Source organism: Schistocerca americana, chromosome 4, assembly GCF_021461395.2.
Source record: "Schistocerca americana isolate TAMUIC-IGC-003095 chromosome 4, iqSchAmer2.1, whole genome shotgun sequence".
NCBI lineage: Eukaryota > Metazoa > Arthropoda > Insecta > Orthoptera > Acrididae > Schistocerca > Schistocerca americana.
The window spans coordinates 302,829,211-302,973,389 of record NC_060122.1 but is presented as its reverse complement, the minus strand read 5'-3'; the positions used below and the strand labels follow the sequence as shown (position 1 = coordinate 302,973,389).

The 144,179-nt window shown below is 42.3% G+C and overlaps 1 pseudogene; it reads right to left on the bottom strand.

Annotated features, from left to right (window-relative positions):
* Positions 1-37,369: 37,369 nt before the first annotated feature.
* LOC124614203 lies at positions 37,370-37,487 on the bottom strand (annotated as a pseudogene).
* Between the last annotated feature and the right edge of the window lie 106,692 nt (positions 37,488-144,179).

Here is a 144,179-nt window from a genome sequence, read left to right as displayed (position 1 = left end):
ACGCTTCGAGTGGGCTCATGAACTAATTGTTCAAAATAACTTTCTGAGAAAGCATTCAGTACAATTTCGGATGATGTTTTATGCCTGCCGCCGGCTTTAAACGTATAATTTTTACGGCATATCGAGGGCAGATTGAAGTCACCACCGACTATAATTGTATGAGCGGGGTACTTATTTGAAATGAGACTCAAGTTTTCTTTGAACTGTTCAGCAACTATGTCTTCTGAGTCGGGGGGTCGGTAAAACGATCTAATTAATAGTTTGGTCCGATTGTGAGGTATAACCTCTGCCCATACTATTTCACATGAACTATCTACTTCAGTTTCGCTACAAGGCAAGCTACCTCTGACAGCAATAAATACTCCACCACCAACTGTATTTAATCTATCCTTTCTGAACACTGGTAGATCGTTTGAAAAAATTCCGGCTGAACTTATTTCCGGCTTTAGCCAGCTCTCTGTACCTACAGCTATTTGAGCTTCAGTGCCTTCTATTAGGGCTTGGAGCTCTGGTTCTTTCCCAACACAGCTACGACAATTTACAACTACAATACCAATCGTTTCTACAACTACCTTACTGCGTTTTACCTGCCCACTTTCTGACGGACGCCCCTTCTGTGGTTCCCTGAGACCCTCTAACCTAAAAAACCGCCCAGTACCTTCCACACAGCCCCCGCTACCCGTGTAGCCGCCTCCTGTGTGTAGTGGACTCCTGACCTATTAAGCGGAACCCTAAACCCATCACACCTGCAGCCTACACGGTCACAGTGAGAGGTACCCACATGCCTTGCTCATACTGTGGCATCAAGCAGTCAGGCCTGCAAGATGAGTGGTCTGCCAAGCGAGTGGATTCATTCTTATTTATCGAGTAACATGAACTCTAGTACTCACACTTAAGTTACAAGTTATCCTCCTATATGATTAATACGCAACGGAAACACGCATCTGACTATCAGTAATTTACAGAACTCTGACTGTACACTACGCACTGGCAATACCACATTTTCTTTTTGTCTTTTATTTAATGGCTTTTGTCAACACGTGGCCACCGCACTGAATATGAATGGCGCACACATTATAAATTCGGGACATTATGGCAACATACAATTCGAAGGAAAAGTCCACCAATCTTTTTCTTTTCACTATCTTATTTATTCCGATAAATTCTCTAACCTAAACACACAAATTCTATAACCTACAACAATAACACATGAGAAATTCCGCCCAGTGGGCACAGCTTTACATTGGTGAATCTCTATATTATGGTCTCGTAATTATTTAACGGTACAGTGCACTTTCTGGATAGGATGGTGGATCTTTTATTATATCTCACAATTCGACTCTCACAATCATCATCACGAAACTTTCCTCCAGATCGAGCGATACAGAAGGAACAAGCATAACCCACTAATCTTTTGAAACTACCTTGCTACTCTCCCATGCAATTCACACATACCCAAATTACATGACATACATCACACTGCAAAAAGAAATATAAAACACTAAATAGTCACAACACTATCACTTTCAGCTTTCCCACTTCAATTAATATTTATCCCAGTTTCACACGACACTGCCCCACTTCGTAATTCTACTTTCCTACTACGAACTCTGGAGATATATGCACGTCTTCCTGTGCAATGCAAGCCAAGTGGCGTTGCTGGATAGACAGCCGACTCACCTTGCTTCTCTCTCAGAGTTTGAATCTAGCGTCACACGGAATTATATCACGCAAAGTAATATTATGAATGTATTCATCACACATGCGAGTCCTCAACTGATACCATGGACGAGTACTTCTCTTTATCTTTTGTCTCATACACAGTTTGAGACTCACACAGTACTCACCACGTGGAAGTACTCGTCTCTAATCTCAAGTCCTGCACACGCCATTTCTTAAATATTTCAACTTATGGTACACACGCTATTTCTTAAATATTTCAACTTATTGTACACACGCTAGTAATTCAGCTTAACTTAAGCACACGGAAGTATTTCAACTTATTGTTACACGTGGTTTCATTGTGACCGTTGGTCACTTCCGAAGATTCCTACAATCCCATTAATATTACCTGCCTGACATTTAATTCTCCCCACAAAAGTTCCTGAAATAGAGAAATTATTATTTCAAACTACTCTTAAATATTCCACATGCATACCATGTCTCCACTCTTTCGTCATTACGGAGCACAACTAAAACAGCTCTTAACAGCACAAGATCCAGCGGCAGAGTGCTGAAACATGGCCGTTCTGTAGGTCATCTCGCACCTCTGTCAAGGTGGGGGAAGACCATGCTACCGTATTGGTCAGCCACATTTCAGGCGCTCAAAGCTCAGGTAAATTTCATCTCTTTGGTCCCACCAAAGGTGTCCAAAGGATCGACTCAAAGATGATCATATATTCACATTCACTATCTGCAGTTAGCAGACGACCATACATTCATTCATTTCACAGATCTCACCAAACTGGATGTAGGGATTTATTTTGTGGGAGTGCACATGCGATCAATTAAATAAATAAATTGTCATTCTTTCCCACACTGGTATCCGGCTTCACTGTATTAATTGAAATTGAGTTATTTTACAAAAAAAATGTGTTGTTCTGACAAAAATAATGAAGTATGTTGTACCTATTTTCAATGTCGGGCGGTACTGTACCCTTTCAACAGAACTGCCTGAGCCTCTGATTCAAACCCTCCACTCGGCTCTTTGCACCAAAGGATTACAGTCGTTTCTATCGACGATGCTGCAGATGGTGAGCTCCGCCTTAATCTCGGAAGCAAGACTGGCAGTCTTTACCATTTCCGCTAGCCGCCCGAAACCAGACAGAATCTGCTCCGATCCAAAGCGACACACGTCATTGGCACCAACATGAGCCACCACCTGCAGTTGGCTGCACCCTGTCCTTTTCATGGCATCCGGAAGCACCCTTTCCACATCTGGAATGACTCCCCCCAGAATGCACACAGAGTGCACACGGGGCCCCATTACGCGCCTAACGTTGGAGCTCCCAACTACCAACAAACCCACCCTCTGTGAATGCCCAGACCTTGTGGGCCGAAAAGCTTCCTCTGGAATGGGGTGGACGACTGCGTCCGACTCAGAGATATTGTCAGCCACAGATAACGCACGAAACCTGTTCGTCAAAGGGATCGGGGAGGCCCTACGATCGGCCCCACGAAAAGTGTTTCGCTTTGGAATGATCTCCCACTCGACCACGGGTGAGGGGTCAACCTCAGTGCAGGCAGTATCCGAGGAGGTCACAGCAGTGGACCAATCGGATGACACGTGGGACGTGCTCGGCGTCCCCTCGCATCCCCGCGTCCGATCCCCCACAGTGACGCCCCTTGACAGCAGCCGTAAGTTGTGTGACGGAAGCCAACGCAGCCTGAAGCTCTGAGGTAAGGGTCGTCAGCTCAGCTCGCATCTGTACACAACAATCACAGTTCATATCCATTATTGCACTCCTCCTATTTGAAGCTCGTAAAAATATGTAACAACCGAACGGTGTACTCGCCTTAGTAGTAGCATGAACTAGCGATCCGCTCTCTCTGACGGTCTAACTGACACTGAGCTGTTCTAATCAAACAAACAACATTCTGCACGATACGAAAGTCGATATAACCGTCGATAGCAACAACGGTGTTGATTCACGATTCTCGTGTAGACCGCTGTCCAGGTGTCCTGGAATTATGATTATGCCACCTTTGTATATACAGGCTAGGCAAATAAAACTGGCCCCGAAAATACTGCGTGCCCCAAAAATATAAGCAAGAGCTTACACAGTCTGCTCCTTGGCTGGATGATGTAATTCGGATTGCCTGTCTTAATAATTTTATGAGCCAGTTTTATTTTGCCTAGCCTGTATATTCCACCATGGGATTTGTTGTAGACAATACTGACTCATTCAGGAAAAACTATAGCATTAATTCAGTGAACACTAGACGGAAAAACGATATGCATTTAATTAAGAATTCTTTAAGCATTGTGCAGAAAGGTGTGTTCCATTCAGTAGGCTTCATTTTCCAAAGACTTCCAGCAGGACTGGAAATAGTATTCAAATCCAAAAAGACAATTTCCTTGTGGCACAGTTTTTCTGTTCTGTACGGAAGTTCCTCAAAACAGTTGAGAATTATTCTCTGTGATGTATTATCTATTCGTACCTTGTCTCAAATTTGTTTCCCTTTTTTATTAATTCTGTTGTGTCTAGACAAGACAGCCTAGACACAATGAGAGGAAGCCGAAAGGCACGCGCTTAAACTCACGCAGGCTGGCGTGAGGTCTGTAACAGGATACGTAATGAATGCTATAAAGAAAAGTACGTAGCTTCTGGAATACTTAACTTTAATCCATAATTGTATAACACCGCTCTTGATGATACATGCTTCATATAATAAATATCAATTGAATACGGCGCCTTGCTAGGTCGTAGCAATTGACTTAGCTGAAGGCTATGCTAACTATCTTCTTGGCAACTGAGAGCGTAATTTTCAGTGAACCATGGCTAGCAACGTCGGCTGTACAACTGGGGCGAGTGCCAGGACGTCTCTCTAGACCTGCCGTGTGGTGGCGCTCGGTCTGCTATCACTGACAGTGGCGACACGCGGGTCCGACGTATACTAATGGACCGCGGCCGATTTAAAGGCTACCACCTAGCAAGTGTGGTGTCTGGCGGTGACACCATATTCCTCCCCCGCAAATCGGCGAACGGTGGTGTTATAAGGCTTCCGCCCGCCGTGGGGAGGACCCCATGTGGACGTATGCGACGAGGCGGGGAGCCTAACAACAGGCGAGGCTGTGCCACCCGCACCCTGCCATTCGGTCCGAGGGGAGCTAGGAAACGCCTGAAAACCTAGTCCAGGGTGCACGCCAACATGCGGTATATGCGCCCGTAAGGAGACAGGAGGGGCCGAAGGGTCGACCTCCATTGCGGCGGGGCACCCGACGGGCGAAGACGACATCTGGTCCGGAACGGGCAAGAGTTCCATGTCGGAGGACAGCTGGTTACGGGAAGCGATCGGCGGCGCGGGACCCAGGGAGGCGCCCGGCGGTTGCAGCGAAGCGTCCACTGTGGGCGTCGCCGGCGGGCGAACAGGCGGCGGCGGCGGCGGCGCGTCGCCATGGGGCAAAATGGAAGGCAGCGTCGGTAACACCTGGGGATGAGGCGAGCCAGTAGATGGGTCCCCAGGGCACTTACCGGACGGCACCGTCGCTGAAAGCAGACGAGGAGCGGCAGAACCCGTGCGACGACAGAGGCGCAGCTGATTGAGATGCCGACGCACCTCACCAGAGGCCCCCAAAACCAAATACATCGCGCGGCCGAGGCAGCGAAGAATGCGCCCTGCGAGCCAACGCTGTGAACCGCGATAGTTGCGATAATAGACAACGTCGCCTGGAGCAAAAGCAGGCGTCTGCCGCTGCACAGGAACCTGATGCGGCGGATGCAGCAAAGACATCAAGGTTCGATGAGGACGACCGTGGAGCAACTCAGCTGGCGAGCGACCATCTCGGGGCTGAGAGCGATACGAAGGCAAAAAGAGCAATCACGCGTCCTCCCGATAATGCGACTCTTTCAGCTTCAACATCTGTGACTTGAAAGTCCGGACCAATCTTTCAGCAGCACCGGTTGACTGAGGCGAAAACGGCGTGGATGTCAGATGTTGAATACCATTGGCCTTGCAGAATGACTGAAATTCTGCGGAGATGAATTGTGGGCCATTGTCGGAAACAATAGCCTGTGGAAGACCTTCAATGCAAAAAATAGCGGATAACGCTTGGATGGTGGCAGATGACGTCTTGGAAGACATCCTGACAACAAAAGGAAAATTACTGAATGAATCGACAACAACCAACCATCGAGCATTCCAGAAAGGACCAGCAAAATCGATGTGTAAGCGTTGCCAAGGAGAAGTGGCTTTCGGCCATGCAAAGAAGTTCCACGGTGGTGCGGATTGTTGTTCGGCACACGCCATGCAAGAAGAGCACATTTCCGTAATCGCAGCATCGATTCCGAACCAAGTACGGTGCTGACGAGCAAGTTGTTTCGTTCGCACTATACCCCAATGTCCTTGGTGGAGAAGCCGTAAGACAGAGGACTAACGAACGTGGTACCACGACTCTGGACTGATCATTATCAGAACGCAACAACAAAACACCACGTCGAACAAAAAGTCTCCTTGTGAGCAAAAAATCGGCGAACCAACGGATTCTCGATCCGTGACTTTGACAAGGGCCATTGAGTAGTAACAAAACGCAAAACAGTAGCAAGGACCGGGTCAGCAGCTGTGGCTGTAGCTACACGACGAAAATCAATCGGAAACGACTCGACCACGTCATCGGTTTCCGAATCAATGAACATGCAAGCAAGTTCGGAGGAAGCGAATGCTCTATCCTCAGCAACAGCAAACGGGACAACGCATCGGCGTTTCCGTGCTTAGCAGTGGACCGATACAAGATATCGTAGCGGTACTGCGAGAGGAAAATTGACCAGTGAATAAATTTCTGCGCTGTACGTGGAGGTACAGGCTTGTTCGGATGAAAAAGCGATGTCAAAGGTTTGTGGTCTGTGATGATGGTAAAGTGACGACCATACAAGAAAGCATGGAACTTAGTAACACCAAATACGAGAGCCAAAGCTTCTTTCTCAATCTGTGAATAACGTCTTTGCGTAGATGAGAACAATTTGGACGCAAAGGCAATAGGGCGATCATGCGATCCATCCTTGTGCGCAAGCACAGCACCGATCCCGAAATCCGATGCATCTACCATCAACAAAAGGGGTTTCTGGGGATCGAATGGCGTAAGGCAAGTATTTGAAAGCAACGCCGATTTCAACTGGCGAAAGGCGCGTTCGCATTCCGTCGTCCAGATAAACGGAACACCTTTACGGCGGAAGCGATGAAGCGGAGCTGAAATAGAAGAGGCATTGAGCACATATTGTTTATAGTAATTTATTTTTCCCAACACACTCTGGAGCTGCTTCAAATTCTGCGACGAAGGCAAGTCCTGTATGGCACGGAGGTGCTCTGGACTGGGATGGATGCCTTGGGCAGTGATTACATGTCCCAGATATGGTAAATACGAGCAAAAAACACACATTTGTCCTTCCGCAAGCGAAGACCATTTTGTCGCAAGACCTGAAATAATGTTCGGAGATTGGCTAAGTGTTCTTCTTCCGTCTTTCCGGAGATCACAATATCGTCCAGATAGTTTGCTGCAGTAGGGACCGAGGCACAAACAGTTTGCAGATATTGCTGAAACAATGCAGGGGCGGATGCACACCCGAATGGCAGTCTTTTGAATCTGTACAAACCAAGATGCGTGTTAACCACCAAAACGCACTGGGATTCTTCGTCCACTGGTATTTGCAAGTACGCATCTGCTAGGTCCAACTTCGAAAAATATTTACCCGGGCACAGTTTGTCAAAAAGATCTTCCGGGCGGGGTAAAGGAAAAGTTTCAATCACTAGTTGTGGATTCACTGTTGCCTTGAAGTCCACACAAAGTCTCAATTTACCGGAAGGTTTTGGTAAAATTACTAAGGGTGATGCCCAGAGAGAAGCTTGCACACTTCCAATCACACCTTGTGATTCTAAATCGTATAATGTTCTTGCGACCTCATCACGCAATGCGTGGGGAACATTGCGCGCTCTGAAAAATTTTGGTTGCGCGTTTACTTTCAGTTCCAAATGTGCTTCATAGTTCTTAGTGCAACGAAGGCCCGGTGCAAAAATGTCTGCAAATTCTTCACATAGACTAGAAACACTGGCTGAAGGCACAGTCTGGTTCACTGATAGGACCTGATTGACTATAGACAAGTTAAACAACTGAAATAAATCTAAACCAAACAAGTTCACTGCAGAAGAAGAACGAAAGACGTAAAAAGACACAAGTTTTGTTTGTCCCTTGTATGTTGCAAGAAGGCTGCACTGTCCTAACACAGGGATATTCTGACCTGAATAACTATTTAACGTAACATTTGCGGCACGCAACAGAGGTGTGCCCAGTTGTTTGTACGTGTCTTTATTGATCAATGAAACTGCAGCTCCGGTATCGAGCTGGAATGGTATCACGTGGCCAAGAATGTCCAAGTCCACAAAAAGAGTATTGTCCTGCTGATGACAAGAGCAACTGTCTCGTGCAACGCGAACAGACACTGGTACAGAAGCACTTGCTACTTGACGTGATTTCCTGCGACGGCGACGCATACTTTTTGTGGGACGAACACAGTCACTGTTGGAGAGAGTGGCACTGGGCGGAGTGGAATTAACTACATGAATTGCCATGGGCGAAGGTTCACGAGCCTGAGTAGTCGTGGTTCGATTCTGGCGCGAAGCAAAGGGCCTGGAATCGTTGTGAGTGTCCGATCTGAGCTTTTTCTGGCAAACACTCTGAACATGTCCTTTTTTATTACAGAAAAAGTAAATAGCTTGGCGTGACGGGCAATTCTCACGCGAATGTCTAGTAGCACACCGTGGGCATGATTTCACCGCATTTGCACGCTTGCGCGGCACACGTGGCTGCGCGGACGTGCGCGAGGGCTGTTTACCGTTCCGTGCAGCTCGCCCGGCGGGCCGGGTAATGTGACCCACGGCTGGCGAAGTTTCAAATGATTCCTGAGCAAAGTCAAGTGTGTCTTGCCGATCCAATATGTCTATCACTTGTTGAAGGGAGAGATTGACTAGTTTCAAAATCTGTTCCCGTATACGAACATCAGAAACGTTCTGTGCAATTGCATCACGTACCATAGTATCTGAATAAGGGAGTCCACATTCACACTCGAAAGCACAATCCCTGGTAAGGCCTTGCAAAGTTGCAACCCACTCCCGATTAGTTTGACCGGCTGTACGTTTTGTACGAAAGAACATATACCTTTTTGCAACTACATTGACTGATTCCTTGAAATAGGCATCTAATGCAGACAAAATTTCGTCGTTGGACAGAGTTGCTACGTCGCGTCGGGGATATAATTTCACTATCACACGGTACGTCTGCACCCCTACACACGCCAATAAGTGAGGCTGCCACTCGTTACCTTGAATTCTGTAGGCGGCGAGATGGAATCCAAATTGGCGTGACCACTCCGTCCAGCTTTCCAGTGCCGCGTCAAATTGCCAAAAAGGTGGTGCAACAGCATGTTGTGGCTGCGGTAGAGGTGGAGCGATGGCGGCCGCATCGTTTTGCATTGCAAGTTGATCCTGGACGAGTTGTCCAAGGGCATGCAATAAGGCCTGCGTCTGCTGATTCTGCAAGCGATAAAATTCGGACAGTACATCTGGAGATTGTGGCGAAGCCATGACACAAGTAATCTAAGCAAGTATGAAGAACAAGACCCTGTTTTACTCGTCGCCAAAAATGCTGTGTCTAGACAAGACAGCCTAGACACAATGAGAGGAAGCCGAAAGGCACGCGCTTAAACTCACGCAGGCTGGCGTGAGGTCTGAAACAGGATACGTAATGAATGCTATAAAGAAAAGTACGTAGCTTTTGGAATACTTAACTTTAATCCATAATTGTATAACATCGCTCTTGATGATACATGCTTCATCTAATAAATATTAATTGAATACGGCGCCTTGCTAGGTCGTAGCAATTGACTTAGCTGAAGGCTATGCTAACTATCTTCTCGGCAACTGAGAGCGTAATTGTCAGTGAAACATGGCTAGCAACGTCGGCTGTACAACTGGGGCGAGTGCCAGTACGTCTCTCTAGACCTGCCGTGTGGTGGCGCTCGGTCTGCTATCACTGACAGTGGCGACACGCGGGTCCGACGTATACTAATGGACCGCAGCCGATTTAAAGGATACCACCTAGCAAGTGTGGTGTCTGGCGGTGACACCACAAATTCTTTAATTATTCTGTTTATAAATATTTTGAGCAGCATTCTGCAAACTATGTACTGACCTGTTTCGTCTTGTATGGTCCCACGGAATCTAACAGATAAATGAATAAATAAACATAAATAAACAACATTTTACAACGAAATGCCTTCTGCAAGCTAGAATAATTTTTTGGAGATCAACACTGATCGCGACATCCTACGAGCTTAAAAATTCTTACTTTTCTCGCAAATTCACAAAAAAATGGTTCAAATGGCTCTGAGCACTATGCGACTTAACTTCTGAGGTCATCAGTCGCCGAGAACTTAGAACTAATTAAACCTAACTAACCTAAGGACATCACACACATCCATGCCCGAGGCAGGATTCGAACCTGCGACCGTAGCGGTCACGCGGTTCCAGACTGAAGCGCCTTTAACCGCACGGCCACACCGGCCGGCGCAAATTCACAGACCGTCTTATTTGCGGAATGGAGTGCAGCAGTGAAGAAAACATATAATACATACAGTAGACACCCTGTACGGGTTGGTACAGATGTGCAATGTGACAGTTCTGTGAAGAGACATTTCTACAGAGCACAGGGCTTATGTGGAGATACGCAAATTTTCGCAGGTTGTCTGTTTGTGAGTTGGTGAAGACAACCCATGTGGAAGTGGAAAACCCTGTTTTTGGTGTCAGACCAATATTTAGCTTTGTCCACGGTCTAGGTTATGTTGGAATGTGACAGTTTGGTTGTGTGTTGGCGAACACAACGAATGTAGAAGCAAAATACCTGCTTGTCGTGAACAGGCTGATCTGTAGCATAGCCCAAAGTTTAGGTTAGACTGGATAATGAGAGTTCAGTTGAGAGGTGGTGAAACCAATTTGTGTGGAAGAAAAAATCTGGCTGAGGTGTCAGACCAATCTTCAGCTTTGCACAACGTCTAGGTTAGGTTGCAATGTGACAGTTTGGTTGTAAATTGGTGAACCGATGCATGTGAAAGCAAAAAAACCTGGTCGTAGTGACAGAGTGATCTGTTGCTTAGCTGGATGTCTAGGCTACGTTGAAATGTGACGGTCTGGTTGTGAGCTGGCGAGGTAAACAAATGTGGAATCAAAAAACGTGGTGGTGGTCGTGGCAGACTCATGTGCAGCTTAGCCCGCGGCCTAAGTTTGGTTGGAATGGGACAGTCTGGTTGTGAGTTGGCGAAATTAGCGCTATGGAAGCAAGAAACCTGGTTGCCGTGACAGAGTTATCTGTAGCGTAGACCGAGGTCTAGGTTAGTTGCGAGTTAATGAAGCGAACGTATGTGGAAGGAAAAAGCCTCGTAGTGGTGTCACACCGATATTTATCTTTGCCCAAGGTCTAATTTGATTGTGAATTGGTAAAGCCAACGAATGTGAAAGTAGAAAACCTGGGCGTGGTGACAGAGTGATCTGTAGCTTAACCGGAGGTCTAGGTTACGCTATGTTGATAATTTTTACTTATGGACCGTCTGACAGCAACTGAATAAAACACAATTTTAGTGCCATACGCGTTTCGCCTTTATTTTCTGCAAGGCATCATCAGTGGCCTGGAATATGTACATATGTTTGCTATTTAATTTACATTTTTGTCACTGTGCCTATAGGTTATAAATAGTTCTGGTGATTGGTATTTCCTATAAAGTAGTAATGTTTTGAACTGTACTTACAGGTTGCGTGGACAATATCTTACATATTACATTTTTGGTGTTGTTCTTCTTCTTATGAATGCCAATTTGCGGTTTTTTCCACATTCCACAGCACTATGGACTGAACGCTTGTTTCAATGCAATGTTTTGGTTTCTGCTGTTGCCGACTGTCAAATGTTTTTGCCAAAGATCGAATGTTATTGCCAAACTTTCGAGTGGAATTATTGAAGTATCTGTGATCTGGTTGTGTATGCATTTGAGTGTGCGTTTGTGTATGTGTGTGTGTGTTTTGGCGTGATATAATTTTTTTGTGGTGTGTGTGTGTGTGTGTGTGTGTGTGTGTGTGTGTGTGTGTACGTTATGGTGTTGTATATATATAATTTTTTTGTGGGCTTTGCGAGTGTGTGTGTGTGTGTGTGTATTTTGGTGTGGTATTTTTTTGTGGGCTGTGTGTGTGTGTGTGTGTGTGTGTGTGTGTGTGTGTGTCTAGATGGTGAAGAGGAAGAGTTTTTTTGTTTTATGTTATCATTTCCTTTATCTCACACACACACACACACACACACACAGCACAAAAAAATTATATCACACCAAAACACATACACAAACGCACACTCAAATGTATACACGGACGGATCACAGATACTTCAATAATTACACTCGAAAGGTTGGCAATAACATTCGATCTGGCCGGCCGAAGTGGCCGTGCGGTTAAAGGCGCTGCAGTCTGGAACCGCAGGACCGCTACGGTCGCAGGTTCGAATCCTGCCTCGGGCATGGATGTCCTTAGGTTAGATAGGTTTAACTGGTTCTAAGTTCTAGGGGACTGATGACCTCAGCAATTGAGTCCCATAGTGCTCAGAGCCATTTTTTTGAACATTCGATCTCTGGCAAAAACATTTGACAGTCGGCACTAGCAGAAACCAAAACATTGCATTGAAACAAGCGTTCAGTCCATAGTGCTGTGGAATGTGGAAAAAACCGCAAATTGGCATTCATAAGAAGAAGAACAACACCAAAAATGCAACAGGAGGGTAATATGTAAGAAATTGTCCACGCAACCTGTAAGTACAGTTCAAAACATTACTATTTAATTGGAAATACCAACCACCAGAACTGCTTATAACTTATAGGCACAGTGACAAAAATGTAAATTAAATAGCAAACATATGTACATATTCCAGGACACTGGTGATCCCTTGCAGAAAATAAAGGCGAAACGCGTATGGCACTAAAATTGTGTTTTATCCAGTTGCTGTCAGACGGTCCATAAGTAAAAATTATCAACATACCGTAATATTACACGCAACTGAGGAAGACAGGACCTCAAAAGTTGAGGAGTTCTAGGTTAGTTTAGAATGTGTCAGTTTGGTTGTGAGCTGGTGAAGTTAACGAATGTGGAAGCACAAAACCGGTGATGGTGACAGACTCATCTGTAGCTTAGCCCGAGGTCTAGACGATGTTGGAATGTGATGGTTTGGTCGTAAGTTGGTGACGCCAACTTACGTGACAGCAGAAAACCACCTGAATTGCCTTGGGCCCCGCTGAAGTGTCAGCGCTTTCCACCCGCGCACAAGTGTCACAAACACCGGTGTGCGAGGTGGGGGCAGGTAGCAGCGGAGGCGTGACCGCGGCCACCTCGTGGTCACCATGCCTGTCCCCGCGCTGCAGGCTCCTGACAGCCGGCCCTGTCACTTCTCGCCCCTCTGCCCCCCGGCCCCCCACTCCTCTGCCCACGCCGTTTCGTTCTTTAAGGCCTCGACTATCGACCGCAGCCGGCAATCGATATGGCACCGGCGCCGGTGGCAGAGGCAGAGGCTAGGTGACGGAGCCGCGCGTCGCCACATCGTACGCGGCGGGGTGGCAGGAGCTCGTGTGCGCGGGGGTAAGCAGGCACCGTGTTTTGTTGTTCCACATCCTCTCGCTGCTTTACTTTGTTATTGGCGATTACAAATGAGATACGACTTCATTGCGGGCTGGAGAACCCATATTCACGTACATCTACAGGGTGAAAAGTATTTAAACCGACAAACTCTGGGAGGTTGTAGGGGACATCAAAACAAATATTTTTCCCTAATGTCATTTTTTCCTATGAGGATTATTTAAACCGGTGGAGGCCGTATTACGCTCTTGAGTTGTTAGAGGCCGTATTACGATCTTCAGTTGTTAGAGGGCGTATTACGCTCTTCAGTTGTAGGCAACTGCTGTCCAGTGTAGTAGTGCATTGTCTCTGTTTACTAATGGAGCGATACACCCGGAGTGAGTACACTGATATTGTTGGTGCGTACTACGTAGCGCACCACAACGGACGAGCTGCACAGCGGGTTTATCAACAACAATATCATAATCGGCGTATCCCGCATCATACGACCTTTGCTGCTGTGTACCAACGTCTGCGTGAGACGGGGTCATTTAGCAGATTATCTGGACAGGGACGCCGTCGGACGGTAAGAACGCTGCTATTTGAGGAAGCTGTCTTGCAGCATGTGGAGCGGCATCCTACAATCAGCACGCGTGCAATTGCACGTAACATGGGGACGAATCAGACGAATGTAAGAACAGTCCTTCGAGAGCAATTGTTACGTCCATTTCACTTACAGCGTGTCCACAACCTGGAACCAGTTGATTATCCACCCAGAGCACAGTTTTCGCAGTGGTACCTGGAACAGTGTGAAATGCGTCCTACATTTCCATCTTCTGTGTTGTTCACCGATGAAGCAACGTTCGGGCGTGATGGAGTCTTCAACATGCACAATTCGCATGTTTGGAGTGAGGATAACCCACATGCCACAGTTACTAGCGCTCATCAAGTGCGGTTCTTCGTTAATGTGTGGGTCGATGTTGTTGGGGACTGTTTAATTGGGCCGTATCTGCTACCTAGGCCATTAAATGGCAGGCACTATTACAATTTGCTCGCCAGAATTGCTGGAAGACGTCCCGCTCCCTACAAGACAACGCATGTGGTTCCAACACGACGGGCCGCAGGCACATTTCAGTCGTCGTGTGCATCGATTCCTGGACCGACGGTTCCCAGAAACGTGGATTGGCAGAGGTGGGCCTCCTCGATCCCCAGACATGTCCCCTCTGGACTTTTTTGTGTGTGGAAAGATGCACAACCTTGTTTACGCAACTCCTGTTGCATCAGAAGAGGATCTGGTTGCCCGGACAGTAGCAGCAGCAGGAACAATTCAGGATACTCCTGGGGTTTTTGCTCGTGTCAGACAGAACATGATCCGATGGTGTAACCTTTGTTTAGGTGTCAATGGAGGAATTTTTTAAAATCTACTTTAATTGAAATTGGGTTGTGTTAATGTGTTGTCTCTTGGTCATAAAAAATGGAAAAGTGTTTGTTGGTTTAATTAATTTGCCGCCAGAGAAATCTTCCTCTATCGGTTTAAATACTCCTCATAGGAAAAAATGACAGTATGGAAAAATGTTTGCTTTGATGTCCCCTACAACCTCCCAGAGTTTGTCGGTTTAAATACTTTTCACCCTGTGTATATACAGCCATACTCTGCAAACCAATGTGAAGTACATGGCAGAGAGTACTTCGCATTGTATCAGTTACTGGGATTTCTTTCCGTTCCATTCGTGTATGGAGCACGGGAAGAGTGACCTTTTAAGTGCCTCTGTGGATAAAATAATTAATCTTGTCGTCGTCATCCCTATGTGAGCGATACGTTGGCATTTGTAGTATCTTCCTAAAACTGAAACGTCCCCTTAGAAAAATTTCTGAATTACAGTGCTGGTAAACCTTTTACATTATTTGATTTACAAACAGCTGAGCAAAACTCAACGTACACAAACAGTTTTCTCTTTACTTATTCTGATCATCACTAAATTGACACACAATATTTTTAGCGCAACGCAATCTGACTTTCAATAATCCCTAGAAAAGAATGGCCCTGTCTAACAATAACCTATACCTTTCATGAATCACTTACCTCACAAAAATGAAAGATTTTGATAGAGAACAAACAGTGTATTTACCTTAATAGCGTTCAAAAGTCATTATATATATATATATATATATATATATATATATATATATATATATATATAATTAAACAAATTTCCTTACGTCCAGATCGCCCGCTCAAAACTCTGGCATATCTCTCTGCACATCCACCACTGCTGGCAGCTCACCTCCAACTGCGCAGCGCTACCCGCTGTTCACATCCAACTGCCCAACACTACAATAGCGAATATTTCAGCAATGCCAACCAGCCACAGACTGCACACAGCACAGTCAGTGATTTTCATAGAGAGCGCTACGTGCCGTTACCAACATAAAAACCTAAGCAGCCTACTTACAAAATCAAAATTAAAAGAAGGGGGGAGGGTAAAAGGCAAATCAACACTAGACATTAACTAAAGGACCGTAATGGCAGGCGATATCGCCGTCAAATGGAGGTGCGATCACGCTAGACCAATGTCATCACAACATCACTGCGCTTACGCCAGTACCGAAAGCTGAGAGTGATACAAAAAGTCGGAATATAGTATCAGAATGAAGGGGCTAGTATTGTGGAATTTAATAATGGCCAAAGCAAACTTCATAACGAACGCTCTTTTTAGTCTGTGTGTTAAACTGCTGAAAAGTGACACAACAGGAAAAGTGTTGTCAAAACGCTTCAATAAAAAATTTTGAGAAAAGAAAACGGTGAAATGTTTAGTGAAATTATTTGCCTAAAAGTAATAAATAAAATGGTTTAGAGAAACATTTGACGTGCCTATGGATGAAGCTCGAAATTATGTGCCACAAATAAGGTGCTGACTGAGAATGCACTTTCCCTTTCCCGATATTTGAAACGCGTAGAAAGATCTGTTGAAATATTTTCAATAGTGAAAAATGATCGAACATTTTTACACTTTCAGCAATAAATGACAGAAATTCAAGGCCACACAACTCCATACTCTTCGTTCTGCATAATTCACTAACTCCTTTAAAATTCCAAAATACTAAGTTCAACACTGAACTTAAAATTCTGAACCACCTCGTTTGCTGTACATGGTTTCTAGCATCATTCGAGATGTGCGTAAGATGTTTCTCTAATCTATTTTATTTCTCACTTTTAGACAAATTGTTTCACAAAACACATGACCATTTTTTCAAACATTCTTATGATTTAAAGTTTTGTTCAGAAAGCATGATCTTTTTGGAACTTCATTTGCTTTCATAGAGTCTCTTGTTCTCGAACTATCCTGAATTTAGTACTCAATTTGAGGGAAGCCATTTTGACAGTTAATACAACTTTTTCTAGGCGAAACAGTTAGGATTTGAACAGATGACCTTTATGACGCCCCATTTGCCTTCCTAATGATGTCTTGTCGAAATACCGCGGATTTAGCATTTGATTTGAAGGGCGCCATTTTGACAGTTAATTATCACACCAATACAACTTTTTATGAGCAAAATACTTAGGTCTAGAAGGCATGAACTTATTGACACTTCATCTGCTAGCTAACTGTCTCAGTTTCCACCCAGGTCATTAAAAAAGTTTTTGTTTAATAATATCTTCTTGGATTTCCAGCCGCATCAGGTGGTTAAAATCCCACCAGCTCTTGACAGAGCACTCCTCGGCCATTGTCTGACTTCAGTGTCGCCCTGGCCTCGCCGTTATATAGACGCGCTACAGGCTGTGACGTCACTAGTACTCTCTTCTTCGCCAAATATGATAATGTTATCATCCTGTGTCCGTCGTGCCCGCTTGAACCTTGCATTCGTCAGGTCCAGGGCAGTGCTGACTTGCAAACCGCCGTCCTTGTTGATAGTGTTTCCAGATGTTTTTACTGCTATGGCTTCTTTTACAGCGCTATCCCAAAGATTACTCGTTCTTAAAGAGACACAAAGTTTCATCAGTGTTCAGAGCCTAGCAAAAATTCGTCAGCTCATGAACCCTGTGAAGGACGATGTAGGACTTACAACATCTGGAGTGTAAAAAATACCATATGAACGTAGTTGCTACTACGTCGGCCAATGAATACATACAGTGGAGCAACGCCGGACGGAACACGATAGGTGCCTGCGGGGAGGTTTACCATCTTTTGGTTCAAAACATCTATTTTTTTAAAATTGCATTATTGGATCGATAAAACTGTTTAGAATCCACTCCTGAAACGGTTTTTTCGAATACGGAACGGAAATGTTTGTTATCCGCGGTTGAACAAAAAAATGCACCTGCCTGAAATCGGCCTTTTTCACGCACCAGTTTTTTTCTTTCGGAGGACGAGTTATTTTACCAGTGTCTGGGAGGAAACACACGAAATTGAAATGAAAGTTTGAACGCGTGTGCTTGGAAGTTAGCCCCCAAGCATCTTCATTCTGGTGCGAGGTCTGTGGAGATTGCGACTTTCCTGGCAGTGAGCAGCTTCAACGAAGGGTATTCAGCAATTCTGAAGACCATGACAACAATGGACGTCACTCGGGGACTCTATTCGACGCAGTTCACCAAGCATTCGGACGACCACCGGATTCAAGCGGCCGAAAACAGCTTGTGACCGGCCGTACGAGCGGCTCTGGAGCAGGGCAGGAAGGCCCAGGTCGAGCAGAGCGCCCTCTATAAGGAAGGGGAAGGACTAGTTTATGGACCTGGAACAGCAGATTGAACGTAAGTTGCATAATATTGCATTTATATGTAGTCAAAACTTTAAACGCGTTTTTCTCGAAATGACTTTTTTTTATCGCGCGCTATGGTAACTTAAAATCTACTGAACCGATAGGCATGATTCTTTGTTTCCGACGAAGCTAACTAAATTGTCTAGGAGTTGTAGAACTTTTATTCCGATCCATCAAATAGAAATATTTTTACTTGGCCGACGAAGTCTAAAATCGATGAAAAAACCCTTTTTTTTCAAATGACCGCCATTTCGTTTCCTATGGCCCAAATAACTAAAGCGAGTTACAACTCCTAAAGAATCTTATATACTTCGATAACGTCAACTCAGTTCTGATTTCAGACGAGCCGGCTGGTGCGACATACCGCGCGTGGAGGTCTACATCGAAATTTTGTTTCGTTCCGACGACACTTCCGCCTTTGATCTTCGACAGTTCTGGTCGAAAAAATTCCATCTTGTAGAGAAAATATCAATAAACATTTTGACCAAATTTGACGTTGATATCCTTGACATATACCGAGAAAAAAAATTCTCAAAGAACATGAATTTTTCGGGCCAAAGATAGTAAACCCTCCCCTCCCCCCTTACGCTTACGCTATCCGGAAAAATCTGCCGTGGGAGAACACGCTTTAGAAAATCGACACTGAATTCTATTCGACGATTCGTCTGTCAGTATGAGGAAAAGGGGGTTTTCGGATAGCGTTATAAAACAAACCAACAAACCACAGAACAAAATAATATCTGGAAGCACCATCAATGCCGCGCGGGATTAACAGTGCGGTCTAAGGCGCTACAGCCATGGACTGTGCAGCTGATCCCGGCGGAGGTTCGAGTCCTACCTCGAGCATGGGTGTGTGTATTTGTTGTTAGGATAATTTAGGTTAAGTAGTGTTTAAGCTTAGGGATTGATGACCTTAGCAGTTAAGTCCCATAAGATTTCACACACATTTGAACATTTTTGCACCATCAATAAGTACGGTGGTTTGCAGCTAAGCACAGCCTGGGAGCCGGCCGCGGTAGCCCAGCGGCTCCAGGCGCTTCAGTCCGGAACCGAGCGACTGCTACTGTCGCAGGTTCGAATTCTGCCTCGGGCATGGTTCAAAATGGTTCAAATGGCTCTGAGCACTATGGGACTTAACTTTTGAGGTCATCAGCCCCCTAGAACTTAGAACTACTTAAACCTAACTAACCTAAGGACATCTCACACATCCATGCCCGAGGCAGAATTCGAACCTGCGACCATAGCGATCGCGCGGTTCCAGACTTTAGCGCGTAGAACCGCTCGGCCTCTCCGGCCGGCACCCCTCGGGCATGGTTGTGTGTGATGTCCTTAGGTTAGTTAGGTTTAAGTAGTTCTAAGTTCTAGGGGACTGATGACCTCAGACGTTAAGTCCCATTGTGCTTAGAGCCATTTGAACCATTCACAGTCTGGGAACTGGCCATCGCGAGGTTGAAGCGGGACGAAAACATTACCACATTTGGCGGAGAAAGAGAGCACCTGTGACGTCACTGCAGCGGCGCGGCTATATAATGGCAAGAGCACTGCGGCACTGCAGTCATTGACTACTCGACAATGGACGAAAGCTCGTGGGACTTTAACCACCTAACATGCCTGGAAGCTCAAGAAGAATTTGTCAAGTCATATCGCCACGAGACCATGCATTCGTACAAAGTTTCTCTTGCTTACCCTAATTACGTTCAAGTAATTAATTTTATTTATTTATTTGCAAAACTAGTCCTATGCTGGTTCATTTGATACCCCAGTTGTGCATTTCTCACTCCTCGTTTGGCTATGAAAATTCGGACAAGAAACCACTGTGTGATTTGTAGGGAGTCTTGTTTTCTCTTCGCCCAAAATTTGATCGAAACAATCGTCATAAATTTTGTAGCGGAAGTACAGGGCGAGAAAAACAGAACTGTGCGTGTGCGCATCTCTCGCATGTTTTGTCTCGAGTACTTCGATGCGCCACTATTTTTGAGTGATTAAGAGGAGGAGACGTATTTAGTGACCAGCTGGTCGTCTCATCATAAAACAGCGCTTGTTCTTTGTCGAGTGCTACATGAAGCACAGTTAGTGGAAAACCAGTGTGGAATTATTTGTGTTAGAATTTAAAACTGGACCTTTTTTAACCAAATTTCCATCAATGTCTTCAATGCCAAACTTAGTGATAAAGTCGCTCTAAACGGGCTCTGCAGCGAATTAAAACCGTAACTATCCGAAAAGAATTCGGACACTAGAAATAGTAGACATTGCTCGTGTGGAGGAAAGCCTGAAACACAGTCTGGTCAAATCCCAACGTTTATCAGCGGAAGTGAGGATTAAGAGAACATGCACTCTATCCTTAAAAATTTACTGTTGCGCATGAGTTAATGTCCTGATAAACTTTAGCGTGTTGAGTTCTGCCAGTGATTTCTGAGTGAAATGGAATCAGAACTTTTCGATCCTCAGTTTTTCATTTCTTCAGATAAGACCTGGTTCAGCCTGTCAGGGCGTGCGAAGTCACAAAACATTAGTACTTCAAACAGCCGCTGCACAATCCCAATATTGGTGATAATATTTTGTGTTCAATGTCTGGTATTCGCATCGAAACAGTATTGTTTCACCAAAACATTAATGCTAACCGGTATGTCGAGAAACTGTTTAATCAATATGTAGATCAACACACTGAAGATGAACAGCTGTATGGATATTTTGGAGCAACATGGTGCAACAGCAACACCGCATTGACAACATTGGCACGAATGCTTCATGTGTTTGGTGAGGAGAGGACAATCAGCAGAGAAGTGCAGCCTGCTGGTCATCTGGATCGCCTGATCTCTCACACAGCGATTTTTATCTGTGGGGCGGACTGAAGGGTCACGTGTACTCAAGTAACCATCACGCACAGGAAGAGCTACAACAGAACGTTGAAATGCTATCGCTGCTTTACCATAGGAAGAGCTGTTACTTGCGTCTCACAGTTTGATGAACCGCGTAAAGCGCTACACCGAAGTCAATAGTGGCCATTTACGGTGTCTTCTGTGATGCCCATTAACAAGGGTCATTCTTATTGTAAATATTTTCCGAGCCATTTTGTCCAACGTTTATGTGAATACAAAACAAATCAAACAATGTATATAAGTTAATACACAGAGCCTAGTTACTTTATCCATTTTATTTTATTTTTCTAAGTAACTTTAAAGACTGTATTTTTCTGCTTCCATAAATTAGAATTTTTAATTGTTATTATGAGGTTTTTTGATGAAAATTGTTTCACCAATTATTGTTCTTATTTATACAAACAGACTTTTTCTCTGTCCAGTTACTGTAAAACCTAAATATTTTTCGCTTACTGACGTCCAGCCATTATTGTGAAAGAACACTCAGTGCGGGAAAATGTCTAAATCGTCATCAAACATTTGCAATGTGTCACGAAAACAAAGCAAAATAATAAAATAAAGACGGAGCATACGTAAAAGAACGAAATCCACTACTATAACTTGAGTGAGAGCGGCGAAAATATATTAACTTCTGAAGTCAGCAGACGACGATACAGGTCTCCAAAAAATGGTTCAAATGGCTCTGAGCATTATGGGACTTAACATTTGAGGTCATCAGTCCCCTAGAACTTAGAACTACTTAAACCTAACTAACCTAAGGACATCACACACATCCATGCCCGAGGCAGGATTCGAACTTGCGACTGAAGCGGTCGCGCGGTTTCAGACTGAAGCGCACAGAACCGCTCGGCCACACGGGCCGGCAAACCGGTCTTCAGACGAATGTAGAGTCCAAAACTTTATTCCCGAGAAACCTTGACCCTGACGTCCCGTTCTGTTCTGTTGAATCCTATGTCAATGGCGCCATTTGAAATGTTTCGCCGTTCCGGTCCGTCAATTGCAGTCAATTTGCTTCTGAAAATGGAGTATGATCTGGTAAAACGGCGATGATACCGCCAGCAGTGGGTCAGGACATTTTGCTGCAGTGCATCTCTCAGAAGTTTCATTTCCTGCCACATCTGCATTTACAGTGGTTGGACAAACCTATTGAAACAACGTAAGAAATGCATACTTGAACATAAGTGGAGATACTGGCCAAGCCTGCGGGTTGCGCTGTTGTATTTGACCACGAACGGCAGCTGTGCACTCTCCTCGGTACGTGCAAATCAGTCGTGTTCTGTGTAGTTGTGAGTGCATTACGTCGGCACTAAGTGAAGCCCAACGTGAGCAAATTGCTGTGCACGTGTCCTGCGTGCTTCCATAACAAAGGTAGCCGAACTGTTTGGTGATTCAAAGGGGCACCGATCGAAGATCAGCAGGGAAAGCGGAAAACCATCATCCGCTAAGTCACAACGTGGAGGAAAGTGTGTTTTGAATGATCGTGAAAGAAGGTCGTTGAAGAGAACTGTGACGGAAAACTCACTGCAAAACTGAGTGTCGCACTTGCAAACTCCATCAGCACCAAACCACGAACAGAGCTTCCAACTAGGGAATTGCAAGGTGAGCTGGAATTCCAAAACAATTCATCAGTGATCCAAATGCCAGTAATGGGAAAATAAAACTAAAGCCATAAAACCTGGACCACAAAGCAATGGAAGAAATTCATTTAGTTGGATGAGTCTTCAAAATGGTTCAAATGGCCTTGAGCACTATGGGACTTAACATCCGAGGTCATCAGTCCCCTAGACTTAGAACTACTTAAACCTAACTAACCTAAGGATATCATACACATCCATGCCCGAGGCAGGATTCGAAACTGCGACCGTAGCAGCAGCGCAGTTCCGGACTGGAAATGGAAATGTCGTGTGGCTAGGGCCTCCCGTTGGGTAGACCGTTCGCCTGGTGCAGGTCTTTCAATTTGACGCCACTTCGGCGACCTGCGCGTCGATGAGGATGAAATGATGATGAAGCGCCTAGATCCGTTCGGCCAGGATGAGTCTTGTTTCACACTATTTCCAACTTCTGGCAGAGTTTACGTCCCAAGAGTTATACATGGCGGGGGCTCGGTAACGATTTGGGCAGCCATATCGTGGTAATAAATGGGCCTCATGGATGCTCTGCAAGGTCGCATTTCCGCAAAGTATTATATTATTTTGGCTGATCAGATCCATCCCATGAGGAAAAATCACACATTATGGGTTGGGAGTAAACCGAAGAAAGACGAAAGTAATGAGGAGTAGCAGAAATGAGATTAGCAACAAAATAAACTTCAAAATTGGGGACGATGAAGTTAGTCGAAGTGAAGAATTGTGGTATGTTGGAAGCTTCCACTCTCAAGTGCACGTTCCCCAAAACATTGCAGATAATTACCCAAATGGGTGGGGAGTCGTGACATAAAAGCAAGGAGGACATAAGGAGCAGAATAGTACAGGCAAGTAAGTGAACAAATATCAAACATTGGCCTTAATTCGAGGAAGAAATTTGTGAGGATATGTATTTTAAGCTTGGCATTGTATGGAAGTGAATCATGGAGCGGTGGGAAACCGTAAAAAGAAGAAAATCGAAGAGTTTGAGGTGCCGTGCATAGAATGCGTTGAAAATTATATGGAATGATAAGGTGAGAAATGAGGTGGTTCCCCACAGAATCAGCCAAGAAAGTACTAGCGGTAAACATTGACAAGAAGAAGGGACAGGATGACAGGACATATGTTAAGATATCAGGGATTAACTTTCATATAAGTGTCGAAGAAGTTTCAGGAAGCGACCGAAGAAAGCTCATCCGGTGATAGAGCCACAACAAAAGGCTCCAGACCCAGATGATTTCGAAACGGCCCTATATTCTTGGAGGACCCTGGCTGAGAGTGGGGGAGGGGGGAGGGGGGGGACAACGTGCTACTTCTCGAAACCAACAATGATGCCTCTACATGGATCCGGGGACACTAGTGGCAAGTAGGGTATGTCGGAGGGTGGTGAGATGACCATGGTCAGAAATAGGCCAAGCTCCCGGGAAACGGTGATCGACAGCATGTGGGCCTGGCCAGCCTGGGGACCGCGAGCCCTCGAATTGACGAACATGCTGTAAGTGTAGTTGCGTGGGCTTCCGAGGGCAGAGTCAGTCGACATAAAAGTTTTCTGGGTACGGTACCGTGACATATTGTCTAAAATTGCTGCTGGAAAAAACCAATGTTTCGACCAAGGTTACAGCGGCCTTCTTCTGGGTCTACTGGTGCGTTCTAGCTATGCAGTTCCCCTTATATTTTGTTATTACTGTGCATTGCGCGTGCCATTACGTCATAATTTTAAAAAGATAGTTAATTTCATTGGTCACTTGAGGAAGAAGAACTGGTTACATTATTTTAATAGGTTACTGCGGTGGAAGGAGAGCGTAACGTCTGTTGTCTATTGGCTCTTGTATTATGTGCAATGATTGGTTGTCACCGGCGAATGAGAAGTTGGCTCCTGTTTACCAATTGCTGGACGTCGGCCGCGCGGTGGCAGTCACTCACCGGTAGTGCTCGCGCCTAGTGTCGACAGTGCACTCTGTTGGACTCTGATTGCTGGCAGCCAAGATGGGGCAAGCCTGTGTTCATCCTCTCTTTTCATGTTCTTAGGATGTTTGAAGTATTTCGATGGCCTCTCTGATTTTGCGTTTCGTCATAACCGGCTGTTTGGTCAACACACACACATCTCTCATTTTTATTTCTTTTCCGCAATCCTGCTGATGGGTCACTGGAGATTTGTTGTGTTGTTATAGACGAATATAGCGCTCGTGTTCCCGAATGCGCATTGCTATTAACCTGCTAGTCTGTCCGATGTATTCCCCTCCGCATTCGCATTGCACCTTGTACACGTCTGCAATGTGTAATGCATCCACCTTGTCCATAGTGGAGCTTAGCACGTCCTGGATCCTGCGACCACTATAGAAGACAGGCTGCACCCCAACCCAAAGCTCAGGTGTTATGTTTTGAGCATCACTTAGGCGCTGCGCACGGATTGCCAAGGAACGGATGACCGAGTTCTTCTGCGCTGGGTGGTGGTAAGTGATGTGTCGACAGAAGTGCCGACACAGTGTGGTTTGAGGAGACCGAAATACACGCTATAAGCTCACGCAGGATGGCGTGATAGGTCTGAAACAGGATACGTAATGAATGCCATAAAGAAACGTACGTAGCTTCTGGAATACTTAACTTTAATCCATCCTTGGTACATCGCTATTGACGATACAAGTGAGACTCTATAGTTTCAGACAATATACTGCTAATGGCGCCTTGCTAGGTCGTAGCCATTGACCTAGCTGAAGGCTATTCTAACTATCTGCTCTGCAAATGAGCGAGGCTTCGTCAGTGTGCATCGCTAGCTACGTCGTCCGTACAACTGGGGGCGAGTGCTAGTACGTCTCTCTAGACCTGCCGTGTGGTGGCGCTCGGTCTGCGATCACTGACAGTGGCGACACGCGGGTCCGACATGTACTAATGGACCGCGGCCGATTTAAAGCTACCACCTAGCAAGTGTGGTGTCTGGCGGTGACACCACAGTAAGACTGAGCGTGCAGATACCTGCCTGACTGTATGTGTCGGCTTGCGATATACTCTCTGCCCCAATGTGCCCTCCGCTGTCCTGTATATTTCGACGTCTAGAAATGGAGCTGCACCATTCTTCCCTACTCCGAGCGTGAACTGTATCTTACCGTGCATGTCGTTCAAATATTCGTGAAACTTGTGTAGCTCCGTTTCACCATGAGGCCATATAGCGAACGTGTCGTCCACGTATCTGAACCAGCAACGTGGACGTAGAGGAGATGAACCAAGGGCCGTTGCTTCAAAGGCTTCCATGAATATGTCGGCTGTCAGCGGAGATAGGGGAGACCCCATTGCTACGCCGTCTGTCTGCTCGTAGTATTTTCATTGCCATTGAAGTAAGTTGAAGTCAGGCACAACTCAACCACGTCGCATACGTCTGGCGGGACACGCTCCTGAAGAATGCGGATAGTTTCGGCTACTGTCACATTCTTAATTAGTGACTTCACGTCAAAACTGACCATGATGTCCGTAGATAAAATTTTCTCCATTTAGGCGTTCTATAAAGTGCGTCGAGTCCGTCCTGCCAACTAGAAGTATTCATTTCCAGGCTAGATACTTTGCCAAATTGTAAGTAGGCGTATTGATCCCATTCACTATTGGCCTCAAACTTTCCCTTCGTATCTTAGGAACACCGTAAATCCTAGGAGCGACCGGTATTCTGGGAATAAGACACTTGGCTGTTGCAGCGTCAATTCTAGAATCCTTAATCGAGGCCTGCGTCTTACGATTATCCTCGCCGTAGGGTCCGCCCTTAATTTTTTGTAGATGGGATCATGTAATAATTCTTTCATCTTGTCTTCATACTGCACGGTGTCTAAGATGACAGTAGCATTGCCTCTGTCTGCTGTGAATATCACAATTTCGTCGTGGTTATTCTGTTCCTTGACAGCTGCCCTTTCTCTCGGTTAAGGTTGTGTTTCGGTGGCTTGGCACGTAGTAGAATTCGAACGGTTTTCTGCTTAATTTTCTCAGCTTCTATCGCAGATGTGTGCCGGAATGCTGTTTCCACGGATTCGATGATTTCTTCCATAGGAATACGCTCAGGTGTGACGACAAAGTTTAGTCCCTTAACTAGTGCTTCTGCACTGCGTTGCCAATGGGATGAGATGAAAGGTTTACCACTGTTCGAGATGTATCCATTCGAGGCTTAATGTTCGGTGTCGTCTTTGCTAGCTGCTCAAATTTCTTCTTCTGGCGAATGGTGGCGGTTTCACTAGTTGCATACGCTTGCAGGTGAGTGATTCTGTCGACGTTATTCCAGTCGGTAGGCGAACGTAGATTATAACAGAAGACGTATTTGCAGCAATTGTTTGTTGTTGAAGTCAAGTTCTCTTCGCACCTGCTGAATACACTCCTTCAGAAGAGATTTCCTGGCTCGCCCGTAGATACTTCTTCTTTTATGAGTGTCGACGTTAAATGTAAACTGAAGAAATTTAGGTACAATGTCATGATCCCGACACCTCTTCAAGTAGATAAGATAGAAGTGTCCCTTTCTTCTTCCTGAAAGTTTTCTGTTTGCGGATGTTGCTGTTTGATTCCTGTCCATACAGGTTGCTAATATAATTGCATAGGCTACCGCGGCCAGAGTCAGTCGACATACAAGTTTTCTGGGTATGTTACCGCTTCATACTGTATAAAACTACTGCTGGAGAACATCAGTAAGATTGTGGAAAAGAAACAAAATCCAGCAAAGCCTATGTGTTGACCAAGCAGCCGGTTATGACGAACGCAAAATCAGAGAGGCCATCGAAATACTTCAAACATTCTAAGAACCTGAATAGAGAGGATGAACTCAGGCTTGCCCAGTCTTTACTGCCAGTAATCAGAGCCCAACAAACTGCGCTTTCAACAAGAGGCGCGAGCACTACCGGCGAGTTGCTATTTTAAGTTCATTCGGGTAACAGAAGGCCTTCACCTATGACGAATTAAATAAGAGTCTTAAGTGTTTCTTATCAGCCAATGTACGAAACTCGATAGACTTTTTGGGATTTTCCGTGATTCCAGTACGCATTAAGAACTATTATTGGAATAGTTTATTGGAATAGGAACCATATTTTTTGAGTAGATATCTGTTTAATTCTCCAAGTTTCAGGTTTGCACTCGCTAAGCCTTCATTAGAAATGAAGCGCAAAGGCTTGTCTTCTGTATTTGTGAATAAGAATGTAAATCCATATTGCAAAGACGTTTAATTGTACATATTTTCACTTCTTTGTATACGAAGACACAATGTTCGCAATTTTATCTTTCTGGACGTATCTTTTGTAGCAGGATGGTCCCGATGCTTCAGGATCTATAGCTGCAGTATTATCTGTTGTCTTGGTCTGTGACACATTTAATCACTGTCAGATATTTGGATTACTTTTGACTCAAACAACTAAAACAGTCCATTCGCAAGTTTCCGACTCCATACGCCAAAGTATGGTAGAAACACTAGACTTCGTTATACAGAACTCTATGCTTTCATACTTTGGCGTATGAGGTCGGAAACTTGCGAATGAACTGTGTCGGGTTGTTTGAGTCAAAAGTAATCCAAATATCTGACAGTGGTTAAATGTGTCACAAACCAAGACAACAGATAATACTGCAGCTATAGATCCTGAAGTATCGGGACCATCCTGCTGCAAAAGATACGTGCAGATAGATAAAATTGCAAACATTGTATCTTCGTATACAAAGAAGTGAAAATATGTATAATGGAACGTCTTTACGATATGGATTTACTTTCTTATTCACAAATACAGAAGACAAGCCTTTGCGCTTCATTTCTAATGAAGGCTTAGCGAGTGCAAACCTGAAACGTGGAAAATTAAACAGATATCTACTTGAAAAATATGCTTCCTATTCCAATAAACTATTCCAATAATAGTTCTTAATGCATACTGGAATTACGGAAAATCCCAAAACGTCTAACGAGTTTCGTACATTGGCTGATAAGAAACACTTAAGCCTCTTATTTAATTCACCATAGGTGAAGGCTTTCTGTTACCAGAATGAACTTAAACGCCAAAAATTCGCACATGGATTTTAAAAAAATATTTAGTCTCGAATTATGTAGAAGGCAGACGTATTTTAGAAATAATCTGTGATCATTGTGACAACTTATTACTTGAATTAAAGCAAGTTAGAAATATGCAATTCAAGTTGATAAATAGCGTGACAACGGGGATATGTCAGATATCACTAAACAACAGAAGTTAAGTATTTTGTCGGCCGTTAGTATGGAGAGCAAGTTTTCCAGTAAGTGACCGAATTTTATGATGAAACGCTCTTGAAACGGTATGGATGTGTTGGAGTACGTACCGACGGTGCAGTGTGGATTGCATGTGAAATTTAAATATACCAGTAATAGTTCCGAACGCTGTATTACAAAATACCGTTAAAGTTGACGATCTGGTTAGAGCTCGTGCTCCGAAAACTGGTCTCTTCATGATCTTACATGACGAAATGGAATCAAATTTCAGCATATTTACTACATACAGAAGTGCAATGACTGGCAAGGGAACGAGATCTGCAAAGGCTTTTAGAGCTAAAAAATGAAGTAATACTACTTTTTTTTTAAATAATTCTGAATACGTCAATTTGTTCCAGAGTGCAAATCGGCAGGTCAAGTTACGCTATCTTTCAGGTATATCTGATAAACTCAACGAGCTAAAAATGCCTCTCCGTGGGAAGAATGTATTTATTTGAAACACAAAATTCAGGCTTATATGAAAATAATTAAACATTTGGAAGCATAAAGTGAAGCAATTCGTTCGAAATGTTTTCGTGTAATGATGACTTCATTGCTGATAAATTTGGTTTTTATTAGCTGGATCGTTACATAATTTGCCGTTTGATATGTTTGGAAAATCATTTTCAGGAGTATTTTCTACCAGAACTAGAGAATAATAAGTTACATAGGTTTCTAAATCCTTTTGGCATCGGAATGGAACATGTGAAACACATCTCTCTAAAATAGCAGTATGAATTTGCAGAATTATCGTGTGACTCGAATTACAAATTTGAATTTTCGTGAAAAGAACTAAACAGAATGAGATTTTCACTCTGCAGCGGAGTGTGCGCTGATATGAAACTTCCTGGCAGATTAAAACTGTGTGCCCGACCGAGACTCGAACTCGGGACCTTTGCCTTTCGCGGGCAAGTGCTCTACCAACTGAGCTACCGAAGCACGACTCACGCCCGGTACCCACAGCTTTACTTCTGCCAGTACCTCGTCTCCTACCTTCCAAACTTTACAGAAGCTCTTCTGCGAACCTTGCAGAACTAGCACTCCTGAAAGAAAGGATATTGTGGAGACATGGCTTAGCCACAGCCTGGGGGATGTTTCCAGAATGAGATTTTCACTCTGCAGCGGAGTGTGCGCTGATATGAAACTTCCTGGCAGATTAACCTGGAAACATCCCCCAGGCTGTGGCTAAGCCATGTCTCCACAATATCCTTTCTTTCAGGAGTGCTAGTTCTGCAAGGTTCGCAGAAGAGCTTCTGTAAAGTTTGGAAGGTAGGAGACGAGGTACTGGCAGAAGTAAAGCTGTGGGTACCGGGCGTGAGTCGTGCTTCGGTAGCTCAGTTGGTAGAGCACTTGCCCGCGAAAGGCAAAGGTCCCGAGTTCGAGTCTCGGTCGGGCACACAGTTTTAATCTGCCAGGAAGTTTCATATCAGCGCACACTCCGCTGCAGAGTGAAAATCTCATTCTGGAAACATCCCCCAGGCTGTGGCTAAGCCATGTCTCCACAATATCCTTTCTTTCAGGAGTGCTAGTTCTGCAAGGTTCGCAGAAGAGCTTCTGTAAAGTTTGGAAGGTAGGAGACGAGGTACTGGCAGAAGTAAAGCTGTGGGTACCGGGCGTGAGTCGTGCTTCGGTAGCTCAGTTGGTAGAGCACTTGCCCGCGAAAGGCAAAGGTCCCGAGTTCGAGTCTCGGTCGGGCACACAGTTTTAATCTGCCAGGAAGTTTCATATCAGCGCACACTCCGCTGCAGAGTGAAAATCTCATTCTGGAAACATCCCCCAGGCTGTGGCTAAGCCATGTCTCCACAATATCCTTTCTTTCAGGAGTGCTAGTTCTGCAAGGTTCGCAGAAGAGCTTCTGTAAAGTTTGGAAGGTAGGAGACGAGGTACTGGCAGAAGTAAAGCTGTGGGTACCGGGCGTGAGTCGTGCTTCGGTAGCTCAGTTGGTAGAACACTTGCCCGCGAAAGGCAAAGGTCCCGAGTTCGAGTCTCGGTCGGGCACACAGTTTTAATCTGCCAGGAAGTTTCATATCAGCGCACACTCCGCTGCAGAGTGAAAATCTCATTCTGGAAACATCCCCCAGGCTGTGGCTAAGCCATGTCTCCACAATATCCTTTCTTTCAGGAGTGCTAGTTCTGCAAGGTTCGCAGAAGAGCTTCTGTAAAGTTTGGAAGGTAGGAGACGAGGTACTGGCAGAAGTAAAGCTGTGGGTACCGGGCGTGAGTCGTGCTTCGGTAGCTCAGTTGGTAGAGCACTTGCCCGCGAAAGGCAAAGGTCCCGAGTTCGAGTCTCGGTCGGGCACACAGTTTTAATCTGCCAGGAAGTTTCATATCAGCGCACACTCCGCTGCAGAGTGAAAATCTCATTCTGGAAACATCCCCCAGGCTGTGGCTAAGCCATGTCTCCACAATATCCTTTCTTTCAGGAGTGCTAGTTCTGCAAGGTTCGCAGAAGAGCTTCTGTAAAGTTTGGAAGGTAGGAGACGAGGTACTGGCAGAAGTAAAGCTGTGGGTACCGGGCGTGAGTCGTGCTTCGGTAGCTCAGTTGGTAGAGCACTTGCCCGCGAAAGGCAAAGGTCCCGAGTTCGAGTCTCGGTCGGGCACACAGTTTTAATCTGCCAGGAAGTTTCAAGAACTAAACAGTTTTTGGCGTAGTATTGCGGTACCGCTGGATTTAACAGTAACAGTTCTTCTGTTATTTATTATCACTTAATTTTATGAATCGTCATTTCTGATAATGATGGTAATTAGATTACCGCTCAAGTTTTCAGATCATCAAAAATGTCATTTGACTAGCGCTGACGGACATTAAAAGGCCTTTGGAGCGACCGTTTTAGAATAAACAATCAAATCTACTATACTAAATGAAAATTTGTATTTATCTAACGTTAAGAAATTTTTTTTGGTCGTATTCTTATAGTATGTGATAAATTAATGAACAGTGTTTTTGTTAAGTGTTATTACTTATTTACTTCTTTTGTTTCCATTGGTAGTGTTCTAATACTATATTTCGATCACAGTTCATTAAACATTTATTTATTTAATATACGTATTTTTTCTCGAATATTGTTCGTGCGAAAGGATTTACTCCTTCACAGACTCAGCAAAGAGGTTTTCTAGGATAGCATTCATCGAGAAAAATAAATGCAGCAACTAGTATATCGTTAGTTTGCACTGATTATTACAGTGAGTAGGAGGTCGCAAAGAAATGCTCATGTACGAAAGGAGTCGCCGGCGAAAAAGTTTGAGAAGCCCTTATCTACAGATCGAGCAGATAACTTACTACATATGTGGAGGAAACTTGTAAATAAGCCTTGAACCAGACTTGACAGGGATTCACTGCTCTAGCCATGCAGAGAGGCGTCAAACTACGCAGAGCTAAGTAATCGAGTGACTATAAGAATCAGTTACCCGGAGAAGCAAGACTCGATCTTACTTCCGTTAGTGTTGCACCAATAGCCCGAATTCGTTCCCCGTTCGGTAACAACGATCGAATAAATCATCTCGCTTCTCACCCTCATCATCTTTCTTTCCTATCGCTTTTATTTCTTCCCCTACATGTACTGTACCTTGCTTTGAGTATCAATGTAAAGCCATTTGTCGTCGAAAACTTCTAATAATTTTTAACTCATAATCGGAACTTCAGCGATGTCGTATCGTAACGTAACAAAAAGACAGGCAGCCGTGAAAGCAAATGGTGTTTGATTTTCTGGCGTGGGAACCGGTTTCAGTCGTACAAAGACCAGCTTCAGATCAGTAATGTCTCCATTGGTGATGCGTGGAGTCGATGCGTGGAGCCATTGTATATGCAATACACACATGTCGTCAGTGAACCGACACCATACAATAAAAATATACACAATTTGTGTGCAATCTAGCCTTTTTCAAGACACCCTTTTGTTTATTTTTGCTTCACACAAACACATTTCAACACTTTCTGTTCTATCTGCAGTGGGCTTTGTTTATTATTCTGCCTCATATAACGCTAGCAGTTGTTTTGTGCTTCTTGTTTGACACGTGCCCTACATTCTACACGTCGTCGTCGTTTCCTGCCCTTTTAGAAGTGTTAAAATACGACACTATCGCTATTTTGTACCTTTGCATACGCATTTTGTATATTTGACCACAAAAAAGGTTTGTGCCATCAGCTCAGGTCAGATGTTTCAAAACGCGTTGAAATGTGACTTTCCTCCTGTTTCTGCTCCTTTTACACGTGTTTTATTTTGCAATGAGACGTTCTGGGGTTCGACAGCGGTCGTGCAATCTGCCCGCCAACCTCACGAACTCAGCGAAAAAAGGAAAACACCTTCAAAACAAATTATTCATTCATAAGGAATATAACAATCAAATCTCCCCACTGAAAAGTCCCAAATTGATCTCATTGGGTGGACTACTTGTTTTGCAAAGGATTGCTGATACAATGAAAACACAGATTAATATACACAAATGTCACTAAACAAATTCATAAGACTTTCAATAATGAAGGGTCGCCTGTTCAAAGTTGTGAAGTTGAGCGAAGCAAGTGAAATGCACCACTTTTGACAAATCTAGTTTATTTCGTTGGTGTAGAGTGTGAGATATAATCTGAGGTCAGTGATACTAAAAAAATAGTTCAAATGGCTCTGAGCACTATGGGACTCAACTGCTGAGGTCATTAGTGCCCTAGAACTTAGAACTAGTTAAACCTAACTAACCTAAGGACATTACAAACATCCATGCCCGAGGCAGGATTCGAACCTGCGACCGTAGCGGTCCTGCGGTTCCAGACTGCAGCGCCTTTAACCGCACGAGTGATACTAAAAAAGAAAAATGTTGTAAGAATGGTGCAACAACAAAAAGCTAGCTTGAAACTAAAAAACGTGGAATATTAACTATTCACGAAATGCTATACAGGGGTTAAACATGGGTGTGCAATATCGTCAAATTAGTAATTAACAAAGATTCCTCACAAAGAAGCTCGATTTACTAAACCAGATGACGGATTGTACACCAATTATATATGAGCGGTTTGAAGTAGCAACAAGGAACTCTGTTAGCGGACGTGCAGCTGGTGTTCCAATTGGTCTGAGCAACTCACAAATGCAACTAGCCGGCCTGTGTCGCCGAGCGGTTCTAGGCGCTTCAGTCTGGAACCGCGTGACTGTTAAGGTCGCAGGTTCGAATCCTGCCTCGGGCATGGATGTGTGTGATGTGCTTAGGTTAGTTAGGTTTAAGTAGTTCTAAGTTCTAGGGGACTGATAACCTCAGATGTTTAGTCCCATAGTGCTCAGAGTCATTTGAACCATTTTGAAATGCAATAATTAAAGGAAACGAATACTAAATCGCAGTTCTGAATTAATACAGATGCAACGCAAGTTTGCGATTTAAAGAACACGCTAATCGCGAATTGCTCAGAGGTAAAAGAACTGCGCTGCTGCGAACTGAGAGACTTACTCGAACAGGGACCAAGCGCCCCTCTTCTCCCTTGCTACAGCCACACTCAGTCGCTCCATAACACGACGTCCTCGAGCGAGCAGTCTACCACGATTACCAGCCTGAAAACCGAGGATTTCACTTTACCGCACAAATCGCAGGGGAGAAACTGCTAAAATTATTGAATATCGCCAAGTGTGTATTTCTTAGTTTGCTGAAGGTTGGCACACCGATTGCTATCTCGCTGCTCATTGGGTAAAACAAAAATGGTGGAGGACGGCTGCCAGATCTCCCAGAATACGAAACGTTCTCACTCCGAGAAAGCACAAAATGGCGGGTGCACATACTTCAGTGCCCTGGAGGGGGAACAGATTCGTCGCGCTAGCGAACACTTCCGGGACTCAACGGGATTTACCAACTTCAAAGGGAGTGCTCTGTCCTGCCGAAAAGCAAGAACGGTCACAGGCATCCTGTGTGTTCTTAGAATTTCGCGGCCGTTGAGAAGCTTAGGGAAAGAGCTCTGTTCTGAAGCGAGAAGCTGTCAGGCACAATGCCGACTCGTCTGCGTTGTTTCACACCAGAGAAAATTGTAACTTTGTTCTCACACCTGCTACATGCGTCTGTTCTCCCAGTGCAATTAAGGAAACACAGATATTTTCAGATAAAATAAAGGTCACGTACCGGCGTGTAACAGACCAGTGATGTTATAGCATATTTACGACGCTATCGCCGTTTTTATCCGTTACACACTCTTTATCTTATTTAACCACGAAACACATGGTCTCTCTCGACATCTCACTTGACGATAACACGTGAGATGAAGACAAAAACTTAGGATTTTCTGATAAAATAAATAAAATGCACATGCAACTGCTAAAAAGAGAGATAGCGAGGTAAATTGGTACTGTAGCATCTAAAATAAAGGGAAACAAGAGCGCAACATACGCAATGCGTGGTAAAGGGAAGCGGGGGAACAGTGTGCACGTAACCAAAATATTATTATTTTGAGAAATTCGTAATAAATAACCTAAAACTAACTTCACGTGGATTGCTGTAATTTCTCCAATTTTACTACACTTGATCAATGAACATCTGGAAAACAGTGCAATGAAGTTTTAACTGTGAACATCACAAAGATGTGATTTTCCACGATTCCCCACTCAATGAGTTAATTATCTGCAGTGGTTTGGGGAACGTGCATTTGAGAATGGAAGCTAATGTTAAGTATACACTAGTGAAAATAATCGTCATTTAAATTATTTGGCAGTTTATGTTAGGAAATTAGACTAGTGAAATGTATTTAAACAGTAACATGGAATGTGTAATCGCTTTGAGTTTCACATTTCAACACTATTTAAAATGTCGACTCTTGGATAAGCAGTCAGCACAAACGTAGTCTTGAGGTGACTTCTCCGGTACCTGCAGCATGAGTCCAAGCAGAGTACCCAAGACCACTGCACTACAATTCTTTGTCTTCTCTACAGATCCAAAACAACTCCTAGGTAGTGATTTCAGTTCTTTTTTCTTTGGCTGGTTAGCAAGGCTTTCCCGTTCTTGCTTTTCAAACCAGTCTATTGTTTCCTTTTATTCTTTACTTTCTTGTTAATTTCAGCTTCTTTTTCACCAGGATGGGTACTTGTTCTCTTTCAGCGTACGGTTACACCATCAGCCATTACGTAGTAACGTGATCAAATTCCGTATGTTAAACTGTTACATAGATTGAAAATCCATGCAATGATACAATGAATTACAGTTTAAACTACATATCCAGATAAAAATAAATTATTATTATTTTCTATTTGCTGAAAATAACAGAAAACTTGCCTGCTTTATTTGTCTCACACTACCACGTTCCAGAGTTCAAACGGAGCCTGCCTTCTTGTCTGTGTGTCTGTTACTTGCAGGACCCAGTAGAGGGCAGCAATAGTCCTAAGTCGTTGTGTTTATCAAACTTAAAACGCTGTATGTATTCAATTACTCGCTATTTCCTTACATTTCAGTCCGCCAGTACAAAATAAATAATAGCTTTGATTGATACAGAATAATAAACAAAAACCATCTGCAGATAACACAGAAAGTTCTGCAGCATGTTTGGGTAAAGGAAAAAGAAACGAACTGTGTCTTCACCAAGCCGCAATTTTACTTGAGTGTTTCTTAGAAAGCAAGAAAAGTAAGCAGAGCTACAATACCTTGAAGAAGATTATGTGTAGTTATGTTTAGGTAAATGGTTCTGTAGAACCTAGAACAGAATCACGAGAAATAGGTCTTCAAAAAATGTTTATGAATTAATGAATGCATGAGACATTTAACAGCAATAAAAAAATTCAGTGATGTTGCACAAAGCTACTTGACAATGGAAATCGTCCTAGCTCATCAGCAGTGAATGGTGACGAGAAGTCAGCATATGCCACCACACTGCCACAACTCTCGTTTATAGCTTGGCAGAAGAGTTGATGCAGCATGACTGGTTGTGGAAATACAGCATGAGCCATAAGTGATTTCTAGCTGATCTAGCTTTTGTGCACGGATATTTATTATCAGATCTGTTTTTCCTTCGGTAAATAGCATTCGATTTGCAGCTACTTCAAGTACACTATCATACATGGCAGCTCTGGTTTGGGTTTCCCCTTACCCGAGGTGGATCAACATCAGGGATCCCTGAACTTTCGCTCGTCCTCCCTTCAAGTTCACCCCGCGTATCCATTACCATACTCCTCCATCAGGATGGGAACCAACTTGAAAAAACTAGCTCCTTTACGGGGAAAGGACATTCCAATTGAAGAGCGCCTTTAGCCACACTGTGCGGTGGACATGGGGAACCATGTGGAGGCGGCGCCATTACCGCTGACGGCGACCCATTCGTCTGCAGTACAGCTTTCACTTACAACATACGGCATAAAGGTTTTCTGGGTATAAACTCTCCCTTCAAACAGGCCTTGGAAGGCCCAACGGGACCGACCGACCGCCGTGTCATCCTCAGCCCACACGCGTCATTGGATGCGGATATGGAGGGGTATGTGGTCAGCACATAGCTCTTCCGGCCGTATGTCAGTTTACGAGACCGGAGCCGCTACTTCTCAATCAAGCAGCTTCTCAGTTTACCTCACTAGGGCTGGGTGCACCCTCCTTGCCAACAGCTCTCGACAGACCGGATGGTCACCCATCCAAGTTCTAGCCCAGCCCGACAGCGCTTAACTTCGGTGATCTGACGGGAACCGGTGTTACCACTGTAGCAACGCCGTTGGCTTTCTGGGTATGGTACCGCATTATATTGTGTAAAACTACTGCTGGAGAAAACCAACGTTTCGGCCATGGCTGCAGCGGCCTTCTTCTGTGTCTACTGGTGCGTTCCAATTATGCAGTGTCCCTTATATTTTGTTATTACTGTACACTGCGCATGCCATTACGTCATAATTTTAAAAAGATCATTCATTTCATTCGTCACTTAAGGAAGAAGGACGGGGACCTTTATTTTAGTAGATTATTGCGGTGGAGGGAGAGCGTAACCTCTGTTGCCTACTGGCTCTTGTACTATGTGCCATGAAAGGTGGTCACTGGCGAATGAGATGTTGGCTCCCGTTTACCAAATGCTGTGCAAAACTTTTTGAACCCGCTTTGTATATCACGAAATGCACGTCTAAATAGATAAAACTTATGTGTAAAACTGAGTAACGTGCTAGGTCATTGAACACAACAGGTCACAATCTGTAACTGTTCGCACCCACCTTCCGTAAACTACAACGCAGGCAGATAGCAAGAGCGATTGTTGGAACCTGTTTCTCATACTAGGTGCGTAAAATCGGCAATTTATATTTTTAGGAAACAATATTATTTATTCGTCTACATCAACGATAAACCCTTCAAATTAGTCCCTATTAGGTATTATACACTTAACCACTGCTATTTTCAATTTCTGAAACATTTCTGGAACTCGATCTTTGGCATAGCTTTTAGAAAGTGTTGTTCAAGCGTGTGCGAAATCTTATGGGACTTAACTGCTAAGGTCATCAATCCCTAAGCTTACACACTACTTAACCTAAATTATCCTAAGGACAAACACACACACCCATGCCCGGGGGAGGACTCGAACTTCCGCCGGGACCAGTCGCATAGTCCATGACTCAGCGCCTTAGACCGCTCGTCTAATTTAGAAAGTGTGACAGGACCGCTGTTATCTTCTGTATACACAAATGATCTGGTGAACAGTGTAAACAGCAGACTGCGGCCGTTCACTGCTGATGCTGTGGTGAATGGAAGGTGTCGTCGTTGAGTGACTGTAGAAGGATACAAGATGACTTAGACAACATTTCTAGTTGGTGCCATGGATGGCAGGGAAGTTTAAGTTAATGCAGATGAGTAGGAAAAACAAACTCATAATGTTCGAGTACATTAGTAGTGTGCATCTTGACACAGTCACGTCGATTAAATACCTAGGCATAATGTTGCAAAGCGGATTGGACTGGAGGGAGCACGTAAACATCGACAGTAAGGAAGGCGAATGGTCGAGTTCGGTTCATAGCAGAATTTTAAGAATGTGTGGTTCATCTGTAAAGGGGACTACATACAGGACACTAGTACTGCTCGAGTGTTTGGGATCCACGGACTCTGAATCTGCCATGACAGCTTTGTTTCTTATACACTATATAATCAAAAGAATCCGGACACCCCAAAAACATACGTTTTTCGTATTAGGTGCATTGTGCTGCCACCTACTGTCAGGTACTCCGTATCAGCGACCTCAGAAGTCATTAGACATAGTGAGAGAGCGGAATGGGGCGCTCCGCGGAACTCACGGACTTCAAACGTGGTCAGGTGATTGGTTGTCACTTGTGTTATACGTCTGTACGCGAGAATTCCACACTCCTAAATATCGCTCGTGCCACTGTTTCCGATGTGACAGTGAAGTGGAAACGTGAAGGGAAACGTACAGCACAAAAGCGTACAGGCTGACACCGTCTGTTGACCCACAGAGACTGCTGACAGTTGAAGAGGGTCATAATGTGTAATAGACAGACATCTATCCAGAACATTACACAGGAATTCCAAATTACGTCAGAAATCACTGCAAGTACTATGACAGTTAGGTGGGAAGTGAGAAAATTTTGATTTCATGGTCGAGAGGCTGCTCATAAGCCACACATCACGTCGGTAAATGCCAAACGACGCCTCGCTTGATGCAAGGAGCGTAAACATTGGACGATTGAACACTGGAAAAACGTTGTGTGGAGTGGCAAATCACGGTACACAATGTGGCGATCGATGGCATGGTGTGGGTATGGCGAATACCCGGTGAACGTCATCTGCTAGCGTGTGCAGTGCCAACAGTAAAATGTGGAAGCGGTGGTGTTGTAGTGTGTTCGTGTTTTTCATGGAGGGGGCTTGCACCACTTGATTTTTTTGCGTTGCACTATCACAGCACAGGCTTACATTGATCTTTTAAGCACCTTCTTGCTTCCCACCGTTGAAGACCAATTCGGGGATGGTGATTGCATCTTTCAACACGATCGAGCATCTGTTCATAATGCACGACCTGTGGCGGAGTGGTTACACGACAGTAACATCCCTGTAATGGACTGGCCTGCACAGAGTCCTGCTCTGAACCCTATAGAACACCTCTGGGATGGTTTGGAAGGCTGACGTCGTGCCAGGCCTCACCGACCGACATCGATACCTCTCCCCAGTGCAGCACTCCGTGAAGAATGGGCTGCCATTCCCCAAAAAGCCTTCCAGCACCTGATTGAACGTATGCCTGCGAGAGTGGAAGCTGTCATCAAGGCTAACGGTGGGCCAACACCATGTTGAAATCCAGCGTTACCGATGGAGGGCGCCTCGAACTTGTAAGTCATTTTCAACCATGTATCCGGATACTTTTGATCACATAGTGTATACTGTCTTTATAATTCTGAGCACCAAGATGTTCATGACGATCTGATGATCGGTTCTTCTTGAAATATGTCAAATAAAGTCGTTAATTCATCTGCTGGTGACTTCATATTCGGTGATCAATACATAAATTGTGCAGAGCTCCTATTGATTTTGCAGTGGTTGCATGTTGATTAGTACTGCGAAAAGCTTTTGCTGACATTTTAAAGCCTTTCGTTGTTCATTTAAGAATAAACGATCTCAATAGTTCAGAAAGATTCGCGCGCTACTCCCACAGCTAAATACTTGTTCCTTCGTGTCTCATCAGTTGCCAAAAACCTTGCTTGAGTGTGATGAGTACTTTGCGTAATATTTGGGATGTAAGTGTTAGTGCATAACTGTCGGCATAGGAAAAGCACGATGGGCAACTGAAGTTTTGATTTTAGTGACTAGTAGATCACTAACAAGCTAGTCATAGGTTATATAGGAAAATTTCTGCATATTCGTAAGAACTTGATGATTGTATGCTGGACGTCTTCCTCACACGTTTCCACGATTGTGTACGTTGGGTCTTTTAAAATAGTAGTTCTAGATGCGGTATGTAGTTCATTATTTGGTTTATTTACGATTCTAATTTCAGTGAAGATGTCGATTTGGAAAATCGATTTAACATAAGCATCGGACACAGCGATGATGATACAATAAGAACAACTTATATGTGACAACATACATAATATTTAATTTAAAGGACAACCTAATTTTTAAAAAATGAAGTTAACTTTACGGGTGTCCATATAACGAGGCCATCCTGACATATTACCATGGCATATATCCTCCTGCGAAATCTGAATAGAAATTGTGATCTGATGGCTAGCACTTCATCTGTGATAGCGAACTGGACGACGAATGCCATGCATATGGATAACATCAAGGAATACGTCTGAGGATGTCTTAGTTAAGTGAAACTGCTAGTGTTTTATGGAAAGCTGATTTCAGTTTCGACTGCACTTTAAACGAAATCTTCATATATAATCTATCATGACGTCATGTACAAAATTATGATATATAGTTCTAGGTAAGTATCTTATTTGTGCAAAGAACATTACTTTTATTTTATTTTCTGCTGTAGGTGGTAAAAGACTGCGGCACGGTGGAATTCTCGAGGTAGCGTCTGTTTGCCTGGTAAAATAAATCACAATTCTGGCGTAGCAGGCAACTGGATCCATAAATTCAGTTACGACTCTACCAAGGACAACCTTTGATTGCTTCATTATCCGCCGACGCCACATCATTCTTCTGCTGGCGTTCATTTGTTTAACTCGTTCATTCGTACTCTGCTTTCCTGCTTCAGACGCTCACGAGCAACAGCCGTTGCCGAAAATAAAAGGAGCAGCGGGTGAGCGCACTGTTGCGTCTGAGGCGCCTACAGTCTAAAACGGCGAAGCACGGGTCGGCGCCTGCCGTGCGAATTCGTCACCCGCTGACGTCATCGGCGCCTAATGACTGCCGCTACGCCACCACTCGCCGGTGGGATATTAGCGACGCCTGGCACTCACCGTGTGTCACGAGGCGAGGAGAAGCACAACCGGTGCAACTGATTAAAAGGAGATGTATGGGAAAATGGCAAGTATAAGCTAACGTAACTTTTGCTGTTTGAGAGATAACTGAACCAAATTTTGCACATGTTGACCTTATGGTAAACGCTACAATCTGAAATTTTTCAATTTTTGTATCACATGACTTGACCGAGACGATGCTGGACATTTTTAAACACAGACTATCATTCAGGAACATTTTCTCAAAGATTACTTATCACGCTCACAACGTGATAAGTTCTTTTTAGTGATTAAACAAATCTGTTTACCATTTTTAATATCATTCTTAGAACTCTCACGCAAGCAAGTTTTGCTTCCCAAAATTTTAAAGAAAATTGGAAATAATGTACTTTGAAAACATTTGTATCACGGAAAGTTTTGTTACAGTATCTACAAAGTCTATAGCAAATTTCGCCTTTTTATCTGCAAGGGTTGAGCAGAAAATGTTCTTTATGTACTGAAAATGTAAGTTGCGGGAAATTCAAAAAGAAGATTTCATTACGATTTAAGCCAAAAACAAGTACCTTAATGTTAGCCATAACCACACATTTGGCCTTCTTGGCCCTTTTCTTCTAGTCAGATTCTTCTGGATGTGCCCTTTTGGCAATATCCTTCACTGACATTTCAGAAGTAGTATTACGCGTGTTATCTACCTTTTGCAATAGATTTTCAGCGAAGCAGCCTGCAACAAACCCTAGTCTCGTAAGGATCCTGATTCTTCCAGTGTTACCATCACTGAACACTTGACAACTGAAATATTGGCTTCATGACATTTAAGACTTATTCAGGAAGACTGTGTTTATGTAAATTGGTTTTATTTTCTGCCTTTGCTTGCTTGTATTTGCACTAAGATATATCACACAGTTCATGAACAGGCTTAACCTCAGTTGACAACTGGTGGAAAAAAATTGCCTTCTGCATTGCCTTCAGATCTCCTGTGTTTCTCTTATTTGTTTGTCATAATGTATTGCAAATTGTGGACCTCTTTACTAGGGAGACATTGTGGCCCATCAAGTGGCTTTCCATCTTTGAGTTTTACACCTCTGCATTCACGTTTCAGTTTCAGAAGCCTTCCACAATCCTCTTTTGAATGTGCTGCACACATTCAAACTTTTCTATGTTGTACTAATTTCCATAAGCTTTACTTTCTACAAATGACCTGAAAGCACTAGAATCATCATCACCAAGATATTTCACATATTTGACTTAATATTCCACTTCACTTTGTCGAAATATTAATTTCATTCCTGCGAGCTCCATCCCACTACTCTTACGCAGGCTGTTCCGTGTTCCATTTTCCACTGTTCCTCTTCTTACTTATCATCTGGTGTCTTCTTTGAGCACAAGTAGCGCATATTTGTTCATCACCTGCATATCCAAAATTTTTCTAGTTTCAACACTTATGTCAGATTAAACACCATATAGAGAGGTGTGGTCCCTTTTCATTCAGTGCTACAATATGAAACACACAGATCAGTAGAAGGCAAAGGTTATTTATTTCTGTCTGAAAGTCTGTTTTGAATAAAACTGACTGCCTTGTTCGCTGCAGTTGACAAAAAGCTATTGCATTCTGATTTCAAGGCATCCACAAGATGATTGTTTAGTATTGTGTATCTAGCAGGTGAAGGTGGCATATTCATTATTGTACAAAACAAACTGCTACCTTCCCTTCCAACACCAACGCATCTCACTCCATAGCAGAATCTAATGTTCGCTTCATACACCAAATTCTTAGTGATCGACCTTTTGAACTGTATGTTAGTTTGAAGTCATATTACAAACAATACCCTCCCTGTCATTGCTGTCATATAACCTTAAAGATTAATTGCTACAGTTATCACATGAACGCAAATGGTTAATTATGACACACATAATTTCTAAATCGATTATCCTAAAACCATTATTCAGTTCATTTTTAATAGATCGAAACTCTAAATCAGTTCCACGCTTCTTCTATGAACTGCTTGTCTTGCTAGGTTCACGATTATCTTCCGCTGAATTACGTTCACTCTCTTGGTGAAACTATTTATTTATACATAAATAACGATTTTCAGTCACTTTCTTGAAAACCTTACTGTTATATCTTGGCATTTTGAACGGTAATTCAGTCACAAATTTTACAGACACTAATGCTTCTTCCAGTAACAACAAAACAATAAAGGTTTGTATTTCAACACCACAGACAATAACAGCAGGCAAAGATAGACAGCAGCAGGCAAAGATAACGAACACACTGCAAATTGGCTCACTGCCCTCTATACTCTGCAGATGATTCTCTGACCACGGGAAATCATAAAACATTGCAAACAATGACAGAGTTGTGTAGAAAAGGGGGCATGGCTCTATGCATTGGTTGAAGCAGTGTGAACTAAACTCTGAAAGCTAGAGACGTAATTTCTAACATGCTACAGAACTAAAAGGTGACAAAAATTTTCAACATTTTTGACCAATTTTACGTACATTCCCCATTAAGACTCTTTTACACGAACGACTTTCTTGTCTCAATCGGCTACTAGTGGCAAATAAGTCTACTGCAGCGCCCCTGGCGTTTAATTCCTGTACTAAATTTCGCTTGTCACAAGTTTTCGATTTCGTTTACGCGGCAGAACCAAAAGTGCGTGTTTCATCAGCCCTGCCTGCTGTGGCGTTTGGTACCTGAAAGGTGAATGTGAGGTTCTCAACGACCATCCTTTTCACGAAAAAATTGAAAGGTAAGGTCAAGAACGATAAGAGTTTGCTAATGATAATAACAAAATTTATATCGGAGGATCTTGACAACAGACATATGGTAAATTCTCCACACTTCTAAGAGGTAAAAGAATAGGAAAAATGTGATCCAAACATATAAGAATGTCTAAATTTATTTACTCGAGAAAATGTATAGTTACAAACACATATAACAACCTTAAGAAGACACAAAATGGCGCATTTTATACCAGTTTGTTTCTTCTTTTCTTTCTAAGTGTCAGAAAACATCGAAAATTATTTTGTTATTTAACTGGATCCAACTTTTTTTACTAGTGAAAAAGTTACTATTAAAATATCTATCCGTTTATGTTCTTATTTATGCATAGTGTAGTCTTTTTCCTTGTCCAGACAGTATATGTAGTAAATGACTTTTTGCTTTCAGGTATTTCGTCTTTTATGGAAGAACATTAAAATGAAAAATTAATGCGTTCGAGCAACCTTTCCATAGTGTGATGAGAACAAAGCGAACAACAAACGAAAGATTAAGAAGACATAAACTACATTATTATGACAGGAGTGATTTTAGTAATAATATGTTAATGTCTTATATTAGCGGACGAAGCCACATTCCCCTGTTACTGCGCATGTGCGGTGTGCAGCATATTCAAAATCTTAGAACTACACTCCTGAGACGGTCAACTGATCACTAACATCACTGAGCCACTCGCTACGTGATAGGCGGCTGATTTACATACAAGCACGTGACATGCACTTGCCAGAAAGGTAGAAAGTCGCTCGCGTAAAACTGGCCTTAATCTGCCCTTTTGCGTTCGTCTCACCCTGTAACGCATCAACTTTTCTGCTTGTAAGTTATTTGGCAATTTGTCTATTTTCGTGCTTGTTACTGGACTGTCAGTACTGTCCTACTGTGTCCCAAGGCGACAGAAATCGTACGACTGTGATACCTGTTTCTCACATCAGTTGCGATTTAATAATTCTCTAGTACTCGATCTTTTGTTGCTGTGTAAAGCATATTTATTCTTATTTTATACATACATATATTTACTTTTTCGTATTAATTGATTCTTCCATCTTCTGTCGGTAAAACAATGTTGTACCATATTTAAAGGGCTAAAAGCACACAAATTCCTTTTTGTTTCACTCATATTTACATACTGCTAATTCGCTGTCGGCCTCTAGAGCTATTATCAGTTAAAACCGACCAGGTCCACAAAGACGCTACTAATGTGCAAGAAACCTAACCCTGAACATTTAAATAAAGACGAAACTAATTGGCGTTCGTAACTATTACTCAAAAACCACTACTACAATCAAACTGTGCTTTGCCAATAAAAATTGAAACACTAAAATTCCGCAGCAACACTATGAGACACACACTGTTCACTGACCCATTAAAGATCAGAATTACAAAGAAAATGTTTCGAATTTGCGCAATGAAAACGTCAGATGAGAAACGAAACAATCAACAAAATATGAAAATAATCTCACCTGAAAAATTACAGCATAATTAGCAGCAGCAACACACCATGAAGAAATCACACAAGCTAAAATATGCTAAAGTAAAACTAAATTACTGGGAGAAAGATTGGAATGATTTTCTCATACTAAAAAAACACTTCTTACTTGAAATGAAAATAATAATCCGTTCATTAGAATGACAATGCAGTATTTTATACTTTTATTTCACAGGAACATAAAATTCACAGAAAACCAAAAACTTTACTTTCTTTACAAAAGTCTTACAAGGCAGTGCTTTTACGATTAGGCAAACTAAAATGAATTAAATTGAAATGACCTAAAGTGGGGTGGGAAGGTGGACTGTTCTGTTACAAGAATCGCTAACAATATCAGAACGCGCCAGCAAAACAATTATTACCTTAAAAACATACCCATATTGCAAATCCATTCTCTCCGTTCTATCATTGCTGCATGTATAAGCCCTTCCGTCAGATTAATAATTGATAACAGTTTTCTTCAGCAAAATCCTCCTCCAATGTGTACTCTGCTTAAATTTCTGCCAGCTTATTGCATGTTCAACACACAAATACTCTTTGCTCTACAACTGACACAAAGATACACAAGTTCAGAGGTACTACTGTCACTTCCCTAAATCGACTATTCCACAGATGTCACACGCGACTGCTTCGCTCTAGTATCATGAAATTTCCGCTCATTCTAAAATAATCCCCAAATAAATCCCTGTCCACCTATGTACGTCAACCTTTCAAGCATACTTCGCTTGTGGGTAGCGTCAAACCGAAATAGAAAATTAACGATGATATGACAGCTTTGTTTACATTTTTCGTTAAGACTGAATATTTAATATTACACGTATTTGCTCTTTTTTGTCATATTTATTTATTAATGACGGCAGTGGGGCAGGATTATTGCTGCTATGGATGCTTATCGAAATTCGTCAAAAGAAAATAGTTACTTTTTATAATTAAGTACCATAAAAGTCGTATTATAAGGGGCAGCCAAATGAAAACGCGACAGCTGGGAAAAAAACTTAGTAAGCTGTTTATTATTTCAAAAGTAATCGCCATAACTGTTAAAACATACATACCATTGTGAGACAAGATTATCAATGCCTTCATAGCAAATGTTTGAGGTTGGCTAGGGAATCACGAATGTACTAGGTGCACACCTCATCGTAAGAAGCAAATCGGTGGACAGGAATGACTTTCTTCAAGGCATCAAAAATATGGAAATCGCATGGGGAGAGATCGGGACTGTCTGCAGGATGTGTAAGGGATCCCAGCAAAACTTCTGCAACTTAATCGAAACAATCTTGGCAACATGTGACCGTCGACTTGCTTTGCAGACAAGATGGTGCACACCTTGGTAAAACATGGTTCCCTACGCAGTCACCAACATCTTTCCGTAAAGGCATTGACTGTCTTCTCTCACATTGTGATAATGTATTAATAGTAGGGTATGGCGGTTACTACTGAAATAATAAACAGTTCACCTGCTTATTTCCATCTGTCGCGTTTTCATTTGACTGCTCCTTATGTAATGATCATACTAATAAAATGCACTTTGTGTGTTGATTACTATCGAGACACAGTGTAATGAAGGCATGAAGGCCATATGTTTCCGAGCCAGTTGCTGGATAAATTAGGCAGTGTAGGAGTTTGCTGTCAGTCAGTCCGTTGACTTTATGTGCATTTCGAGCAATTTGCACCTTCAGATAAGATATGCAGGGTGATTTTAGTTAATGAGCACAATCTGCAGGTAAACCAAGCCTGAGATAATAAGGAGCAAAATCGTGAAATGGACTTGGGGCCGGAAGTGCGTTTCAAGAGAGGTGCACCTGCCTGAAGGGGAAATTAAAGGTTTTTGACAGTGAACACGGTGTCAGTCCCAGGCATGTGGCCCACCAACATGGAATAAGCTAGACGGCTATGTGGAACATTCTCCACAACTGCCACAGTCCGTATCACTTACAATGCGCGCAGACCTCATCACCTAAGGACTTGCCTCCACAGCGACGGTTTTTTCGCTGGTTCATCACACAGGCCACCAGCGATCCGGGATTTCTGTCATCTATCCTACTTCTGGATGAGTCTGCCTCTACCAAGGGAAGTATTGTTAAACTAAAGCCACCTGTAAGCTACGGAGAATCTCCATATTGTAGTGGCAGCGAACCATCAGCACTGGTTCATCCTTACTGTGTGGTCGAGGATTATTGGCATGATGGTGGCCCAGCTAACTGCCTTCTTGAGGGGGAGCTAAAATACTAGCACAGATCACTCACTTGTTGCGTCCTCCCATGTGCTTTCAATCAATGAAACCTACACTCTCAAAGATCTCTTATTTCTGTTTTCAAGTGGAAGCACCTCGCTTGGAACTCATTTCCGGTCATATGTCGATATGACATTTTTTACTCCTTTTAGTTTCCTGTAATCTATCTCCACTTAGCAAACTCGCTCTGTATATGTTGCTGTAGTGCTCTTCAGTCCATAGAATGTTTTAATGCAATTCTATCCTGGGCAAGCCTCTTCTTCTTCGAATGACTACTGCGACCTATACCCATTTGAACTTGTTTACTGTATATATCTCTGGTCTCTCTTATAGTTTTTTACCACCCACACTTCCCTCCAGTACTAAACTGATGATTCCTTGATATCTCAGAAAGTGTCCCATCAACTGATCCCTTTTTACACTCAAGTTGTGCCACAGATTTCTTTACTCCCCAATTCTGATCAGTACCTTCTCTTAATTACGCAATCTACACATCTCATCTTCAGTATTTTTCTTTAGTACCACATTTCAAAAGCTTATATTCTCTTCTTGTCAGAATTGCTTATCATCCAGGTTTCACTTCCAAATAAGGTTCCACTCCAGACAAATACATTCGGGGAAGACATCCTAGCACTTAGATTGATATTCTATGTTAACAAATTTCTCTTCTTCAGAAATGCTTATCTTGCCGTTGCACTCCGCATTTATATCCTCCTTTCTTGGCCATCATAAGCAAAACTCATTTACTACTTCTAGTGTCGCATTTCCTTATCTGATTTTCTCAGCATCGACTGATTAAATTCCACTATATTCAATTACCTTTGTTTTTCCTTTGTTCATCTTCATCTTATATCCTCCTTTCAAGACATTGCCAATTCCGTTTAACTGCTCTTTCAAGTCCTTTGCTGTCTCTGAGAAAATTGCAATTTGATCAACAAACCTCTAAATCTTTATTCTTTCTCCCTGAATTTTAATTCCTTCAAATTTGTCTTTGGTTCCTTTCCTGCTTACAAGTTGAATAACGTTGGAGAGAGGCTACAACCCTGTTTCACTCACCTCTAAACTGCTGCTTACATTCCATACCCTCCGACTGTTGTAACTGCCGTCTGGTTTCCGTACAAGCTGTAAATTACATTTTCCTGCATGTATTTATCCCTGCTAACTTCATAAATTTAACGAGTATGTACCGTTTAACACAGTGGAAAGTTTTTTTCAAGTCTACAAATACTATAAAGATAGGTATTGAGACTGTCTCATACCAGAAGGAATAGTTTTGTCATAGTCAGCCCTCACAAGAATATCACAATTTTTAGGGAATTTCGTCTATTCCATAAACCTTGTATCGTCTTAGGCCTTTCAGGCTCTGTCAAATTCTTCTCATAGTATTATATCTCCCATCCCATTCTCATCTACTGTCTCTTCTCTCACAATAATATTGGGTTCAAGATCATGTTTCCTGTATAGCTCCTCAGTACATTCCTTGCAACTTCAGCTTTCCCTTCTTTGATTATCACCGTACCACTATTCCATCTGAGTTCTTGATATTCATATAGCTGCTACTCTTTTCTTCAAAAGCCTCTTTAATTTTCCTGTAGGTAGTATGTATGTTTCCCTTAGTTATACATGCTTCTACTGCCTCGCATTTCTCCTCTAGTCATTCATACGTAGCCATTTTGCACTTTCTGTAAATCTCATTTTTTAGAAGTCTCGATTCCATTTTGTCTGCTTCATTTGCTTCATTTTTATATTTTCTCCATTATCACTTAAACATCTCGCGTGATATCCAAGGATTTCAATAAGGCCTCGACTTTTTACCTATTTGATCCCCTGCTACCTTCACTATTTCATCCATCAAATCTACACATTCGCCTGCTACTGTATTCTTCTACCTCTTTTCAGTCCACATCTATATCTACGCCCATATTCTGCAAACCACTGTGAAGGGATGGCACCGGGTACTTCTCATTGTAACCGTTTTAGGGCGAAACCTATTCCACTTGAATAGGAAGCGGTGAAGTATGACTGAGATGAAAATAGTCATGGAATACCCCCTAATGTCGTGTTGGGTCTCCTTTTGCTCGGGTTAGTGCAGCAACTCGACGAGATATGTACTCAAGTCGCTGGAGGTCCTCTGCAGAAATACTGAACCATGTTGCCTATATAGTCGTCCATAGTTGCGAAACTTTCGCTAATGCAGGATTTTGTGCACGAACTAACTTCTCGATTATCTCTCACAAATGTTCGATGGGATTCATGTCAGGCGATCTGGGTGCCAAATCATTCGCTCGAACTGTTCAGAATGTTCTTCAAATCAATCACGAACAGTTGTGGCTCGGCGACATGGCGCATTGTCATCCATAAAAGTCCATTGTTGTTTGGAAACATGAAGTTCATGAATGGCCGCAAATAGTTTACAGGTAGCCTAGAACAACCATTTCCAGTCAATGACCGGTTCATTTGGACTAGAGGACCCAATCCATTCCATTTAAAGACAGCTCACACCATTATGGAGCCTCCACCAGCTTGCACAGTGCATTGTTGACAACTTTGTGGATCCTGTACCACACTCGAAACTTACCATCAGCTCTTACCGGCTGAAATCGGGACTTATTTGACCAGGCCATGGTTTTCCAGTCGTTTAGGATCGAACCAATACGGTGACGAGACCAAGAGGGCGCTGCAGACGATGTCATGCTGTTAGCAGAGGCACTCGCGTCGGTCGTCTGCTGCCGTAGCCTATTAACACCAAATTTTGCCGCACTCTCCTAACGGATACTTTCGTCGTAAGTCCCACATCGATTTCTGCTGTTCTTTAACGCATTGTTGGTTGTCTGTTAGCACTGACAACTCTACGCAAACGCCGCTGCGCTCAGTCGGTAAGTGGAGGCCGTCAGCCACAACGTTGTCGCTGGTGAGAGGTAACGCCTGAAATTTGGTGTTCTTGGCACGCTCTTGATACTACGGATCTCGGGAGTATTGAATTCCCTAACGATTTCAATGGAATGTTCCATGCGTCTGTTAAACCCCGTCGTGCGACCATAACCACGTCGGCAACCTTTTCATATGAATCACCTGAATACAAATGACAGTTCTGCAAATGCACTGGACTTTTATACCTTGTGTACACGATACTATCTCCATCTTATATTATGTGCATATCGTTTGCCCACGATTTTTTTTACCTCAGTGTAAATGCCCCCGTATATGATGTAATAAATATAATCTTGTCCTTACGACCTCTACGGGAGCGAAACGTAACGGTTTTGTAGTATATTCCTAAATTCATCTTTTAAAGCCGTTTCTTGAAATTTTATAAGTAGGCTTTCTCGGTATAGTTCGCATCTATCTTCATGTGTCCGCCATTCAGCATTTCCTTGACACTCTCCTTATGGTCAGACAAACGTGACCATTCGTGCTACCCATCACAGTATACATTCAGTATCCCCCGTCAGTGCTACTTTGTATTGGGTCCCAAACATTTTAGCAGTACTGTGTGGTCTTTCAACTTCATCTCGCTGTATAGTCAATAGAGAAAAGAACTGCAGTTGATCGCAAAATCCGTCGTTTTATTACTGCAGATCTAGATTTCAACTATTACATAGCTACCTTCAGGCCGTTTATCCAGTGTCACGTAATAAACAATATTGGCTGGTGTAGAGTACGCTCTACATCAACCAATATTGTTTATTATGTGACACTTCGGACTAATGTCACCTGTTGTTATACGCACTGAAGATGACTATGTAATAGTTAAACTCTAGAGCTGCTGCAATAAAACGACGCATTTCGCGATCGACTGCTGTTACTTTCTCCATTGTGAATATTCGACGGTCGCTGCGCAGAATTGGATCATATGAATTCCACTCCAATTCCATATACAGTGTTGCGTCCAAGTTTTTATATGAGTTGATTGGTTCCAGTTTTGAAGCGTTGACACTGTAGTCATGGCGTACTACTTTCTTTTTCGTTTTGTGAATAGCACAATTTTACATTTCTGAACATGTAAACTAAATTAAGGATCTTTGTACCACTTTGAAATCTTACAAAGATCCGAATGGTTATTTGCGCAGCTTTTTCAGACAATATTTCTTTATAGATAACGGCATCATCTGCAAAATTCTGCGTTTACTGTTGATGTTTCTGAAAGGTCACTAATATAAAAACCAGAGTCCCAACACTTACCTGTGGTACACCCGAAGTTACTTCTACATCTATCGATGACCCTCCGTCCAAGATAACATGCTGCGTTGTCCCTATCAAGAAATCCTCAATCAAGTCACAAATTTCGCATGATATCCCACGCGATCGTACTTTTGAAAATGAGGGTAGATTGGTACTGAGTCAAATGCTTTTCAGAAATCGAGAAATTCTGCATCTACCTCACTCCTTGATGCATAGTTTTCATGATGTTAGAGGACAGAAGTTTTCGGAATCTGTGCTGGTTGCCAAAGTAGAGGTCATTCTGTTCGAGATATCTCATTACGTTTGCGCTCAGGATATGTTCTAACATTCTACAACAAATGATGTCAAGGATATCGAACGGTAGTTTTGTGGGTCACTTCTGCTACCGTTGCTGTAGACGAGTGCGACGTGTTTTCTTCCAACTATTTGGCACGGTTTTGTATTCGGGGGATCTACGATAGAGCGTAGTTGAAAGAGGAGCTAACTCTGTCGCAAGTTGGCTATAGAATCTCACAGGGATTCCACCGGACCCTGGAGCTTTGTTCAATTTTAGCTATTTCAGCTGTTTCTCAACGCCATTGACACTAATATCTATTTCATTCGTCTGTGCGGCGTTGCGAGAATTAAATTGGAGCAATACTCCTGGATTTAATTCTGTAAAGGAACATTTGAAAACTCAGCTCAGAGTTCCTGACTTTGCTCTAACACCCTCAATTTCAGTCCCTGTCTCATCTGTGAATGTCTGGATGTAGCTTTGATACCTCTAACAGGCTTTACATACGACCAGAATTTCTTTGGGTTTGTGAGAGATCGATCGACAAGTATTGCCATCTTGACAGAAACATGAGCTTCATTTATCACCTCCATACCTATGTTTTGTTTTATCCGTGTTAAGCAGCAGTCTTTGTTTCTTTAGGAGTTTCTTTACAGTGACTGTATACCACGGAGGATACCTCCCAAAATGAACTGTTCTGCTAGGCACATATCTAATGAGAGCATGGTCAAGTATTCTTTTAAATTTGAACTATATTTCTTTCACATCTTCTTCTCCAAAGCAAAATATTTCGAGTTCCTCATTGAGATAAGACATTACTGCCTCTTTACCAAGTCTGCTGAAAATAGAAACCCTTCTACTTGTTTTAGTTGTTCTTTGTAATTTTATAATCATTGTTTCTACCAGTGCCTCATGGCCCCTGATACCAGTTTGTATGTGGGCACCCTCAAAGTGATCAGACTTGTTTGTTGCTACTAGAGGCAATGTCTTTCTATCATGAGTGGACTTCTGGACAACCTTTATACCTTTATTAGGTAGTTTTCTGGGAACGCATTTACTAATATTTTGCAGGATGTGTAGTCACTCCCACCACTTACAAAATTGTAATATCCCCACCTGATTGTTGGGTGATTAAAGGCTTCTCCGATGACGAGAATTTGAGTGGGAAACTTACGTACTAACAAGTCGAGGTTTCCTCTAAAGTTTTCGGTTGCATCTGGAGGTGAGTCTTGTTGCTGACAGAAGGATCCAATTGTTGGTTTATGCCCACCCTTGCCCAAAACATCTCACATGCAGCTTCAGGGTGCTACCTTTTTTGCGATTTCTTCAGCTTTAACCTACAGTTTATAAACATTAAAATTGTGGTCAGGGACCACGTCTGCTCCTGTAAATGTCTTATAGTTTCAAATCTGGTTCCGAAATCTCTGTCTTACAATTATATAATCAGTATGTATCCTACCAGTGTCTGCAGGTCTCTTCCACGTATACATACAACTTTGTTTCATGATTCTTAAACCGTGTGTTGGCAATGATTAAAAATGCTCTGTGCAAAATTTTACCAGGCGGTTTCCTCTTACATTTCTTTCCCCAGTCCGTATCTATCTTCAACTTTCCTTCTCTTCCTTTTCGTAGTATCTAATTCCAGTCACCTATCACAGTTAAATTTTCGTCCTCCTTAGCAATCTGATTAATTTCTTTCGTTTCATCATTCATTCTTTCAATCTCTTCATCATCTGTCGTGCTAGTTGGCACATGAATTGCTTTCACTACGCTGTTCACAGTACCTTATCCGCATTCCTATTTTCGTATTCCTTATTTGACCTACTCTTGTCCTGTTCCTCCTGCCACTGAATTTCATTAATTTCCGCTATAACCAGCTTCAAATTATCCATTTCCCTTCTAAATTATCGAGCGACGGGCACATTGGTTTACGCGTTGGACTCCCATTTGGGTGGACGACCGTTCAAACGCGGCCCTCCATATGTAGGTTTTCCGTGTTCCCTAAATTGCTCGAGGCAAATGCAGGGATGGTACCTTTGAAAGGATACTGCCGATTTCCTTCCCCAGTTCCTTGCAACATTCCGAGCTTGTGCCCCTTCTCTCATGACTTCCTTTCCTTACTCCTTTTGAAAGTTTGGAACCTACCTACCCAAGTACGGGATCTAACATTCCACTCTCAGACCCGTAGAATGCTATTTTTGCTTTTCCAGAGTAATGCTCTGTAAATCAGAATGGTGGGCTATTTTGCCACATGAATATTTTACCCAAGCGGATGCCATCGTCACTTCACCAAACAGTAAAGCTTTATAGTATGTGTCGTTACCTCCGGATTACACAGATCTCCAAACTATGGTATTTATTTTAAAGTAGTCATAATAGGAAACTACAGTACTTGTACGCATGGGGTAAAGAATGAGTATGCACGATTAGAATTTTAATTCCCATGAATATGAATGACGTCTGAACTTGTAGCGACGGAAGGCAAAGAAGGAATAAATTCGTACTGTGATAAATAGCAAATTTGGTGCATGTCGTAGCTCCAAATTCGATATTTATCGGTACACTTTCACCTTGGTGTACTAGGATGCAACTTCACAATGCCGTTGCGGCGTGATTAAGTAAAAAAGACGATCGAGTGCAGTACAAAACCAATTGCAAACATTGCGGAAAAACGATTTGTAGCATCATAGCTGTGACACTTGTCACAAATAAGAGAAATGCCCGTGCGTTTATCTCTTCAAAGCCTTAAGCCATATTCACCCCAGGTGTTTGACTGTGTTACAAAATATTGCTCCAAAATTTGGACCGTTACGGAATACAGGGAGTATCTCACAACTGGTTCACGTCTTACTTTATCAGCAGACAGCAAATGGTCATTATACACAGTGTTGAGAATGGCTGTGATGTGGGGTCTGAGTGGGGTACGGTCAAATGGAGGGCGCGGGGGGGGGGGGGAGTGCCCAAGGGATCAGTGTTGGGGCCACTTCTGTTCCTTATTTATATAATTGATATGCCCTCTAGTATTACGGGTAACTCTAAAATATTTCTGTTTGCTGGTGACTCTAGCTTGGTAGTAAAGGATGTTGTGTGCAACATTGGCTCGGTTTTTAATAGTGCAGTACATGACCTAAGTTCATGGCTTGTAGAAAATAAACTAACGCTAAATCACAGTAAGACTCAGTTTTTACAGCTTCTGACACACAATTCAACAAAACCTGACGTTTTAATTTCACAGAATGGGCATATGATTAGTGAAACTGAACAGCTCAAACTTCTAGGTGTTCAGATAGATAGTAAACTCGTGGAAGGCCCACGTTCAGGATCTTGTTCAAAGACTTAATGCTGCCATTGTTACTATTCGAACGGTATCTGAAGTAAGTGATTACACGAAAAGTAGTCTACTTTGCTAATTTTCATTCGCTTATGTCGTATGGCATTATATTTTGGGGTAACTCTTTTCATTCTGAAAGGATACTTTTGGCTCAGAAACGTGCGGTTCAGGTAATAAGTGGTGTAAGTTCACGAACCTCTTGTCGGCCGCTGTTCACGAGTCTAGGTATTTTGACATTGGCCTCTCAATATATATATATATATATATATATATATATATATATACCTTACTGTCATTTCTTGTTAAAAATATTATCGTATTCCCAAGAATAAGCAGCTTTCACTCAGTTAATACACGGCAGAAATCAAACCTGCATTTGGATCGGACTTCCTTAACTCTTGTGCAGAATGGTGAGCAGTATACTGCTGCATCCATTTTCCAAAAGCTACCACAAGAATTCGAAAATCTTAGCAGTTGTCCACGAACTTTCAAATCTAAATTTAAGAGTTTCCAGATGGGTGACTCCTATTCTGTCGAGGAGTTCCTTGATAAACTAAGCCGAGTCTTGTTGTATTTTTGATTGCTTTTACTTAAACTTATGGCTCAACTTTTTTCGGGTACATAAACATTTTATTTTTATCTGTTATTACCGTTATGTTCCATGACCTTGGAGAGTTGTTCCTCAATTTGGTCCTACGGAACTTGACGTGTAAATAAAAATAAAATATCGGTTGCAAATTATTAATACGCCTACGAAATGTGTGAATAAATCCATCTTTTGCACGAGATCTATCTGTACTAGTGATACGATGAGGTCGGGTGGCAGGGGTGACATAAAAGCATCATTATTCGTATAAAAAGACTGTGACGGTTTCTATATTCCAACCACCCATAGGGGTAGGTGTGGGGGTGAGAAGCACTGACATGTGAACATATTCGATGATGACTGATACTTTGAGGGGCGTTCAGTAGGTAATGGAGCACATTTCTTTCTGAAATAAAGTTGTTTTTATTCAGGATTCCAATAAATATCATTATTCCCCACTCTTTTGGGTACAAAACCCTATTTTTCAACATGGTCTCCGTTCAATGCGACGGCCTTACCCCACCTTACTGTGAGGGCCTGTATGCCCATATGGTACCGCTCTACTGGTCGACGTCAGAGCCAACGTCTTGCTGCATCAAAAACCTCTCCATCATCCAGATACTGGTTTCTGCGGAGTACATCCTTCATTGGGCCAAACAGATGGAAGTCGGAAGGTGAGGGATCCGGGCTGTAGCGTGGGTGAGGGCCAACAGTCCAATGAAGTTCTGTGAGCTCCTGCCAGGTGCGCAGATTTGTGTCAGGTCCAACGTTCTCATAGAGAAGGAAAAGTCTGTTTGCATTTTCGTGGCGACAAACAAGCTGAAGCCGTTTCTGGGGTAGCACAATACACTTCACAGCTGATTTTTGCATCATGAAGGAGGACATCAAACAGAATAGCCCCTTCAGAGTCCCAGAAGACGTCGCCACGACTTTACCGGTTGAGGGCGCGGCTTTCAACTTTCTCTTCGAAGGAGAGATGGTGTGGCACCACTCCATGAATTGTGTTTTTGTTTCCGGTTCGAAGTGAAGAGCCCATGTTTCATCGCTTGTGACGATGTTCGAAGAAAAATTTTCAGAATCAGCCTCCTAACGCGCAAGCAATTCCCCTCGGATGGTACTTCGTTCTTCTTTATGTTCTTCTGTTAGGCGGTGATGAATGTAGCGGGTACACACCTTTGAATACCCGAACAAATGGGCGAGTGTGTTAGCTTTACCAATAGAGACGTCCATCTGAGTAGCGAAGTGTTTGGTTTGATATGAGAGTGGGAAATTACCCCTAAAACGCGTTATAATCAGCAATGATCAGCGGGATGAAGATTTACAAGGTAATGGAAACCACTGCATTAAATACACATAATGTGTGTTCTCAGGACACGTGGCATGTAATTGGAAAAGTGTTATGATGATCTCTCGATTGGCATAAGATTCTGGAATGGTTCCCAAGGCAGCTGACGACGAGAAAACGATGGAATAATCAACATCAAGCTAACATCCTACGAGTGGGGGCTTGAAATATCAGTTTAAACGTAGTAGGAAAGATTGAAAATCTGAAAATGGGAATATAAAGGTCGGAAGTCAGTGAATTGAAATGAAAAGAAGAGAAGGATAAATACCGTGTAATGTCAACAGCAGCAGAAAATGGAAAATGGTATAACAGCCTTAGGATTCGTTGTGAAAGGGAAAATAGGGCAGAGAGTGAGCTACCGTGAACACTTCAGTGATAGGGCTGCTCTCACCAGATTAGACTGCAAATCAATGCCGACAACGATATTTTGGCTATACATGCCGGCGTCGCAAGCTGAAGGGACAGAGAAAGAATATGAGGGGTAATTCAATACTTAGAGGGTGATGAAAACCTAATAATCACTGGGGACTGGAATGTGGTTGTAGGAGAAGGAGTAGAAGAAAGAGTTACGGGAGAATATGCGCTTGGTACTGGGAGTGAGAGATGAGAATTTCTAATTGAGTTCTTCAATAAATTGCAGATGGTAATAGCGAATACTCTGTTCAAGAATCACAAGAGGAGGGGATGTACTTCGAAAAGACTGGCACATACAGGAAGGTTCCAGCTGGATTACATCAGACAGAGATTCCAAAATTATGTATTGGATTGTAAGGAGTACTGAGGTTCAGACAAAGACTAGACTCAGATCACAGTTTAGTAGTTATCAAGAGTAGGATGAGGTTTAAGAGAATCGTCCGAAAGAATCAAGGTTAAGTAAGTGGGGTAGTGAAGTACTGAGGAATGACGAGACGCGTTTGAAGTTCGCAGAGGATGTGGGTACTGCCACCTTAGTAGGCAGTTCAGTTGAAGAGGAGTGGGTATGTCTGAAAGGGCAAACACAGATGTTGAACAGCCAAGCGTAGGTACAAGGAAAGTAACTGCGAAGAAAACTTGGGTAACAGAAGAAATACTTCAATTGATCGACGAAAGAAGGAAGGACAAAAATGTTCAGGGAAAGACAAGAATACGGCAATGTAAATCCCTTAGGGATGAAATAAATATGAAGTGCAGGACAGCCAAGGCGAAATGGCTATAGCAAGGATGTGGAGAAATCGAGAAAGAATAATCGTCGGGAAGACTGACTCAGCGTACAGAAAATCAAAACAACCTTCATTGCAACTTAAATCAAGGGTAGTAACATTAACAGGGCAATTGCAATGCCACTGTTAAACCGAAGGGATAGAGCGGATGGGTGGAAAGCGCACATTGATAGCCTCTATGAATAGAAGGACTTGTCCGATGACGTGATAGAAGAAGAAATTGGATTCGATACGGAAGACATAGGGTATCCAGTATTAGAGTCAGAATTTAAAAGGCCTCTGAAAGACTTGAGATCAAACAAAGCATAACATTCCATCAGAATATCTAAAATCATTTGGGGAAGTGGCAACCAAAAGACTATTCAGGTTAATGTGTAGAATCTGTTAGACCGGCGACATACCATCAGAGTTTCGGAAAAATATCACCTACACAGTTCCGGAGATATCTAGGGCAGTTAAATGCGAGAAACATCGCACAGTCAGCTAAACAGCTTTTGTATCCAAGCTGCTGACAAGGTAAATATGCAGAAAAATGGAAAAGTAAATTGAGGATATCTTAGATAACGATCAGTTTGGCTTTAGCAAAAGTAAAGGTGCCAGAGGGGCAGTTCTGACGTTGCTGTTGATAATCGAAGCAAGACTGAAGAAAAATCAAGACATGTTCATTGGTTATGTCGACCAAGAGAAAGCGTTCGCCAATGTAAAATGGTTCAAGATGTTCGGAATTTTGAGACAAATAGGGATAAACTTTCCCAAGGAAAAATCGGGTCATATACAATATGTACAGGCGCCAAGAGGGAACAGTAAGATTGGAAGACCAAGAACCAAGTGCTTTGATTAAAAGATATGGATGCAGGTTTTCATCCCTACTGCTGAATCTATACATAGAAGAAGCAGTGACGGAAATAACAGATAGGTTCAAGATGAAAGGATATCAATGATAAGATTTGCTGACAACACTGCTATCTGTGGTGAAAGTGAAGAGTAATTACTGGATTTGTTGACTGGAATGAATAGACTAATGATTATACATATGGGCTGATAATAAACCGGAGAAAGACAATAGTAATGAGAAGTATTAGAAATGAGAACAGCGTGAAGCTTAACATCAAAAATAGTGATCATAAAGTAGACGAAGTTAAGGAATTCTTTAAGCTTGGAAGCAGACTAGCACAGACAATGAGGGCATTCTTGGTCAACTGAAATTTACTGGTATCAAACATAGGCCTTAATGTGAGGAAGAAACTTCTGTTAATGAGCGTTCGGAGCACAGGAGTGTATAGTGGTGAGTAAGGGAAAATGGGAAAAGCGTAACACAGGAGATGCGAACAGGTTGAGATACGGTGCTACAGAGGAATGTTGAAAATTAGATGGAGTAATAAGATATGGAATAAGGAGGTTCTCCGAAGAATCGGCGAATAAAGCTATATGTGAAAAACATTGACAAGACGAATGGACAGGATGGTAGGACTTCTGTTAAGACATCAAGGAATTCTTCTATGGTAGTAGAGGGAGCTGTAGGCGGTAAAAATTGTAGGGGAAGGTAGAGATTGGAATACATACAGCAAATAGCTGAGGACGTACGTTCCAAGTGCTACTCTGCGATGAAGAGGTTGGTACAGGAGAGGGAGCTACAACAGCCTGCATCAAATGATTCAGAAGACAGAAGGAAAAAATCAGTAAAAAATCGTGCTTTCCTCCCTATGAACCCGTTTTTATAATTCTTGGTTGCATGTTAATGTTCAGCTTAAGAAGCATGAAAGGAAAAATAATGTTCAAGTTTCATCGACAACAAACTCTTTGGAGGCATAAAGAGAAGTTAACGGGTTTAACGTCACGCCTTCCAAATTACCTATCATATGTGACCCTGTTCTGGATGTCCTCAAAGACACGGACGGAATTAATATGATGTACTCTAAGTTCTATTCAATGTAACTGCAAAACGAAAACACTATTACATTCATATGGAAAATGTAAGAAAGATTGGCGAGTAAATTGAGGTGTTCCTGACACTCAAGACGTGTTATATTATACTAGGATAAGTTAGAACCATTCACACCTTCAAATAACTACGGGGTATATGCCGAAAACGATTTAACATGAAATTCATAAATCCAGTGGCGGTGAAGGCAGATCCTCGACTTACATTCTTTGAGAACGTAGTTCAGGCAAGGTGGATGTCGCTTACAATGTCCCCGTCCGAATATTCTATGACCGCCTGGGTTGCTTACCAACTTGGATTAACGAAAATGATAAAAAATGAAATAAATACATTTATAAACGTGCTGCGTGACTCGTTTCGGTTTGTTTAGCAAGCATAGGAAAACAGAAATATCACATGTTGTCCAGTGGGAACCATAAGAAGAGATGTACTTAAGGCAAAAACTCACTCTTAAAATTTCGAGAGTTTACACTCTAAGACAGATCAAAAAATTTTTGGTGTTACATACTTCTCATAAAATGATTGTTGCTGCAAAATTAGGGAAATTTAGGATGACACAAGATAATATTGGAAGAAATTCTTCCTGTGCGCCGTTCACAAGTGGAATGAGACGGGACTGCACGCTGTACATTGGCCTGAGGAGTACAGATGTAGGTACCAAGTGCTTATCATTAAATTGCAGCTGCTCACGGAGACACAGTATGGGCTGTAATTACCGTATGACAGCGAAACTTGTTACAATTCTAATGCATTAATATGGAATCGATTTGCGCTGGAAAAAAATTAATTACAGTTTTGGCCACCAGGTGTAAAACTGATTCAGTGAATGCAAGAAAGACATACAGCAACGTTTCCGTATGTAAAGGATTAGGAACGAGATGTGGACAGGAAAGCTCAAACAAATGAGAGAGACATAATGTCAACTTTACTATTAACAGCTATTCACACAATTTGTTCAGTATGAGGACCACAGGCATCGACGAGATGCTGTACAGCACCAGATTTGCACCTGGTAGCCAAATCTGGAATTAATTTTTTTCCAGCACAAACTGGTTCCGCATTAACGCATCAGAATATCTACCAAGTTTCGTTGCCACGCGATAATTAGCATTCACACCGGACCTCTGCAAGTAGCTGCACTTTAATTATAAATACCCGGTATGAGAGAAGAAGGAAGACTGTGATTCAATATCCCTTCGACGACAAGGTCATTACCGACAGAGCACAAACTCCGATTGGCAAGTAGTAGGGTAGGAAATAGGCCATGCCCATTCCAGACGAACAATCCTGGCATTTCCCTTCAGCCAGCAGTTTTCTATCTGTGTGTCGCGGCCTCTCAGTAGATGGGTCGTCCTGGTTTCACAAAAATAATAATTTGGTTTATTTTCTTTCTGAATAAACAACGCGTGCGCTAATAGTGACATCTGCTGGGTTGGCAAGTAAGTGTTGTTATTATGGCAGCGTGGTAGACGGCAATCGAACCTTACTACGTTACTCATTTTTTTCAGTAGCAATCCGTTTAAGGTTAGTTTTGTCAAATGTTAATCGTTTTTAATTGTTGCTTGTGTTCTGTGATTTGAGATTTTCTGTCAACATGCGCAAACTTTTAAATTTAAATTCAAAATGTAATATTTCAAAAGTATCACGCAGTTCTAAAAACTAGGTCGAAAAACGTGAGAGCTTCAATTGTTGACAGTTTGAACATAAAAAATTCCCAGAAAGTCGCTAGATTTCCGACATTCAGTAAGTTATAGATGCATAATTACTACAGTCTGCATACATCTGGTATAAAATCTCTGTGGCATTAACAACATTCATACATTCATTGACGCTACCTACACTAAAATGAGTTTTCAGCTCAAGCCACTGGTGAAATATTCTGCTCACTGCTACAGAAACGGACAGCCAACGAGTAACACATTCATAATTTTCAAAAGTAGTTTCCCTTCATTAGTGGCCTCATATTGAAACAGGTCTATTGGGAGTTTGTTATTTGCAGTTCTGGAATTCGTTCATACATTTGATGTCTCAAAAGCTAAGCGACAATTTTAAATTGCTTATGATTCACGCACAGTCTTTCGTCAGAGTAACTGTGTCGCTGGAAGAGGTGCTTGTTTTTTCATCGCTGCTTGTCAGCGAGGTGTGCGGGAGATCTATCGTTAGGGGAGTGGTGAGGCATACGCCTTGTAGAGTACTAGCGGCAATGTAGTGTAAGGAGGCTGTTGATGTTTTCTTACTGGCAACGTTACGTAGCGCACTGTATGAAAATCACTGGCTGTGCTGTGTGCAGTCTGTGGCTAGTTTGCATTGTTGTCTGCCATTGTAGTGTTGGGCAGCGGCAGCTGGATGTGAACAGCGCGTAGCGTTGCGCAGTTGGAGGTGAGCCGCCAGCAGTGGTGGATGTGGAGAGAGATGGCGGAGTTTTGTAATTTGTCATGAACTGCTATATATACTATGACTATTAAGGTAAATACATTGTTTGTTCTCTATTAATATCTTTCATTTGCTAACTATCCCTATCAGTAGTTAGTGCCTTCCATAGTTTGAATCTTTTATTTAGCTGGCAGGTAAGTGATTTGTGAAACGTATAGGTTAATGTTAGTCAGGGCCATTCATTTGTAGGGATTTTTGAAAGTCAGATTGCGTTGCGCTAAAAATATTGTGTGTCAGGTTAAGCACAGTCTTGTACAATTGTTCAAAGGGGACGTTTCATATGTCGACCCTTAGCCGAGGATACCTCACTGGAATCTTCTGATTTTTTTCTTGTAGTTTGTGTAATTAGTGTAGATTTTGTTTATTGCTAGCGCGTAATTGTAGAGAGAATCTCCTTTGTAGTTGCAGTCTTTCATTGTTGTTGTGGGATGCATGTAGATTTGCACCAAGTATTTCGCAGCTGCGCTTGCAATTAACTAGATATTATTTTCAGTGTTATGTTAATGTGTTCCCCTATTTTTCCTCTTCAAATTGTGTTTTTCTGTGTCGTCGTGTGAAATATTGTGACAATAATGGCGTGTGAAAAACGTAATACTAGGCTCCAAAGTAAACTGAGAAATGACATTGAAGACGAAAGCAGTCTGTTAGCGCCACCGAGTAATGAATTAACTAATGTTCAAAGTAGTAATTTGGTAATTGTGCATAGAGAAATGGAGCGGGCGTCAAATAATGGGGTAGACAATGAAACAGGTAGTGAACAGGGAAGCATTATCGATCGATCGGTCGGCAACAGCTCGCCTCAGGAATCCGAAATGACAGGACACAATCTCGCAAATACTGTAGATTCAGGTTTTGGGTCCACACCGTTTTCTCAAATGAGTCAAGAAACATTTTCTGCTTGTCAAAATGTGAATGTTGCCGGTGCAACTTCACTGCCGAAAAGCACTGAGGAACATGTTTCAGACACCAGTGCATTGTTATTACAGTTAATGCAACAAATGGGACAAAGGCTACAAAAATTAGACACAATGGAACAAAATCTTCAAAAGTTAGACACAATGGAACAAAATCAGAGACAAACACACCAAAAGTTAGACACAGTGGAACAAAATCTTAAAAAGTTAGACAAAGTGGAACAAAATCTTAAATAATTAGACGCAATGGAACAAAATCTTCACACCACGCTTGAACAAACACGTGAAGATTTGACTACTGAGCTACATAAAATCGAATCGAAATGTCAAAAAGTCTGTAACGACGTAAAAACACAAATTTGTGAGCATTTTCAACCTATTTTTTCGCGGCATGAAAATGCATTACAGAATCACGAAGCAGCCATAAAAGAACTGCAAATTATTGTTCATGAAAATCATGAGACCTTGCAAGCTAAAATTGACTCAGTTGCATCTACCGATTCGGTTACGCAACTTGCAAAAACTCAGGAAAACTTAAAGGACACAGTAGAAAGACACATGGAGGAAATTAGTACATTATCAGAGAAAGTAGTTGAACTTTCGGATCAGGTCACTAACTTATCTACAAAGGTAGATGATGATCTGAATGACACAAGACCTGTAGCCTTCACTGACACAGAAGAGTATGAACAAATTAGGAAATTCAAACAAAATCAGAATCAAATTAATACGCAACACCAAAGAGAAATCCGGGAAGTACAAGATCAGCTGACACAGGTAATACAAGAATTACGTATTTCAGAGGACACTCGCGCCCCAATACAGGAAGAGGGACATAGAAATACAGAACAGCCACAAAATAATAACACAGCACATTTCGGAAATTATGAAAGAAATTGGCAAGGTGCACCGAATTTTGAAATGGAACCGCCGAAACGACGTAACAATGACCGATATGCGACTCGCCGACATGATGACTTTGACTATAAGCTGTTCATTACTACACATAAATTCAAAACATTTAAGAATTCTGGCAACGACATTCATCCACAAGCGTGGCTCCATCAATTCTCTCATTGTTTTCCTCCCAACTGGTCATTAGAGCACAGATTAGAATTTATGTGTGGCTACTTAGAGAATGAACCAGCTGTAAGAATGCGATCGGTCATTCACGATTGTCACAGTGAAGGAGAATTTTATCATACCTTCCTCTCAGCATATTGGTCTCAAGCCACACAAGACCGAGTAAAACATGGCATCATAATGATGAAACATTTCGAACAATCTGAATTTTCCAGTCTTGTGAAATATTTTGAAGACATGTTGCACGAGAATCAGTACCTGTCAAACCCATACAGCCCCTCAGAACTCATCCGCATTTGCTTAATCAAATTACCTGAACATTTACGGCATATTATTTTAGCAGGACGTTGCAAAGAAGACATTGAGGCTTTTCAGGGACTGTTACAAGAACTGGAAATTGACACTGACAATCGGGGAACGCGGAAACAGGAGCACAACAATTACAGGTCACATCTGTCACAATTCCGTGATGAAAGAAATAATAACTGGACACGACAAGGCTATTCTCACAACACATATCGTGACCAAAACAGACAGCACCTATATGACAACCGTTGGCAGAGTAGTAATAATTACAGGGAAAAAAAATGGTTCAAATGGCTCTGAGCACTATGGGACTCAACTGCTGAGGTCATTAGTCCCCTAGAACTTAGAACTAGTTAAACCTAACTAACCTAAGCACATCACAACCATCCATGCCCGAGGCAGGATTCGAACCTGCGACCATAGCGGTCTTGCGGTTCCAGACTGCAGCGCCTTTAACCGCACGGCCACTTCGGCCGGCAATTATAGGGAAAGATCACCTCTCCGCGGTAGTGACTATCACAGAGACAATCAGAGAAACAGACAATTTGGGAACCAAAATAATTATTATCAAGGGAGACAGAATAACTTTAGACGCAACGGTCCAGTGCGCAGTTACGATTCAGGGAGAAATTCTCCACCACTTAACCGACAAGAAAGAAACTACAGGAACTACCGACATGACGACAGACGATGTGATCGTAACGACAGACCTGAATTTCATCAGAACTGGCGGGATTCAAACAGAGCAGGGCACTTTCGACAGCGTGAATTTGTAGAAGCTAGGTCTCCTAATCCCAATAACGAAGCGCGCCAACTAAGGGACAGACAATGACTCGCACCACAGGCAGCCGGCTGGCTCAGAGAAAAATAACATTGACGCTAACCTTGAGAAAAATTTTAGCACTCCTCACCGACGTATACCGCATGATAATTCCGTTCAAGTTGAAACTCTGAGTACTAGGAAGAGTAAAGGACTGCACCACGTTTCTAATGTAAAACCGTTTATTGAGAGATAATCTGCTTTTTAACTTTGTCTTTGCCATAAAACTCTTAACTTCACATTTCTAGTATGCTTTGTCAGACTTAGAATCTGTTACCATGCAACAATGTTTGAAGTTAAATATCCAATCAAGAACCTAGGGAACATTTTTAAACAGAAATTACGAATGCATTGTTATTGTGAAGAGACGACCCAGTGTTACTGTGTGTGTGCATTCTTGCTTGTTAGTTGCATAAGGCTCACATACTTAGAACATTTACCAGTACTGCTAATGAGATTTTAATGCAACATTTTGGTTTACTTGAAATTTGGTGTATCATGAGGTAAGTACATTGGCTTCTGCAGAACTTACCTTTCGGAGGACGATAACTACGACACTTCCACAGAGATTATCTTACAGCAAGACGCACATTTAGCGCTACAGGACACGTATTTGAGTGATTAATTTTGTACTTAAAACATTTATTTTTGAAGATATTTGAAGTACAATAATACAAAGGTTTTCTGTAATACATTTCATTCCATTGTTGTAATCTGTAACACCCGAGGGTATAATTACATAATCCTCAGGGGGGTACACGCCTACTTTGTGTACCATGTGTTTGGCAAGCACAAGGAGCCCTAGCTAATATGGTATTTGCTTATACAACTTTACACATCGGTACCATATTTCTCTAACACACAAATTACACAGCTATTTGATCATTTAACTGAGAGATAAACATTTTTTTTACTACATCAGTGACAGATGTTTACGGAATTACACAGTTGGATAACTTCACACTTATGAAACTGTATTTGTCTGTACTTTGTAAACTGTTCATATTTTTTCGGAACCATTGTGATACTATGAGAGCTTTGAATGATGTATTTGGTATGGGATTATGATTTTTAAAGTGCGTTTGAGGCAGATGACACTTTTGATATGAGCAGAGAATTTTTTTTAGGTTTTGAAATTATTGGAGGAAGCTACGACGATTTTGAGATTTGACTGAGGTGTTATGATATTATTACGACGACGATGTGTATTATGCTGTTGAGAAATGTTTATTATGATATGTATTTATTTTGATGAAATAGTGAAGAAGTGTCGACGAATACGTATATGAATAATGAGTAGTGGTTAGGGACTCTGGTTTGTGAAAAAGGTTGTTGGAAACCAAGAATCGTACTTTAAGAGTTATGAAATGTGTGTATATGCGTGAATGTATCACAATGCTGGCGAAAATTTTTTGGATGCTGTTATATTGACAGGATTTTGTTTCTACACATTTGTAACGCAAATTTTCGATCTGTGAAATTTTTATATGAGACTGTCACTGTAGCGGAAACCGGTGTCGTAAATATTTTGGCAAGAAAGTGACCTTCACGTAATGCGTCGTGGGCACGACGCATCACGTAGGCAGCTGTGCGACAGACGCCTGGAAAAAAAAAGCCTTTCAGAGGCACAGATGAAAAAAAAAAGGGGGAGGCCATTATCCTCGCTATTGACATTCCTTTGTAGAAAGCATCGCAAATACGACACGCTCGAACTTGAAAACATGATTACACTGTAGAATTCTTAATTTATGATATTTACTAAAATGAAATGATGAGAAACATTTTATGTCTATTGTCTTGCTAGTTGAAAGATTGTTTACTGCATTATGAAATGCCATATGGCTGGTGAATGAGGTTTGACGCCTTGCTTTGCCTATTTTGTTTAATATCTAGTTTCTAGCTGCACTGCAGCATTGATTAAAATAAAATTTATAGATGTACTAATATAAATATTTTCTGTCTACAGATCGAGTAAATAATAATTTTTTTCAAAAAAATGAGGGAGCACAGAAAGACATTTACCTTCACAGGAACTGCATTCATCATTTTCTTTTCAAGTACTTGGTAACTTTTTTGGTAGAATAACTTCTTGTGGTGCACCACTTTAATTACATAGACATTAAGATGTGAATATACATTTCCCTTATCTGCATTGTTGTCTTTAGTGTACTATTTTTTCTGCTTGAGCTTTGTCATGTTTAGGTACTAGTTACATCATTTGCTGCTGCTGATTGCCAGGCATAATGTTACGGAATTTGACTTTATATTACGCTGTTAAGCCAGTTTTACTACTGATTTATTTTTCTTGTTTGCTGCACAGTGCCTTATATAAGTTGTAATTTATGCTGCTTGCTTTGCCTTTTGGATTTTTTTATCATTGCTGTTTGTGTTAATTGTTTTGTGCTGCTGCATTGCCTCGTTCCTTAGTTTAGTATCTGAGCTGAGTAGATTTAAGTTAGCTTAAGAGGGGGTAGACTATATAAGAGAATGAGTTGCGATGAAATGCATTGAGAAGTCATACGAAAAAAGTACAGAAAGCAGGAATGAAGAACGAAGGGAGATCTCCAAGAAGTAAAGAAAGTTTTGTTTGCAAAATACTGCAGTAAAAGAAACCCTGTCCTTTCCTTTTGTGTTATCCCACTATGTGTTTGTGTACCCTTGTGTATTTGTTTTCTTCCTGTCTCTGTGTACTGTTTCATAGAATTTTTTCTCTTCTAATACTAAGCTACATTCACTATGATGAGGAATACTGTTATCCTCAAATATAATTGACATTAATAACATGTTATTTACCTTGTAAATATGCTTAGACATTATTAATTCTGCTCTGTTTTAATGCTCATGTGTGAAGTTGATGTTTCAATAGTTATTCTGATCTTTTATGTATGTACTCATGTCATAATTCCTGTAAGACTGACGTATATGTTATTTCAATTCTTTTGTAAAGCTTGTACTACAAATGTTCTCTGTATTGTTATGTTCTTTAATGATGTATTTTGTACCTTTGTTATTGTATTTTTATGTTATCAAATTGTAATTGTTACCAGTTCTTCAAATTAAGTATCATTTCACTGCACACGTTTCTGTTGGTCATAGTATATGGACAATATGTGAGAAGTAGGGACTGTTAGTGTTTGCACGTGTGTTAATAATTCAGCAAGGGACTGGATAACAGCATTGCTGGTCCTAAGGACAATTCCAAAAACTTTGTGAGTGCACAAGTGGTGGTTATGGACTTGCTATATTATCCGCAAGACTCTTCAATGGTGATTGTGCACCTGCACAGTCACAACAGATAGCTGCTGGCCATCTCTACAAGGACTACAGTAGGTCTGCATCTTTGATGACCCACCAATACCATTATTTCTACAAGGACTACAGTGGGTCTACACCTTTGCTGACTCACCAGTACCATTATTTCTACAAGGACTGCAGTGGGTCTGCATCTCTGGTGGCCCACCAATACCATAATCTCTACCAGGACTACAGTGGGTCTACTCTGTGATGACCTACCTACCAATACTCTTCAAAATTTCGACTGACTCTGCTGTGGGTTTGCTCTGTTGTGGCCCATTACTTGTCTGCATGTCAAGAGTCAGCACTGTCTTTCCATTGGAAGGACACTACTTCTTCAAGACTGCATGGAAATCCACTACTTCCGTGTGCATTTTCTTTTACTGTTCAGACTTTGAAAAAAAAGAAAAACACTGTAATTTTACTGTGATGAATCAGGACTGTCTTTATAGACTGTGAGAAAATTTTAGCTTTTGACCAACATTGTATCAATAAGTGTGTGCATTTGATATCTTTGTTATTGTAATTATGAAAAATTTTATCAAATCATTATTGGCCACTGCCCAAAAAAATTTGTAAAATTTTTTGTGGGGAGCATGGGGGCTATTTAAGTAGGCTGTTGATGTTTTCTTACTGGCAACGTTACGTAGCGCACTGTATGAAAATCACTGGCTGTGCTGTGTGCAGTCTGTGGCTAGTTTGCATTGTTGTCTGCCATTGTAGTGTTGGGCAGCGGCAGCTGGATGTGAACAGCGCGTAGCGTTGCGCAGTTGGAGGTGAGCCGCCAGCAGTGGTGGATGTGGAGAGAGATGGCGGAGTTTTGTAATTTGTCATGAACTGCTATATATACTATGACTATTAAGGTAAATACATTGTTTGTTCTCTATTAATATCTTTCATTTGCTAACTATCCCTATCAGTAGTTAGTGCCTTCCATAGTTTGAATCTTTTATTTAGCTGGCAGTAGTGGCGCTCTCTGTATTGCAGTAGTTCGAGTAACCAAGATTTTTGTGAGGTAAGTGATTTGTGAAACGTATAGGTTAATGTTAGTCAGGGTCATTCTTTTGTAGGGATTTTTGAAAGTCAGATTGCGTTGCGCTAAAAATATTGTGTGTCAGGTTAAACACAGTCTTGTACAATTGTTCAAAGGGGACGTTTCAGTAGACGTCAAGTTAAGTGGATCTGTGTTTAAGTAAAATTATGTGCGTTTGAATATGTGAAACAGAGAATAAAGATTCGATTAGTGATTTTGAAAGAAATGAGATGTAATGAGATTAGAAAAGCGTATACCTGCCAGGGTAGCCGAGAGCGCTAACGCGCTGCTTCCTGGACTCGGGTAGGCGCGCCGGTCCCGGATCGAATCCGCCCGGCGGATTAACGACGACGACCGGTGTGCTGGCCAGCCTGCATGTGGTTTTTAGGCGCTTTTCCAAATCCTACTTGGTGAATACCGGGCTGGGCCCCTCAGTTACATGACTCGCAGACATTTGAAACACATTCGCACTATTTCACGATCTACACTAGACGCAGACAGCTGGGCTACACTAATTCCGTCCTGGGGGGTATGGGGTGGTGACAGGAAAGGCATCCGGCCACCCCTTAAACTTAACCATTCCAAATCCATACTTAACCCTGCCGACCCTGTGCACGATGTGGGATAAAGGCAGTAGCGAAAGAAGATTAAGAAGAGATTAGAAAAGCATATGAAGAGAAATGAAGGTAATATTTTTTTTTTAGTCGCACTGCAGTAGAACGTAGTTTGGAACCATTGTCGAATGAGACATCCATATTAGGCAGCTTTAGATTTTTCATTATAGAGTGAGTAATTTTCATTGAAGGGTATTTTTCATGTTTATTAATTATTTGTCTAATATTTGTGAGAGTATGAGTTTGATATCAATGGCGCACTTTGACAATGTTAATGGGTGTTGTAATATGAATTTCACACAAGTAATAATATATCATATAAATTAAAAACAATTTGTTAAAGAAATATTTCACCTTAGAGCATTGTCCACATTCCTGTTTATTTAAAGAGTTAGGTTGCAGCAGCTGTAGTTAGAAATTTGCAGTTGATGCACAGAGAGCAGCACTGCATTTCCAACCAATTACATTACGGGGTAAGATATTTTCATTTCAGGTATTACTCAAAGGTAGTAGTGAGTTCGCTATTTGTTAGATGAAGCTAGAGACAACCACAATGCCACATCTAATTTGCTCTGTGCGGTATATACACCATAAGTAATTTCACTAAGAGCTTCTTTTCTGCTGGACAATAACTCTTGGAACAAGAGCTACAGACCTCTTTGAAATACGACAGTATTTTGTGGAAAATAAGAACGTTAATTATGAAAATTGTTTAGACAAGTGTACAGATGAAGGTCATAGTATCGCTGGCTGTTACGCCGGATTACAAACTCTGATCCTTAAAGAGGCTCCTCACGCTATTTCGACAGACTATTTTATTCACCAAGAAGAACTAGCATCAAAAAGCATGAGTCATATCTTTCATGAGGTTCTTCAATCAGTGATGAAGTGGTAAACTTCATTAATAGTCGGTCATCTTAAGTCGAGGTTTTCGACAAATGTGCGTTGATATGAGGGCTGAGGGAATTTCCTTAATTTGTTACAGTAACTCCGGCTTTTTTACGAGCTAATTCCTTGAAAAGTGTGTGAACTCAGGCATGAACTTTACTCTTACATTCTTAACGAGAAACATTTGAGTTCCGTGAAGTTCGTAGACACCTTCGAAATACTCTCTTCATTGAATATCCCTTCAAGATAATGAGACCTAGATTCTGCAATTTTCAGACAAAACTTCAGCCTTCAGGAAGAAACTACTATTGTGGAAGAAAAATTTTGATGATAAAGACATACATAACATTTTTCCTGCGCTTCACAATGACTTTCAGTTGAGTGAACAACCGACGTCTGTGTTTGTGGATGATTTAACTGAGCTCAGTTATTATTTACAGAAGTACTTTCCAGAAGAAGTTGTAAAACACAACTGGATAATACACTGAAGCGCCAAAGAAATTGGTACACGCATGCGTATTCAAATACAGAGATATGTTAAAAGGCAGAATACATCGCCGTGGTCGGCGACGCCTATGTAAGACAACAAATGTCTGGCGCAGTTGGTAGATCGGTTACTGTTACTACAGTGGCAGGTTATCAAGATTTAGGTGAGTTTGAAGGTGCTGTTATAGTCGGTGCACGAGCGATGGGACACAACATCTCCGAGGCAGCGATGAAGTGGAGATTTTCCCGTACGACCAATTCACGAGTTTACCGTGGATATCAGGTATCCGGTAAGATATCAAATCTCCAACAGAGCTGCGGCCGGAAAAATATCCTGCAAGAACGGGACCAACGACGACTGAAGAGAATCGTTCAACGTGACAGAAATGCAACCCTTCCACAAATTGCTGCAGATTTCAATTCTGGGCCATCAACAAGTGTAAGCGTGCGAACTATTGAACGAAACATCATCGATATGGGCTCTCGGAGCCGAAGGCTCACTCGTACACCCTTGATGACTGCACGACACAAAGCTTTAAGCCTAGCCTGCGCCCATCAACACCGACATTGGACTGTTGATAACTGAAAACACGAGTGTCGTTTCAAATTGTATTGAGCGGATGGACGTGTACGGCTATGGAGACAACCTCATGAATCCATGGACTGTTCAAACTGGTGGAGATGGAGGCTCTGTAATAGTGTGGGGCGTGTGCAGCTGGAGTGATATGGGATCCCTGAAACGTCTACATACTACTCTGACAGGTGACACGTACATAAACATCATGTCTGATCACCTCCATCCATCCGCGTCCATTGTGCTTTCCAGCAGGACAAAGCGACACTCCACACATCCAGAACTGCTACAGAGTGGATTCAAGAACACTCATCTGAGTTTAAATACTTACGCTGGGCACCAAAGACCCCAGACGTGAACATTATTGAGCAAATCTGGGATGCCTTGCAACGAGCTACTCGGAAGAGATCTCCATCTCCTTGTACTCTTAGGAATTTATGGACAGCCTTGCAGGATTCATGTTGTCAATTCCCTCCAGCACTACTTTAGACATTAGTCGAGTCCATGCCACGTCGTGTTGAGGCACTTCTGCGTACACGCGGGGGCTCTGGACGATGCCGTTTCTTTGGGTCTTCAGTGTACATTCTTTCAGTTCAGAACTTACGTCAACACTTATACCTTCCACTGAAGAACAAGTACAATTTATTGATTTTTCTTCAGACTCCACATAGAAATCTAGGTTCGTGTTTCCATCACTGTTTGTGGTTTCGTGATTGGTGAAGCAGGAGTCCCTACGAATTTTAATACGTTCTGCAACATCCAAATAATGTGGCGTAGGTTTTTCAGCATTGACAATCATCAACATGAAATATAGATCACCAATAAATGTGGTGAAAGATATGAGAGTCACAGTTTCAAGTGCTGTGCCAAGTATTGAAGATTTGAGGATGAAGAAGCAATGTCATCATTCCCATTGACTTCGTTGCAAAAATTAGATGTAATAACATTAAATGTTATCAACAGTCAATAACAGAAATAATTGCTCTTATTCATTTTTCTCGAAACTTAAGTTAGTTTATCCCCATACGTCGAATCGGATATCATTTGCGAAAGAAACCGTGGGTGTCTGTGTTCGGATAATCGCAGTCGCGGGTCCAAAAGGTTTGAAGTACCTGCCTAAATCGATTTAAGGAAAAAAGACGCATTGGATGGCGATATGGGAGATTGGGACTTGAATTACCATACTCTAGAACGCGAGTCCAGCCACTTACCACCACGTTACGTAGCTTCATAGATACTAATATAATACAGTGTGGTGAACAGAAACTATACACAGGTAGATTCGTGCTGCCACTGGAATGCTGCCACTGGAACCTCTGTAGATCCTGTTACAGATAAAAGGTCTTATTACTCCAAAGACAGTAGATCAGCTTGTTATTGACCATTAATTGAAATGTCTTCCTAGACCACCAACATAGTTAATTATAGAACTTAATGTTACTTTGAGACACTGCATTATGCGGAAGCTCTGGAGCTTGACGTTGCTCGAAGGAGATTCACCTGTTGCGGATCATTTTCCACCAGTGAGGATACCACGTTCTTGACATCAACTTAGTATTCACCTTACTTTACGCGATCAGGCCCAAAGGTCCACAGGCAGCGACCAGTCTCTTCTTCCACTTGATTCTCTTCCCTGCTTTCTGCCGCCAATATGCAGGACGGTGATTCCATGAAAAGCAGTAACCACAAGTATATTTAAAAAAATTGAGTGCTACAAACTGTATTAAAGGGTAATGAAATATATCAATAGCAGTGCCACACATACTAATTAAGGTAATGTGCATTTTATCAGTTGCTATCAAGATTGCTACCCATCAGTTGATTTGTATATGCTGAATTAGTATATCTTCAAGTGGTACAACTGCATATCTGGGGTGTGATGCTCTGAAAGTGGTTCTAGTTTCTGAAATTAGTAAATACTAATATCTCAGCATGCTTGTTTTATTACATATCTACAGCTTATGGCCATATAATTTTCCTGCACGCGACAAAAATAAGCTTATGATTCAAACTGGATCCAGAGTAAAAAGCTTAAAATGAGGAGTGCCATCTTTCCTAAGATAAGAGTGGAATTCATGACTTATGACAGCAACAGTTCAATTGTGTGTTCACTAGAATCATATATATCTTAATTTTACTTTTGTCCCACACGTGATACCATATACGTATGAAGGTGTATAAAAGATGCTAATTTTACTTAAACAGTGGTGTAAGAATATGAATTTACTCCTTTCTATCCGTATTTAGCTTCATCCACAGGCAAATAATTTAGTTTTAAAGTATTCATAAGTCTAATATGGTTTACGTTTTTACAGAAGTGGCAGATAACCAAAACAGACGTCCGCCAGTGCAGCCAGGATGAGGAAAATGAGAAGTCGCCGCAAAGAAGAAAATCCACGGTTTCAGAAAGAAGAAAATAAAAGGAAAAATGAAATTAAGAAACATAAAAAAGTTCGAGTCTCGGTCCGGCACATAGTTTTAATCTGCCAGGAAGTTTCATAAAAAAAGTATGACAGAACTGGAACTCCAGGAGCTTCCAAAGAAGGATGGTGATCGAAAGCGCTTTCAGAGGGCAAAAAAGAAGGATGCTATTCTTCTGCGCATCCCAACACGAACTATATCACCATACGGACGTCCTCAGACATTTGGCAAGGCTTTATCCAAATCTATTCCGGCACTTCCCACATCCCAGCGCAAGAGGTATCTGTAGTTGAAGGACTGGAAAAGAAAGTTGGCCTGGTCCTTACAAATGAAATGCATAAGAAAATATCCTGTAATCACAATATAGATTATTTCCAAAATGCCGAGTTCCTCTTTCGCCCAGGTATTGTATACACACGTCCAGGGATAAAAGATAGTAAGTGTGCTTGGTTAAATGGAAAGAAACACATTTTGCAGAAATATTAGCTGACAATATATTTACGAGAGGCCTTCAAGATCTTTAAGGAAGAATGAAGTACAGATTTACACACAGCCTTTTCAAGGTTTTGCTGCCTGACACCACAAAATGTTCTGCTTTTGAAGTCTACTCATCCTGACGAATGCAAGTGTAAAATTCACGAGAATTTCATTCTGTAGTTGATAGGTCTGTAACACCTCTCCAGTGATGACTTTTGGAAATCCTGTTTGTGTGATTCTACTTTAAATTCTAATTGGTGGCAAAATAAATGTTCTACATGTAGCTCTGGGAGTAACTTGTGGCTCCAAGTGAGCCTGAAGAAGTAATAGCTTGGGGAGAATGGAGAAAAGGTGATACTGGGAGGTTTCGGCTCCTGTGTAAGGAAGGGTGTTTGGGAGAATTGTTTGAACTGCTCATAGAACAAGTCCCCTAAGAGGCTGCATCACGTGAATATTAAAGGCATGCAGCATGCAGACTTTGAAAGAGTCAAAAAATACAAAGTGGGAAAATAGTCTTTTGGGTAGATTTGCCTATGCCATACTCTTAAGAGTATCAAAATGAGATTCGGAGTCATTGTTATCTAGACGAAGTGTTCTTTTATTTGCTGGAGCTACATTCTGCAAGGGAAAATGTAAAAATTATCGGATATGTTCAAATACTGCACAAGACACAATATTTCTCTTTCTGAATTCACTGTATGACACAATTTGCCAAAATGAACTTGAATTTGATTCTGAAGAGATGGTAATTTGGAGTGATAATCCGTCCTCATAACTTAAAAATCGCTTCATGGTTAGACCTCTTGATATTTTATTTGCAAAGCATTCCAAGAAATTTACTTGGAAAAGTTGTTGTAGATGGAGTGGGTGGAAATGAAAAGCATCTCTACGCCAGAAGGACATGGCCCAAGGAGAGGAAGCAACAATTGTCCAGTCTGCCAAGGACTTCTTCTAAGTTTGCAAAAAGACTACCATGCGCTATGTGGATCTGGAGACAATTAAGCAAAACATTGAGCAAGAGAAACTTTGTAAAAATGTTCCTGAAATTGAAGGAATATAACAGTCTCATATGATTGAAATAAATGGAGAAGGAATGATATGTTAAAAGAGCGCCTTAAACTGCAATGTAATTTAATCCAGCAAGCACAATCAACATGACAGCTGGTCAGTTGGAGATTGGGTAACTGTGTCATACAATGGACAAAAATAACGTGGAGAGATTTGTAAAATTGACTCTGAGGGGATCAAGATATCACTTATGCACGCAAAAAGCTGGCCCGGGTACCTTCAAGTGGCTAATTCCCCCAACTGCATTTATTACAATGATAATGAAATTGTAAAGAAGTTTACAGGACCAGAAATTGTAAACAACCGTGGACATTTCCCCTTCACTGGCTATATTTAACCGCCACTGTTTATATTATTTGCTTTCGCTTCATATTAAATTGAATCTAACAACCTTAAAAGGTGTTAATTTTAAATATTGTACTTTGTTCAAGTCGGTATTTTTCTAAAATAAATCTGTCAGATGACTCTGTTTTCGAAACTGTACTTTACGACTTCCTTCGTCACTAGATCACACATATCGCATATGCTATACATGTGTAGTCTTGGAATGTAGTTAACTTATGCCTTCACATACTTGTGTCTTACCAGGTATATGTACAGAGTCCTGCACGTGACACCTCTGTTCCACACGTGACAAAAATAAATTATATTCTTCTAATTTCCAGGACTCACAAATTTTAGCAGTATTTTGTTTATATGATATGAGACACTCCATATTCTCAAAAATAAATTGTCTTATTATAGTAAGATTTTTCAGTTAGCAGAATTTTTTGATTAACTCTTGACATGTGCATTTTGTATTTCGTCCAATGTTCTGCACATGACGTCCGTATGGAGCATTTCTTCAAAAAGATTTAGAAGTACAAGATAGTAGTATATAGCAAGAAAAATAAAGACTGTTTACTACTTTAAATGCCCAGTACTGATTTGACATTTTTGACAATGAGTAACATACAACAATGTTCTAAAAAATAGTATACAACTGTCCCACGCATGACAGTGGAAATCCCCAAGAAATCCTTACAAACTCCATCTTTACATATTTTGTTTGGTCTGCCTAGCAATCTAATTCCACGGGGAGTAAAATCCATGTAAGTCCACCAGTGTCCATCTGACCGAGAGATTTTACTTACCTGTGCAAGCCGTTTGGTTCTTGTCGGGTCTACAGTGGCCTACAATATTTGGTCTATTATAGATCTCACCCAGCTCACAATCATGCCGGATCCTCCATTCCCCAGTGATGTCATCTAGCATTTTCCTTCAAATTTTCCACTGGATAACGAGAAGGTTACTTAAGCCTTTTTTGTGGACACTCACAGTTTCGCAGCGATACAGCTGTATGGGTTGGATCAATGTTTTGAACATCTGGAGAGACTGTTCAATTTAAAGCTGACTGGGTCTAAAGTACGACTGGTTTGCGACTTGGATCCTCACTTTGATTTCTGCCTAACAATGTGCGTCCTCGGTAAAGACGTCACCTAGTAAACACTAAAATCACAGCGTGATATCACTTTTATTCACTAACTTTATTGCATTCATTCGACCTCCGTACTCGTCTCAGTGTCTTTTTAATTCGCCATCTTGGTACAAGAATTTAAATACACTCCTGGAAATGGAAAAAAGAACACATTGACACCGGTGTGTCAGACCCACCATACTTGCTTCGGACACTGCGAGAGGGCTGTACAAGCAATGATCACACGCACGGCACAGCGGACACACCAGGAACCGCGGTGTTGGCCGTCGAATGGCGCTAGCTGCGCAGCATTTGTGCACCGCCGCCGTCAGTGTCAGCCAGTTTGCCGTGGCATACGGAGCTCCATCGCAGTCTTTAACACTGGTAGCATGCCACGACAGCGTGGACGTGAACCGTATGTGCAGTTGACGGACTTTGAGTGAGGGCGTATAGTGGGCATGCGGGAGGCCGGGTGGACGTACCGCCGAATTGCTCAACACGTGGGGCGTGAGGTCTCCACAGTACATCGATGTTGTCGCCAGTGGTCCGCGGAAGGTGCACGTGCCCGTCGACCTGGGACCGGACCGCAGCGACGCACGGATGCACGCCAAGACCGTAGGATCCTACGCAGTGCCGTAGGGGACCGCACCGCCACTTCCCAGCAAATTAGGGACACTGTTGCTCCTGGGGTATCGGCGAGGACCATTCGCAACCGTCTCCATGAAGCTGGGCTACGGTCCCGCACACCGTTAGGCCGTCTTCCGCTCACGCCCCAACATCGTGCAGCCCGCCTCCAGTGGTGTCGCGACAGGCGTGAATGGAGGGACGAATGGAGACGTGTCGTCTTCAGCGATGAGAGTCGCTTCTGCCTTGGTGCCAATGATGGTCGTATGCGTGTTTGGCGCCGTGCAGGTGAGCGCCACAATCAGAACTGCATACGACCGAGGCACACAGGGCCAACACCCGGCATCATGGTGTGGGGAGCGATCTCCTACACTGGCCGTACACCACTGGTGATCGTCGAGGGGACACTGAATACCGTCATCGAACCCATCGTTCTACCATTCCTAGACCGGCAAGGGAACTTGCTGTTCCAACAGGACAATGCACGTCCGCATGTATGCCGTGCCACCAACGTGCTCTAGAAGGTGCACGTCAACTACCCTGGCCAGCAAGATCTCCGGATCTGTCCCCCATTGAGCATGTTTGGGACTGGATGAAGCGTCGTCTCACGCGGTCTGCACGTCCAGCACGAACGCTGGTCCAACTGAGGCGCCAGGTGGAAATGGCATGGCAAGCCGTTCCACAGGACTACATCCAGCATCTCTACGATCGTCTCCATGGGAGAATAGCAGCCTGCATTGCTGCGAAAGGTGGATATACACTGTACTAGTGCCGACATTGTGCATGCTCTGTTGCCTGTGTCTATGTGCCTGTGGTTCTGTCAGTGTGATCATGTGATGTATCTGACCCCAGGAATGTGTCAATAAAGTTTCCCCTTCCTGGGACAATGAATTCACGGTGTTCTTATTTCAATTTCCAGGAGTGTATATTGGTATTTCTCAAATCACTAACAAATCTAGTCCTGAGTGAATATTTTACATCAGTATCTCACAAATACTACCATTTATCGCGTCCAGATCCAAAATATGAACGGGAAACCAAGAATGAATTTTTGTATTAGAAAATATGTAAGACACGGATGTAGTTTTTCGCCTCCACTGTTGTAAAGGCCCATATTAGTCGTAAACTGCCAGTTGGGTCGTTGCATTGAAAGCAATATCTATTTTCGTGCTTTATTTAATTACCGCTCTCTCTAACTGACCGAGAAGATTATATTTGTCGCAAGCAGTTGCGGAGGATCAATGCATGGGATTCCCCTTTTCTATCCTCTGATTTAAATTTAGATGGAGTCCTCGCCTAGGCAGAGAACAAGCAGCTCTTTTTAATTTTATTATTCGATTTACAGTTTATAAATTTCATAAATATTGACATTTAGCCTCTGTCCTGAGGTGAGTTTCGGCTGTATTGAGTCCTTTGGGAAGGATGGGGCATCAGTCACGATAGGTACGATTCCGCTCCACTGGACGTTCTGTCTGCAGTGCTGAAGGCCTCCCTAGGTTAATAATCACTAGTTGCGTTTTCTTTGTTGGTGGTCCTAGCCGAGGACGAAAGAGAAATCCCTTGGCAGTGCTCTGGCGAATCTTACAATTGATATCCTCTCACTCAGGGTTTTAATCCCACTCCTGAACAATTCTTTTATTTCCTATATTGTTTCTTCCATGTATCGATGTAACAGTGTAAGGTGTAGAATAGGAAAGGGGGGGGGGTGGTTGGGATGGAGAGGTCTGCATGTATTTAGATTCTGACTTAATACAGGGACACGAGTCGACATTCAGATTTCACTAAAATTTCAAAAATTGGCATCTTTTAATCCGCATGACTAATAGTAATTTAATGTTGTTTTTAGGATGCACAGCATCAAAACAGGTTAATTAACATTGATCTACGTACAACCCAGTACCAAAGCATGGATCATTAGAGGATCGCTAATACTACTTGTACAATTCTCGCATATGCGGACCATGGGAAAGACGGAGAGGTAAAGGAAACGTAAATGCATTCTTCTCCATTATTTGGAGCTCTAAGCTCTTATAATCAGATAATACTGGAAAGAACAGCAGAGATCGTCATGTTAACCATGCACTAAAAGGAAGTCAGAACCTTACATTGGACATTTGTATCGGCAGTACGTGTGGGAAAAGCTTGGAAATTCGAGGAAATACTAAGAATCAGAGATTTACTGGGATTGCGAAAATTTATCTAATGAAAAATTCGTGCATCATAATAACCAAAGCCAAATTAAACCCATCACGCAGTCGGCAGATCAATGCTTACCACCAGGTAGTTGGGGTCACCCCTGAGATCAGCGTGGCTGCCCATCTGGAGCCGAGATGTTCAAAGTCCAGCTGTGGTCATCAGAAAGCTGCTCACATCAAAGTCTTGAACCTTCGGTCCTCGAGCCAGATTTCATAGTCCTTCCTCTTTCGAAATTAAAAACCGAATGCCTTGGCGCTTACTATCTGAGTTCCACTTCGGCTGTAACTAAGAAATGCGTATGTTCAGTCTCTGGCGAATGGCGTATCACGAACAACTATTGCGCTAATTGGATTACTGAAAGTGAGTGATTTATCTCCCCTCCGTGTTCGTTTTAGTGTCCGTCCAGTAGGGTGGAGAGAAGCAGTAATCCTGATATCCCCCCTAGAGCACTCAAATGGAAAATTGCCAGGTACGACCAGAGAGAGGAAGACGATAAAGACAAACAGAGAAATAGAGAGAGAGAGAGACAGAAGCCTGATTGTGTCACTCAGAGACTGATGTCAAATTTGGCGGAGGAATTCTGTCTTTTCTTAGGAAACATCCATCTTGCGTTAGAACCACAAAGAGAGTGTCTTTTTCCATTATTCGAGTCGAGTCATGTCCGTGTGCATATTTGGGGAAAATTATTTGTTTCTCCACGCCGTCTCCTGACGCCAGCGGACGACGCTGTACAGAATGCTCCTGTTGTTAGTGGGTACGGAGAACGCTATCTTCTGCGAAATCTGATGAGACACTGTGGACTGAGAATAAACCGAGGAAGGCGAAAGTAATGAATAGATTAAACGAGATAGCGATAACCTTGACAGCAAAATTGATGACCCCAAAGTCGAGGAAGTTTGTACTATCATGGAAGCAAAACACATTGATGAGCCAAAAAATTATGACCACTTGCTTAATAGCTTGTTTTTCCGTCTTCGGAACGAAATAGACGGATTTTGCGTATCAGGGATCCAACAGTTTGTTGGTGGGTTTGTGGAGGTATGAGGCATTAGATGTCTACAAAAAGGTCACGTAATTCGCGCAATAACGGGCCGCTGATATGCGTGGTCAGTCATGGCTCCCGATAGCGACTCAGATAGGTTCCGTAGGATTTACATCAGACGAATTTGGTCGCCAAAACATCGAGTTTACTATAATGCTCCTCAAACCACTGTAGCACTGTTCTGGCTCCGAGACACGGACAGTTATTTTGCTGAAAGACGACATCGCCGCCTCGGAAGACATCAAGCATGAAGGAATGCAGGTGGTTTGTAGCTGCCAGCAAGTCTTCGATTACTACAAGTCCCACGAACGCGCAGGAGAATGTCACCCATAGCATAATACAGCTCCCACCAGCCTGCGTCCGTGGCGCATGACTCGTTTCGAGCCGCCGTTCACCTCGATGACGAGGTTTGTTTGATGGTAACGTTCCAACAAAGATCAATACAAATATAGCTCAAGGTATCTTGGAATCAGAAAACGTGAAGAGGTAGAAGAAGAAAACTAAGTGGAAAGTTGCAGTATCCACAAAAATGATCTTTTTCCTTTTGTGAGTAGTGACTTTTCATATTTAACTATTACGAAAATATTTCGCAGGTTTTCTATCAGAACCGATTTTCTCCACAAAAACTCTTCAACGTGGAAAGATGGCTCCTATTTCCAGAGCTTGAGCAGATGGTGGTGTGAATGATGCAGAAAGAGGTGTCAAACTCATTCAAGCCTACATTAGCGTTCACACAAAAGACGAAACTGATAAACAATTTGTTTTACTGCCTTGCTGTAGACCTTAAAAAATGTCGAGCTGTTATTAAATCTTCTCTTTGGCATAAATAGTGTTCAGCGTTCATTCAATCAAATTAGTTTTGATTCTACAGAAATGAATATTGTAAAATAATTGTTGTAAATAAAAAAGTTCCTCAAATTGAAAATTCATGCATTAACGAAAATAAGCTATATACTCTTATCTCTTATATCTTTTGAATTTTTGGTTTGAGCTTTTAGTAATACGAGTCAAAATGATTTTAAACAATCGCTGAGTTCTCTTGAATGTATCACGTACATTACTCTCACGAAAGAGAAGTATACAGAGGTGATAAGGAAGAATGCAATGAGTTTTAACGGAAACAGATGTTGCGGATAGGGCGTTTGAGGGTCCCCTATAATTTGTTGGTTTGAGACAAAATTTTTCACAGACTATCTTTGGCAATTGGAAAGAAAGTGAGGGGGGGGAGGGAGGGAGGGAGGGAGAACCAAAATTCTTTCAGAAAATTACATTTAGCTAAGGGCCACCCTAATGCTCATACATAGAATGTGGGGCTACAGATATGGGCCCGCAGCTCGTGGTCGTGCGGTAGCGTTCTCGTTTCCCACGCCCGGGTTCCCGGATTCGATTCCCAGCGGGGTCAGGGATTTTCTCTGCCTCGTGATGACTGGGTGTTGTGTGCTGTCCTTAGGTTAATTAGGTTTAAGTAGTTCTAACAAGGGAACCTCCCCATCGCACCCCCCTCAGATTTAGTTATAAGTTGGCACAGTGGATAGGCCTTGAAAAACTGAACACAGATCAATCGAGAAAACAGGAAGAAGTTGTGTGGAACTATGAAAAAAATAAGCAAAATATACAAACAGAGTAGTCCATGCGCAACATAGGCAACATCAAGGAAAATGTGAGCTCAGAAGCGCCGTGGTCCTGTGGTTAGCGTGAGCAGCTGTGGAACGAGAGGTAGTTGGTTCAAGTCTTCCCTCGAGTGAAAAGTTTAATTTTTTATTTTCAGACAATTATTATCTGTCCGTCTGTCCGTCCGATGCGATCACTTTTTTGGGAGTGATTATCACATTCACAAGAAAACCTAAATCGGGCAAGGTAGAAGAATCTTTTTACCCATTCGCCAAGTGTACACGTTACATGGGTCGACAACATATTCCTGTCATGTGACGCACATGCCATCACCAGTGTCGTATAGAATATATCAGACGTGTTTTCCTGTGGAGGAATCGGTTGACCTATGACCTTGCGATCAAATGTTTTCGGTTCCCATAGGAGAGGCACATCCTTTAGTCTACTAATCGCACGGTTTTGCGGTGTGGTCGCAAAACAGAGACACTAAACTTATTACAGTGAACAGAGACGTCAATGAACGAACGGACAGATCATAAATGAAGAAAGTAAACTTTTCACTCGAGGGAAGACTTGAACCAATGACTTTTCGTTCAGCAGTTGCTCACGCTAACCTTGGGACCACGGCGCTCCTAAGCTCACACTCTCCTTGATGTTGCCTATGTAGCGCATGGACTACTCAGTTTGTATATTTTGCTTATTTTTTCATATTTCCACACAACTTCTTCCTATTTTCTCGATTGATCTGTGTTCAGTTTTTCAGGGCCTATCCACTGTGCCAACTCATAACTAAATGTGAAGGGGTTGCGATGGGGAGGTTCCCTTGTAAGTTCTAGGGGACTGATGACCATAGATGTTAAGTCCCACAGTGCTCAGAACCATTTGAACCATTTTTTGCTACAGATATGGACAGAACTGATTCACCTTAAGATCAACAAGTGTCAGGAACAAGCATAGAGTCTACGGTCTCAAAATCGATGACGCTGTCCTTTAGGCCCTTATGGTCCTCAGGGCGTCATTTGTATTACATACAAATTGCATACAGTTGTTTACGTACATGTTCCCAACCTTATGAGGTATCCGCTCAAAACTAACTTCCTTTCTGTTATATTATTCACACTGTCACCATCTAATGTATCATTTACGGTTAGAAATAATTCTCCAAAGAAATTACCGTTAATGAGTTAGAATAACCTATTCGACAAAAAAAGGTCTTCAGTTCCATCTTCTGTCACATTAAGAAACACTGTTGACTGTGTGTCACATTATTTCGTGAAATGTCCACGCCACAAATTGGATTGATGTGGTGTGTGTTGGCTGAAAACAAATGTTTCTACTATTAAACTAGAAGAATAAATGTACTAAATAATTTCACAAATCATATATTTTCATAATTCGAAAATTAGGCATTCCTCAACAAGGGACTATGAACACTGCAAAAATGGTTCAAATGGCTCTGAGCACTGTGGGACTTAACATCTTAGGTCATCAGTCAAATGGTTCAAATGGCTCTGAGCACTATGGGACTTAACAGCTGTGGTCATCAGTCCCCTACAAGTTAGAACTACTTAAACCTAACTAACCTAAGGACATCACACACATCCATGCCCGAGGCAGGATTCGAACTTGCGACCGTAGCAGTCGCACGGTTCCGGACTGCGCGCCTAGAACCACGAGACCACCGCGGCCAGCAGGTCATCAGTCCCCTAGAACTTAGAACTACTTAAACCTAAGTAACCTAAAGACATCACACACATCCTTACCCGAGGCAGGATTCGAACCTGCGACCGTAGCTGTCGCGCGGTTCCGGACTTACGTGCCTAGAACCGCTCGGCCACCGCGGCCTGCTATATGAACACTGCAATCAGCGACACACAACGAGTCTAGTACGTATATTTCACCCAGATATGACTCATACAAATACCTACCTTGTGAGAGTACTAAAGATAAACACTTACACTCCACGTAATTAACAAGCTTCGGAAGACTGAGCACTTTGCATGAAGAAGTCTAAATTTTCAAGACACTGGCTCCAAAGATGTGGCCTAGATGATTATTAGTAAAAATTCTTGTTTCGAGGTTCGGAACCGTTTACTAATTATTAGCTGTCCGCACGTTACGCGGGATCCATTGTTCATGAAACTGAGAGTGTTGTCTCAGGATGCCAGTAGAAGAATGTTAGAAAATTTAATTTAAATCTCATGAGTCAACATAATGGGTAGGATGGCTGGCTCTGAGCACTATGGGACTTAACAGCTGTGGTCATCAGTCCCCTAGAACTTAGAACTACTTAAACCTAACTAACCTAAGGACATCATACACATCCATGCCCGAGGCAGGATTCGAACCTGCGACCGTAGCAGTCGCACGGTTCCGGACTGCGCGCCTAGAACCGCGAGACCACCGCGGCCGGCAGAATGGGTAGGAGAAACGGTACGTTGACTCTAGAATTGGAAGTACGGTTGAGAAAACAGGCACTGAAAAACCAGGGTACACTGCTGTGTAAATATAAACGGCAATGGCTGTGCACAGAGAGCGTTCTCGTAAATCTCAAGCAAAAACGTAATCTGGAGCAGTTGCGCTTCTTGGGTATCTGCTGAGATATCTGCTGGCCTTGGCTGACCTATGAGGAGATAGCGCTATCAGCTGAGTCCGTAACGCCGCGCCTTCGGCGGTTTACTATCAGGCTGCACTGCTCAGATAGCGGACCTGTTGCGACAGCCCGTCTGCCACCGCGTCTACACATTTAAATGACGCTGCTGTAACTTTCCTCCGATTGATGAAATTTTAAGCTGTTCACAGTGTGCTTCTCTTTGTGCTTTACTAGGGGATTGGCTGAAGCTGGGCTGGTAACGGCTTCAATGAAACGCATTATGTTCATCACAAGTCTACATTGAAACAATGGGAAGTGTTACACCATGATAACTTGACCGTACGCTACCGAAATGTTACTCCTTTGTTTTTATGTCATGTCTGTGGGATAGGGTGATTAAAATTTTATCCTTACACGAGCTTATTTTCAGTACAGAAGAGATCCATTCCTGTAGATGAGGAATACTGGATTAAAGTTTTATCTTTACACGAGCTTATTTTCAGTACAGAAGAGATCCATTCCTGTAGATGAGGAATACTGTGGCTATTCGTGGTGTCTAATATGACTCGAATTTTTCAGATGAAGAACGCAGTACATCATCACCAGACGATATGCACGTGGAGTTTATCGGCATCTTCAGGCCTTTGAGATATGTTCAGTCATTCGCATGAGGAGGATCATACCGACAGGTCGCACAGTAGTGCAATGCCTGCAGAACGAGTGGTGTGGAATGGATTCAGGACGACAGAGCGACAAATAGAGTAGGTCCTTACAGAAGGAATACACCACGAGAGGGTCGTAGAATTTTTCAGCAGGCTCTGAAGAATAGCAACTGAAATTCGAGCGGAAGTTCAGCCAGAGTATCACCACAGACCATAAGGAATAGACCACTGGATGTTAGGTTAAGATGTCGAGTTGCCCTTAAACGTACAACAGAGGCAAATGGACCATTGCGGGGCTTTCTGTGGTATTCAGTGATGAGTCTCGATTCTACTTATAGCGGTAAGATCGATGCCAGCCTGTCTGTAGACGAACTGGTGAAAGGTTACATAAAGCAGCGACTCGTGAGACGCATACCTCTCCAGATTCTGGAAACATGCTATGGAGTATTGTTTGATATGACAATAATGATTTGGTAATTGCCTTAGGAAGACTGAAATGTCGCCAGCATGAGGCAAGATTGGTTAACCCTGTTTCCGTACCATTCACGACCTAGGTACTGTGGAGCTGTTGGGTGCGTCTATAGTCCGATTTGATAATTGTTAAGGAAGACCAACGACCTACATAAACAACACAGAATAGCCAAGGCGCCGCCATATTAGAAACTAATTGAAAACTTAGCCGCCATGTTTTGCAATCTCAGCTTGGAAAATGCTAGTCGTCTGCTAGCCCAGGGTCATACGCTTTTTTTTTTTTTTTTTTTTTTTGTTATACCATAGTATTTATTGTTGTCAGTCGCAAAAACGATGAGATTCGGGTAATGATTGTGATGATGAAGTGAGTTTGTCGTGTACTGTGTCATCTCATGTGTGACACTTGCATGAGCTGGTGCATTATTTTGGCGACTTCATTGTAATGTAAACACAATATTTTTGTAATTAAACAAGAGTATTTTTGTAATTACGGATGTATCTTTCGGTGTAGATACAGACACATTCATTTATAACTTTTACAGTCGGTTATTCTAGTTCTGAATAGACCGACATTTCCCGTTTCGAAGTAGGTCTACTACTGCCTTGCGTATTAATCACAGGTATACTCAACAGATCGTTTGTGCCGACATTCACAGTGAAAGCAAATGATGAGTAAACAAACAAAAATGTTTCGAATGCTTAATTGTCGTTGCTGTAGCGGAGAAATAAACACACGTCGGCTGGACTTTATTCTTATTATTACGAGATCCCTCATGGTCAGTGCATTCAGGTTGAATAAAGAAAATGGTTCGAATGGCTCTGAGCACTATGGGACTTAACTGCTGTGGTCATCAGTCCCCTAGAACTGAGAACTACTTAAACCTAACTAACCTAAGGACATCACACACATCCAAGCCCGAGGCAGGATTCGAACCTGCGACCGTAGCGGTCACGCGGTTCCAGACTGAAGCGCCTTTAACCGCACGGCCACACCGGCCGGCCAGGTTGAATATTCATACAGTTGTGTAACCTGCTACATGGTTCAGAATCCTACAGGACACCATAAATCTGATATCAACCTGTTGCTGTTAGTATATAAAAGCAAGTATTACTGTTTAACAAGCAAAACCATTGCTTTTACAGTGGCAGGCTTTCAAGGACGATTTGATAACGGCTAAAATAAAACTAAGTCATGTTATTTTATGTTATACACAAAACTAAAAAACGAATTTCTGCTGAAAATCTAATATTTCTATCGTAAAGCTAATAGGAATAATTAGACATGAAATAAAACATGTTTATGGTATACAGCAAGGAGGAGATTTGTGTCTAACGTCCCGTCGGTAACAAGGTCATTAGAGACGGAGCACAAGCTAGGGTCAAGGAAGGATAGGGAAGGAAATCGGCCGTGCCCTTTCAAATAGGAACCATCCCGGCATTTGCCTGAAGCGATTTAGGGAAATCACGGGAAACCTTAATCAGGATGGCCGGATACGGGTTAGAACCGTCGTCCTCCCGAATACGAGTCCACTGTGCTAACAACTGCGCCATCTCGCCTGGTGCTGTACAGTAATTGACAACTATAATAATAAATAGTGCTTAGGCCTGCAGTTATTCGACATTAAAATTTTTACATTAAGTAGGGCAATTTATAAGAAAGAATTATCATTACCCTTTAAATAATATTAACTTTGTTAACGTTTGCTTGATATATTATCTTCTGTTCTTCATAGATTTAGTTTTGCGCAAGTGGCATAAGCTAGAAGTGAGGTAACGTTTTAACGACAGTTTTATCAGAATACACTAATGACATTCCTCTCCTAATTCAGAGGAAACCATTAGGTGACAAAACCAGGTAAATAACCGCGGTCTGTGTCCCAACATTAGCCGGCCGGAGTGGCCGAGCGGTTAAAGGCGCTACAGTCTGGAACCGCACGACCGCTACGGTCGCAGGTTCGAATCCTGCCTCGGGCATGGATGTGTGTGATGTCCTTAGGTTAGTTAGGTTTAAGTAGTTCTAAGTTCTAGGGGACTTATGACCACAGCAGTTGAGTCCCATAGTGCTCAGAGCCATTTGGACCATTTTTTTGTCCCAACATTCTGAATACATCGAGACATAAACTTAGAAGAAAATTATTCTCCTCTACTGACGACTGGCAACTCCCTAATGCCCTTTCTGCTTCTTTGAACACACACAGGCCACGATTTATGATGAAGAATAGTTTTCGATCACAAAACAAAGCTTCTGTTGAACGAAATAGATACATAATGTTTGTATAGGTCGCTGTCTCGCATCCACCTAAATAATATGCCAAGTGTGTTGGTGTTACAAAATGTGGCGGCCAGTGTTGCTTGTATTTCTTGATGCAATAATTTACCAACAGCCGTATGTATTGTAGAAATTTATTTTATGAACTTCTTACGTGCTATCAGTTTCGGCTTTACATTCTACATCTACATCTACATCTATACTCCGCGAGCCACCTTACGGTGTGTGGCGGAGGGTACTTATTGTACCACTATCTGATCCCCCCTTCCCTGTTCCATTCACGAATTGTGCGTGGGAAGAACGACTGCTTGTAAGTCTCCGTATTTGCTCTAATTTCTCGGATCTTTTCGTTGTGATCATTACGCGAGATATATGTGGGCGGTAGTAATATGTTGCCCATCTCTTCCCGGAATGTGCTCTCTCGTAATTTCGATAATAAACCTCTCCGTATTGCGTAACGCCTTTCTTGAAGTGTCCGCCACTGGAGCTTGTTCAGCATCTCCGTAACGCTCTCGCGCTGACTAAATGTCCCCATGACGAATCGCGCTGCTTTTCGCTGGATCATGTCTATCTCTTCTATTAATCCAACCTGGTAAGGGTCCCATACTGATGAGCAATACTCAAGAATCGGACGAACAAGCGTTTTGTAAGCTACTTCTTTCGTCGATGAGTCACATTTTCTTAGAATTCTTCCTATGAATCTCAACCTGGCGCCTGCTTTTCCCACTATTTGTTTTATGTGATCATTCCACTTCAGATCGCTCCGGATAGTAACTCCTAAGTATTTTACGGTCGTTACCGCTTCCAATGATTTACCACCTATGGCATAATCGTACTGGAATGGATTTCTGCCCCTATGTATGCGCATTATATTACATTTATCTACGTTTAGGGAAAGCTGCCAGCTGTCGCACCATGCATTAATCCTCTGCAGGTCCTCCTGGAGTACGTACGAGTCTTCTGATGTTGCTACTTTCTTGTAGACAACCGTGTCATCTGCAAATAGCCTCACGGAGCTACCGATGTTGTCAACTAAGTCATTTATGTATATTGTAAACAATAAAGGTCCTATCACGCTTCCCTGCGGTACTCCCGAAATTACCTCTACATCTGCAGATTTTGAACCGTTAAGAATGACATGTTGTGTTCTTTCTTCTAGGAAATCCTGAATCCAATCACAAACCTGGTCCGATATTCCGTAAGCTCGTATTTTTTTCACTAAACGTAAGTGCGGAACCGTATCAAATGCCTTCCTGAAGTCCAGGAATACGGCATCAATCTGCTCGCCAGTGTCTACGGCACTGTGAATTTCTTGGGAAAATAGGGCGAGCTGAGTTTCACATGATCTCTGTTTGCGGAATCCATGTTGGTTATGATGAAGGAGATTTGTATTATCTAAGAACGTCATAATACGAGAACACAAAACATGTTCCATTATTCTACAACAGATTGACATAAGCGAAATAGGTCTATAATTATTCGCATCTGATTTATGACCCTTCTTGAAAATGGGAACGACCTGCGCTTTCTTCCAGTCGCTAGGTACTTTACGTTCTTCCAGCGATCTACGATAAATTGCTGATAGAAAGGGGGCAATTTCTTTAGCATAATCACTGTAGAATCTTAAGGGTATCTCGTCTGGTCCGGATGCTTTTCCGCTACTAAGTGATAGCAGTTGTTTTTCAATTCCGATATCGTTTATTTCAATATTTTCCATTTTGGCGTCCGTGCGACGGCTGAAGTCAGGGACAGTGTTACGATTTTCCGCAGTGAAACAGTTTCGGAACACTGAATTCAGTATTTCTGCCTTTCTTCGGTCGTCCTCTGTTTCGGTGCCATCGTGGTCAACGAGTGACTGAATAGGGGATTTAGATCCGCTTACCGATTTTACATATGACCAAAACTTTTTAGGGTTCTTGTTTAGATTGTTTGCCAATGTTTTATGTTCGAATTCGTTGAATGCTTCTCTCATTGCTCTCTTTACGCTCTTTTTCGCTTCGTTCAGCTTTTCCTTATCAGCTATGATTCGACTACTCTTAAACCTATGATGAAGCTTTCTTTGTTTCCGTAGTACCTTTCGTACATTATTGTTATACCACGGTGGATCTTTCCCCTCGCTTTGGACCTTAGTCGGTACGAACTTATCTAAGGCGTACTGGACGATGTTTCTGAATTTTTTCCATTTTTGTTCCACATCCTCTTCCTCAGAAATGAACGTTTGATGGTGGTCACTCAGATATTCTGCGATTTGTGCCCTATCACTCTTGTTAAGCAAATATATTTTCCTTCCTTTCTTGGCATTTCTTATTACACTTGTAGTCATTGATGCAACCACTGACTTATGATCACTGATACCCTCTTCTACATTCACGGAGTCGAAAAGTTCCGGTCTATTTGTTGCTATGAGGTCTAAAACGTTAGCTTCACGAGTTCGTTCTCTAACTATCTGCTCGAAGTAATTCTCGGACAAGGCAGTCAGGATAATGTCACAAGAGTCTCTGTCCCTGGCTCCAGTTCTGATTGTGTGACTATCCCATTCTATACCTGGTAGATTGAAGTCTCCCCCTATTACAATAGTATGATCACGAAACTTCTTCACGACGTTCTGCAGGTTCTCTCTGAGGCGCTCAACTACTACGGTTGCTGATGCAGGTGGTCTATAGAAGCATCCGACTATCATATCTGACCCACCTTTGATACTTAACTTAACCCAGATTACTTCACATTCGCATTCGCTAATAACTTCACTGGATATTATTGAATTCTTTACTGCTATAAATACTCCTCCACCATTGGCGTTTATCCTATCCTTGCGGTATATATTCCATTCTGTGTCTAGGATTTCGTTACTGTTCACTTCCGGTTTTAACCAACTTTCCGTTCCTAATACTATATGCGCACTATTTCCTTCAATAAGAGATACTAATTCAGGAACCTTGCCCTGGATACTCCTGCAGTTTACCAATATTACGTTAACTTTTCCTGTTTTTGGTCTCTGAGGACGGACGTTCTTTATCAACGATGATAATGTCCTCTCTGGTAAGCCGTCAGGTATTCTATCGTTTCGCCCAAGGGGGGGGTCCCTCTAACCTACAAAACCCCCGTGTGCACGCCACACGTACTCTGCTACCCTAGTAGCTGCTTCCGGTGTGTAGTGCACGCCTGACCTGTCTAGGGGGGCCCTACAGTTCTCCACCCAATAACGGAGGTCGATGAATTTGCAACCATTATAGTCGCAGAGTCGTCTGAGCCTCTGGTTTAGACCCTCCACACGGCTCCAAACCAGAGGACCGCGATCGACTCTGGGCACTATGCTGCAGATATTAAGCTCAGCTTGCACTCCGCGTGCGATGCTGGTTGTCTTCACCAAATCAGCCAGCCGCCGGAAGGAACCAAGGATGGCCTCAGAACCCAAGCGGCAGGCGTCATTCGTTCCGACATGTGCTACTATCTGCAGCCGGTCACACCCAGTGCGTTCAATAGCTGCCGGAAGGGCCTCCTCCACATTACGGACGAGACCCCCCGGCAAGCACACCGAGTGCACACTGGCATTCTTCCCCGACCTACGCGCTATTTTCCTAAGGGGCTCCATAACCCGCCTAACGTTGGAGCTCCCTATAACTAATAGGCCCGCCCTCTGTGACTGTCGGGACCTTGCCGGAGAATCGGCCACTGGCCCAACAGGCGAGGCATCCTGTGGTGGCTCGGAAACGATGTCATCACCACTAGGAAGCACCCCGTACCTGTTGGAAAGGGGTAAGGCAGCTGCCACGCGGCCAGATCCCACCTTCGCCTTTCGGCCAGGCACGCGCGAGCCCACCACTGTCCGCCATTCACCCTGGAGTGATGGCTGACCGGTAAGATGCTCACTGCCGGAAGACGCAGCGACATCAGGGGTTCCATGTGATTCCAAGGCCACCGAAGTAGGCATAGGTCTCACCACAGTTGCCCCAACGCCACTACGAGCCGACGCCTGCGCCTCGAGCTCGATGAGCCTAACAGACAAAGCCTCCACCTGCCCCCGAAGAGTGGCCAATTCTCCTTGCGTCCGCTCACAACAACCACAGTCCCTACACATGACTATGTTTACCCTACTCTATACGGTGACAAATTCTCAAGATAATCTTCTGATGAGCTACTCTGATAATCAAGAAACACTCACTGAAATACGAGACGCGAAAACTACGCTAGGTTTTCCCAGAAAAACTATTTAAAAGCTAAGCGCAGCAAATAAGTACAAAAACGCTTTATACAAACAGTACTCGCTGCTGCTGGTGCTCTCGCTCTGGCTGTCACAAGACAACTGCTGATTCAAGTGACTAGTGGCTAACGGCCGCGAAACAAACAAAAGACGGTTTTAGGGCGCTTTCTGTTCTAAACGATCAAGAAAACACTAAGAAATCTAACACGAAAACTACGTAAAGTTTTATCAAGAACTGTTAGTTACTACGCAGAGCAGATAAACACAAATAGAATCCCTTCCTTAGTGGAAGGTCGTAAACAAAATGCAAAATAAACGCTTTATACAAACAGTACTCGCTGCTGCTGGTGCTCTCGCTCTGGCTGTCACAAGACAACATTGATGCCATCTTCAGGACCCATACGTCATAGTCGTAAAATCGCTGTACACGGAAGGAGCCATATAACTGGATCCGTGAATCAAATCGTTAGCCCTGTTGCCATAACCTTCTCGACTAAGGTACCATAGAGAACGCAAGACCCCACACAGCAGTTCATGCCACAAACGACTTGAACAATCTACGGATCCTTGAGGGGCCGGCTCATCCCTCTGATGCCGCAGAACACATTTGGGACGCTTTAGGAAGACGTGTACTATTATATCAGGCTGTAGGTAGCGATCTTCTTGAATTAACACACCTTGTATTTCGGGCAATTACTAGATATAACACTCGCTGGATGTTTGCTTCCATGCCACAGCGAACACACGAGTATATTCGTGCCCTTGGGGACACACCACACATACATTGATGCTGATGACGGACATTTGTTCTGAATGGAATGGAAGTTTTCTCATTTAATACCCATTATGTGATGAAGCAGTTGGATAAATACCAGACTGCCGCTTCATAATGTAATAGTTTCCGTTTCTGTTAGCGACTTTTTGTGCGGTGCAATACGCATCCCAAGCACCCGTGTACGTATTTCAGCTCATTCAAAGTAAACACAGACAAGAAATTAGAGTCATCCAATGACAAGGATGAGCACAATTTTATATACTATTTTGAACTATAGTGACTGTATTGATCAAATGTCTGAAGAAAAGTACGGCCATTAGTGACTAATTTATTAAGATTTACTTCGTTATTGAAGCCACAGCCACTTTCAAGTATATATGCTCATCTCCGAATGGCTTAAATCTAATATTAAACCATTCATTCAGTTGGAACCATATTGTCTCTGTTGCACAGCGTGAACAATAATTTGGTCGTTAAGGCCATGTGTCTTTAATTTTAATTGGTGAAATTAGTTAGAAAGACCAAATGTATTCTGTACTTGCAAAAATTATTCGTAGCAAGCAATAAAAGCTAATGGCGAATCCCTATTTACGTATCTTCCGGTTTTTTGCTCTGAAATCCTGGTTTCGCTGCACCGTTTTCAGTGTGAAAATTTTCATAGAATTACATTTAGGATACACGTTTTGCGTCTTTCGCATGAGAACGTTTCATAATTATTTTCTGACAGTTGATAACCAAGCAGTTCTTAACATTAAAGTAGTGCAGCGCAATTAAGATTTCTGAATCAAACATCGGGATAGAGGAACGCACGTAAGTAGGCATTCAGTAGAACCTTCTGTTTACTACCAAAAATTTTTTGTGGTGGGGCATATTTGTTTATTTCTAATTACTTGTATATAAAATGATTCAAATTAACAAATGGACTTATCAACGAAATAAATTATCACGTAGTGTAACTGCAGAAGAATGCTACCAACGAGTCGGAGTACACATAAATGAAGTAATCCCTCGATTTGATCATTTGTTTAATTTACACAGTTGACTGGTACCTACTTGAAGATATTACTTCATCAATGCTACCACCGCTGCCACCTCGTCGACGACAAACTGGTGTGAAGATCCTCATGTAAACGAAACAGGTCGCAAATTATAGTGTAAAAAAGTCATTGAGTCTGTTATAAGATCAGGTTTCGACAATCAGTCGATGCATTTGCGTAGACGGTATGTTCATAATGAATATATACATAAAAGGAAGTTAAGTACTCTAATGAGCACCGTATTTTCAGATGCTCTTAGCAGCGGCTAAGGCTACCCAAGGAGAGTCCTTGATGGAAATCAGTAGACTACACCTACATATACATCGGTATTCTGCAAACAACTGCGAAACACTTGGCAGAGGGTACTTGTCATTGTAGCAGTTATTAGGACTTCTTCCCTTCCCATTCGCGTGTGTTAAGTAGGAACAATGATGGCTTAAAAGTCTCTATAATTGGTCTTACCTTGTCTTCTCGATCCTTAAGCAAGGGGCCGTAGTACACTACTGGCCATTAAAACTGCTACACCACGAAGATGACGTGCTACAGATGCGAAATTTAACCGACAAGAAGAAAATGCTGTGATATGCAAATGATTAGCTTTTCAGAGCATTCACACAAGGTTGGCGCCGGTCGCGACACCTACAACGTGCTGACATGAGGAAAGTTTCCAACCGATTTCTCATACACAAACAGCAGTTGACCGGCGTTGCCTGGTGAAACGTTGTTGTGATACCTCGTGTAAGGAGGAGAAATGAGTACCATGACGTTTCCGACTTTGATAAAGGTCGGATTGTAGCCTATCGCGATTGCGGTTTATCGTATCGCGACATTGCTGCTCGCGTTGGTCGAGATCCAATGACTGTTAGCAGAATATGAAATCGGTGGGTTCAGGAGGGTAACACGTAACGCCGTGATGGATCCCAACTGCCTCGTGTCACTAGCAGTAGAGTTGACAGGCATCTTATCCGCATGGCGGTAAGGGTCGTGCAGCCACGTCTCGATTCCTGAGTCAACAGATGGAGACGTTTGCAAGACAACAAACATCTGCACGAACAGTTCGACGACGTTTGCAGCAGCATGGACTATCAGCTCGGAGACCATGGCTGCGGTTACCCTTGACGCTGCATCACAGACAGGAACGTCAGCGATGGTGTACTCAACGACGAACCTGCGTGCACGAATGGCAAAAGGTCATTTTTTCGGATGATTCCAGGTTCTGTTTGCATCTACATCTACATCTACATCTATTATATTAGCATCATGATGGTCGCATCCGTGTTTGGCAACATCGCGATGAACGCACATTGGAAGCGTGTATTCGTCATCGCCATACTGGCGTATCAGCCGGCGTGATGGTATGGGGTGCCATTGGTTACACGTCACGGTCACCTCTTGTTCGCATTAACGGCACTTTGAACAGTGGATGTTACATTTCAGATGTGTTACGACCCGTGGCTCTACCCTACATTCGATCCCTGCGAAACCCTACATTTCAGCAGGATAATGCACGACCGCATGTTGCATGTCCTGTACGGGCCTTTCTGGATACAGAAAATGTTCGATTGCTGCCCTGGCCAGCACATTCTCCAGATCTCTCACCAATTGAAAACGTCTGGTCAATGGTGGCCGAGCAACTGTCTCGTCATAATACGCCAGTCACTACTCTTGATGAACTGTGGTATCGTGTTGAAGGTGCATGGGCAGCTGTACCTGTACACGCCATCCAAGCTCTATTTGAGTCAATGCCCAGGCGTATCAAGTCCGTTATTACGGCCAGATGTGGTTGTTCTGGGTACTGATTTCTCAGGATCTATGCATCCAAATTGCGTGAAAATGTAATCACATGTCAGTTCTAGCATAATATATTTGTTCAATGAATGCCCATTTATCATCTACATTTCTTCTTGGAGTAGCAATTGTGTTGTTAGGACAACTCAGTGACTTCGAAAATGGATGTCACCTGAACAACAGATCCATTAGGGACATTTCATCCCCCCTAAAACTATCCTAGTTGACTGTTGATGGTGTGATTGTGAACTGGAACAACCACAGATAAGGCAAGAGAAGGCAGAGCTCATGTAATGACGGACAGAAACGGTCTAGCAAAGCGGAGGGTGCTTGTAAAAAGTCACATGGAACACTCGTGAGTTTCAAAGTGCTACCAGCACTCCAGCTAGCGCAAAGACTGTGCGTGGGAGGTTAAAAAGGATAGTGTAGAGTGATCGAGTAGCTTCTCATAAGACACACATCTCTGCAGTCAATGATAAGGGACGCTTGAAGTGTGTAAAGAACGACGCTGCTTGACAATGACTGACTAGAAACGAATTATTTCGAGTGACGAATCATTCCATACCATTTTAATTCCAAGGAGAGGGTTTGGAGTTGGTGAATGCGTGCAGAACGTTATCTGCCACCATGTGTAGTATGAAGAGTGGAGTATGGAAGAGGTAGTGTTACGGTAGTGGGGAGTTTTTGGTGGTGAGGGTGTGACCACCTTATCTCCCTTAAGAGCGAAAAATGCGGAAGGCTACGAACACATTTTACAGTATTGGGCACTTCATAGAAGAGGAGTAGTTCAGAGACGATGATCGTTTGCATCTGCATGACTAAGCATCCACTCATAAAACAGCGTCTGTAAGGCAAGAGTTGTGGACAATAACATTTCTCAGATGGACTAGGCTGTCCAGAGTCACGATGTGAATCCAACAGAACAACTGAAGGATGAGTTAGAACGTTGACTTCTCTCCAGGTCCCAGCGCTCAACACCATTACCTTCTCTGATCGCGGCTCTTGAGGAAAAATGGACTGCTATTTCGCCAGAGACATTCAGACACTTCATTGAAAGTGGCCCCAGCACTATTCAAGCCGCCATAAAGGCAAAGGGTGGACATTCTACATATTAACATCCCATAATAGCTGTCAGAATACTGTTGATAAGATAGTGAATACTGAATGTAGATGACTGTTTCCAAAGTCTGTTCAGCAACCGTGCAATCATACAATAAGTACAGTAATTACTTACCCTCGGCACGTTACATCTGTTTATGTTGAGGTTCAACTTTTACTCCCCGCAGCAATCGTCGATTCCTTGTATGTCTTTTTGCATTCATTACAACTGCCGAGTGTTGCGACATCTCTATGTATGAAAGCATCATCCACATACAATCTCGTGAATCTCCCGACATTATGCACTGGGTCATTGGTACACATGATGAATCACTTAAACCTTGTCGGCCGCTGTGGCCGAGCGGTTCTAGGCGCTTCAGTCCGGAACCGCGCTGCTGCTACGGTCGCAGGTTCGAATCCTGCCTCTGGCATGGATGTGTGTGATGTCCTTAGGTTAGTCAGGTTTAAGTAGTTCTAAGTCTAGGGGACTGATGACCTCAGATCTTAAGTCCCACAGTGCTTAGAGCCATTTGAACCATTTGAACCTAAACCTTGAACCCGAAACACTTATGTGCTGGAATAGCTCTTAGTTCATTTCAGTGAAAACAGCACAGAGAAGAACCTTCCATTTCAGAAATATTTGTTTTTAGGTTAATCGCTCAGTGTATTGTGAACAGTAATCGTCCTACAACACTGCTATGGGGTCCACGCTAATTTCCTTTTACGCTTGACGATTTCTAACCATTAAGAGTGACATGCTGTGTTCTATTTGCTAGGAACTCTTCAGTCCAATCTCAAAACTGATCTGAAATTTCATCCTTAGGTGACAGAACAGATTAGACCTTGCCTTTAGACTTTGACTTCAGGAAGGATTTGGCGCACCATGCCGCAAGTGTCTTTTAATGAGAAAATACGAGCTTACCGAGTGTCGGACGAGATTTGAGATCGGATTCGAGATTTCCTTACAGACACCCGTATCGACGCCGGTCTTAATGGAACAAAATCGACAGATGTAAAGTTGGTTTTGGGAGTACCGCAGGGAATTGTGATTGGATAGTTACTGTCTACAATATGCATGTAAATAATCTAATAGACGGCGTCGAAAGCTCCAAAAGGGTGTTTGTTGTGATGCTGTTGTCTGTAAGAAGGTTGCAACGCCGGAAGATAGTAACGGTTTGCAGGAAGACTTGCAGAGGATTGATACATGGTGGAGGGACTGGCAGTTGACTCTGAACGCAAATAAATGTAACATATCTCACCTACATAGGAGAAGAAGTCCACTACCGTACGTTTACACTATTGATGGCGAATTGCTGGAAACAGTAATTACCGTAAATTATCTAGGAGTAATCGTGTGGAGCGATCTTAAGTGCAATGACCACATAAAACAAATGGTAAGAAATGCAGATGACAGACAGAGATTCACGCGAAGAATCGTACAGAAATGAAATCCGCCCACGGGAGAAGTGGTTTACAAAATACTTGCTCAACCTACTCTTGAAAACTGTTCAGTAGTCTTGACCTATTATCAGGTTAGTGAAGAAATAGACAAGATCACATAAAGAGCAGCGTGTTTCATCACAGGGTCGTTTAGGTGCTGAACAAACTGCAGTGGCAGACGCTGCAAAGAGTCGTTGTGCATCATGGAGAGGTTTACTGTTGAAATTCAGCGAGAGTGTGTTCCGGGAAGAGTCGGACATTGTATTACTTCCATTAAATGAATTCGCATCAGCCCTAGAATGGAATGATAACAATGAAAATTTGTGCCAGACCGGGATTCGAACCCGGATTTCCCGCTTACCGCGAACGGTTACCTTACCGTTTGGCTATCTGTGCATGACTCATGGCCAGCCCTAAACTTCTATATGTCGCCAACCATGAGTCTACGACCTGTACTCGTATATCCATTGTGTAGATTCCCGAACAGGTCAGACGTTGTACTTGAAAGTCGCTTGCCCGGTATCGGCAGATAAATATGATATTGAAATGCCTGTGTTATTCTGATTACGATATTACATATTAGTTCCTTCCACATGCGTCTTGCTAAATGATCACAACAGTAAAATTCGAGAAATTAGAACTAATACACACATCAAAAAAAGTTTTACGTCACCTCGTTTCCGAGAGTTTCGGAACCTTTACAGAAAATTGGAATAGAGATCAAGATAAACATCATTTCCACCCTTTCTATTGCTCATGTAAACCACACATCGCATGTTGTACCACCATACAGCGAGACCTTCAGAGTTGGTGGTCCAGACTGCTGTACACACCGGTACCTCAAATATCCAGTAGCATGTCCTCCTGCATTAATGCATACCCGTATTCGTCATGGCATATTATCCACAAGATCATTAAGGCACTGTTGGTCCAGATTGTCCCACCCCTAAAGGGCGATTCGGCGTAGATCCCTCAGAGTGGTTGATGGGTCACGTCATCCATAAACAACCCTTTTCAATCTATGCCAGGCATGTTCAATAGGGTTCATGTCTGGACAACATGCTGACCACTCTAGTCAAGCGATGTCTTTATCCTGAAGGAAGTAATTCAGAAGATGTTTACGATGATGGCGCGAATTGTCGTCCATGAAGACGAATGCCTCGCCAATATGCTGCCGATATGGTTGCACTGTCGGTCGGAGGATGGCATCCACGTATCGTACAGCCGTCGGCGCCTTCCATGACCACCAGCAGCGTACGTCAGCCCCACATAATGCCATCCCAAAACAGCAGGGAATCTGCACCTTGCTGCACTCGCTGGACAATGTGTCTAAGGTGTTCAGCCTGACCGGGTTGCCACCAAACGCGTCTCCGACGATTGTCTGGTTAATGGCATATGCAACACTCACTGGAGAAGAGAACATGATATCAATCGTGAGTGGTCCATTTGACATGCTGTTGGGCCCATCTGTACCACACTGCATTGTGTTGTGGTTGCAAAGATGGACCTCGCTATGGATGTCGAGAGTGAAATTGCGTATCATGCAGCCTATTGCACACAGTTTGAGTCGTAACACGATGTCCTGTGGCTCCACGAAAAGCATTACTCAACATGGTGGCGTTACTGTCAGGGTTCCTCCGAGCCATAATCCATAGGTAGCGGTGATCCACTTCATTAGTAACCTTGGGTGGCCTGAGTGAGGTATCTCATCGACAGTTCCTATCTCTCTGAATCTCCTGTAAGTTCGAACAACATTGCTTTGATTCACTCCGAGAACCTACGAGATGCGACAATAAAGCAATGAGGCTGATTTCCTTTGCAAGATATGGCAACCCTGCAGGCTTGCATAGGCACAATATCTTTGACCTTGGTGTATAAGCTGCTTCTAATCCAAGCGGCACATCGATGCAACTGGTCAGTCGTGAGTTGTGCTGTAATAAGTTAACATGCATTTGTGTCTCTGATCACAGAAATGGAGCCGCATAATATTGCGCAACGGTATACCATTTCTTTTTGCGTTAAATTGGGTGAAAATGCGAGGACAAAAGCTTCAAAAGGCTTTTGGAGAGGAGGTTATGTCAAGAGCTCAAGTTTTTCGTTGGCATAAAGTGTTTAGTGAAGGCAGAACGAATGTTGAAGATGAAGACTGCAGTGGACGACCATCAACCTCACAGACAGATGTCAACCTCGCCAGGGCGTGTGATCTCGTATGATCTCATCGAAGATTATTCATGAAAATGATTGCAGAAGAACTGAACATCAATCGAGAAATGATTCGTCTAATAATAGCTGAAGATCTTGGCATGAGAAAGATTTGTGTAAAAATGATCCCCTAAAAATCTCACACCACAACAGCGAGAAACACGGAAAAATGTGGCAGCCGATCTGTTAGAGCAAACGGAAATCAATCCAGAATTGTTGAGAAGTGTTACCACTGGTGATGAAAGTTGGTTTTTTCAGTACGATCCAGAGACAAAACGCCAAAGTTCGCAATGGTGCTCAAAGGGATCACCCAGACCAAAAAAAGCTCGCATGTCAAAGTCAAAAGTGAAATACATGCTTTTGTGCTTCTTTGATTCCAAGGGAATTGTTCATAAAGTGTGGGTGCCTCCTGGACAAACAGTTAACCGATATTACCACAAAGAAATTTTAGATAGACTTCGTAAAAGAGTTCTTTGTGTCTGTGCCAACATTGCTGATAATTGGATTCTGCATCAGGATAATGTGCCATCCCATACTGCTCTGCCAGTACAGCAGTTATAACCTCAAAACAAATTTCAGTACTACCACAGCCACCTTATTCACCAGATATCGCTCTATTTCCAAGAGTCAAAACGGCGGTCAAGGGACACAATTTTCAAACAACACAAGATGTTCAAAAAGCTGTGACGAGGGTCTTGGAGGATATTACAGAAGATGAGTTCCATAAATGTTACCATCAATGGCACAAGCGCTGGAAAAAGTGTGTGCAATCAGAAGGGAACTAATTTGAAGGAGACAACACTAAACTTGAATAAAACGGTAAGCAACATTTTTTTTTTCACATCAGTCTCATTATTGTCGCACCTCGTAGATACTTCCCTTGTTGAGAGCCATTTCCTGGCACAAAGTAACAATGTGGACGCGATCGAACCGCGGTATTGACCGTCTAGGCATGGTTGAACTACAGACAACACGAGCCGTGTACCTCCTTCTTGGTAGAATGACTGGAACTTATCGGCTGTCGGAACTCCTCCGTCTAATAGATGCTGCTCATGCGTGGTTGTTTACTCTTTGGGCGGGTTTAGTGACATCTCTGAACAGCCAAAGGAACTGTGTCTGTGATACAATATCCACAGTCGACGTCTATCTTGAGGAGTTCTGGGAACTGGGGTGATGCAAAACTTGTTTTGATGTGTGTACAAAGGTTTACCGACAACCATTCTTCCCGTGCGCCATTCTCGAATGGAACAGTGAATGGGGGATCTGTTGGTGGTATCAAGGATAGCCCCTGTCCCACAATGCCAGGTACACTACTTGACATTAAATTTGCTGCACCACAGGGATGACGTGCTAAAGACGCGAAATTTAACCGACAGGAAGAAGGTGCTGTGATATGCAAATGATTAGCTTTTCAGAGCATTCACACAAGGTGGCGACTCCTACAAAGTGCTGACGTGAGCAGTTGACCGGCGTTGCCTGGTGAAACGATGTTGTAATGCCTCGTGTAAGGAGGAGAAATGCGTACCATCACGTTTCCGACTTTTATAAAGATCGGATAGTAGCCTATCGCGATTGTGGTTTATCGTATCTCGACGCTGCTGCCCGCGTTGGTCGAGATCCAATGACTGTTAGGAGAATATGAAATCGGTGGGTTCAGGAGGGTAATACGGAACGCCGTGCTGGATCCCAACGGCCTCGTATGACTAGCAGTCAAGATGACAGGCATCTTATCCGCATGGCTGTAACGGATCGCGCAGCCACGTTTCGATCCCTGAGTCAACAGATGGGGACGTTTGCAAGACAACAAACATCTGCACGAACAGTTGGACGACGTTTGCAGCAGCATGGACTATCAGCTCGGAGACCATGGCTGCTGTTACCCTTGACGCTGCATCACAGACAGGAGCGCCTGTGATGGTGTACTCAACGACGAACCTGGGTGCACGAATGGCAAAACGTTATGAATCCAGGTTCTGTTTACAGCATCATGATGGGCGCATCAGTGTTTGGCGACATCGCTGTGAACGCACATTGGAAGCGTGTATTCATCATCGCCATGCTGGCGTATCACCCGGCGTGATGGTATGGGGTGCCATTGGTTACACGTCACGGTCTCCTCTTGTTCGCATTGACGGCACTTTGAACAGTGGACGTTTCATTTCAGATGTGTTACGACCCATGGCTCTACCCTTCATTCGATCCCTGCGAAACCCTATATTTCAGCAGGATAATGCACGACCGCATGTTGCAGGTCCTGTACGGGCCTTCTGGGTACAGAAAATGTTCGACTGCTTCCCTGGCCAGTACATTCTCCAGATCTCTCACCAATTGAAAACGTCTGATCAATGGTGGCCGAGCAACTGGCTCGTCACAATACGCCAGTCACTACTCTTGATGAACTGTGGTATCGTGTTGAAGCCGCATGGGCAGCTGTACCTGTACACGCCGTCCTAGCTCTGTTTGACTCAATGCCCAGGCGTATCAGGGTCGTTATTACGGCCAGAGGTGGTTGTTCTGGGTACTGATTGCTCAGGATCTATGCACCCAAATTGCGTGAAAATGTAATCACATGTCAGTTCTAGTCTAATACATTTCTCCAATGAATGCCCGTTTATCATCTGCATTTCTTCTTGGTGTAGCAATTTTAATGGCCAGTAGTGTAGCTTGCGGAGTATGGATAGAGATGCAGATGTAGGCCACCAATTTAAGCGAAACGAATAACATTCTGCAAAATCAATCTGAAACTGATTCCGTGACGCGCTGATGTGTAAAAGTAATGCGACGACGAGGACACGTGCTGCAGCGTCCGCACACCAGCAGTTGGGGTCCCGATGCGACACCTGGGCGACGCCGTTCAGGGGCAGGTCGCTGCCTGGCGCGGAGCAACCGTTCCGCAGGCAGCGCAGTCGGCGTGTTGCGTGGTGTGGCATGCGGCGTGTGGGGTCACGACGCAACAAGGTCATGGCTGCGGGGGAGGGAGGGAGCGAGAGAGAGAGAGAGAGAGGGAGAGAGCATGAGTCACCCAGCGGGCCCTGCCTCTGCACTCCTAACGGCTGTCCAAGAACGCCGTGGCGGCCGCTATCACGCACCGACAATCACAACTGGACGCGCTTGCCGTATCTAGTAGTCTACCAGCGGTCTGACCTCGTTAAAGCTTACCTTACCTGCTACGTGAACTGTCCAATAAGCTTCTATGCGCAGAACAGTGCACACGCTTGCCCACGCTTTCATTAGTACCTTCCAAGGTACCATACGGTCACTACTTTTACATGGGCTCCAAAACCAGGTTTTCGTAAACTTATTTCCCAGTATAGCTTTTGTTGATTCTGGCTTGTAGATTTCTGCTCCCACAAGCGATATTCCATCCGAGTGAATGCTCTATCGCACTTGAGTCGTCTTTGCGTTGTCATGTTGCTCCTTGAAGTGTTGGTTAAAGCATACGAAAAAAAGAAGCACTCCTTGAAATGTTGGTTAAAGCATACTAAAAAAAGAAGTAAGAAGAACGTTGTGAAATGCATCGTAGAGGGTGTTTCCCAACATACCAGTTATTAGGGCTTCTTCCCGTTCCATTCACGTACAGAGAGCAGGAAAAATGATTGCTTAAAGGCCTCTCTGCTAACTGTGACGAATCTTATCTTCTACTGGAGTAACAGTTAAGAGGTTTTAATATATTCCTGGATTCCTTTTCGTCTATCTAAAAGTGTTTCGCAGTTCAGGTTTTTCAGCATTTCCGTGACGCTCTCCTAGGGGTCGAACAAAGCTGTGACAATTCGTGCTGTCCTTCCCTTTGTACGTTCAATATCCCCTGTTAATTCTATTTGGTACAACTTCCACATACTTGAGCAGTATCCTAGTATAGGCTGCAGTCACCTTCTTAGTCGACTGTCATTTTCCTTGTAGACTGCCGATGAGCCAAAGTCTTCTGTACCTGAAAATCGTTTCAGCGAGGTATTTGTATGTGTTGGCTGGTTCCAGCTGCGAGTCATTGATATCGTAGCCACAGTATCAGCATACTCTGAATGGAATCTGACCGTTGTACAATAGCGAGCGGAGGCCTTGTCTTTATTAAGCGTTTTAAGCTGCCTCGCTACAACGAGGATATCTACTTATAAGTTACTGAAGTTGGCAGTTGTTCTTGACTCGAATTGTGGAATATTTACTTCGTCTTCTTTTGTGAAGGAATTCGCGCCAGATCGTAACCCATCAGATGCCCTACGTTTTCCCAGTGCACAAAATGCATGGAACAGGCGAAATACCCTCAGACTTCAGGAAGAATGTAACAGCCCAAATTTCAAAGAAATCAGGTATTGACATAATTGTGTATTTTTGAAGACTTAATGCAAGTTGGCAATCTTTGCACCACTTTGAAATTTTATAAAAACCTAACTGAACACTTATGTAGCTTTTCTCACACAGTATATCATTACGGATAACTGCATCATAAGCAGAAACTCTTTTGTTACTACTAATATTGCCTACAAGGTCACTAACATATAACCGGAACAGCAAGGGACCCAGTACACTTCCCTTAGTCACATCCGAAGTTAATTCTACAACTGTCAATGATTCTCCATCCACGATGACATGCTGTGTCCTCCTTACCAACAAATCCCCTATCCAATCAGAAATTTCACTTGAGACCCCATACGTAAAAAAAATAACGGGGTTTCGCATAAAGTGCAAAATAACTAAGCAGGAATGGTTCGTGAAAAATTCAAAGAAGCGTGTAAAAATATGGGATGGATAGATACGGCCTTTAGGAAGATTAGAGAGACCTTTCCATAAAGAGAAGCAACTGTATGAGTAACTAGAGTTCAGATGCGAAGTCAGTGCTAAATAGGAAGTGAAAACAGAAAGGCGGAAGAAAGATATGTAGGGTATCTACAAGAGAGAAAGAGGAGAGGAAGTAAATGAAGATCAGATGGGAGATAAGATACTACGAGAAGAATTTGACAGAACATTGAAACACCTAAGCCAAAACAAGGCCCCCTGCAGTAGACGACATTCCGTCAGAAGTATAAAGAACCTTAAGAGAGCCACCTATGAGAAATCTATTTCACCTGGTGCACAAGACACATGAAACAGGCGAAATATCCTCAGACTTCAGGAAGAATGCAATAACCCCAATTCCAAAGAAATCAGGTATTGACAGAAGTGAATATTAATAAATCATCAGTTTGTGAGTCATAGTTGCAAAATACTGACATGAATTATTTAGGTAAGAATGGAAGAACTGATGGAAGCCGACCTTGAGTAAGTTCATTTTGGGTTTCGGAGAAACGTAGGAATACCTGAAGCAATACTGCTCCTATGGATTGTCTTAGGAGATAGATGAAAGAAAGACAAACCTACATTAAAACCCTAAATCGACAATGACGGGAACAAGGAAGTAGAGGAAAACAAACCATCACGCCCAAGAACATACGCGGTCAGTATAGCGGCTATCATTTTGATACAACTGCAATCCGAAGTAGAGCCTGTCCCCCAGCTTCAAAGCACTTCAAGAAAGGAAACACTAAAGCGGCTGCAACAGAATCACCAAGCCAGTAGTAAATAGAAGGGTTAGAAGACCGCAATTCCGTTGAAATAAATGAACCATTATTGGGAAAGGAGCAGGGATTGCAGGGTGAACAAGAAACCAGCGTAATAAAGGAGCATCTGCAAGTGCGAAGATAAATTCGAAGAAACAAACAAATCGCAGGAAAAGCACTCGGTGACGCAGGATAATAAGTGGGAAAAATAACAAAAAGAGACGCTGGAAAAGTAAGGAAGGATCGATAGTACAGAACAGACCTAAAAGAAGAGGAAGAGAGTCGGAGTAGGTCGTAAGCGAAAGGAAACTCTCAGAACTAAAAGTAACTCGAGAAAAAACTGTGAAAAGGACATGTACTGGGACACCGAATTCCAAAAAGAACAGCCAACGGGGGTAACACGGGAGAAAGCCACGAGGAATCAACAAGATACGAGTAAGGGGCAGAAATTGACGATGGGGGTGGACAATACCTTTTGATTGGAAGACGATGTCGAATATGATATGGAATTAGCCTGAATCAGTCTGAGTAACGGAGAATATCAAGGGTACAGGTTCTCAAATGAAATGGTTAGTACTTCACCAGCAAGTTGGAGGGCGAGGCAGCCACCGCTTTCCTGCAGAAAGTAACATCGGAAAACGTAGGGAATCTGACGGGTTAGATTTGGCGCGAATTCCTTCACAAAACAAGACGAAGTAAATATTCCACAATTCGAGTCAAGAATAACTGCCAACTTCAGTAACTTAAAGTAGATATCTTCGGTGTAGCGAGGCAGCTTAAACCGCTAAATAAAGGCATGGCCTACAGTCCCTATTGTATACCGGTCAGATTCCTTTCAGAGTATGCTGATACAATAGCTCCATACTTAGCATTCATATACAATCGCTCTCCCGTAGAAAGATCCTAACCCAAAGAGTGGAAAGTTGCACAAGTCACAACAACAAGCAAGAAAGGATATAGGAGTAATTCGCTGAATTACAAATCTATATCACTAACATCGATTTGCACTAGGATTTCGGAACAGATACTGTGTTCGAATAGTATGAATTAAAACAAGAAAACGATTCATTTACTAACACGCAACACGGATTCAGAAACTATCCTTCTTGTGGAACACCGCTGGCTCTTTATTATCACGAAGTAGTGAGAGCTATCGACAAGGGAAGTCTAATTGATTCAATATTTGATACTGTTCCTAAGAGATGTCTAATCAACCAACTGCGACATAGTTGGGTATATGAACAGTGATCCAGTACTGTCAAATGTTTTTTATTCCAGTCTTTGATCACAATATCAATTCTTTAGACGATGACCGGTTTCAGTCCGTAATGGCCATCCTCAGATCTTTTTTACAGCATGTTCTAAAGTGATAAGGCCATAATGGCATCGTCAACACATATAAATATAATCAGCACAGCATCGTCACATAGATCTAAAATAAGGTGAAGAATAGGCCACATCGTCCTCACAGTCATTATTGCAACTAGCTACTCAACTGGCAACTGAGTAGCCAGTTGCAATAATGACTGTGAGGACGATGTGGCCTATTCTTCACCTTATTTTAGATCTATCTGACGATGCTGTGCTGATTATATTTATATGTGTTTACGATGCCATTATGGCCTTACCACTTTAGGACATGGTGTAAAAAAGACCTGAGCATGGCCTTTACGGACTGAAACCGGTGATCGTCTAAAGAATTGATATTGTGGTCAAAGACGGGAATAAAAAACGTTTGAAGTCTAATCAAATTGTGTGCCTATGGAGCATCGTCTCAGTTGCGTGACATGATTTATGATTTACCGTCAGAAAGGTCACAGTTCGTAGTAATTGATGGAAGCTCATCGAGTAACACAGAAGTAATGTCTGGCGTTTCCAAAGGAAATGTTTCAGGTCCTCTGCTGTTCCTGATCTATATAAATGATACAGGAGACAATCTGAGCAGTCCTCTTAGATTGTTTGCAGATCGTGCTGTCATTTACCGTCTTCTGAAGTCATCAGTTCATCAAAACGAATTACAAAATGACGTAGACGAGACATATGTGTGGTTTAAAAAGTGGCAGTAGATTGTAAATAATGAAAAGTGTGACGTCATCCACATGATTAATACAAGGAATCCGCTAAATTTTGGTTACACGATAAATGACACAAATCTGAAGGCCGTAAACTCAACTAGATACTTAAGGGATTACAGCTACGAATAACTTAAATGAAACGATCATACAGATAACGTTGTGGGGAAGAAAACAAAAGACTGCGATTTATTGACCGAACACGTAGAAACTGTAACAGCTCTGCTAAAAAGACTGCTGACACTACGCTTGTCCGCCCTCTTCTAGGGTATTGCTGTACGGTGTGGGATCTGTATCAGATAGGACTGACGGAGGACATCGAAATAGTTCGAAGAAGGGCAGCTCGTTTTGTATTATCGCGAAATAGGGGAGAGACTGCTACCGATATGATACACGAATTGTGATGCTAGTCGTTAAAACAAAGGCATTTTTCTCTGCAACAGGATCTTCTCATGGAATTTCAATCGCCAACTTTCTCCTCAGAGTGTGAATATATTTTGTTGGCGTCCACCTACATAGGGAGAAATGATCATCTTAACAAAATAAGAGAAATCAAGAGCTCGCACTAAAACATTTGTTTTTTCTTGTTTCCCGCGCATTGTTCGTGAGTGGAATGGTAGAAAAGTAGCTGGAAGGTGGTTCGAAGAGCTTAATTATGAGCTGCAGAGTAATCAGGTACATCTAGATGTAGAAGAAGCTGGCACAGGTGTGCTATACTGCGAAGAACTAGAAATCCCTTTGTATATTATTTTGGAGAATGACTAAGGCACTGCAATTCAATTTAATTGTTGAGGCATTTTAAATATGTACGTATATGTGAGAACAAGGGCCAAAACGGATAAACGTGAGTTCTATAGCTGAGATTTGATTCTACTTTTCGATAATTTACGTATCTCTAGTACGCTCTGTGGTGATACACTATGTGATCAAAAGCATTCGGACACCTGGCTGAAAATGACAAGTTCATGGTGCCCCCCATCGGCAATGCTGGAATTCAATATGGTATTGGCCCACCCTTAGCCTAGATGACAGCTTCCACTCTCGCAAGCATACCTTCAGTCACTTGCTGAAAGATTTCTTGAGGAATGGCAGCCCATTCTTCACGGAGTGCTGCACTGAGGAGAGGTATCGATGTTAGTTGGTGAGGCCTGGCACGAAGTCGGCGTTCCAAAACATTCCAAAGGTGTTATGTAGGATTAAGGTCAGGACTCTGTGCAGGCCCGTCCATTACAGGGATGTCATTGTCGTGTAACCATTCCGCCATAGGCCTTGCATTATGAACAGGTGCTCGATCGTGTTGAAAGATGCAATCGCCATCCCCGAATTGCTCTTCAACAGTGGGAAACAAGAAGGTGCTTAAAAACTCAATGTAGGCCTGTGTTGTGATAGTGCCACGCAAAACAACAAGGAGTGCAAGCCCCCTCCATGAAAAACAAGACCACACCATAACACCACCGCCGCCGAATTTTACTGTTGGCACTACACACACTGACAGATGACGTTCACCGGGGATTCACCATACCCACAATCTCCCATCGGATCGCCACACTGTGTACCGTTCAATGGTCCAATGTTAACGCTCCTTATACCAAGCGAGGCGTCGTTTGGCTTCTGCCGGTGTCATGTGTGGCTTAAGAGCAGCCTCTCGACCACGAAATCCAGGTTTTCTCACCTCCCGGCTAACTGTCATAGTACTTGGAGTGGATCATGATGCAGTTTGGAATTCCTGTATGATGGTCTGGATAGACGTCTGCCTATTACTCATTACGACCCTCTTCAGCTGTCGGCGGTCTGTGTCAGTCAATAGACGAGGTCGGCCTGTACGCTTTTGTGCTGTACGTGTCCTTTCACGTTTCCACTTCACTATCACATCGGAAACAGTGGACCTAGTGATGTTTAGGAGTGTGGATATCTCGCGTACAGACGTATGACACAAGTGACACCCAATCACTTGACCACGTACGAAGTCCGTTAGTTCCGCGGAGCGCCCCATTCTGCTCTCTCACGATGTCTAATGACTAATGAGGCCGCTGATATGGAATACCTGACATTAGGCGGCAGCACAATGCACCTATTACGAAAAACATGTTTTTTGTGGGTGTCCGGATACTTTCGATCACATAGTGTATAAGAAACAAAGCTGTCATGGCAGATTCAGAGTCCGTGGATCGCAAACAGTCGAGCAGTACTAGTGTCCTGTATGTAGTCCCCTTTACAGATGAACCACATATTCTTTAATTTTCAGACGTTCAATTTAAATATTGTGAAGAGCTATCTGTCTTAGTAAAAGAACATTAATATAATCGATAAATGGGATCCACTCCACCTGAGACAATTTGCTTATTCCTACATGTCTCCAATGGCAGGCAGCCGGCTGGACACACTATACATAAGAGTGTCCAATTTGCAAAATACGGCAACCAGCCCAGGCTTTTCACCTGCATCTGTTTCCGACTATGCGGCTTACTATATCACCAAACGGCATCAAGAAGGTTTTCAGAAGCTGAAGGCAATGGCAGTTAAACTGTGGCCTGTCCAGTAATGCGGAGCTTAAAACAGACGTTTATGAGATATGGAGAAGGTTGCAGCGGAATATTCCCAAGTGTAACACCATTATTGAATTATGATTACAACTAGCTAAACCGCAAATCCTTCTCCTGATTAAAGTATACATATGCGAGGAGGTACAATGGGCAAAAAATTTTATTTTATCTTTTTGTGTCGACTGTATACTAACCCAGAAGAAGTTATGCGAATCATTGTTGCCATCAGAAAGTGCAAGACAAAATTCATTAGCAGTTATAGACGGAAGCGCAAAAACATCTCAACACCTAAAGTGCTAAAGTGCGGTTTGCCTAGGAGTAGGGGTGAGATGCTGTGTAGTAGAAAGCTGATAGACGTTCACGTAAGCAAAAATTCTGTTTCGTCAACAAGAATTTTGCTTTGTCAGCGAAAACTCTGCTTCTCAGCAAAACACACACACACACACACACACACACACACACACACACACACACACACACACACACGATATTTATTCCCTAAACTTGCAGGTTAAACAGCACTTGTGATCATCTATAGTTTGTTCTACGTGCCGCACTTGGTGTGCGGCGCAATAGACCCTCAAATTAAATATTGTCACATCTCAATTGCTATACAAAACGATGATGCTTATCAAGTTTCACAATGTTATATCAACGTCTAAAATGTCTGCAAAAAATAGTAAACGTTATCAGCAACACAATGTTTATATCGATGTTCTTTCCACATCTAAAATATCCACCAAAATGGATGCCGGAAACATGACTGCGGACTCTCAAATTAAGTGCCCGAAAAGAGTGCAAAATATCATACATGCAGTCTACACTTTGTGATAGCCTAAGTTATCGGCAGAAGATGACAAACATTTTGCATTACAAAAGGTTGATATCCCAGCATAGGGGTCATTATAATGTTTGGCTGGCTTTGATAACTGTTTTAGCAGAATTGAGACCTGTTTTTGACAAATAAAACAGAAAAGATAGACATGGGAATAAGACTCTTTACTTTGCTGCAAAAATCAAACTATTCTCATTGACAAGTGCACTTCATGCAGTAAGTTAGATCAACAGTGGTGCCAATAAATGAACTGTGTGTATTTCTAAAAGTAATACAGATAATTTATGTGTGCAAATATTTAATCTGATGGTCCATTCTGCCTTGTAAAGTGTGGCACGGATATCAAACCTTAGTCATCAACGAGTGCTGGTTTACCTTCAAGTTTTGTAAGTAGCGCTTTTATGTGAGCTATTTTTTTTTAGTTTTTATTTTATAGAACAATTGAGTTACGACGGAAGTGCCAGGTATATTATGTACTTGAAATCGCTATGTGGGTTGATAAAATATTTTATTTTGGTGCAAAGATCATATTTTCAAGCTATAAAACTTTCCTCTGTGTGTGTGTGTGTGTGTGTGTGTGTGTGTGTGTGTGTGTGTGTGTGTGTCTGTGTATAAGCTTGTCCATTATTTTCATTGGCCGTGTCGGCCATGTTGTGTTGTGCAATTATTTCTTATTCCATGGTATTGCGAGATTGTATTTACACATTACGAATATGTAGTTTAAGTGATACAACACTTCAACGATTTCATCAAAATGCATCATTTTTAGTGTGGTTTGTCAGAAATTGTAATGTAATATGTAATACACCAGTGGAACGTAAATGCAGGTGTTTTCATGATTAGAAAAAGATATTTTGGTCAACGATAATTTCAATTACGATTTTCTAGTGTAACATGTTGCGTTACCTCCCCCCCCCCTCCCTAAAATGGAGCTTGTTCAGGGAAAGCATAACTGAAATATTTCTGAAAACGTCAGGTGATGATTTTTTTTATCACCAAAAACATTGCCTCAGATTGAACTGCAAGTATCTTTATAAATTTTGAAAGATATTTTAGACGTGGAGATACCATCGTAGTTCTTGACATAAGCGTTATGTATGTTGCTGATTTATCTGTTTGCTAAGGTGAAGCATTACTATACAATTTCTAAAAGCGTCAGCTGATGGAAGTTCGTTTTTTGTAGCACCAATAGCAGCCTCAGACAGAGCTGCCAATATCTTTGCATATTTTGACAGATATTTTGGACGTGGAGATACAGTTGCAACACTTGACATTATCGTTGTGCGTCTGTCCCCAGATCGGTCTGCCGCTGTGGTTGCCCTGGTTGCTGCCCGCAGTGGGGCTGAGCCCTCGCCTGTGGTTGATTGGGAGGTCGTTCCAAGGCGTGGCAGGCAGCGAAAGACGTCCCCGGAGGCTGATCAGAAAGCCTCCCCGGTGCGTCTGACAAACAGGTTTCAGGTACTGTCTCTGGCTGAGCCAGATGCAGCTTCCTGCCCTGTTTCAGAGGATGATTCTCAGCCTTCAAGGTTCGGGCAATCGCAGAGGGTGGGCTTATTGGTAGTTGGGAGCTCCAATGTTAGGCGCGTAATGGGGCCCCTTAGGGATATGGCGGCTAAGGAGGGGAAGAAATCCAGTGTGCACTCCGTGTGCATTCCGGGTGGAGTCATTCCTGATGTGGAAAGGGTCCTTCCGGATGCCATGAAGAGCGCAGGGTGCAGCCAGTTGCAGGTGGTGGCACATGTCGGCACTAATGACGTGTGTCGCTTTGGATCTGAGGAAATTCTCTCTGGATTCCAGCGGCTATCTGATTTGGTAAAGGCTGCCGGTCTTGCTTACGAGATGAAGGCAGAGCTCACCATCTGCAGCATCGTTGACAGAACCGACTGCGGACCTTTGGTGCAGAGCCGGGTGGAGGGTCTGCATCAGAGGTTCAGACGGTTTTGCGACCGTGTTGGATGCAGATTCCTTGACTTGCGCCATAGGGTGGTGGGGTTTCGGGTTCCGCTGAATAAGTCAGGAGTTCACTACACTCAGCTGGCGTCTACACGGGTAGCGGAGGCTGTGTGGCGTGGATCGGGCGGTTTTTTTAGGTTAGAAGGCCTCGGGAAAGTACGGGGTGGGCTGCAATCTCAAAGGGTGCATGGCAAATACAGGACGTGCTTGGATCAAGGAACAGCCGGAATTGTAGCTGTAAATTGTTGTAGTTGTGTTGGGAAAGTCCCTGAGCTTCAAGCGCTAATAGAAAGTACGAAAGCTGAAATAGTTATAGGTACAGAAAGCTGGCTAAAGCCTGAAATAAGTTCTGCAGAAATTTTTACGAAGTCTCAGACGGTGTTCAGGAAAGATAGATTAGGCAGAATTGGTGGTGGAGTGTTTGTGTCTGTCAGTTGTGGTTTATCTTGTAGTGAAGTCGAAGTAGATGCTCCGTGCGAATTGGTATGGGTGGAGGTTATACTTAACAGCCGAACTAAGTTAATAATTGGCTCCTTCTACCGACCCCCAGACTCCGATGATATAGTTGCTGAACAGTTCAGAGAAAATTTGAGTCTCGTAACAAATAAATACCCCACTCATACGGTTATAGTTGGTGGGGACTTCAACCTTCCCTCGATATGTTGGCAAAAATACTTGTTCAAAACCGGTGGTAGGCAGAAAACATCTTCCGAGATTGTCCTAAATGCTTCCTCCGAAAATTATTTCGAGCAGTTAGTCCACGAACCCACGCGAATTGTAAATGGTTGCGAAAACACACTTGACCTCTTAGCCACAAACAATCCAGAGCTAATAGAGAGCATCATGACTGATACAGGGATTAGTGATCGCAAGGTCGTTGTAGCTAGGCTCAATACCGTGTCTTCCAAATCCAACAGAAACAAACGCAAAATAATTTTATTTAAAAAAGCGGATAAAGTGTCACTAGACGCCTTCCTAAGAGACAATCTCCATTCCTTCCGAACTGACTATGCAAATGTAGACGAGATGTGGCTCAAATTCAAAGATATAGTAGCAACAGCAATTGAGAGATTCATACCTCATAAATTGGTAAGAGATGGAACTGATCCCCCATGGTACACAAAACAGGTCCGAACGCTGTTGCAGAGGCAACGGAAAAAGCATGCGAAATTCAGAAGAACGCGAAATCCCGAAGATTGGCTAAAATTTACAGACGCGCGAAATTTGGCACGGACTTCAATGCGAGATGCCTTTAATAGGTTCCACAACGAAACATTGTCTCAAAATTTGGTAGAAAATCCGAAGAAATTCTGGTCGTATCTAAAGTACACAAGCGGCAAGACGCAGTCAATACCTTCGCTGCGCAGTGCCGATGGTACTGTTACCGACAACTGTGCCGCTAAAGCGGAGTTATTGAACGCAGTTTTTCGAAATTCCTTCACCAGGGAAGACGAATGGAATATTCCAGAATTTGAAACACGAACAGCTGCTAGCATGAGTTTCTTAGAAGTAGATACCTTAGGGAATGCGAAGCAACTCAAATCGCTTGATACGGGCAAGTCTTCAGGTCCAGATTGTACACCGATTAGGTTCCTCTCAGATTACGCTGATACAATAGCTCCCTACTTAGCAATCATATACAACCGCTCGCTCACCGATAGATCTATACCTACAGATTGGAAAATTGCACAGGTCGCACCAGTGTTTAAGAAGGGTAGTAGGAGTAATCCATCAAACTACAGACTTATATCATTGACGTCGGTTTGCAATAGGGTTTTAGAGCATATACTGTATTCTAACATTATGAATCACCTCGAAGGGAACGATCTATTGATACGCAATCAGCATGGTTTCAGAAAACATCGTTCTTGTTCAACGCTGCTAGCCCTTTATTCGCACGAAGTAATGGCCGCTATCGACAGGGGATCTCAAGTTGATTCCGTATTTCTAGATTTCCGGAAAGCTTTTGACACCGTTCCTCACAAGCGACTTCCAATCAAGCTGCGGGCCTATGGGGTATTGTCTCAGTTGTGCGACTGGATTCGTGATTTCCTGTCAGGAAGGTCGCAGTTCGTAGTGATAGACGGCAAATCATCGAGTAAAACTGAAGTGATATCAGGTGTTCCCCAGGGAAGCGTCCTGGGACCTCTGCTGTTCCTGATCTATATAAATGACCTGGGTGACAATCTGAGCAGTTCTCTTAGGTTGTTCGCAGATGATGCTGTAATTTACCGTCTAGTAAGGTCATCCGAAAACCAGTATCAGTTGCAAAGTGATTCAAAAAAGATTTCTGTATGGTGTGGCAGGTGGGAGTTGACGCTAAATAACGAAAAGTGTGAGGTGATCCACATGAGTTCCAAAAGAAATCCGTTGGAATTCGATTACTTGATAAACAGGAAAATTCTCAAGGCTGTCAAATCAACTAAGTACCTGGGTGTAAAAATTACGAACAACTTCAGTTGGAAAGACCACATAGATAATATTGTGGGGAAGGCGAGCCAAAGGTTGCGTTTCATTGGCAGCACACTTAGAAGATGCAACAAGTCCACTAAAGAGACAGCTTACACTACACTCGTTCGTCCTCTGTTAGAAAATTGCTGCGCGGTGTGGGATCCTTACCAGGTGGGATTGACGGAGGACATCGGAAGGGTGCAAAAAAGGGTAGCTCGTTTTGTATTATCACGCAATAGGGGAGAGAGTGTGGCAGATATGATGCGCGAGTTGGGATGGAAGTCATTAAAGCAAAGACGTTTTTCGTCGCGGCGAGATCTATTTACGAAATTTCAGTTACCAACTTTCTCTTCCGAATGTGAAAATATTTTGTTGAGCCCAACCTACATAGACAGGAATGATCATCAAAATAAAATAAGAGAAATCAGAGCTCGAACAGAAAGGTTTAGGTGATCGTTTTTCCCGCGCGCTGTTCGGGAGTGGAATGGTAGAGATGGTGGTGGTGGTGGTTAGTGTTTAACGTCCCGTCGACAACGAGGTCATTAAAGACGGAGCGCAAGCTCGGGTTAGGGAAGGATTGGGAAGGAAATCGGCCGTGCCCTTTCAAAGGAACCATCCCGGCATTTGCCTGAAACGATTTAGGGAAATCACGGAAAACCTAAATCAGGATGGCCGGAGACGGGATTGAACCGTCGTCCTCCCGAATGCGAGTCCAGTGTGCTAACCACTGCGCCACCTCGCTCGGTCAATGGTAGAGAGATAGTATGATTGTGGTTCGATGAACCCTCTGCCAAGCACTTAAATGTGAAATACAGAGTAATCATGTAGATGTAGATGTAGATGTAGATTGGAGAGGGCACAAACATGTTTTAAGAACAAATTTTGATGGGTATTTTAGATGTGGAAATAAGGTTTGTGTTTCTGATGAAGTTCACATTGTTTTGTAGACATTTTAGATGCTGAATTAACATTGTTGCAAATGGAATATGTGTTTTGTGGAACAATTTAGATGTGGAAATATTTAATTTGAGGGTCCATTGGGCCTTGTATCAAGTACAGTACGGAGGCTGAATTATAAACGTTCACGAGTGCTGCTTAACCTATAATTTCATGGCATGTGTGTGTGTGCAGATACATAATTTTATAAATAATCAAATAGTTTTGAGTATGGCACCATTTTACGCAGTTAAGATAAAATTTATGTAATTTTTTATGTGGAAATACTATAGTACTGCGAACACCTTTGTTAAGTAACTTTTGAACATGGCGCAATACTGGTTGGCTGTTTCGTTTATTGCCAAGTAAAGTACTGTGCTTTGATTGCGTGTTGTGTTTTACTGGCTGGTAAAGTACCGGGATGTGATTGAGAGAGTCAGATGTGTATATGTATGTGTGCTAGTTGCTGAAAATGCAGAACTGTTGCTTATATAACTGTGTATCAGGTTACAGCTGACTCACACCTCGCTCTGCATCTAGGCAACATGTGCAAGTAACATTATGTCATTGACGACATATCCAAGGACTAGGCTGTAAGATCGGTCAAACAGCACTACAGTCGCCATTGCTATACAACTGTTGCCTGTAACAACACTTCATAATGACTGGCAAAATGAGAGGTTACTGTCGCGTCTCTGACACCACATGTAACGAAACTTCGTACTCTCTGTGTTTCTCTCTCTCTGTGTGAAGCGCCTCCCAACAAGACATGCACTGTCAAAACCTCAGTATTGTTGAGAACGCATCGGAACCTTCTTACAGCAAGTGTCGCCTTTAGTCACTGGCCGGTCAAAGCCAGTTACGTTCAAGAAGTAATTCTGTCGAAAATAATTATTCGTCGGTAGTGGCTGATCTTATTGACTGAACTGCTACACCTTTAAATATCCATCAGTTCAATTTGCTTAATTTGAGGATTATTTACCATTATTTCAACAAGCATCGTTTTACAGCATGGATTCCGCTACTACTGAGTCTTGTCTCTCGATCCTTATATAAATCTCCTTTCAAATTTCCTCGTTGCATATCCTCTTTTACTTGGTTTTCCATTCTGAATTCTCTTCTTCTCTTATGTGGAGGTTGCCAATAATGAATTTTTTCGTCCATTGTTCATCCCCTAATCTCATTAAACGCCCATACCATTTTAAACAGTGTTTTTCCATTTCATCAGTGACGTACTTGGGACTTTTCATTCGCTTCTTTGATAGCTTCTCTCGCCTTGAAACTCTACAGCCTATTTCCTGAAAATCCATTACTTTGTCAATTCCCAGCATATTGCTCCATATAAACGAATGCTTTGTACTGCTGATTCGCATAACATTTTTTGTCTTTTTCTCAATTTTATCTGACCAGAAGATGGAATTCAACTTACTGATTGCTTGTTGGGTTGTATTCTCCTCTGCTTTATTTCTTGTTTACTAAAACCTTGATCTGAGAATGTAACTTCCAGATATTTATGCTTTGACATGCCTCAGTTGTGTTTCTACCTATGTTGACGTCATGATGTTTCATTCATAGAGAGATATTTTGTGTTAGACAAATATATTGTTAATCCTCCCTTTTTGTATGTTTCTGAGATTTTATTCATGTTGTACTCTGTCATGGTCATTTGAAGCCAAAATAATTCCAGGTCCAAATGGCTCTGAGCACTATGGGACTCAACTGCTGAGGTCATTAGTCCCCTAGAACTTAGAACTAGTTAAACCTAACTAACCTAAGGACATCACAAACATCCATACCCGAGGCAGGATTCGAACCTGCGACCGTAGCGGTCTTGCGGTTCTAGACTGCAGCGCCTTTAACCGCACGGCCACTTCGGCCGGCTAATAATTCCAGCATTTGACAACAATTTTCTATTGATTAGCCGTTGCAAGTGACAAACCATAAAAACTATAAAACTGTGAATCCTGGACGCTGCCGACAAAAGAATGGAGCCAGTAATTTGAGGTGCAGGATTTATGTTTGTGATTTCCAGTTACTTTAAATAACTAACGCATTTCCGAGAATTTTGTAAGTTGTGAGTGTTTTACTTGACTTATTTCTAACAAGTCTGCATGTGTGATTTGCAGTTACTGAATAATTAACATATCGAGTAACATTAGTTTTCTCTTTTAACAGTGTCCGCATTTGTCGTAAATTAACACTTTTGTTTAATATTTTAGTGGTCATAGCCTGCAAAACGTTTCATAGAAACAGTAAAACTTGTTCCAAGTTTTTTGCTGTCGCAATAAGCTCTCGTTTTGGCTGTTAATCGCTTCAGTTCTAAAAGGCTACTGATACTACATGTAGCGTACCAGACTCTTAAATTAAAGGCGAATCAACAAGTTTAGTTTAAAGTTATTCGTTTACTGTTTTGTAAAATATTGCACCGGAGACAATGCAACTCCACTGCGGTTGCTGTTCTTGGGCAAAGGATGAGTTGGCTGCTTTTTGTAGCTGCTGGAAGGCGGCCAGACACAGTCAAGCGACTGACGCTGCTGCGAATGAGTGTGTTTTGAGGGCTACTGAAGTACCAGAGATACTAAAGGTACCTCAAGTAGAATCCTCTCCTGTGGATACGGTCTCCTCTGCAGGAGATACGATACCCATCACTACTCGTCCATCTGAACATGAATAACGTGTTAGATCTACTGAGTAGGGGAGCCAGGGACCAGGAAGAACTCAGGACGTTACACCTATCTCCCTAACCAATAGGTTCGAAGTGCTGTCTTTCGCTGAAACTGAAACTGCACCAGTGAGACTCATTACACGTTGTACTGTGGCAAGAGGAGGCGAACGTGGGGTTTATTACTCATTATCTACGCAAACTTGCGGTGAATAATGGTACCCCTTAGGGAAATGGCAGCAAGGGATGGGAAGTACACCACAACACACTGACGAGACTATTCCGGCAGGCATTGAGGGAGCAGGGTGCTACCAAGTGCAGATTGTGGCACACGTTGGAACACCTGGGCTCCGAGGTCCATACTTGGATTATACCAGAGAAGGCTGACAATAGCAGCAATGCTCATAGATTTAAGACTTAAAAAAATTAGTTTAGCTACTTTAATGTTTTGTTATCTACAACCATTTGACGGGCCTGAACACACAATTCCACGTCTTCAAGCTGTCAACACTAACAATAAATACTTGTTTTAAGGACTGGGTAGGTTCCAGATATTTGTGGAAAACTTGCTGAAATGATGGCTGCTGTGGGGTAACTTCGAAAACTTATTCTGGAAGCACTGTGTGAGAGGGAGTTGCTGTGTAGATACTTGTCTAACAGGCCGCACTGCTCTGGCGCGTTTGTTGAGTAGCATGATTTGTGTTACGTGTAGTGTTCTATGTATGGCAGTGGCATGAGTACCTTGATGAATCTTTGGTGGAAACGATAAAATAAACGTAGCGTTTCTTCCGTATCTGATGAAATTTGTTAACCTGTGACCATCGCGGACTTTTTGTGAACCCAGCAGTACAGAATGCACCCATAAAGTTTGTAAACTCGCTTCCTATGAAGCTAGTACGTTAGGACGATGACAGAAAACAGTACACAGGGAGAGGATATGGAGGAGGAGCATACAGGATGATTACTCCCAATCTCAAGAAAAAGAATTATACCACCAGTTTCTCCACTTAAATCCATTGAAATAGCCCTTAACCTCTGTTTAAAGGAAAAAGTCACCAAGGACATGATGATGGTCAGACACTGTAAACACACATTCGAAGATTGACTCCGTTCTTTCTTGTATGTCACTGTAACAGAATATGCCAAATCATTTCCTTCTACTATAACACTGGCAGGTACTGCAAGAACTTTGACGCTGATGTTCAGGCCATAAATTTTAAATGACATCAACGTTGTGTTCGGACAGAGTTTCAGGATGTAGTTCAAAATGTTGAAATGTTGAAATGTGTTTGAATTTCTAAGGGACCAAACTGCTTAGGTCATCAGTCCGTAGACTTACACACTACTTAAACTAACTTATGCTAAGAACAACACACACACACACATGCCCACCTTCGGCGGGAGGGGCCGCGCAGTCCGTGACATGACGCTTCAAACCGCGCGGCCACTCCGTGCGGCTCAGGATGTAGTCATTGTAGTGATTCGAGATAAGCCCTTTAAGCTATTCAAAAATGTTAGCCATTCTCACAATCATATCTAATGTAACGTCATTATTAAAAGAAAGAAAAGAAGTAATGTTTGAATGGATACCAACCAATATTGTAATTCATGGTAATAAAGAGACAGGTCAACTAGCCGAGAAAGGTACGTGAGTACAACAAACAAAACTCTCAATACTGACATCTTAGGCATAAAGAAGGTAATAAATGAAGATGTTCAGAAGCACCATATTGAACATTTTACGCTGCAGAAAAAGATCTGTTACGCAAAAGAAAAGTTATTTCAGAATATCTGTGGAACGAAACACAATAGCAACGCTACGACTAATTTCCGGTCATGATTGCCTTTCTAACCAGTAACCTTGAAATGGTTTGTATACATTGTCCAAATGTGTAATTTGAAATAATGAAAATATTGTCATGAAATGGTATCAGTTGATAGTTTGTGAAAAATTACGTCAGTATAAAACATTATCTACTGGATCAGTATACTGGGAAGCCCAAACACAAAGACTACATATCAGAATTGTGAGACTTAAATAAATGAATAAAAAATTTTGGAGAGCTGTTTTATACTGAAGAGAAAAGCCAGAAAAAGAAACCAGTGTAAGTTGAAATGTATTGCTACTAAAATATACTAAAAATTAAGTGCAAGGTACAGCTAAAAGTGACAGTAAATTGATTAAGGTTCCAGTTAATATAACAGAAGAACTTTCTGAAGACGGCTCCACGAGAGTTCCTCCTGTGTCTGGAGACGAGTGGTACGTATACCACTTAGCGGCACAGAAAATTATGTTTGCATATACGATACGCCTGCGAGTGCACGAAGAATTAGACCTCGTTACTGCGTAGTAAACCTGAAGTGTAAACCAACCAATAAGCACCGAAGCCCCTTGCGCGTGTGTGCTTATTGGCCAGTTTGCCCACAGGCTTATTACGCAGTAACGATGTCTAACCACTCGTTCACTCATTCATTTGTCTTGAGGAATGGGCGGTCACCAACCTACTAGCCAGAAGCAATCTACAGAGCCTAAACGTTTGATCACTGTGTTCCGAATGAAAGAAGTGTGTTTTTCATGTACAAAAAATATGGCTAGATAAAACGTTTAGTTGTTTTCTGTCATATGAAGGCTTTATATAAGCCTTTGTTAAAGAACTGGACAAGTGACTGTCAGACAATCAGCCTGCAAACGGATGATTCTCTGCTCGCACACTTCTATTTGAAGGCCAATAGGTGAGGCTGATGATGTTAACTACACAATTTGAAACTGGATTTAGAAATTAAATTGGATACCTTGTCATCTCCTAACACAGGATAGAGAGGAGAAGTTACAGGTCAGTCCGCGTTTTGCTATCGTTTAGAAGCAAACGCAGAAACCCAGACTTCCACTGAAAAGTATGTTGACTGCATGGGTAAATGCCAAACATGGTCATAGGGCACCCACGGGAGGCGCGGATTTGGGGATTCTATAGGATGCTCGCATCAAGAGGCTCAAGAATACTCAGTGATCTGATTAGCGCTATTTATTTACAATCAGAATATCTACTACACTAAAGGCTAGCTTTAAACATTAGAAAAAGCAAAGGAAGCAGTTAGCTGCGCAACAGAAGTAAGTGTCAGTCTGTGGCGCAAGAGCTTACAGAAACAGCTGAAACTTCTTTATTAAAATAGTTTACTTAAACTGCAAGTGAACCTACTTTACCTTTTTTTATCATGACAACACTGACCTACAATATTCTAGCACAACGCAATCTGACTGCTCAAAAAAATTATAACCTGACTTCAAATAATTAATTCAAAAGAATGGCCCTGACTAAAAAGAAATCTTAACATAATCTATACATTTCATTAACCACTTACCTCACAAAAATATTCATTATGCGAACTACTGCAATACAGCGAGCGTCAGTACTGCCAGTTAAATAAAAGATTCTAACTACGAAAGTCACTAACTACTAATAGGCATGTGGTTAGCAAAGGAAATATTTTGTTGCAAACTAAACAATGTATTTTTTACCTCAATAATGTGACATCCAGTTCAGACACGAATATAAATCGTCGTTGACATCCAGTACAAAGATATATAATCAAGAATAATTTTCAAGCTCCCAGTCGGAGGCTTCCAGGTCGTTAGCCTACGCTAACACTTCAGACCTCTACCCTCCATCAATGCTAACTTCTCACATATAACATCGATCACTGCTGGCTGTACACCTCCAATTGCCCAACATTTCTTCCATCACAGCTGGCGACTAACTTCCAACTGCCCAACACTACTGGCGATTAACTTCCAACAACGAGTCCAACCAGCCACAGAGTCTCTTACAAAGAAAGCGCAGTCAGAGTTACAATGCAATGCGCTACACAGCGCTACCAACACAGAAGCAGTCCACTTACACAGCAATCAATAGCAACATTGTCAAGCACGAACTTTGAGAGCAGCACTCCAATGCCAAAAACAGACCTTTCGAAGCTTACCTGTGCCTGGCAATGACTGACACGGAGTTGGCGCCCCAACAGTCTAACTGAAAAGTTCTTCTGAATACAAAAACATGAGGTTTTAAAGGAATGTGGCGGTGCACCATTTCTCCATTCCTGTAGTTGGCCCAGCAATCCACCGGCGCTTTACAGGTTCCAGCCAATCTGACTAGTGGCTCTCCACCTCCAGGGCGTCTCTGGCTGATTCCTCCCCTTCTCCTACTCGATTGGCAGAGAGGTGTCTAGCCTTTAAATTACCAGGCTGCAAGCCGGCCAGGGTGGCCGAGCGGTTCTAGGCGCTACAGTCTGGAACCGCGCGACCGCTACGGTCGCAGGTTCGAATCCTACCTCGGGCATGGATGTGTGTGATGTCTTTAGGTTAGTTAGGTTGCTCAGAGCCATCTGAACCATTTGAACAGGCTGCAAGTTAGATAGCAACAGCGTTCAGCCGAAAATCACTGCCATTCCTATTATGGCTAGCAACAACAGTATTTTACGTCACTTGGTCCCGGCCAGAGGACTATTGTGAGTGGAAAGCGCTGTTGTAGCACTCTAACCTGTGTAAACCTATGGACGTTGCAGTTGTCAGGGGCAAGTGTCGAGCCTGCCGCTTCTATTAAAACGTGCCATTTTTGTGACCATCTTCTGCTGTGATGCCGTACAAGAGCGTCTAGGCGGTAGATGGAGTTACCAGTTAATTCTCTGAAAAACTTCTCCCCTGGGACAGCTGTCCAGGGTGTCTGAAATACGCGGACCTCTACTGCTACTGTTTACTCAGATAATCTAAACGCTACCACTTTTTCCTGCTCTTTGCATTATGTCTCTGATTTTCTATCTTGGACTGTCCTTGCTGGCTACTAGCTGCCATATGTTTAACAATGTACAAGTCATTACATCGTCAATATAAGACAACCTGTACTTGAATGTGGTTATGATACTCGTATATACATATCTTTATCTAAGAAACGAGGAAGCAATCCATTCCTACATTCTTCGAAACACTTAAAGGACTTGACACAAGACATTCTTTATCTTGGTACATATTAAAGTTTCTTCCAGCTCCATTCATGGGTGGTACATGTGAAGTATTATATTGATGTACATCTGTGAAAGATTTTAGGAGAGATCAATAAGTATTCGTTCGAGCGCGTACAATCCGGAAACGGTATGTCAATCATACAGAACTGCCGTGAGCATTCTGGCAATCTTCCCACTGAAGCACCAGGTTGAAAATACCCCTTTGGTAAAGCACAGTATACTGCTGCGTGAACTGCCTGCTGCACATCCTCATCTGACAGGAATCGTCGTCCCTTCAAGGTCTTTTTAAGGGGACCGAAGGTGTGGTAGTTACGCAGGGAGGCATAAGGACTGTAGGGCGGATGTTTGTGTCCCACTTGTCCATAAACGGTGCTGGCCTCCAGATTGAGCGGTGTCGAGTGTCGAACCGTGACTAGCACAGAAATTGGCGCACCATTCCACAATGATGGTTTTTGACAGACATCTACTCCATACATATTATTCATTCACCGATGGACGTCTATCTATGTTTGTCCTTCGCCAGGCAAGAAAAAAAATAGCAGCATGTTAGTCCTGTTTGGACGCATTTGGTAATAATGTCGCCGTAGTTCACGTTTCCACATTTACAGCACACCTATCAGAAAGACACGAATATCACACAAATCCCTTGCGCAGATGTCGGTGCTCATACACCCACATCGGAATCTCGCTACGATGCATATACGCTGCAGCAACGACCTCAAACGGAAAATTTTTGAAAGCCCCTTAGATATGATTATATTTTCCCAGTTCTTACTGAAACACCCTGATATCTAGTCATTTGAATTTCATTTATAGGTTTGAGCGAGTAATTACACCGTTTTCGGTACTATTCCTAGAACATATTCGACGTCCTCAATTAGTTGAGTCTATTGCGTATGCCATGTAGCTGATGGATATTCCTTGGTGCACAGTGCAATAATTTTATAAGCAGTATCTTCTGTAGATGAATGAAACATCCTATAGACAACGGTATCATGTGCCAACAGTCTCACGGAGCTTCCAGCTTTATCCACTTCATCATTTATATGTGTGGTAAGGAGTAAGGTCCTATTACTCCCGATATTACCTTAACATCTATCGTCCCTTTAGGAATAACGTATTGTGTTTATCCGAATAGGACGGAAATCTGAAACAAATTATTACAATTTCAGAAAAATGGGATGATGTATTCAAGAGAAAGGGCTTGACAAACTGAGCAAGTCGGTAAAGCGTTGGTTCACCTCTGGCCCCTATGCAAGCAGTTATTATGCTTGGTATTGATTCACAGAGTTGTTGGGTGTCCTCCTGAGGATATCGTGCCACGTCCTGTCCAATTGGCGCTTTAATCATCAAAATACCGAGATGGTTGAGGGCCCTGCCCACAATACTCAAAACTGTCTCAACTAGGGTGAGACAGGGTGGCGTTGCTGGCCAAGGTAGGGTTTGGCAAGTAGGAAAACAAGCAGTAGAACGTCTTGACGTGAGCGAGAAGGTCCAGTAGAATGCTTTTTCTGAAACCTGTAGATTGTTAGGAAATATTTTCGACAAAAGTTCCATGTGCCATGTGGGGTCTATAGGTCTAGAAGCATAAAATGTTAACTGGGCAACCTCATTTCGGTTGCCTGTTGTAACTTGTGTTCTGTTTGCTAAACAGTCTGCATTACCTTTTGGATTACTTACTATGGCTGTTCTACATATGCACACGTAACTGTATTCAGTCAATTAAGAAGAGGACGCTTTGAGAATGCACGCAAGTCCGGAACTATCCACCATACTAATGCAACTTACTATCATCCTCTAACAATTTCTTTCATTGACCTTATTTAGGATACGAAACAAATATGAGGCCTGAGCTGCAAATGCGGTTTCACGTGTAAAATCCCAATGTTAATTGTGGTTCAATTCCGCTGCTCCTCGATTTGCTTTAGATGATTGTATCTACCATGAAGTACCGAAGCTCGCTGACCCTACTTTGGAGGAAGTGTTATCGATAGCTTGTGCATTTCAAGGAAAGCACATCACCACTCAAGAGCTACAGGCCCGTACTGAAGTAGCAAAACCACAGTTCTGGCATTCAGTTCTTCAGATGCAATTGTCCTTCACTGAATCGTTGTTGGAAGTATCCTCATGCTGTTGACACAGGCGTCTGCTTTCATACCATTATGAGAGACATCGTCTTCGTTGTTCAGAGAGGGTGCATGCAGTGTCATAACCAAGCCCGTACTGCTGCAGTATGCCAAAAATAGCTCCCCTCCATGTCCTTGCCTGCCAGGTTCCAACGAGAGACTGCATTTCAACAGTCTTACTCCTCAGTTAATGAGCTCAGTCATGACACTTCTGCTTCTGGTAGATGTCCACGGTTTCACTTTTCAAGTTGACGCAGGAGTCTTGACTGATCACCATGAAGACATACTACTAAATTAATTCAGCAGACTTGTCACTTACACCACATCGCTTTGCTGGCAATGGAACTGTCAAATCACGATAAAAGGATTTTCACTATTGATGCAGCACGTACAAATACACTGAAGCGCCAAAGGAACTGGTATAGGCATGTCTATGCAAATACAGAGATACGTAAACAGGCGGAATACGGTGTTGCGGTCGCCAACACCTATATAAGATTACAAGTATCTGGCGCAGTTGTTAGATCGGTTATTGCTGCTACAATGGCAGGTTATCAAGATTGAAGTGAGTTTGAACGTGGTGCTACAGTCGGCGCACGGGCAATGGGACACAAAATCTCCGAGGTAGCGAGGAAGTGAGGATTTTCCTGTATGACCACCCAATGAGTGTACCGTGAATATCAGGAATCCGGTAAAACGTCAAATATCCGACATCGTTGCAGCCGGAAAAAGATTCTGCGAGAACGGCACCAACGACGACTGAAGGGAATCGTTCAACGTGACACAGGCGTAACACTTCCTCAAATTGCTGCAGATTTCAATGCTGGCCATCAACAAGTGTCAGCGTGCGAACCATTCAACGAAACATCATCGATATAGGCTTTCGGAGCCGAAGGCCCACTCTTGTACCCTTGATGACTGCACGACACAAAGCCTGGGCCCATCAAAACTGACAGTGGACTGTTGATGACTGGAAACATATTGCCTGGTCGGACGAGTCTCGTTTCAAATTGTATTGAGCGGATGGACGTGTGCAACGTCATGCATCCATGGACCCTGCATGTCAGCATGGGACTGTTCAAGCTGATGGACGCTCTGTAATGGTGTGGGTCGTGTGCAGTCGGCGTGATATGGGACCCCTGATACGTGTAAATATGACTCTGACAGGTGGCACGTTCGTAAGCATCCTATCTGGTCACCTGCATCCATTCATGTCCATTGTACATTCTGACGGACTTGGGCAATTCCAGCAGGACAATGTGACACCCCACACGTCCAGAATTCCTTCAGAGTGGCTCTAGGAACACTCTTCTGAGTTTAAACACTTCCGCTGGCCACCAAACTCCCCAGACATGAACATTATTGAACATATTTGGGACGCCTTGCAACGTGTTGTTCAGAAGAGAACTCCACCCAGCGTACTCTTACGGCCCTGCAGGATTCATGGTGTCAAATCCCTCCAGCACTACTTCAGACTTTAGCCACTACTGCGTTTTCGCTGGGGCTCTAACGAGATTAGGCAGGTGTACCAGTTTCTTTGGCTCTTCGGTGTATATTGACGCCTCTCCATAAAGTCGTAGTGAGTCATACAGATGCTCGCAAAACTTTTTACTTACACACTGGCGGAAAAAGGAAAAATCACAAGAAGGAGAAGTGGGACATAAACGAAAGTCGGCAGGCGTGTATCTGCATCTGAAAGATGATGTCTATTCAATGTTCACACCACTTACCTAAGAGTGGAGCTAGTAGCGCCACTTTGAGGATGCAAATAAGATTTATTTAAAAAAAATACTCGCTGTAAAGGTCGTAAGCGTTAGTTAACTTTGAGACCGGACTTGACTTTGAGACCGGACTTGGTGAGTTGATGTTGGTCAAGATTGCCTTAAAGAGGCGACAAAGTCGCCGTTATCAACACCTCACTGGCATTCAACGAGGTAATTGGTAGGGCTACGAGAAGCTGGAACTGTCTTCTGCAATACCGCAGAAAGACTTGGCAGGACTGTAGCCAATGTACACTATTACTGGCAGCGGTCGTCACGAGAGTGGGCAACAGACGGGCATGCGGTATAATCGAAGGCGAAGACCATCGTGTTCGGTGTATTGTTCTGGCGCATCGCGCTGCATCTGCAGCAGCGATTTGGGCAGCAGTTGGCTCAACAGCGACGCAACTGGTAAGAGTCGTTTACTTCAAGGACATCTCCGAACCAGAAGCCCTGAAGCGTGCACTCCACCGACCGCGAACCACCGCCATTTGCGACTTCACTGGTGTTAAGCGAGAGCTCATTGGAGGGCAGGATGGAAGGCTGTTGTGGTTTCTGATGAAAGCTGCTTCGTTGCCAATGATGGCCGTGTGTTGGCTAGATGGGGCCAGCTGAGAGCTTGCAAACAATCTGTGTACGTTGTAGACACACTGGACCTACACTTGGAGTTACTGTCTGCGGTACGATTACGTATAACAGTAGAAGCACTCTTGTGGATTTCCCATGAGCCCTGACTGCAAATTTGTACATCAGTCTGTTGATTCGACCTGTTTTGCTGTCATTCATGAACAATATTCCAGGGAGTCTTTTCCAAAAGGATAACACTCGCCCACATATCGCTGTTGTAACCCTACATGCTCCACAGAGTGTCGACATGTTGCCTTGGCCTGCTACATCACCAGATCTGTCTCCAAACGAGCACATATGAGACGTCATCGGACGACAGTTCCACCGTCATCTACAAACAGCGATCAAGTGAAGCAGCCATGGAACTCCATGGTGCCTTTATAATACACTGCATACACGTTTGCATGCTTACATTCAACAATCTGACGGTTATATTCGTTATTAATGTACAAGTATTTCTCATTTGCAAGCCTCATCTCGCACTTACACTAACCTGTGATGCTGTAATATTAATCACTTAAATATGTTACCTATACAAATGTATTCCCGAAATTTAATTACTCTACATTAATTATTTTTTGACTGAAATTTTTTTCGTATGGATTTACAGCTTTTGTGTTTACATTTCTGAAATAGTATCTTGAGTCAAGTCACATTAAGTCAATAGGGCACGCAACTGATTTTCGTAGGGAAACCCATCGGCAGATTACTCTGCACTGGCAGCTTAGGCTTGATAGTTATCCCATTTCCCACACAAGAAATTCCTCTTCAGACTCTCAAGAACTTAATGCATCTCCGAGACTGATATGTTTGATGCTTGATTATAAAGACCCTGTACTTAGCCATCGATCGATATCACAGCAAGTGATAACCGTTCGGCACAAGTAATGCCCTCTTGTTATTTAAACTTGATCTTGAACAGTTTACTCAGTATGCCACTTCTGTCTCAGAAAGACATCAGTGGAATCGTGCAGTGAGGGCTCCTGAGTAATCTTTACACAGAGTTCCATAAATTAGCAGAAATTTGCCACTGAGTACCTTTTGCACTTGTTAGTTTTTGCTAACAGATTTAGAATACTTTCGCCGCATTATAAGAAAAAGAGACTAGCCAAGGAGAAGACAGCTGAGAAAGTGGCTATGCTAAGGAACTTGGAAGAACTTCAGTCCTTCCTATTTTTTCTTTGCGTCATCAGTTTTTGACTAGGTTGCTGCAGACCGACACGAATTCTCCTGTGTCAATAGTTTCATTTCAGGGTAGCACTTCTGCCATAGGGCCTCAATTTTTTGTTGGACATATTGCAACCACTGTCTTTCCCTATACTTTTTAACCTCTACAGCTTCTTCTAGTACCATGGAAGTTATTTACTGATGCCATAACATAGCCAGCCGCTGTGGCCGAGCGGTTCTAGGCGCTTCACTGGAACCGCGCTGCTGCTACGTCGCAGGTTCGAATTCTGCCTCCGGCATGGATGTGTGTGATGTCCTTAGGTTAGTTAGGTTTAAGTAGTTCTAAATCTAGGGGCTGATGACCTCAGATGTTAAGTCCCATAGTGCTTAGAGCCATTTGAACCATTTTTCATAACATACGTCCAACCATTCTGTCCCTTCATCTTGTCGGCGTTTTCCATTTGTTCATTTTTTCGGCGATTCTTTGTATAGCCTCCTAATTCCTTATCTTATTAATCCTCCGAGTTTTTAACATCTTTCTGTAGCACTACATCTTAAACGCTTCAATTTCTCTTCTTTTCCCGTTCTCCACAGTTCATGATTCACTACCATACAACGCTGCGATCAGACGTAATTCTTAGTAGTCTCTTCCTCAGATTAAAACTGATGTTTGATACTAGCAGATTTCTTTTCGCAAGGAATGTCCTCTTTGACTGTGCTAGTCTGCTTTTTATGTTCTCATTGCTTTATCCATCATGTGTTATTTTGCTTCCAAGGTAGTACAATTCCTCGAGTCAATCTACTTGCTGATTACCATTTTTTATGTTAAGATTTTCGCTAATCTGTTTTCTGTTACTCATTACTACTTTCGTCCTTCTTTGGTTTGCCTCTAGTCCGTATTGTTTACTCACGAGACTGACCTCCATTCAACAGGTCCTGTTCTTCACTTTAATTAAGGATATCAATGTCACAAGTAAATTTTAGCACTGATATCCTTTAACCTGAATATTAATCTCATTCTTGAACCTTTCTTTTATTTTTGTTATGTTTGTTCTACGTCTAGATCGAATACAAATGGCGAAAGACTGCATTCCTTTCTTATGCCCTATTCAATTTCAGTATTTTGTTCTTAGTGTCCCTTTCTTATTGTTCTCTCTTGGTTCTTGTATATATTGTATTACTCGTCTTCCCCTTTTGCTGACAACTATTCTTCGGAGTATTTCCAAAATCTTGCCTCAGTTTACATTGTGAAGCTTTTTCTAGTTAGATAAATCCTATGAGTATGTTTTGATTTTTTTAAAGTCTTGCTTCCATTATCAACTGCAACGTCACAACTGGCTTTCTGGTGCCATTACATTTCCTAAAGCCACCCTGTTTGTCACCTAATAGCTCCTCGATTTTCTTTTCCATTCTTCTATATAGGGTGGTCGGAAATTCCAGTTACAAACTTCTAGGACATGTTGAGGGTGGTGAGTACGTAACATTTTGAATAGGCACCCATGTCTGGAAACGTATCGTTTCCGTTCTACGACAGTTTTAATACAGATGATTATCTCATCCATACCCAAGCGAGGAATGTACTTAGGCGTAACCCAGTACAATTGTTGCAATCCATTTGAAAAGAATACTGACTCGTTCCGTTATTACTTACGCATTTGCATTACAACTTACACCTTATGGTTTACATTAGTCGACAACAACAAGAACCCAGCATCTACGGCACCAGCCGTGACATACCGATGCATTACAACAGCGGCTCGATGTGGCGACCACCAACGTTGTTACACACATTGTACCTCCGAAGCATGTTCTGGTACACTCTCTCCATCCCACCTGGTGTCTCTTCAGTGTCTTGTGCAGCGGACAGAACTCGTGCCAGCAGATCTTCCTCTGTCTCTACAGGTGTCTCATAAATTAGGCTCTTCATACGACCCCACAAGAAGTAGTCCAGATGTGTTAAATCCGGCGATCGTGGCGGCCACGCGGTTGGACCACCATGGCCTATCCATCTTTCACCATACCGTCTGTTGAGATGTCTCCGGACAGCCAATGAAAAGTGAGGTGGTGCTTCATCATGCTGAAACCACATTTCCTGACCGACATTCAATGGCACAGCTTCCAAGAACGGGTCCATTACGAGTCGTAGGAAGACTTAAGTATGCGGGACCCGTGAGCTTGGATGCAAGGAGGTATGGTCCAGTAACATGACCGTCCAGAATACCTGTCCACACGTTACTTCCAAACCTGTCTTGAAATTCCTGAACATGTGGCATGAGGGTTTTCGTCCGCCCAGACATGGCTATTTCGAGCATTCAGAACACAATCCCTTTTGAATCTGAATTCATCTTTGAAGAGAACTCGACTTGGAAACAGGGGCGCGTCGATGTAACGGTGCAGGAACCATGTGCAGAAGCGACGCGTTGTGGAACGTCTGCTGGACCCATAGCGTCTACCCTTTGTAGGTTGTACGGATGTAATTGTTTCTCATGCAGGACGTCCAAGACGGTACTGTGACTTAACAGCCATTGCACGTGCAGTTGTTCGCTAACTCGTTGACGGACTATCTTCAATGCAACGCAGTACACCTTCTTCTAATTCGGGAGTGAGGCGTCGCCTTGGAGCACCACAGTCCTGCCTCCTCACGGTGAAGGTTGTGTAACTTGGGCAAACAGTTTATGCGATGGAGTGTGACGGTGTGGAAAACATTCGTGATACAGCCGACTAGCAGCTCTTTCGTTACCTCCAGCTTCGCCATACACAAGGAGCATGTCTGTGTATTCCGCAAAAGTGTACTACACCATGTTTCCTCTATCGGTGATGCACAGGTATTGACTCGGTCTCATAGCAAAGCGGACAATAAGTGACATCTGGGGATCGTTTGATGTAGTACACGTCATCGTGTCGACCCTGTTGCATACCAGGACAGGGAACTCTGAGACGCTTCTCTTGCCCTAAGCAGACGTTGACGAGGTACATATCTGAATTGAAACTGTCGTAGAACGGAAACGATACGATTCCGGACATGGATTCCTATTCAAAATGTTCTGTACTTACCACCCTCTACATGTCCTAGAAGTTTGTAACTGGAATTTCCGACCGCCCTGTATGTTATTCTTACCGGCAACGTGGATGCATGAGACATCAAGATACTGCTACGACAGTTCCTTACATCTACTTGCCCTCGCTCTTTTCCTGATTGTGTGAAAGATCTTTTTAAGAAATTCTAGTGTTATGTCTCCACTCTAACAGATTGTACACACGACTGTGAATAGTCATTTTGCGGTCAGTTCCCCCAATGATTTTAGAAATTCTGAAAGAATGTTATATATCCCTTGTGCCTCATTTGATCGAAAGCTTCTCAAAGCTCTCTTACACTCTGCGTCTAATACTGGTGTACTGACTCCCATTTTTTTCTTCTATCATATCATCACACAAGTCATCCTCCTCGTAAAGGTAATATTTCCATCCATCCGCTCCCTCCCTTACTCTTTAAAGTGGATTTTCAATTGCTCTCTTAATGTTGACGCCCTCGCTTTTAACTTTACCGAAGATCGATATGATTTATCTACACAGTGAATCAGATCTTCCTGTAACTATTTCTTTTTCGACACCTAAATTTTAAATATTCGTCTGACCACGCTGTAATACACCTGGAGACCTCACGTGTCTACAGGCGTATTGCCAGCATGCCTCCTACTCTTGTGAGTTTTGAGCAATATTCGCTATAATTGGCTGAAATTTATTGCAGAACTCAAGTCTTTCTCATTCCTACTACCAAGCCTATGTTGTCGCGTAACTCTGTCTTCTTTCCCTTACCCTGCTACTATGTTGTAGTTTCCCATCAGAAAAATTCGAAGGATGAATTGTCAAAATAGCAAAGACTCTGAAAGCATACTCTTGTATTTGAAGTAAGTACACTAGAATATGTGACTTCAGCAAAATGCCCTTAAAATAAGATACTCTTTATCCCAGATTTTGACGCAAGAAATAATTTTCAGTGCGATCCGACCATGTTCTCGTAAACATATTCAAAAGAAAAGATGCGCTTTCACTGCGCAAGAGAATAAATGGCGTTAGGAATGTATCTCTGACAAACTCAAGATCACGATTACTTCTCGACGTTTTTCAACATATTTTGTTAGTGTATATGTGATCACCCTGGTGGGCAGACCACGTGCAATGAGGATGTGAACCTCACACCGAAAGCCTAACGTCTGTCCACATAAGAACATGAAATATAACAGTCACCTCGAACTTAATCTGGAAACAGCATGGTCTCTCGAAATCTCTCCTGCACCTCTTATTTTGAGAACTGTACGGGCATGCAGAGAGTGCAGAATTCCACTGCTTATGGCAATTTTGCTTTGCTTCGACAAATAATTCTACTGAAGGTAGAATTGACAGTGAAGTTCGTGCTCCAGTCGAGTACAGACGCAAGGATGAACATAAAAGCACACATACAGACCAAGTCTAGCAATGATTTCATAAATGTCTGGAAAGGAAAATAAATCGTAAAGGTTTAGTGAGATTTCTGATTATTAATACTCAGTTCAACGCAGAAACAAGTAATAGCTTTACTCTCGTCCCATGATGGCACCAAGTGGAGTAAAAGTCAAAGACAGATAAAAACCAGAACAAAAGAAAACTTTATAAACGCCATTAAGAAATATTAAATCTGTGGAAATGTAACGAAGCTAGCAAGCTAACCTAACAAATGAACGTATGAAATACTGATCACGTACCACGAGCGTGAAAATCGATTTTCCTATTTGAACAATGGAAGTTAAGTCGGAACACATGTGACGGTAAATCTGCAGACCTAAGAACGTTGCAAGCAAAATATTACATCAAGCTGCAAGTGCACGACACAGTCTCACTGAAGAGTTAGTGCTTGAGGAGCTGGGAATGGAAAGTTCCAGTAGAAAAGATCATTTACCCCAAAGAAAAAGAAACAAATCATTTTGTGAGCAGTGCTGCCCAAAGACAATAAAATGTACGCGAGTTTTAGATCGGACACGAAGTCCTCGTAGAGGTCTGCGACCATAATAATAGTATGTATAAAAGTGAATTTAAAAGTACTGGTAAGCCGCATAAGTAATACAGATCCAGATGGTATTGAATCCTTTATTGTGGTCATGACGCTTTTTGGGCGTAGCCCATCATCAGACGGCCTGGTAACAAATAATAAAGAGAAGTACAAATATTGATACCATACAATAGAGCTGTACCAAAGAAATGAAGTTACATAAGTCCCAAGTGAAATTGTGCACAATTTTGAAGAATGTAAGTACATACCATCTAAGATTATTATTTGAATTGACAAGGACGCTGAATAACTTCCATACAAATGTCAAGCTAACCATGTGCCGTCGTAAACAAAACGTAGACCAAACCAGAAGCTGTCCATAGTTACAGGGTCAAGGCGCCAGTAACGGAGCCATAACGTAGTGCAAGAAGGTCGATTGTAAAAACAGTATAATAGTACAGGAAATTCCTATTACAACAACGTCCTATAAAACTACATTTGATATGATTCGTTCATAATTTCAGTAGAGGGTATCACACCAAATACAACGTTAATTACAATAATTACTATCCAATAAAACAAACATTAATTAAAATAATTATTTCGTTTTTATCGGTATAGTTGTACAAAAAAGTTAACAGTAAAACACAAAGCAATAGTGTAGGTTTCATAAAACAGGCATATAGTAACATGTAATATGATTAAGAAAATAGTTCACTGATAAATTACCTGTGGTCATTAAAAATTCGAAAAGACATACAGAAAGTTAAAAGCAAGTATAACCCAAAGGGGAATAATCGTCTTTTCCTACCCACAAATAAATCACTGAATAGATCAAAGAACCACCTTTGAATGCGTGAAATCTACTCATTTATTATAAGTTCTGGACCTACCTGATTAGTCACATATATTTCAGATTTCCAAAATGTCCAGTACTATATCTTTATTACCAAAATGCTAAATGGACTTGTTGTCTTCAGTGTTTTTAAACTGATGTTGGTTCTCCTTTAAATGATATTCCAATGCACTTCTACTACTTGCATATGCATATTCAAGAAATATAATCTGAAACTACCTTCCAGTTTGCCAAGTGAAATATATGTTACATGAATCACAGAAAATCTTATAGGTACTGCACTACAGAATTTATTTACTGGTGATTCTAAGCTGTGTCGTAATAATGTACTCCACTGTAACCACTGTAACATTATATTTGCGGAAAACATGTGCTGTCCTGTGTGACATGACCTATAGTATGACAACAGAATGTGTTTTTCTGTTCCTTGTTAACCATTACTTTCTCTTCTAATCCAACAAAAGTTTTTCTTCCAGTTCTGCTGATTTCTGGCTCAGTGAAGCCATTAGCCATTCGAACAATCATAACATCCTTCGAGCAACCTATCCTAGCTAGCCATAAAACATTGATGTAGAAAATGCACGCTTTTGAGCTGGTGGGTGGTATGAATCTTGCTGCACAATGAAATTCGTAGCCATTGGCTTTAGGTGTATCTCAGTTTTAACAGTGTGCTTTATTCTGGTGTCTTATAAGTCCAAAAAAATAACTGCACCCTCCACTTTGGTTTCATTTGTGGACTCCATATTTCTGTATAAGGAATTTAGAATATTTTTTAGTTACTGAAGGTCATTTACATCGCCTGACAAAAACGCATTATGAGCACACTAAAGGATTCGATACTATAAGGATCTGCTAATGCGACTTACCAACATTTTAAAGATCACTACTGTAGTACATAAGTTTATTGTAATCAAGCTAAATAACAAATGCATCAGAATTAATCAGGTACTACTCCAACACTTAAAGAAGTTATCAAAACTTCCATTAATTCAGCCAATATCTTATAAGAAAGTGGTCTCTGCCTCCGAGGCTGGGACTGCACGCCTTCTGATAAAATAATGTAACTTGGGAATCTCACATACTAAATTTTTATGTGGAAACAAAAATATTTGAAAACGTCTCATAAAACATGGAAAAAGATAAAACATCCACGATAACAGTACCTGAAAGAAGACAATAAAAAAGTTTTCACAACTATAAACAATGATTTATAACTCAATAAAGCTATAGTATTAAACAAGGGAACCATTATATAGAAACATTTCTTACACACAATAGTAGAGATTAACAATATTTTAACATGCTGCCAGGGGAACTCTAATTATTATAATGCAAAACACAACCAGAGCCAGACGACACTGCCAAGAGACTGAAGGAGTAAGTGAAACTTGGCAAGTTAACTAAAAGTTAGCCAAAGTTCATCTCCTAACGACCATGCACGAAAACGCATAAGTCACTCTGATGTGGCACACAGGAAAGCTGAAAGCATGTGTTTCAAAAAGTTTCTGACTGGATTAATTTTGTGCTCTACTGGCGATGCAACAAACAAAGAAGACAACTTGTAACTCCCTACACAGCTGGCCATGGTCTGTCACTATAGAACATACGGGCCAAGATCTACTTATATGTAGTCACAGATTATGTCTCCTCAATCAGTGTTAATCTAAAACGTGTGGCGCACCGCAGCTCGGAGTGCAGTCACGCGCACTGGCCAGTGGCAACACGGTGATACAAAGCCACTAAGTAAGGAAAACACTATGACAGCAAAGCTATACATGCAGCGCTTTAAAACCAGGCAGGTGAGGCAGAAAGTAACCCCAATTCGCTCACTCAGTGTCCATAAGCACCCATCCACAGTAATGTGAAAGCAGGAACAGAACTAACCCAGAGTACATCACGAAAAATGAACAGGGTCTGCTAATAAGTGACTTGACTCAAGGAGGCCTCTGATTGGACCATGCACTATGCCCCCAAAGCTAGAGCAGACATATCTTTATTTTATCAGTGAAAGATGGTAGTATGTTAAGCAACCAATAACTCTGCTACAGAATGTCTTTACAACACAATCATAACTCAGAAATTATGTAAAATTGAATAGCTTGAAATCTGAATGTAAATGAAGGACTTTCAATACCAAGGAGTTGTCTGCTAAAAACGTGGAAATTAAGACTGCTCAACCTGTTGAAATCATTCCCTTGTGGAGATTCTGTTTGACATCCTCCGTTCAAAGATTATTTCGAAATAATTTTCTTATAGTACTCCAGTTTAACACATTGTGCTGCAAATTTATGTTCTAAAGTTTTAATAATTGAACAGTTAAGGATGGACATTGAGCTATCGATAGAAGTGCTGACAAGTAACACAGCTAACACAGTCATCATTTTCCGCTAACAACCAAAATGTAATGAAGCCTTCCAAGATGTAAAGTGAAGTTACTTGTACTATCAACACCTTCTACCAATGGCACATGCGAATATCTTAACTTTCGTTTTATGTATTTGATGTGAAGCCAAATAGAGATCATAAATCTATAATAAATTCATTTGACAGTTAATTCCTTTCAATTAGATTTATATTTCCCTTTTGATTTTTCACAATCACATATCAAAATAAAGTATAAAATTTACTTAATATTCTCTCATAATTTTGACTTGTCAAATCTATTATGTTCCTGTAGATGCACATTAATTATATTCTTATTTTTGTAGCTGTTATATTCAAATGCTCATTTTGAAAACCATTACGTTAAACATAGCATTCAGTGTAAAAAGAGGATTTTTGGATTGGCTAATTAATTACGTAAAAATGGGCTGGTTCGTTATAAAGTGGACTGCACATTAAAATATCAGGAACGAAAGTTGATTTAATCTTGTCCTGTGATATTTTCTTCATCCTACCCAAAATAAAACTCACAAAAAGTCTGGAAACAAAAGCAATGAAAACATTTTTTGTTGGTCCATGTTACACAAACACTAATTATATATATATATATATATATATTAAATTACAGGAAAGTACAACTGCACCTAGTACTGAATGTTTCTGGATTTCACACATACTTTCACATAATACTTGATGCAATCATACATAGCATCAACATAATCTTCTGTGTCCTTTACTCATAGTGTAACTAGCATTGATTCCACAACAATTCTTTGTTAAAAGAACTACACAACATCATTTTTGTGCCACATGAATCTATTCAGAGCAACACATATCGTTTACTAACTGTAATGTACTAAAATTTTTATTGGATCCATAGACAATGTACTTTCTATAAATCAAATCAAATTTACATCACAGGTATAGAAAACTATATGTATGTCTAATAACTAGCAGCAAATTATAATTTTAACCACCAACTTCTTCCTTCCTTCTGCAGCTTTCTTCATGTTACTTTCTGTTAAATCTATTACCTCTTTGTGACATAGTTGGTGTGAATTAGGAAGTTGTATAACCTCTCTGATTCAATCTGGTGGCTGTTTGTCCTTAAATTGAAGTAAGGGAGTCAAAAAAGTAGAATCATGTGGTAAATCGTCAAAAGTGTTCTGAAACATGTGATTGTGCCTATTCAAATTCTGGCGTTGTCAGTGACAGTGTAATCTGCAAAGTGTACTGATTTCTCGTATCGCATGAAGAAGGATTCGCTAGGGCAGTAGAGAGAGATTAATATGGGTTTAATTTTATGATTTCTTAAGGTTCTTGACGAGATGTCTGACCAAAAGTGGAGCAACTGTCTGAGATTATCTTGTCAACTTCTCCTACTTCACATAGGAATGTGATATGGTTCTTCTGGTGGCTCTCCATAGTGCTGTTAGTGAGACAAATATAGAAGTTAGGTCTAAGGCAACAAAAACATATGGCAACCCATTCTGAGTTTTTACAAGTGTGCCTAAAAGGTCTACAGCTGCTAATTCTTTTAACTTTGTAGAAATGATGGGAAATAGTGGTGCACATTGTGTAACAGTAGATGGCATTGCTCTCTGACACAGTTTGCATACAAATAAAATTTCCTGTCTACCATATCATGGAAATAACAGATTATGCAGAATCTGTTGAAACACATACATGAACCAAAATGAGCATAACTGAGACGTGTGTACCAAATGAGTTTGTTAACGAAATCACCAGGAACAGATAAGACTGAAAGTGAGTCATTGACAGTACATCACTTAAAGAGAAGGTTTTTGCATACTAGTTAATACTGTCTTATCTCTGTGATTGTTATGTTGTGTCACCTATTTTTCAGATCTCTCCTTGTGGGATCCTTATCCTGTTCCTGCGCAATGTCTTTTAAAGGGGAAGCAGTGAAGCTTATACATACTGTATAATGAAGTTTTTCTCTAGATTTGTTTCTACATTACCTTTCGCAATGTCAATGGATGCACAAGATAAAGTGTCTCAGCAACATTTTTTGGTCTAGGAATATAAACTATAGTCAATCAAAACTCTTGAAGATACAATGCCCAACATTGTAATTTGTCATGATCAAATTTTGAAGACATTAAAAATTTTGGTTCATGATGGTTGGTGAAGACTTTAGTATGTTTATCAAACAAGAAAAAACGAAATTTAGAAAGTGTCCAAATCATTGATAATGTTTCTATCTGTACACAAGAAGCGATGATAAAAGCTTATTAATCCAAGAAAGCTATGAACTTGTCTTTTGGTGGAAGGACCTGGAATGGCTCTAATTGCCTCAAGCTTTTTGGGACGAGTCTCTATGTCTCCAGATGAGATGACGTGTCCTAGAAACGTTTCTCTCGTCTTGCCAAATTTTGATTTTTCCAGATAGACAGTAATTCCTGGTTCTTTAAAAATATGTAGTAAACTATTGAGGATATGATTGTGGTTGTGACCAAGGTTTTTAAGCTATGAGACTGTCATCAATGTACAACGTAATATGTCATTCAAGTATTCAGGTGAGATGGAGTTTAAACTGCACATGAAGGCAGCAGAAGAAATGTTAAAACCAAATGGTAATTTTGAAAACTGATAGTGTATCCCAAAAAAGAGAAATACAGTATATTTTGACACTCTGCATGTAGTTCTATTTGTCAGAAACTTGTTCTCAAGACGACTGGAGACAGAATTTGCACAGTATAAAAATTCTGAAATAATTCATCTAAGGTTTGGGGTTTATCTGTCTCAAGTAAGGTAATGGTGTTAATTTGTCTTGATTCTAATACAAGTCTGATCAATCTGTCTTTTTCTTTACTATGTGCAGTGGGCTGTTGTGTGTGCTTACTGCTATTCTATGACATCTTGCTGTAGCATAGACTGAATTTCAGCTTTCGTTTGTTCTCTGTGTATGCAGGAATACCATATGGCTTAATACAATATTTGTTGTGGTGTTTGACCTGAAATCTGTACTGAAAATCTTTGAGGTATCTGTATGGTGGGTAAAAACAATATACATAAAAAACATCCATCATCATAAACGAATTTAGGTGGACAATGTGTTGCATGGTCTGTCAAACAAAACAAGCGATTCAATTCCTCATCTTGTCTTGAAATCTAGTCTTAAGATTTTAGAATAATTGAGTTGCCTTCAGCTTCTACTATCTCACTATCATTAAAGTTTAAAATTGCTTTGTGTTCATTTAAAAAGGCTGCTCCTAATATTATATCTGTCGACAAAAGTGGTACAATTAAGAATTTCATCACAAATTTATGGCCTTGAAATGTGAAATCCAAACAAGTTTGATGTCATACATGAAGACTTTGGC